The sequence below is a fragment of the Chlorocebus sabaeus genome, chromosome 4 (genome assembly GCF_047675955.1).
Source record: "Chlorocebus sabaeus isolate Y175 chromosome 4, mChlSab1.0.hap1, whole genome shotgun sequence".
NCBI classification, from domain to species: Eukaryota; Metazoa; Chordata; class Mammalia; order Primates; family Cercopithecidae; genus Chlorocebus; species Chlorocebus sabaeus.
Genome location: NC_132907.1, coordinates 38427062 through 38571240, shown reverse-complemented (window position 1 = coordinate 38571240; position 144179 = coordinate 38427062). Strand labels below are relative to the sequence as shown.

At 39.1% G+C, this 144179-nt stretch overlaps 2 protein-coding genes and 1 non-coding gene across 4 annotated transcripts; all 3 read left to right on the top strand.

The window, feature by feature from the left end:
* Nucleotides 1-43253: 43253 nt before the first annotated feature.
* On the top strand, nt 43254-121241 carry MAP3K1 (mitogen-activated protein kinase kinase kinase 1). Of its 2 annotated transcripts, none has more exons than XM_007973000.3 (20): nt 43254-43762; nt 84584-84734; nt 87699-87899; nt 91087-91287; nt 91691-91807; nt 92177-92325; nt 97964-98085; nt 98726-98807; nt 98919-99102; nt 101231-101509; nt 105162-105283; nt 106878-106969; nt 107250-107439; nt 107746-109027; nt 109677-109829; nt 110801-110963; nt 112069-112200; nt 113718-113860; nt 114571-114702; nt 118606-121241. In XM_007973000.3, exons 1-20 carry the CDS (start codon nt 43281-43283, stop codon nt 118753-118755), a joined length of 4527 nt encoding a protein of 1508 aa, XP_007971191.2. In that variant the 5' UTR covers nt 43254-43280; the 3' UTR covers nt 118756-121241. The 2 variants fall into 2 exon arrangements, with proteins under 2 accessions (XP_007971191.2, XP_007971199.2); XM_007973008.3 differs by lacking the exon at nt 43254-43762 and adding an exon at nt 44784-44822.
* LOC119618352 (small nucleolar RNA U13) lies at nt 85128-85236 on the top strand. Its single transcript, XR_005234675.1, has one exon. It is a non-coding gene; the product is annotated as a small nucleolar RNA U13 (small nucleolar RNA).
* Nucleotides 121242-134483: 13242 nt separating the features above from the next.
* On the top strand, nt 134484-142462 carry SETD9 (SET domain containing 9). The gene is made up of 6 exons (XM_007973030.3): nt 134484-134681; nt 136120-136487; nt 137977-138100; nt 138853-138968; nt 140139-140244; nt 142094-142462. Exons 1-6 carry the CDS (start codon nt 134584-134586, stop codon nt 142179-142181), a joined length of 900 nt encoding a protein of 299 aa, XP_007971221.1. The 5' UTR covers nt 134484-134583; the 3' UTR covers nt 142182-142462.
* Nucleotides 142463-144179: the final 1717 nt, after the last annotated feature.

The window sequence follows — 144179 nt, the reverse complement described above, 5'->3', positions numbered from 1 at the left end:
CTCCTGCCTCAGCCTCCCGAGTAGCTGGGACTACAGGTGCACGCCACCACGCCCAGCTAATTTTTGTATTTTTTGTAGAGACGGGGTTTCACCATGCCGGCCAGGATGGTCTCCATCTCTTGACCTCGTGATCCACTCGCCTTGGCCTCCCAGAGTGCTAGGATTACAGGCATGAGCCACTGCACCCAGCCCATCTTAACCATTTTTAAGTGTACAGTTCAGTAGAATACTAAGTGCAGTCCCATTGTTGTGCAACCATCACCAGCATCCGTCTCCAAAACTCTTTTCATCTCACATAACTGAGACTCAATACCCATTCAGCAATATCTCCCTATTCCTCTCTCCCTCTAGCTCCTGGCAACCACTATTTTACTTTGTCTTTATGAATCTTACCACTCTGGATTATTTAATATAAATGGAATTGAAGTGTTCATCCTACTTTTTTGTGTGTGTATGTGGTGTTTTTTTTGTTTTGTTTTGTTTTTTTGTTTGTTTTTTTTTTTTTTTTTGAGACAGAGTCTTCCTCTGTCACCCAGGCTGGAGTACAGTGGCCGGATCTCAGCTCACTGCAAGCTCCGCCTCCCAGATTTACGCCATTCTCCTGCCTCAGCCTCCCGAGTAGCTGGGACTACAGGCGCCCACCACCTCGCCCGGCTAGTTTTTTTTTTTTTGTATTTTTTAGTAGAGACGGGGTTTCACCATGTTAGCCAGGATGGTCTCGATCTCCTGACCTCGTGATCCACCCATCTTGGCCTCCCAAAGTGCTGGGATTACAGGCTTGAGCCACTGCGCCCGGCCTCATCCCACTTCTGCGGATGTTTGTTCTCTACATAAGTAGAATCATACAGCTCTGTTTTCCCCTGTATCTAGCTTCTTTCCCTCAACATGCCTGTGGGATTTATCAGTTCATTTACAGAGTTCTACTTTATTCCTCCTCATTAAATAGTACTCTCCTGTGTGAGTATGCCACAATTAATGTATTCTACTGGTGATGGGCATTTGGATAGTTTTCAATTTGGGGTTTTTACATGTAGTGCTGCTATATCTTTTGGTAAAATATGTGGCTAGAAATGAAATTGCTAGAGCATAGGGTATGCATGTATTCAGCTTTAGTAGATATTCCCATTACTTATTAATACATTCAAGTCACCAAAGAGAAGTGATCATTAATACATGATTTATACAATCTCTTTCATGAAGGAAAGCAATTATGTATTTGGATTCACATGACGCTCTGGACTCTGCCCAGAAGAGTAGAACTGCCTACCCACTCAACTCCTCCCACCACAAACCCCACACACCAGCTCTATTGAGCTTTCTCTGCTTAGCTGAACACCCCTCTCCTACTCTTTCCTCCCTAGGCCATTGTGGGTGCTGCTTCATTCAACCTGTACCCTCTTTCTACCTGGTTTGATGGCTGTTTGTCTCTCAGACCTCAGCCCCTTTGAGAACTGGTACCAAAGCACAAAGCATGCCTCCTCAAAATGCATGTCATCATGAGTCCCTTCTTGCTGGAATGTAAGTCTGAAGATGAGGCGCTGGCATTCTCCCCTTGCCCAGGTCTTGTCACTTGCTACCTCTATTTCTTTATATTTTAGAAGTTGTCTGCACATGCAGATTAAATTTATTCTGAGCCTCTATTCTGGGTTCCCACTGACATAAAACATGATGCTTAGAATATACACAAATCCAAACCACTCAGATCGGTATCAGCAACCAAGTTCAATCCACTTTCCAATAGTTGTACATAATACCATTTTACTGTTCTAGATGATGTCAAGTCTAAGGACTCACTAGTATTTAATAACATCTAATTCAAACACAGAACTAAAAAACTACCCAGTAGCACATTCCAAAGACTAAGTACAATGGTAGAAAGCACTAAACTCTGAGTTGGTCTTCCATGTTGGACAAAAAAACAATGCTCTGAATCTACATGGTTTCATCACAGAATGGGAAGAGTAATATGGACTGATGCCATAAAAGTAATTCTAGTTAGCAGTTCCATTTACACTAACAGCAACCTAGATCACCAAGAAATAATCCGAGTAGAAATTGCCAAGGCTTAAATGAAATAAAAATGAGAGAACTCATTCAGATCTTTTTCTCCATTAAATGTAAAGTTGTATCATGTTCGTGGGTGGGAAGATATAGACATTCAGACATCTTCCATGAGAAAAATGATTTAGTATATGGTACACATTCTCTCAGAATCCTAAGTATCCATTAAAACTATGGGAATTAATATGGACATGAAAATGAACAAAGATTAGTGGATTAGAATAGAATGTTAGAAAAAAACTTATTAGGCTTAAGGAAATTTAACATGTGATCTAAAAAATAGTGCCCAAATCAAGGTGGGGGAAGTTCAAATAGTCAATAAAAGGTTAGAATAGTGGGCTACTAAAAAAAAAAAAAAAAAAAAAAAAAGACTGTATCAGATAAGAATGTATTTGACTGCAAGTAACCAAAAAACCAAACTAACAGTGGCCTAATTAAATAGAGATACAATTTCTCATAAATTAGAAGTCTCTGCTAGTATTGGCCCACCTGCTCAATGATATTCTAAGGTGAGTTTGACAGTCTACAGCCCATAGGCCAATCACTGCACTTTTGTACAACTCAAAAATGAAGAATGGTCTTTACCTATTTTAAATGCTTGGGGAAAAGAATATTTTGTGACAAGTTACATTAAGTTTAAATGTTAGGGCCCATGAATAAAGTTTTATTGGAATACAAAGATGCTCATTTATATTTCCTCAATGGCAATTTCTATGCTTCAACACCAGAGTTGAGTAGACAGAGGTTGTATGGCCTACAAAGCCCAAGATATTTACTATCTGGCCCTTTACAGAAAAAACTTGCCAATCCCTGCCCTAAGGAACCCGTACTCTTTCCAGCTTTGTCATCTTTGTTACATTGCCCCCAGTAATGTAGTACTTTATTACTGCAAACCAGACCCTCAACTCCAAAGCAGAAGCCTTCCTGGAAACCCTGCAGACTCCCACTTACATTTGACTGGCCAGAGATTGGCACTGTCAGGCCTAGACACAAATGGCCTGGGAGCCTCCAGCTCTCCCTGCCCAGAAGTATTAATGTATAAATAAGACCATGAACACGAGAACTACAAGAGGCAGAATGTGTATTATCTTTTTGTGGGGATGACCAAATATGAAACCTAGAACCAATAAAGTCAGAGATTGACTTACCCATATAATGCCCCCGTGTAGAAAAGAAACTTAAATATATTTGCTATATTTTGTTATATTAAGAGTTTCTATAAGACAAAAAATGCTTGATCCTTGATAAATTCAAAGAATTCAACTGGCTAATTTGATATGTTCAAATTTTCATTTTTAAAGATGTAACTTAACAATGAAATGTATCCCTTATCAAAAGGACTTGCGCTGTGTGGGGAAAATGGTCTCACAGTTGAGGGAAATGTAAACTGCCATAGTTTTGGGGGAGACCAAATTTCATCTCTGACATTTTCTTAGCAATTCTACTTGCATATAAGAATCTATATTCAAAGATGATCACAGCACTGTAATAATGGGTAACTTTAAAATGCTCTCTTTGAATGTCCATCAGTAAGGGAATCAGTTGAATGGGTATAGAACTATTAAATACAAACTAATGTCCATGGGAAAAAAAGGTGTTAGGATTTTGAAATGTCTCCACAACACCTTGTTAAGGAGCTATAGGATTGTTTTAAGGCTATGTTCATATACAAAGAAAGCAGACTGGCAGGGAACATGTCACACCTGACAGTCACTACCTTTGTTTAGGATTGGGGTTGCAAAGTCAGCTTCTCACGTTGCATACTTTGCTATTAAACTTAAAAGCACAAACCACTTGCATAGATTGGTCAGAACGTCCGTTGCAGAGATATAAAGAAAGGAATCTAAAAAGACAGAAGTTAGTTCATCCTTATTTCATGAAACCTACTACACAGCCAAGACCGAGCTTGGGAAAGTCTAGAGCCAGAGATGGCTCTCTGCCTCCTTTAGGCTCAGCCCTCACCCTGACCATCATTCTACAGGCATACTCTGCAAGGCGCAGGCTAACGTGAACTATGAATGTCCACTGAGAAAGTCGCATTTTAAAATTGTAAATTTAACTGATATGCTCTTCCTCCCACTAGGACAGACAACATGTTACTAAGGTTCTGAGTGTCATCTAACTTTCAGTTTCTCTTCTGCCTCAAGAAATCTAACAAGTAGTTTTGGTATTAATATCTGCGTTGGAGTACTTCCTTGTATCTTACTTTGGACCTACGTTTTAGAACCTAAAACTAGAAGTCACTGAGTGAGTGCTATGACTGAATATTGGTTTCAAAGTGCATTGCGTTGCTTCTTTCCTGTGATCTTTGACAATAGGATTTGAAACCCAACATCTATCTACTCATTCTGATTCAGAGGCTCAAGAGCATTAAGTAATAGATATCCAACATAAGAGACCCACAACAATGGTACTGTAGTTTTATTAAAGATAGTAGAAAAGCTAATATCATCAAGTTCCTTAAATGATAGTGAGACAAACTTTCCATGAGGCCAGAGGCCCCCTCCATCAGTCAAGCGACAACCTGCACTCTCAAGCTCCCATCTGACACCAGGTTGTGAAGGCTTCGGGGCCCTTTACCCACGACTAGCCCATGACAGAATGCTTTCTTGCACAGAGTCCTTGCTCACTCTAAAGAGGCCAGGAGTGTTAGGTGAGGAGGAACGTACATGCTGAGGTCAGTTCTGGACCAGTCCCATGCCAATTGTACAGAGAAGGACGATAGCAGCTGAAAAGCTCAGAAGAGTCCGAAGCCAGCTTAACACCAGTAACAATTTTACCCCTACCCCAAGAGCTGACATGCGTCCAATTCCAGTTCCTCTTTCCCCACCTAAATGACCCCAGAGGTGGCACTAAGCCCAGCCCAGTCACAATCTAGGACAGCAACAGTCAGACATCACAATGGGCCCAGCTTCCCAGTAGTAGGAGTGACTGAGAACAGCACTAGGGGTCCCCTGCCCACATCAAAGAGAAGCATCTAAGAGGGGTTACTGCCATAATGCCATCCTTCTTGCTGTGCTTTGAGAAACAAACTAAATCCCACCTCCCTTCAAAGAGCTCTAGTTGCTACGAAAACTAATCCCACCCCCTACTAGAGTCCTGAGACTTAGATGGCCCTGAGGCCAGTAGAAGGCTTTGGGGTATCTCAAGAGCAGCCACACTTCTCCACCAAGGAAGTGTTCACGTAGTGCACACTCATCTTGTGTTCGTCATCCTGGACCATCAGGGAGAAGAGTCTGACCCTGGTGGGATGGCAGGTCTGGAAGAGCCAGGGACAGGTAGGTACTCCCCTCTGCAGAAACAAATGGCAGAATGGTGAGTGCCTCATAGCCACAGCCTCATACCTAAGGGCATCGGTAGACTTGTCAGGGATAGATGGAAAGGGAGGAGGAGGGCCTGGGGAGAAGCTGCTGGATCAGGGCTGTTTCAGAACAATCTTTAGGAAGCTGTTGTTTCTTATGCAAAGATAAGGGATAAGGTCACAGTGCGGGAAAGATGCTACACACTGCATCAGTGCTAGATTACATAATTGCCAACTTCAGTGGCTTCCTTGACTCAAAAGGAGCCAGGCCTAGAGAGTTGAGCACTTAGTGCTTTCCCAATATGACCCCAGAAGAGAAAGAACAAGGTTCCATGTTTTACCTTATAGCACTCAAAGCTGGAATGACGGAGCTCACTGTTGAGGGCCAGGCAGGTCCCCTGGCAGTAAGGGAAGCTGAGAGTCTTGGGTGCAACAATACACTCGCCCCAGGCAGCTCTGTGAAGGTTCACCTTGCGATCCTGCAGATGGCAGAGCTTCTCTACAGGAAAGGTATTCTGGCCATCGCCTATCTCCCAGTGATTCTGGCATGGGGTCCCCAGGATCAGCTGCTCCACATTAGGGATAAAGGGTTTCTGGACGTAAGGCAGGTGAAACAGAGATGGCTGTGTGTGGGACGAGGTCACGAACAGCAACACTACATCTCGTTTCCTTTCGATGCTGGAACACTCGTTCAGGCTGGCATCAGCGACATCAGTGGCTGGAATCTTTGTCTCTGCCAAGAGGGTGGGCACCACCTCCATCCAATATGTGAGTAAACAGTAGATCTCCAATAATGACCCTCCCTCTGACTGGTAGGATGAAAAGATAATGGGGAAAGATCCCAACAGGAATCTTTGGAGGCCCCTTTGATGGTCCTCGAACTCTAGAACAAGCTCAGTGGCATGGGGGACAATGGGCACCCAAGCCCATAGGTTTATCAAGGAAACCCCCAAGAAGGGAACTGCCTCAAAACAGAGGAGCCAGTAGCTGTGTAGGAACTGTGAGCCTGTAGGGAAAGAAGACGGGAAGCTCCAGGAGGCCGCTATCATGGAAAGTCCCACCTCCCTTTCAGCTTCTTACTCCCCACTACCCAGCCTTGCAGGATAGGACAAAGATTTAGCAGTCTCAGCTTGTCAAAGCCAGTGCTTAGTCCACAGCAGCCAGGAATGGGCTGAGATTTCTCAACTCCCATCACCCTACCCCTAGAATTAAGTCAGAATGACTGCCCTACTACTGAAAACCATTCCAGTCACCATGACCTAAGACAAGCCACTTGCCCTGTTGTATGTCCTAAAACACTGTAGTTGCCCAGCCCACCAGCTGTGTACTTCACACTTTGGAGCATCCTTACACAGAGAACTTTAGGGCATCAGCCATAAAGCTTAAAGACATCCTACGTACCAGGCCTGTAGAGCTGAAACCAGGAAGCAGATTCCTTTTCTGCTAGACCAGCTGAGGAGTATTCTGTCCCCAACTCCTTGCTCTACTCACAAGAGCCCTAAATATCTGTTGTCATTTACACCCTATTCCCTGACCAGTCCCACAAAATGCTGCCAGGCAGCTTTTGGATCACTCCTTCCCTGGCAAAGACCAGAGCTCCAGATACTTACTTTTGAATGTGAGGGTAAAACCATGTTGCCTGGCAGAAAAGATCTCATTTATGTGGGAAGGCAGCATTGGGTTGGGACAGTCAAATGTCTCTACCGAGCTCAAACACATGCACCAAAGACCCAGAGCCAAGAGCCCAGGAATGAGCCAGGAGCTGCCACTTCTCTCACCACCACCCTCCATCGTACCTGCTCTTAGAAGCGGGGCTTCACCTTCACTGTCTTTAAATATCCATCTGGCCAGGTGTAGTCCCTATTCTAAACCCCAGAGCTTGGGGCTGATCATGCATTCAAGAGAAATTAAATTCAGATGAGAGAAACTCCCACTCCCAGAACAACTTCAATACCTACTCCTGCTTACAGAATGAAGGTGCAAGAAGTGATAATACAGATTGTGTTTCTCAAACGCAACCTTGAAAACACAAGTACATAATTAGTGAATAGATGCACTTATATGGAAGACATGCTCTGACAGACTGTGTCGGTCCAAATGCTGGAAACAAGGACAGGTATGCACAGTTTGCAAGTTACAAACACTCCATTTAACTCACCTTTGTGTTCTTAGACTTTAGCTAACATCAGAATCACCTAGAGCATTTGTTAAGACATAGATTGCTAGGCCCCATTCCCAGAGTTTCTGATTCAGTAGGTCTTGAATGAGGTCCAAGAATTTACCACTCTAGCAAGTTGCCAGGTGATGCTGATAATGCTGGTTCTGAGACCGCTTTGAAAATCACTCATCCACATTATTTATACCACAACTAGTACATAGAAGATGCCCAATAAGTGTATTTTGATTCATTGATAATATGCTATACCTAGTGTGTTTGTGGCTCTGAAATTTTTTTAAACAGAAACAAACAAACAGCAACAACAACAACAACAAAAAACTCCTTCAGGTTAAAAGGATGAAATTCACTAAATCTGAAAATACCAGATTCTTATGTGGGAAGTACCCACATAAGAAAAGTAATATTTGGGATTCATGCTCCCATCATTCTTTTGTTTTCTTTTCGGAGAGTACAAATCAAGATCTTCAAAAAATAACAGACATAAGAAGCCAATATAGTCTTCTTCATGTTTCCTAACACTTAACAAATTATTATGAGCATATTATATATATAGTGTAGGAATAATCTGTCAATTAAACAGAGTAAGGCATCCTTCATTAACAAATTAACCTGCATTTTATATTTGCTTTTCTTAAAAGACCAAATCACATTGACACATACAATAAAAGTTTAGTTTCTCCACTTTGAGAGGCCAAAGTGGGCAGATCACGAGGTCAGGAGTTCAAGACCAGCCTGACCAACATGGTGAAACCCCGTCTCTGCTAAAAATACAAAAATTAGCCAGGTGTGGTGGTGTGCACCAGTAATCCCTGCTACTCAGGAGGCTGAGACAGGAGAAATGCTTGAGCCCCAGAGGCAGAGGCTGCAGTGAGCTGAAATTGCGCTACTGCACTCCCGCCTAGGCCACAGAGTGAGACTCCGTCTGGAAAAAAAAAAAAAGTTTAGTTTCTCTAAACTTGAGGTTCATTTATTCTCATTAAGAAATTCAATGTCCCAAATTATGTAAATAAGTATACCATAAGTAATGGTAATCAGTACAGTCCATCTTTAGAAAGCTTCTGTGTAAATTCATTAGCTAATGTTAGTGAAACAAGCTGATGAGGTAGGTGTGATTATCCTTGGATGGGGAACATCCAAGGATGGGGAAACTGAGGAAAAAGTAGGTAATGACCTGCCCACAGCAGGGCTGAGTCAGCTCTCCTTGCAGAGTAGATTCTATGTTAAGACAATTCCTTTGGATTTTTGTTCCTTAAAAATGAAGAAACACAAAACAAAAGCAAAGGACAAAATAATTCAATTTAGAAAAACAAGCTTTGGTAAAAGGAAAAGGAATAGAAATAGGTTTTTTTTTTTTTAAGTTGAGAATAGAATTCTAAAAGCTAATAATTTGTGTGCCTAAAGTTCCCACTAATTATCCCTATCTTGTCGGTGTTATTTTTCTAATCAATGAGAGGTTGATGATAACTCTCTTTTGAGCTTATATTCTTTGCTTTTTAATGAGCAGATTCTTATGGACCCCCAATTAAATATGTAGTGAGCTTATGGAATTTCTAGCAAATGTGGCTTTCCTTTTTGTTTAGATAAATTAATCTCCAAATTCTCAGCAAGGGGAAAGGAGGCAGCTCCCATCTAATCCCCAGGCCTTCTCTAAATGGCTTCAAGTGTAAATGTGTTAAGTAAAATCCTTCACGAATTTGTAAATTGCTTTAAAAAAAACCCTTCAATAATAATCTTGGATGAGAAACTTGTTTTACTAATTTATAGCTAAGCAGCTGTTGTTTTGTTAGCATCTTCAGCTTCATTTACACAAGAAAATCTGAAAATGAATCATGCAGACAGGAGAGACCAGATTGCACTCTATGGTAAACGTTTTTGTATGCTTGTCTCATAGGATGTTGAAAAGTAAACACCAAAAAAGACCATTTATCAACCATCACACTGGAGAAAATGTTGGCCAATGATATGTTCAGCTTATATTTCAGTAGATTTATATTTCATGTGTCATTGCCAAGCTGCAGCTGAGTGAGTATGATGAAAATACATGCTAGCAAAATATGAGCCAACTTATCTGAGGCCCTGCAAAACCTATCAAGTGCCTCATCAGGGAAGAAGGAAGCATTGACTGCTCAAGTCATTGACTCTAGTATGCCTGTAGCCTCACCATTCAGCTCTGTCCATTTAGAAGTGGTAAGAATCAGAAGCAGATGAAAAGTACATAGTTGATAATATGCTCAGTGTCTTCTTGGACTTGGGATAATATACATAAAGGTGCTTTATAAACTATAAATTGCAAGTCCTTTCTGTGGATAGGGTATCACATATTTATTTAATGCACATATTTATTTAAATAATCTTTAAGTTTTTGGTTGAGGACCCTAACAGTAAAAAAAAAAAAAATAGAATAACATTTACCCCAATGTCTACATATGGGTTTATTCATTAATAAACTACATATGTATGCTAATATACATATATATTAATGAGATGCACATATATATACATATAAGATACACAAAAATGGAAATTGAAAAAGGATATGAAAATTAAATGGGAATTCATTTTCTAGTATTTCTACTATTGTTTTACTGCTCCCAGCAGATCATCTTGGGAGACTACTCTTTAATGGATAAGTTCATTTTGAAAAGTAGGGGTGATAATTATAATTAACATTTACATAGTGTATGTAAATACTGCTAAATATTACTAATTCTGGTGCTTTACATGTATTACCTAGTTTTATCTTGGTATCAACCTTATGCAACAAGTATAATTATTATCTCCACTTCACAGATGATGAAATTGAGGTACAGACTGATCACCTAACTTGTCCATGGCCACACAATTACCAAGTATCAGGGATAGGATTTAAACCTAGGCAGTCTAGAGCTAGACTCTAGCTCATCTAAAACCTGAAGGCCTGGTAAGGTATTATCATACTAATCAGTAAGTAATCGGGATGCCTATGCATTAGCTTCTATAATACCTGCATAATAGCATGTATCTTACCATATTGCAATTGTTGCTTTGAATACTTGTCTCCCCTGCTAGACTGAAAATTCCTTTAGAACAAGGACTGAAGTAGTTTTGTATTTACCTAACAGTAAATACACACAATTGAGCACAGTGCCTGGTACCTAAAAAGTATATGGTAGGCACTTGTTGGATGGATAGTTGGATGAAAGAAAAAACGATTTTTAAAAATGGATGGATGGATAGATGGATTTATCCCAACTTACTAGATAGCCATTGGAATATGAATGTCCTTGAAATAGGGATGAAAATCTCACCTGCCAATAAAAATATTCACAGACTTGCTGGGCGCGGTGGCTCATGCCTGTAATCCCAGCACTTTGGGAGGCCAAGACAGGCGGAGCATAAGGTCAGGAGATCGAGGCCATCCTGGCTAACACGGTGAAACCCCGTCTCTACTAAAAATACAAAAAAAAATTAGCTGGGCATGACGGCGAGTGTCTGTAGTCCCAGTTACTTGGGAGGCTGAGGCAGGAGGATGGCATGAACCCAGGAGGCTGAGCTTGCAGTGAACCGAGATTGCGCTACTACACTCCTGGGTGACAGAGCGAGACTCTGTCTCCAAAAAATAAAAATAAATTCACAGACTTTCTTCTTAATGAGATAATGCTCTGTTGCTAACCAACGTATAGAAAAAAAAATTATCTCTGATGTTATCCAAGCCTTTTCAGGGAGGAAATACTATCCCACTCATGAGCATGTCAAACCCTGCAGAAACCAAAAAAGATGAAAAAGAAAGGAATGTTGTTTATGGAAATAATATGTCTTGTCAGGAATTCGTGTTTTATCTCATAAAAAGAACAAAACAAAAAGAGAATCTGCCTTATGCTCTGGCATCAGGAAACCTGGTTCATTAAAAATGTGGCCTGGATACCTCCAGGGGAAAAAAAAAAAGATGAGTGAATGAATGAATGAATGAATGAATGAATAATAGATTTGCCTTTTCTGAAGTGGAATCCAGGTTTTAATCCAGTCTTAATCCACTGTATGTGGTAACAGTTGCATTAATAATATGCTTTGTCACAACACAAACTACCCAGACTGTTTGACATTTATACTCAAACCAAGAGTCCATGTTTTATGCATTTTGAGTGGCACAAATCAGCACTGAGATATCGGAACTAAACCTTGAAAAGTTTCCTTCTATATTTGAAGCTGGAAAAACTTCAAGGCACTTTGATTCAAATACACATTCTATTAAAACGTGAGTATCTTGCTTGAGCCCAGGAGGTGGAGATTGCAGTGAGCAGAGATCATGCCACTGCACTCCAGCACTCCAGCCTGGGCAATAGAGCAAAACTTTGTTTCAAAAAAAAAAAAAAAAAGCGTATATCTTTCATACCAATTACTTCTGTATTTAGTGTAGCTTAAGATACAAAAGCCTCTGAATCAAAACAGTGACTGCAAGATTGCTTTTACAAATCTAATGATGTACTTAATGTAATGTGATAGGTTCCATCTAAATAATGTATAATTTTGTCTGTTTTCCATTGCTTTATATTCTTTCAAATGGAAAACAGTTCTATAGAAGTCAAATTCTGCACTTCCTTTGTTATAACTATATTTCAGCTGATTAGTGTTGTTCTTTGGGGCTTTCTTTTAGCAATCAGATACAATTACCATTGTTCTATAACATTGACTACCAAACTTGTTATTTCACTCTGAGAGCTGTGCCTGTCTTGTCTTTATTTTTCTCTCTTCAGGATAATACCCACTGTAGTGTCCATAAATCTTTACTGAAGGAATTCACTATTAAACTACCTAGCAAAGTTAGTATTCTTTAAAGATATTGTTTGTTTTAACAAGTAGATAGGAGAGCAGAGTTCTGCCATGTTAAATGTAGTTAAGAGGACCCTCAACACAGCAGGGGCATCACCTAAGAGCATCTTAGAAATGCAGAATCTCAGAACTTTCGGACTTTAATGTGCATTTGAACCAGCTGAGGATGTTAAAAAGCAGCTGATTCAGGAGGTCTGGGGTGGGGCCCAAGATTCTGCAGTTTGATGAGCTCACATGTGATGCCTATATAGCTAGTCCTTGAGCCACCTCCTGAGTAGCAAGACCTAAGGAAAGAGCCCATTATGATATTGCACTTGCCACGTATCTAACTAAAACAAAGAGATTTAATAAGATAAGTAGTTAATAAATATTTACTTAGCACAGTCTGTGACTAATCCTTTTATGATTGAATTATTTGACTTTAGATAGATCATAAGACTTTTCTGCTTATTATCCTTTTCTGTTTAATGAACGTAGTACTTCAATTTGTTTTCTGATAATGTTTATATTCCATCCTTGTATTCATTTTATGCATTCTATATGTCATATTACTAAAGCCAGACAACTGTCATTTGAAATAATTATTTTTAAGAGATAGAACCAAATGCATAAAGATATAATTTTCAAGTAAAAAAATGGTGTTTTTTTTTAATTTAAATCTTGTTATGATTTAATGCTAGTTACATATTGTAGGAACCAAAACCAAGTAAAGAAATCACAGCAGTCTCCAATTATTATTATTGTTATTATTTTTGAGACAGAGTCTCACTCTGTCGCCCAGGCTGGCGTGCAATGGCACATCTCAGCTCACCGCAACCTCTGCCTCCCAGGTTGAAGCGATCCTCCTGCCTCAGCCTCCAGAATAGCTGGGACTGCAAGTGCGCGCCACCACGCCCGGCTAATTTTTGTATTTTTAGTAGAGATGGGGTTTCACCATGTTGGTCAGGCTGCTCTCGAACTCCTGACCTTGTGATCTGCCCTACCTCAGCCTCCCAAAGTTCTGGGATTACAGTGTGCGCCACTGCACCCGGCCAGCAGTCTCCAATTCTAACTTGTTAGTACAAACCTTGGAAAATCACCTAATTGATTTCCTCACCAGGCTCTTCATCTATAAAATAGGCTTAAATTTCAGTTTCCTCAAGGCATTGATGTCAAGAGATACTAACAAAACATGTTGGCTCCTCTATATAAGTGGTTATGAAAGTATGGTCCTAGGACAAGCAGCATCAGCATCCCTGGGAATTTATTGGAGAAACAAATTCTCAGACCACACCCAAGCCCAAGACCTACTGAATCAAAAACTTGGGGTGGAGCCAAGAAATCTACATTTTTAACAAGTCCTCAGGTGACTCTGATGTATGTTACAAAGTTAGAACCACTGCAGCCTCTATAGAGCACAGTAAGGATAACTCTCAATCAGTGGAGGAAGGGGTATACTATTCTAACTGGTGATCCATATGGAACAGTAAATTAGGCCGTATTAAGTCAGGAACAATAAATTAGGGCTTACCTCATAACATTACATGTTTACATCTATGCTGATTGAAAATATAAGTATAGATAGGGCCAGGTGCAGTGGCTCATGCCTGTAATCCCAACAATTTGGGAGACCAAGGCGGGCGGATCACTTGAGGCCAGGAGTTGGAGACAAGCCTGGCCAACATGGTGGAACCCCATCTCTACTAAAAATACAAAAATTAGCCAGGCATGATGGTGGGTGCCTGTCATCCCAGCTACTCAGGATGCTGAGGCACCAGAATCGTTTGAACCTGGGAAGCAGAGATTACAGTGAGCCGAGATTGTACCACTGCACTCCAGCCTGAGTGACAGAGCGAGACTCTGTCTCCAAAAAAAAAAAAAGATACATAAATATAAATAATAAACTTAAAACATTTGCACTAAAATTAAGTGTCTAGGCAACAAGAGACATCATACAAAAAATTAAAAGACAAATCACATACTAAGAGAACATACATGCAATGTAAACTTCTCAAAATCTAGTATCCCTAGCATAACTTTCTTAAAATCCTACAAATCAACTTGAAGACAACAATTTTTTTAAAACAGGCAAAGAGTAAGAACAGATAGTTCACGTAAGAATGGTGTGTGAAAAGATTCTGTTTCTCATCGGCAATCAGGGAAATGCAAATGAAAACAACATGAAACACTATTCGATACTTCAATGACAGGCAGAAAAATTAAAGTCTAATGGAGGAGTATGTATAGAAATAAGCATCCCCAATGTTAATTGTAAAATTTGGCAATATCTAGTCAAATAAATTTGCATTCCCTACAAACTAGCAATTCTACTTCTAGGAACTGAGCTAGCGTTCCTGTGGGCATCATCATAGGAAAGCTATCTGAGGATCTTCCCCAGTAGCAGCCTTTGTTTTAGGGAAAAATTGGAAATAACTCAAATGTTAATTGGTATATCAATAGATAAATTAAGTACATTTACACAGTGAAACAATATAGAATCTTAAAACATATGAGATATTACTACTTGCATCAACATAATTAAATCTCAAAATCAATGTTTCAAGATAGATATATACAAATCATAAAGCAATATTTTGTAGTGGGAGCATAATATGTAGTCAGAGCACAAAAGATGTGAACAAGAAGTATATACACCAACCTTAGGCTGGTGATTACCACTGGGTATCAGGGAAGAGAATAGGAAAGGGAGGCCTCCATCTATATCGATTTTATTTATTCAAAAAAAAAACTGAAGCAAGAGTGGCAAAATAGCACATATTAAAACTAGTTGGATAAATAAAATAAAATAAAACAAGTTGGTATCAAACTCTCTACTACTGCTACCACTTTTTGTAATTTTATATCACTGTAAAATATTAAAAATAAAATATTGGCCAGGTGCCATGGCTCATGCCTGTAATCCCATACTTTGGAAGGCTGAGGGGCTGAGGTGGGTGGATCATGAGTTCAAGATATCAAGACCATCCTGGCAACATAGTGAAACATCATCTCTACTAAAAATACAAAACTTAGCTGGGCCTGGTGGCGTGCACCTATAGTCCCAGCTACTTGGGAGGCTGAAGCAGGAGAATCGCTTGAACCCAGGAGGCGGAGGTTGCCGTGAGCCGAGATTGTGCTAGTGCACTCCATCCTGGGTGGTAGAGCAAGACTCCATCTGAAAAAAATATATATATATATACACACACATATATATATATATGTTTCATTTATTTCTGTGTTCCTAAAATTTTGTTTCAAGTAGTCAACTAAATGTACATTTCCTTAAGCACATATGAGAAAAGTGTTTTTTGTTTTTTTGGTTTTTTTGAGACAGAGACTCACTCTGTCACCCAGGCTGGAGTGCAGTGGCATGATCTCAGCTCACGGCAACCTCCACCTCCTGGGTTCAAGCGATTCTCATGCCTCAGCCTCCTGAGTAGCTGGGATTGCAGGTGTACACCACCACGCTTGCATGATTTTTGTATTTTTAGTAGAGACACGGTTTCACCATGTTGGCCAGGCTGGTCTCAAACTCCTGACCTCAAGTGATCCACCTGCCTTGGCCTCCCAAAGTGCTGGGATTACAGGCGTGAACCACTGCACCTGGCCGAGAAAAGCATTCTTTACAAAGTAATAAAAAAAGTAGAAAACTTGATTTTTCTCAACTTTCATTATGATATGAAATATCTATAAAATTATGAAGAAAATGAAAACAAAAAATGTACAAACAAAACCTTTTAGTTGATTATGGATCAGGGTAAACACAAAAGAAGAGAATTTCCTGTATTTTTTGGGGGGGGGTGGGTGAGGGGTGTAGAAATGGATTTAAAGGTTATAAAGAAACAAAAGAGGTCAGTAATTTATCCTCCAAAAATCTATGTAGAAGGCACTTCTTGAATAAAGACAGAAGTGGTTGTTCAGCTTTCAGAAACATCTGGGCCTTAATTACAATTCATTTCTTTCTGGTAGAACAAGATATCCACATGTATACTTCTCATAGTTCCTTTCAGCCTCTGAAACATTATCTTAATTTTAGATAATACCTGCAAAAATTAGATTCAATTTGTGTATTGAGAGTTAAATAATTTTCATGTGACTTCATACATATAGTGTGTGGCTTCTCGTAGCCAGACCCTTGGGAGGTCCTAAATATTGAAAAGATTATGGAGTCCTACCACCCCACCAGTGATAATTCAACATTTTATTATGATGCAAAATTTCCGTGCATGCTGAAATCAATAGAGTTTCTTCCAACATTTTTTTGTACAAAGTTCTGAACAAATCTGTCAAAGCTAACTTGTTTATTTTTAGGGTGGGGGGTGCCCCTGCTTTGCTGGCGCCCTGAACATGTCATAATCTGTTGGGTATCTTGCACTGGCTCAGCTATCATTTAGGGAGCTAAAGCGCTCTTTAAAACAACCAATACTTTTTTTTTTTTTGAGATGGAGTCTTGCTGTCCTCCAGGCTGGACTGCAGTGGCGCGGTCTTGGCTCACTGTAAGCTCCACCTCCTGGGTTCACACCATTCTCCTGCCTCAGCCTCCTGAGTAGCTGGGACTACAGGTGCCCGCCACCACGCCTGGCTAATTTTTTGTATTTTTAGTAGAGACAGGGTTTCACTGTGTTGGCCAGGATGGTCTCGATCTCCTGACCTCGTGATCTGCCTGCCTCAGCCTCCCAAAGTGCTGGGATTACAGGCATGAGCCACCGCGCCCGGCTGCAACCCATAATTTTCAACCTACCAGGTGACTAGGTGACTAGGAAAGACTACTAAAGGTTGTTAAGTTTTCTCACTGGTTTCAAGACTCAGATTCTAGTCTGAAGCAGCAAACATTCAATTGAGTAATACTACATAGCTGAAGTCTACCATTGAAATGTTCATTCACACTCTTCCACTCTTTGTCACAAGACTAGAATGCAAGACATCAGTGGAATTTTCTTTCTTTCTTTTTTGAGATGGAGTCTTGCTCTGTCCCCCAGGCTAGAGTGCAGTGGCGCACTCTTGGCTCACTGCAACCTCCACCTCCCAGGTTCAAGCGATTCTCCTGCCTCAGCCTCCCAAGTAGATGGGACCACAGGCATGTGACACCATGTTCAGCTAATTTTTGTATATTTAGTAGAGATAGGGTTTCACTATGTTGACCAGGCTGGTCTTGAACTCCTGACCTCAGGTAATCCACCCACCTCAGCCTCCCAAATTTCTGGGATCACAGGCATGAGTCACAGCACCTGGCCGACATCAGTGGAATTTTGAACTGTGACCTCCTGAATATGCTACATGAACCCTTTTTGAAAAAAGAGTATACAGCCTCAGGACAGTCTTTGTTGTGTTTGATAAAATGCAGTTACTAAAGGAAAATTGCTGAAATACTTTTCCCAGCCAATACTACAGATATCTTTGCAAACAAAAGTCATGTAAGAATATGAACATTTATGTTTCAGAAATAAGGTTAGTTGTACCAGTGGGTATAGCTTTAAACCAAATAATTTTAAGTCTATGCAATCTTACCAAAGGGTTATTTTTATGAACTTGTTTTAAACAAACTTGTTGCAGGCAGAAACTGTCTTTCTATGATATTCTGTGCAATACCTGCCATGGTTTGAATGTGTCTCCTCCAAAATTCAAGTGTTGCCAGTGTAACAGTATTAAGATGTGGGGCCTTTACCATAACTTAAAAATCAAAAAATAATATGTGGTGAAAGGGAACAGCTTTACATTGCTGGTGAGAATGTAAACTAGTACAACCACCATGGAAAACAGTATGGAGATTCCTTAAAGAACTAAAAGTAGATCTACCATTTGATCCAGCAATCCCACTATTGGGTATCTACCCAGAGGAAAAGAAGTCATTATACGAAAAAGATACTTGGACACGTATGTTTATAGCAGCACAATTCGCAATTGCAAAAATGTAGAATCAGCCCAAATGTCCATTAGTCAACGAATGGATAAAGTCAACATATATGTGTATACATATATATGTATATATATATACACCACGTTTGTGTGTGTGTGTGTATATATATGTATGTATATACACACCATGGAATACAGCCATAAAAAGGAAAGAAATAATGGCATTCACAGCAACCTGGATGGAATCGGAGACCATTTTTCTAAGTGAAGTAACTCAGGAATGGAAAACCAAACATCACACGTTCTCATTTGTAAGTGGGAGCTAAGCTATGGATAGGCAAAGGCATAAGAGTGACACAATGGACTTTGGGTACTTAGTGGAGAAGGTTGGGAAGGGGGCGAGGGGTAAAAGACTACACATTGGGTACAGTGTACACTGCTCAGGTGATGGGTGTACCAAAATCTCAGAAATCACCACTAAAGAACTTCTCCATGTAACCCAATGCCACGTATTCCCTAAAAACCTATTTTAAAAAGGGGTGGGGCCTTTAAGAGGTGATAGGTCCTCCCTCAAGAATGGGATGAAGGTGCTTATAAAAGAGGCTTCGCACAGCCTTCAGCCCTCTCTTGCCTTCTGCATGGAAGGATGAGGTAAAAAGGCCCCCACCAGATGCTGGCATCTTTATCTTGAACTTCCCAGTCTCCAGAACTGTGAGAAAATACATTCCAATTCTTTATAAATTACCTCGTCTTAGGTATGTTGTTGTAGTACCACAAATAGATTAATATAGAGCCCAAGGAGGTGGCGAGATAAATATTCGGTTGTTACATTGCACATCATAACAAGTCACTTGTTTTCAAGTCAGGTAAAAATGTTTAAAAGTATGTGAGTTAGCCGGGCACGGTGGCTCATGCCTGTAATCCCAGCACTTTGCAAGGCCGAGGCGGGAGGATCACCTCAGGTTAAGAGTTCGAGACCAGCCTGACCAACATGGAGAAACCTGGTCTCTACTAAAAACACAAAATTAGCCTGGCGTGGTGGCACATGCCTATAATCCCAGCTACTTGGGAGGCTGAAGCAGAAGAATCGCTTAAACCCAGGAGGTGGAGGTTGTGGTGAGCCAAGATTGCGCCATTACACTCCAGATTGGGCAAGAAGAGCGAAACTCCATCTCCAAAAAAAAAAAAAAAAAAAACTGTATGAGTTAAAATTGCATACTTCTAAAAGGTCAATACGCTGATTTTTTAAAAAACGAATCACATTATACTAAATGAAAAATATTCGCTGAGGCCTTTTTTTAAACAGTATCTTCTTTGAGGCTCCAAGATGGTTTGATAAATCCATGAACTGTCAATCAATCAATTTATCAATCTGTGTTATCAGTCCCTGTTGCAGTAGTCCCCCCATATCCTTGAGGGATGCATTTAAGACCTCCAGTAAATGCCTGAAACCAGGGATAGTACCAAATAGTACCCTATGCAGTATATACTGCTTTTTTATATACATACATACCTATGATAAAGTTTAACTTATAAATCAGGCACAGTAAGAGGTTAACAACAATAACTAATAATAAAATAGAGCAATTATAAGAATATATCAGCGTTACTACTCTTGTGCTTTGGGCCATTATGAAGTAAAATAAAGGTGACTTGAACAAAAGAGGCACTGTAATACTGAAACAGCCGATCTGATCAATGAGACAGCTACTAAGTGACTTAACGGGTGGGCTTCTACAGAGCGAAACATCCCACATGAGATAGAGCAGGACAGCTTGAGATTTCATCATGGTACTCAGAATGGTATGCAAGTGAAAACCTGTGAATGGTTTCTGGTATTTTTCATTTAATATTTTTGGACTGCAGTTTACTGTGGATTAAAAAAAAAACACAGAAAGCAAAAGCGCAGATGAGAAGGAACTACTGTATATGAAAAGAATCATGACAGTTACCGAGGAGAAAAAATATATATATATATTTATATATATACATATAATATATATATTTTATATATACACATATAATATATATTTTTATATATATACATATAATATATATATTTTATATATTATATATTTATATATACATATAATATATATATTTATATATATACATATAATATATATATATATATTTTTTTTTGAGACGGAGTTTCACTCTCATTGCCCAGGCTGGAGTGCCATGGCACGATCTCAGCTCACCGCAACTTCCACCTCCCGGGTTCAAGCGATTCTCCGGCCTCAGCCTCCCGAGTAGCTGGGATTACAGGCATGCACCACCACACCCAGCTAATTTTTTGTATTTTTAGTAGAGATGGGGTTTCTCCATGTTGGTCAGGCTGGTCTCAAACTCCCGACCTCAGGCAATCCACCCGCCTCGGCCTCCCAAAATGCTGGGATTACAGGCGTGAGCCACTGTACCCGGCTGAGTAGAATATTAAAAAGCATAAGGTATAGGTTTTGCCCTTAGATTTGTAATTTGGTCAGGAAGAAATGCTTAAGTACATTAAAACACAAATGGCAACATAGAAAAGCAACACAAAAGCAGACAGAAGAAATGGATGACCAGTGGTCAAATCAGTAATGTAAACACTAAGTAAACATAATGTGGCCAGACACAGTGGTTCAGGCCTGTAATCCCAGCACTTTGGGAGGCTAAGGCAGGTGGATCTCTTGATCTCAGGAGTTTGAGACCAGGCCGGGCAATATGATGAAATCCTGTCTCTACAAAAAATACAAAAATTAGCTGGGCACGGTGGCATGTGCTTCCCAGCTACTTGGGAGGTTGAGTGGAGAGGATCACTTGAGCCCAGGAGGTCAAGGCTGCAATGAGCAGAGATTGTGCCTCTACACTCCAGCCTGGGTAACAGAGTAAGACCCTGTCTCAAAAACAAAGAAACAAAAATAATAATGCTTTCAGAAGAGAAATCATTGCAGAGCAAAATTGCGTATGTGAAAGTTTCATTATTTAACCAAGAAACACTGAAAGAGGGAAACACAGCAGGCCTCACAACAGTTTGGCAAGAGTGTTCCCTTGCTCCAATGTTATGGCCAAATTTGTAGGTCAAAACTATTGGGTATTTACATGTCTTTCAGATAGCAAATTAAGATCATGAATTGAGGAATGATTGGGTGAACAAGCTATGCTTGAAAAACCAAAATGCAGAGAGTACCTTGCACACCTTTCTGAGAACAGGAAATGGAAGAACAACAGAGATAGATGAAAACCTAGAGCAGATTAAGGGGTACATCAAAGGATCAGTTTCTGGGGAGACCTAAAATATCTATCATTTGAAATATTGACAATATGGTGCCATTGAATTCAATGTTTAAAATTTATTTCCTCGCTTTTTAAATACAGGTGTCAAGAGCTGAGCTAATCATGCACCTCAGCTCACCGCACAGTCCTCAGACAGTGGAAGAGCCCTTGTTTCTCTATGTACTCATTTACTTATTCCCTTTTATTCCCATGTGTCACTCACTTTTCCCCCTTTCCTCATAGACAGCCATTCTGCCGTGTTTAATGTGTATAGTGACATTTCCATGTGTTCTTACAAAATGCATATTATTGTTTTGCCTGTATTTTTTGTAGCGGCTTCATCAAGATATCATTCACATACTACCTGATTCACTCATTTAAAGTGTACAGTTCAGGCCAGGCATGCCAGGTGTGAACCTGTAATCCCAGCACTTTGGGAGGCCAAGGTATGAGGATCACTTGAGCCCAGGAGTTCAAGACTACCCTGGGCAAAAGAGGAAGCTGCCATCAATTTAAAAAGAAAAAAAATTAGTCAGGTATGCTGGTGGGTGCCTGCAGTCCTAGATATTCAGGAGGCTAAGGAGGGAAGATCTTTTGACCCCAGGAGGTCAAGGTTGCAGTGAGCTATGATCGAGCCACTGCACTCTAGCCTGGGTGACAGAGTGAGACCCTGTTTCCAAAATTAAATTAAATTAAATTAAATTAAAAAGTGTACAATGCAGTGGCTTTAGTCTGTTCCCAGAATTGCACAACCATCACCACAATCAATTTTACAATATTTATATCATTGCCAAAAAAAAAAAAAAAAAACCCTTGTGCTCATTAAGGAGCTACTCCCCATTCCCCCCTCTGCCTAAACTCTGACAATCACTAATCTGCTTTCTGGCTCTATGGATTTGCTTATTCTGGACATTTCATATCAGTGGAATCATGTATCATGTGGTCTTTTCTGTCTGTCTCCTTTCACTTAGCAAATTTTCAAGGTTAATCCATGTTATAGCATTTATTAGTAGTTCATTCCTTTTTATGGCTGAATAATATTTTATTGTATATATTTATCATATTTTACTTTATCCATTCATCAGTTAATGGACATTTGAGTTGTTTTACCTTTGGACTATTATGAACAATACTTCTATTAACATTCATATATGAGTTTTTGTGTGGGCACATGTTTTCAATTCTCATGGGCATATACCTAGGAGTGGAATTTCTGGGCCATATGGTAACTGTATATTTAATAATTTGAGTAATTGTCAAACTGTTTTCCAAAGTGGCTAGATGATTTACACCAGCAATTTCTTTACAGTCTCACTGAGATGGACGCTTACTATCTGTCCATTTTATTCTAGCCATCATAGTAGGTGTGGAATGGTATTGCGTTGTGCTTTTGTTTTGTATTTGCCTGATAGGTAACAACTTCGGGCATTTTTCACATGCTCATTTCCATTTGTACATCTTCTTTGGAAAAATGTCCATTTCAATCTTTTGCCCATTTATAAATCGAGTTTGTGTCTTTTTATTAGAGTTGTAAGAATTCTTCATATATTCTAGATAGAGTGTTTTATCAAGATTGTCTTTTCAATCTCCAAATAGTGTCCTTTGAAACACCAATTATTAAAATTTTGATGAAGTCTAATTTGTCTATTTTGGTGTTGTAGCTTGTGGTTTTAGTGTCAGATATAGGTTTATTTCTGGATTCCCAATTCCATTGCTCTGTATGTCTGTTTTTATGCCAGTACTACACTGTCTTAATTACTGCTTTGAAAGATTGTAAGATTTGAAATCAGAAAGTGTGAGTCTTCCACTTTTTTCCTTTTTCAAGATTGTTTGGGTGCATATATTTTGATTTATAACATATTTCATTTTTTAACCACATGTCCTTCTTACAGTTGATTCAAATCAAAGTCCCTGTAATAATTATATATAAAAACTGCCTCTTCCTCTTTGTAGAGAGATTCTGGGCATTTTCTTTTTGGGATTGACATAGACCCGAAGGCCCCCTTGCTAAAGCTGACTCTTGAACAAACCCTTTCTGGGATGGTGGCAGTTCTTACTTCTTCCTCAAAGTCTGTTCTTAGACCAGGTCCCTTCTCTTGGCATTGTTTTTTTTTTTAATTTTTAATTTTTTAACTCTTAGACATAGAATTTTGTTAAACCTCTTTAGAACTTTGGGACAATTGCTCTGTCTCTGATCATTCCATTTGAACTGCTCAAACTGAAACTCAGTGAATGCCTTAATAATAGATTTTTTTGGAATATATTAAAATTATATGTATATATGGACAGGCATTGTGGCTCATGACTGTAATCTCAGCACTTTGGGAGACTGAGGCAGGCGGATCGCTTGAGGCCAGGAGTTTGAGACCAGGCTGGCAACATGGCAAAACCCCATCTCTACTAAAAATATAAAAATTACCCAGGCATGGTGGTGCTCACCTGTAATCCCAGCTGCTCGGGAGGCCGAGGGACGAGAATCGCTTGAACCTAGGAGATGGAGGTTGCAGTGAGCTGAGATTATGGCACTGCACTCAAGCCTGGGTGACAGAGAGAGACTCTGTCTCAAAAAAAAAAAATATATATATATATATACACACACACACACACACACACACACATATAAAAACATGCACACAGAGACGAGCACAAATCACAATGATATCGCTATATACATATATATTTAATTTATGCAAATAATATTGTGAGAGACATAAACATATATATGTGTGCATATGTGTTTTCCACATACAACTCCTTTCATAACTGGCAAAATGTAAATTTGATTTTGATCCCCCACAGAGTGTACATTTTAATTTCAAACAAACGGTCCCTCAGCCATTTTTTGGCACTAGGCTATCTCTGTTGACTATTTTTGTGTCTTGTGGAGCACACATTCCCTGGTGCCACCACAAGGTCTGTGCCACCAACGCTGAGACTAGTGGCCAGCTGTTGCCTGGTACCATTTGTGACTGTCAGCTAAAATTCTGAAAGCAAAGTAACGTGCGGTGAGTGGATTTACCCGGAATGAGAGACTCTGTTGTTTTCTAAAATTTTAAACTATCCAATATATATCTCAAGAAATCATGTTTTAAAAAATAGTAAAAATACTTTCCAAAAAGCTAAAAAAAGTTACACTTTGCTCACATAAAAATCATGGTGTTTGGAGAGGATCCCTCTGCCTATTTTGAACAGAGTAACAGTGTCCATGCAAGTCACCTCTATCTTTGGTGAATGGGAGTGGCCAAGGCTCTTCAGGTAACAGTGACAGAAAACTCACTTGACATGGCAATGGTCCAAACAAGAGATATGCTATTTATGCCCATAACAAATCACTTGCTTTATAGCACTTATGAATGTCCTTTTAGTATTTTGAAAATAAATTGAGGTATTCAGTTTTTATTAGTATAACATTGATTTTTTTTTTACATGCTCACTAGATAAACATTGGCCAAATATTTAGATAATACCTGTTGGGAAAGTACTGAATTACTAGCCTGCCTGATCATCCCACACATTTCAGTCCAAGATAACCTTCCCCAAATTTCCCATCTCCCATCAGAGGAGTTGCAAAAGGGTCTGAAGAAGTTTGGATAGGGAACCGGTGTGAACACAAGCCAAGATTTTCAGAAGGTAGCCACTGTGGCATGTCGTAGAGAGCAGTTTTTCCAGGTTTATGGAAGGGCCAAGAAGAGCACATTCAAGGGGTTGTCTGATGGCAGGGCCATCATGATTTGCAAAGCACCCCATAGGTTTCACCAGTGGACAAAGAAGGACCTTTACAGATACAGACCACCTGGGAATTCAGAGTGTACAAATGCACAGATGAAGTCACTAACTTACGTGACACTTTAGAACAGTGCAAAACCAGTCATGAATATTGGAAAGGAAATGTTATGATACAGGGGTAATCTTGATAAATACACATTCCCAAGAACAGAGCTCCTGCTGTGTATAGAGGGGTCAGGAATAAACCCTGGGCTTCTAAGGAGTGAATTAATAACCACAGAGGAGCAGAACTGGATGAAGACTTTTAGAAATTGAAAACATGAAAACAGCAATATCACAGCTAACACTTCAGGGAAAAAAATTGTTTCAATGGATGAATAGCGGCCATAAACATGTAAATGCTGATCCCTTACACAACTCAAATTACAATTTAATTCTACTGGAGGATGGGGGTATATCTTGAGGAGGGAGGGAGGGAGGGAGGGAGAAAAGGGGACTAGATCCTCTTCTACTCTAGTGAGAAGACAACAGAGAATGACTGGAATGAAATAATACGTGGTAACACAGTACATTAATAGATATGTAAAGATAAACATTAAAAATAAGCAGCCAAAGGAGAGCAGATGACAGCAGTCATCTCTTTGGTAGGGGTATGAGGTGGGAATGTGGGAAGGGAAGCAGATGACCACTACTTTTTATATCAAAACTTACAGAACCATTTGCGTTCTTAAACTACTTTTATTGATAAAACTTTTTAAAAGGAGAAGGAGGAAGAACAAGAGGAGAAGGGAGAGGAATTGAGACAACAAATGAGTAAACTCAATAATCCGGGAACAACTAAACTCTGGTAAAAGGATGGAATGGGGATAAATGGAATTGAAAGGAGTTTCTTAGGAAACATGGAAAAGATTTAGTGCTTGAATGTGGAGGAGAGATACTGAGATGGTTGAAGTCTCAAGCCAGTTTACTGGGAGAGTAGGATATACTTAGAGAAAAATAAACTAACATATTACACACATTGTCAATCTCATGCAATTAGCACATCATATACTACATTGTTTTCTAATTGTGTAACTGTAGAATTTAGCACTTTATTTGTACAGGGCTATCATTTTCATGAACTACATCATAAACATCATCATTATATAGTATCCATAATTGGCGAATAGCACAGCATACCACAATGGACAGTGCAGTTCAGAGAGAGAATGTGAATGGGACTAGAAAAGAGTCATTATGAATGAAAATTGGGAAATAATTCCAAAGGAAAGAACATATGAGCAGGCAATAGGCCTGTTTGTTATAACAATTTATCAAATAATCAATTTGCCAAATGACAAATTTGCTAAAATTTGTCAGAAAATTCATTTGCAGCAGTATCACCCCAAGAGACATCCACATAGCCAGGAGCAGAAAGGGACACAGATGTCTAAACTATTGGTAGCCCAAATTGATAGATATTTGAGAAGTCTAACAAATCTCTAGCTACAGTGCTACAATAAAGCTTTAAGGAAACTAAAATGTGGGGAAAGTCTCCAGTTAATGTGATAAATTGATGCCTCAGCAAATCAGTTTGTGGAATTGACTTCTGGTAAACTGGCTTGTGGCAAACTCACTGCCAATGAATTGATTTTTGCTATGTGGGCCTGCTTCAACATCTAGAACTGAAATGTATAAACACTGATTCCATTCTGCAGCCCCAACCTAATGATCTTGAATACTTTTTTACTGCAACCAGAAGTAAGGAATACACTTTACACCATAACTACACACATATGCATGCATGTACGGACACATACACAAAACAAAAGATTCACATTGTCCTTACTCCAGACAATGCACTCTGATATTTTTTATCATATTTCTTTTCTTCTTTTCTTAAAAAAAATACTGGCTTAAACCTGCAGTTTAGAAAACCTTATAACAGCAAACCTGTTTAAACTTGATTATATAGTGGAAGGCCAATATTCCTATAGAACCAAACAAATATGTTTAAAATTTTTGGAGAAAATAATGATTGTAATTCCAACTTCGTGTTCTGTAACACAATTCTCCACTGCAATGGGCTGCGCTGCTCTAAATCCTGCTGTAGGACTGTGGGGAGATCTTGCAGCTCCAGATCCCTTGTATGACTGCCATGGCCCGACGGGTGGTTGGTTAAGGAACTAGGAGGGACATACCTTGATCCTAAGATACCTCACTAATTGTCCTTTTCCTTTTCTACCAAATCTACCTGTTTCACTCTCCACTGCTAGAACTTGCTATCTGCCACCTTTAGGAGCTGCTCTTTTCCTTATTGGACTAATAAGCCAAACACCATCTTAAGCTCCTCACTTCCTCCCCTGTCCTGGAATCAAGTCACCAATCGTTTGAGGTTTCTTAAATTTTTGCTGTATTTGCATTGTCCCTTTTTTCTTCTCCCTGGGACCCTGGAGGAAAAGATAGAATTGCACATGGATTCTGGTGGTGGGTTTTCAAGTGCTGTAAAGTTGATTCATCATCATTTCAAGAAAAGCCAGACCTGGGATGTACTGAATTGGCTTTCAGGTCATCTGGCTAAAACCACTATTTTATGGTGTAATTTCTAATTCAGTGACATGTTAAGTATCTGAGGGGAAAATGATTTAAAAAACATATGCCAAGTGCTATTGTATATCTCTTCATTTCACTATGCATTTAAACAAATTAGATACTGATTGTACTTCAAGTGTAAAATGCTGAAGGCCTATTCTGTCCTTTTGAGTTCAATTAAATTTTTAATTACTCAGTAAAAGGAGACACATGGGGAAGGAGAGGTGACATTTTACCAAGGATTTTTCCAAAATTAAGAGCTGAAGAACAATGAGATTTTCATCTGCTACTGTTCACTAATAATGAAACAATGCTTTTTTATGAGCTCATTTTGTTCCCATATTTTTTCAGTTTTGACCATCTCCATTTGTCCATCTCCAAAGGATTTGTATCAGCCTTACTGGAAACTAATAGCAAAGATTAGCATCAAAGACAAAGAATAAGTAAAACCCTTGCCTGTTTTCAGGTATTCACAATTTCTGGGATTATATCCTTTGCAGCTGGAGCTTTCCATATTGGAGTCAGCCCAAAATTTAATTTAGGGAGAAAGTTTGATTAACATTCCTTCGGTTACGAGGCCTTTATAAAGCAAAGTGTTTTCTTGGCACCTTTGTTAGATTTTTTTTCCTTCCTTATCCATGCAAGTATTTTTAGGGGAGGAAAGGATGGAGCCAAACTTTGAAACAGACTTACTAAGAAGGTGAATGTGAAGAACTTAGTTTGCAAAGCTGAGAAAATATAAAAGTGAAAGTATTATATCAATATTTGAGTACCCTGAATACCTACTATGCATGTTGAATAATTCTAGTGAAATAGGTAAAAATCTGTGTTGAAACTCCAGTACCCCATTAAAACATAATTCTAATGAGGAGAGATGGCAGTTATGGTCCCTGTATGAGTTATTCAGGATCATTCAGAGAAATTCATTTTTGCCACCAACTAACCTTCTAACCCTAGCAAACTGCTGGGAAATTTTGTGCTACTCCTCGAAATAGGACTGGCTGAAGACTGTGCGTGATTACTAAACTATCGCTATTCAAAAGACCTTCAACTGCGTGGTACCTGATAGGCACTTGATAAATATTTATTGACTGATTAAGCAGTGCCTGATTATAGTACAAAGGATATATTTATTCCTCCTGGAAGCAGCAGTGTGTAGTGACAAAATACTGAATTTAGAGTTAGAAGTCTATCCTACCAATTTGCCAGCTAAGTGATTTGGGAAAATATTTTTAAAATCTAAGGTTCTATTTTCAAGTCTGTAAAATGGGAAGAATTATGTCTACCTTGAAGAAGGGTTGTGGGAGAATTAAATGGGGTGACAGTATGCAAAATGCCTGACACACAGGGGTTCTCAGCAAATGCTAGTTGAATTGAATTCTAGATTACTCATTCTTGGGAAGGAGTTCATCTCTAATTTTAGTCTTTCCATCAATACGTTTGATATGTTTATTTTGTTCTCTGGATTATTGAGTAGTACTCCTCCCTTCAAAAATAATCAACTCATTTTGGGCAAAGTATAGACACAAGTAAGAATAAAAGGAATATTAAATATTGCAATGGCAATAAAAATAATCAAAATCTTTGCGATATGAATAAGCTCACAGAGCAGCCCAGACTTTTTGGTGTACATTGTCAAGGAAGGCAGTGAATCCAATAATGTTAATAACTTCCCTATGTAAGGGCAATGGCAGATTTTCACAAAGAACCCAACCCATTGTAATTTTATGCCATCCTCTTACTAACAATGGCTTCTTGACAGTTACCCTAAGCTCATATTATCATTGTTGATTAAATTAATATGAGAAGGATGACAAGTGCTGAGATACTTCCCTTCAAATAAGATGAAAACAGCATCCAAGGAATAAGGAAAAAATACAAGCGAAGAGGGCAAAAATCAGCTGAGTTAGCAGGGGCCACTCTAAACAGATGCTTAGCCTCTCAAGAGACTGACAGCTCCAGTACGTTACGGGCCAGGCAGTTTGGGAGCTGCCCCTTCCTTCTGCCAGACCAGATGATGATTAGCAACTGACACATGAATAGGAATAGCTGGGCCTGGGCCTGAAACTGCAGGGAGGGGCACTGGTCCCAGCCAACAAGCCTGCAAAGCAGTTGGAGAATAGAAAAATGCAAATGTCCTAGGTCTCCTCAGTCATCAATTCAGAATCTAAGTACCAGTACATAGTCAGCTGTTTCAGGAAGATAAATAAATGTTTTTAGAAAAACATAGCCATTTAAAAATCAGCTTAGGATTGTTCTTATATTTCAGAAGCTTTTTATTTCCAAAAACATTCCTATAGAATATCACCCCTGAACATGTTAATATTTGAAAAAAAATTAAAAACCTAAATCTTCCTGGAATTAGGTTCTACTCATTTTGCCAATATCCTACTTCTAATGGAGGCGGTGAATCATTTTGGGACAAAATTTTGGGAACCTCTAAGATATCAAAAGTGATTTAAAATAACATGAAAATTGTATTTCCATGGTTTTGCTTTGCCTAACCCAATGCTTTCTTTCCTTTAAATGAGTTGGCATCCCAATGTTTTCACATATACTAATGAGCTAACAACAATACTCATGGATTTTATACTAATCTATTTAGAAATAAAGAAGATAGCCTTGTGATTTTACCAGCATTTGAAGCACCTCCTCAAAGAAAAATCATTCTTAGTTTATTTTGCCTCTCTCAGACTGGGATAGGATATGACTTGCTCTGTGGTCCACAAAACAGAGTGAAGAGCTTCTATCTCAGCTTCCACAGATTACCATGTTCTACTACATTTGGCCCAGCAGATTCTCTGCCCACTAAATCATCTGAAGCAACAGATGGATCCCACAATTGCCAATAAATATTTGTGAAAGGGGAGACTTGCTGCAGAGATTTCCTGTGTTTTAGAGCTTTTGCTGCAATGATACTTTTAGTTTTTCATCTTAGAAATTATTTTTCTTTGTAATTTGAGATGGAAGTCAATGATGAGTATGATCTTAGGATGTGCAGAGCAGTACTAAACTAAAATCAAAAACCAAGATTCTCTCATCTTATGTGTTGTTTTCAGTTTGCTTCTTGAGCTTAGCACCTCACATCTTCTTGGTCTACCTTTTACTTCTGCTCTGGCGGCAGCTCACTGTGGCCCCACAGCATCTCACTCCAGCTCCACCCTGCTGCCTCTTACTTCTGCCCCAGGTGAGGGTGCCCGGTAGTAAGCCGATTACCTTCTGCACAGGCACAAAGCTTGAAATGTGGAAGGGTAACACCTCCTGGCCCAGCGCGTGTCCACTGAAGACAGGAGCTGATGGGTAAATGTTACCCTACCCTCTCCCATTTCTCCAGTGATAATGTGGAGCTCCCCAGATGGGCCCAGAGGAACTGAGCCCCAACCGCCCATGACGGTGGAAATCAACTGGATAAGGCCCCCCAGGCCTGGTTTTCACCTCCCTCACTCCTTTTTCCTCATCTCAGGATCTGCTTTCAAGGGACACAGATTAAACTCCTACCAATGGTGACCGTTTCTTTTTGTCCTTAGCAATACCAGACATTATCTACTTTTTAAAGTGTTTTCAGTCTGGCAGTAAACAAATCTCACTGTTTTAATTTGCATTTGTGATTATTAGTAAGTGAAAGAGAAAACATTTTTAAAAATCACAAGTAAACCGCAATAAAAAATCAGTAGTTCCTCCTAAGATAAAAACCGACACTTTGTTGCCTACTTCAGAAAGTAATGAAGGTATTAGTTTCTGATTTTCACACCACAGATATGGTGCCAAGGAAACAACATACCAGAAGTCTTTTCCTACTACCTTATAGCTCTTGAAATGTTAACACAGCATCAGGAAATGATGGGTGTTATTTGAATTTGGGCCTTTGTCTATATGTGACGGACTTCCATAAACTGTTAGAGATGGACTAGATGTTAAATATCACCAAATTGAGTATCCTGACTTAGAAAATGGAGATGCTAAGACCCAGTGAAGAGAAGTAATGGAGAGACTCACCATTTGTGACACAGACAGGGGTAGCCCTGGCCTGAAACTCCTGACTCTTTGATGCTTTTCTTGCTAAGTCATGCTGCCCTTTCTTCAGAAATTGATCATTTGGCTTTCCCAAAACATCCTCACTCGTGGTATTTTATAAGACCGCATTTACTATTGAAATAAGAAATGTTATAATTTCACTATAAAGGCATCACAAAGAATGATTTTTTTACAGAAAAATATCCAGAGACAAGATATCTTTGTAGGAAACATTATAATGGTGAGCTCCGGAGAGAGCTTTCTGAAGTGTCCCAAACTGCAATTTATTACTGGAATACTGGGATATCAGTTTAAAGGTGACATAAAATATGAGGTCAGCGTGAGTATCTAAAATACACAAAACAAAACTGAGAGTTGCTAATGCAAAATTAAGACCAATAAATAGGCCAGGCACAGTGGCTCATTTCTGTAATCCCAGCACTTTGGGAGGCCGAGGCAGCAGATCACTTGAGATCAGGAGTTCAAGACCAGCTTGGCCAACATGGTGAAGCCCCATCTCTACTAAAAATACAAAAATGATCTGGGTGTGGTGGCACACGCTTGTAATCCTAGCTACTTGGGGGACTGAGGCATGAGAACAGCTTGAACCCAGGAAGCAGAGATTGCAGTGAGCCAAGATCCCACCACTGCGTTCCAGCCTGGGTGACAAAGCGAGACTCCATCTCAAAATAAATAAATAAATAAATAAATAAATAAATAAATAAATAAAAAGTGTCAGAGATCTTAAATTTTTTAGAAGCCTATACCTACCAGCATAAGGAAGCCTGGACATCTAGATCTCACAAGACTACATTATAGAGTTAACTTTGTCTCTTTGGATACATGAGAGATTTACCTTAAGTTTTCACATGTACAGTTTTTATTTATTATAATAAAACTACTTAAAATAATGAAAGTTAAAAGTCACTGAAGGTGATTCATATATTTAGGACAAGTGATTTTTAAATGCATAATTTAAACTCCTATTATGGTTAGTTAACCTATAATAACTCTGTTGAGTTTGTTTCAGCCATATATTATTTCAGCTAGGGAAGAGCTAATATTTGCAAGGAACCTACTAAATTCTATGCATTTTAGATAATTTCAACTTTATTTATTGCTATCCCCTGTCCTACTTTGAGTTCCTCCAAAAGGGGACCTTCAGACGGGATTCTAGTTCAAATAGTTGACTCAGGAGGTGAAGGAAACACTACTGTGGGTGACTAGAGCCTAACCCTGCTGGAAAATAAAATCCAGAAGTCATTGTAGAACATACCTGAATTGTCCTACCCAAAGGGCAGGAGAGGTAGTATGTTGGTCAGTTTTTAGCAGCCAGCTCTGGAAGGAGATGGGAGAGCTCTAATTGTAGCATTTGCCGATTTCTGTAGTGTAAATCCTCCCACCGTGGCCAATTTCAAGCACCAATGTGACATCATTGAACTTAGAGTTGGGAAGAGGTATGCACTCTAGGCTCTCAAGTTGATGCAAGCCACCTCTAGCACGCCATTTGCAACTCGCATCATTGGCTAAGGACTGCTTAGGATCAGCAGCAGAGCCCACTTCCAGCCGGCCATATACTCAGCAAATTGAGTGTCACAAGCCAGACAAATACAGGTGCTGCCGTGGAAATCTGGCTTACATGCACCAGATAGTGGTAAGGTGAGAGGAAAAGAGCGAGGCCCCAAAAGTGACTACTACATCCCTGTATTAATGATGACTAAAGTGTGTATGGCTTGCCAAAAGTCACACAATCATGAAAGAGCTGAGATTCAAACACAGACCTGGCTGATAGCAAAGCCTTCTAGTCTGTGTCACGCTGTTCCACCTACAGAAAGCTGTACATCTCACAATGCCTTAGTGAACAAATAAAACTGTATTGTGTTACTTAGGGTCAATTAGTCTTCTCTAACAAGTAGATGTAAATAAGCAATGGCTTAAGACGAAGGAACTATATTCCTGGGTGGGAACTCGAGTTATATAGGGGACAGTCCTCCATCCAGTCATTCAGGGACCCTTTCACTGTTTCTCTGCCATCCTCTGGGCCATGGTAGTCATCTGTATTCAGCTGTGCCATTTCTTGAAATCTATGGATCATATGCTGTTGATGACAGCTAGTCGCATGGCCATACCTAGCTACAAGGCAGGCTGGAAAACTCAGCCACTGGCTAGGCAAGTGCTTCCTCACTACAGCTGCATGGCAATCACTGCGGAGAAGGACTCTGGTTGGCAGCTAACCTTCTCTATCACAGTTTCCCATAGAGTCTTTAGGATATTATTGTTTTCTATTTCTTTGTATAATGAATTTTAATATCTATAGTAATTCAAAGGTAAATTTTTATGTTTAGTTTATGAAGATTTTTCAAAAATAAGATTTGAAACAGCTTGATACTTTGGGTTAAAACATAATGCAGAGTGTAGTATCCCTTTCTGCATTCAAAGGGGTATGTATTGGTGAAGAACTTCATGGTAGTATTTTCACTTGAGAGGCTTAAGGCATTAGAGAATGAAAGCTGTATTGAAGCAAGAACACTGAAAGATCTCATAAATAGGTTTCTCACTAAGAAAATAGTAGCTAACCACAGAAAAACAACAAAGATATTTTACATATATTATGTTATCATAATGGATACACATTGCTGCTTTGAGGTTAAAAGAATGGGCGGTGGGACCAGAGTATCTAAGTTCAAATCTCACCTCCACTGCCTCTGAATAGTCTTGGTTAAGTTACTTAACCCCTCTGCTTCAGTTTCTTCATCTGGAAAATGGCGATGATGACAGTGCCTACCTCACAGGGTTATTGTGAAGATTAAATAAGTTAATATATAGGAAACACTTATCACTGTAATGGCACATAGTAAATGTTTAATACATGTTTATATTTAATGATAATTTTAAACACCTCTTGTTCTCCAGAAACTTCCAGGATCCTCTTCCCCAAACCTTTCAGGTTGGTTTTATGTTGCGGTGGTACACACACCTAGAGACATTTTTCTTTCCTTTTATAGGCTTCTATCCAAATACTCAATGCCTTTCGATTGTATGGCCCCCAGCACCACCTTGACCACAGTCTACTTCTCCAGGTTCCACCTCCTCCCTCACACTACCACCAATCCCTTCTCCTCACAGAGGCCCCTGAAGTGCACTTTTAAGACCTGAGTTTACTACCCCTCATTTTCCTTAAACTTTCCTGAGTCTTCATTGCAAAACTTTCTGCTTCTTTCTGCCATTCTATTTTTCTGCCTTTTAGATTCCCAGTTTCCCTGACCCCCATTCCCACCAATTGCCCCCAGTAAGAGGTTCAGAATATAGATGAGTTAAATTCTTACCTTTTCATAAAATGAATGCACAATTGAGTTCGCAGATGAGGTAGTTTTATTTCAAGGAAGGGGAACTCCCTGTTAGGGAGGGAGCGTTGTGATTAAAGGTCAGATCCTAAGAACTCTTAGACAGTTGGTGTTTCGTAATCATCTAAATCAACTCTTGTTCACTGAGCATCTGCTGCATGCAAGGCACCAAGATAGGGACCTTCTGGAGGTGAGATGATGAAAACGAAATGGTCTCTGCTCCAGGGTCTCATAGGAATTGGAAAATGTGCACACAGACACAAGTGGCTCCAATGCAAGGCAGGCTTTGTAAATATCCAGAGGAAAAGGGCATTGTCTTGTTTTCTCTGCTCTCAGCACCTCTTATTCCTCCCAGAAAAGGGCCTGCCCCTTAGCAGGTGCTTAGCAGTACCTCCCTTGGACCTGGGCAGGAGACTACCCCGGCCCTGTGTTTTAGAGTACATGGCGTGTCACAAATTTGGAAATTGAAATTGACTCAAGAACACACAGCTGCCCTGATCACTGGGATCTAGTGCACAGCGGTGGCTGGGCAAACATCTGCTCCGGCGATCAAAACTAATGAGCCCCAGAGAAGTGCAGCTTCACATGCCTTGCCCCAGGGCCTTCAAATGTCAAGTTTTGTGGATGCTGATGCTGCCACTGATGTTGGAAACACCACCACTTTGGACACAGGGAAGACCTCACTGGTAGAAGTTTTCAGTAGGAGAAGAGACAAATGCGCTAACTTGTCAAATCTCTTCCCTCACATAACAGAAATGCAATGGATTCCTGAATAACATGTCACGTCTTGGTTGTCTGAGAGTCCATGTTCTTGTTTCCCTTTGTGTTCCATTTCATGGATCCGTAACTACTCACAATATATGGGCAATATTAACAACATTTACATACAAACACTAAGGAATATTTTGCAGTATTAAGCATTATGTATGACTTATATTTGTATTTGTATAGATTTCACAAAACATTTAAAGTATGTTGTCCATATTTTAGCAACTGTGTGGCTCTTGAATGCTAGAAGTTCAAATAGCTTTATTTTAATAAAATATATGATAATCGCGGTGGCTCAAGCCTGTAATCCCAGCACTTTGGGAGGCCGAGACAGGTGGATTACGAGGTCAGGAGATCGAGACCATCCTGGCTAACACGGGGAAACCCCGTCTCTACTAAAAAATACAAAAAAAAAAAAAAGTAGCCGGGCGAGGTGGCGGGCGCCTGTAGTCCCAGCTACTCGGGACGCTGAGGCAGGAGAATGGCGTGAACCTGGGAGGCGGGGCTTGCAGTGAGCTGAGATCCGGCCACTGCACTCCAACCTGGGCAACAGAGCGAGACTCCGTCTCAAAAAAAAGAAAAATTTTTTTTTGATAATCAAATTTTCAACAGTTTTTAAAGTTCAGCTTTATTTAAATATTTTTATTTAAAATTTTGATGTTTGTCAAATTTGTATTTTGAATTGATTTTTACCTTTTAATAATAATAGATCATTGGATTGTTTCAAATGACTGAACACAAATTATGTGAAATATCTTAATGTAACAACATAATTAGTAATTTTGTTGAAATTAAAGATAGAAAATTAATTTCACAAAAAAATTGCAAATTACATGTCTTTATTCCTCATCCAAACATTGTCAGCCCATTAATGGACTGCAATTAAATACAACTATCTTTGATATTTTGTCATATCAGTCATATAAAAGCCAGAACTTTACATATAATATTCAATTTTGTCTTTATAAAAGTATACTTATCAAAGTGGAACTCTAGAACATATTTTACTTACTGTTGGCTTACAGTTTAACTTGTAAATAATTAAAAATGTTGTAAGGGGCCTCCATCTGTATTCTCACCCTGACCCTGCAAATGTTAGGAAAAGGATTGGCCCGGGGGTGGTGTAGTGAGGGTTTTAGGGGTGAAGTGGATTTAAGGAAGTGTTTTCGGGAGAAGAGGAAAGACAGCACGATATATTCCTAACTAGGGGGAACAGATATTTGTGGCTGGAGCCCAGGCCTCAGGATAGAACGTACTATGGTGAGAACTGAACGGTCAATGGTGGAAAGTAAGGGAGGTGACAGACTGGGAGTTCCATGAGGGTAAATGTCATACCTACTTTGATCTCTAGGGTATGCACGGTGTATAGCACATAGGAGAAAATGCACTTGATGTTTGTTTAATGAATCAAAGAATGTAGATTCCATACAGTGTGGAAACATTAAAGGGTTTGAAGGGAGAGGACAGAATCAGAACCGTAATTGAGAAAGGTAACTCCAACAGTAGTGGTTACAATGTATTTGAAAAGGTAGCTAGTAGAGGTGGAAAGACTAATTTTCTTAGTTATGTGTTACTACAGTCAAGCATCACTTAATGACTGGGATACATTCGATACATTATGAGAATGCATCATTAGGTGATTTTGTCATTGTGTGAACATCATAGAGTGTATGTACACAAATCTAGATAGTATAGCCTACTACACACATAAGCTATATGGTATAGCTTATTGCTCCGAGGCTACAAACCTATATAGCATGTGACTGTACTGAAGACTGTCGGCAGTGTAACACAATGGTAGGTATTTGGGCATCCAAATATATCTAAACATAGAAAATGTACAGTAAAAATATGGCATTATAATCTTCTGGGACCACCATCATATATGTGTCCATCATTATGCAGCACATGACTATAATTTATATCTAATGCATTTCTTCATTTCCTGAACATATACATGTGGATTATTTTTCTTATATGTTAATCCTGACCTAATAAAGCATTTAACAATTCATGAAACTCATTGGTGTTAGGTACTATAGTTCTAGGTCTGCACTGTCCAATATGCCAGCTACCTGCAGCCTTTGAATATTCAAAATGTGGCTAGTCTGAATTAAGATGTTAGAAATGTCCTGTCAGTATAAAACACACACCATATTTCAAAGATCTAGCACCAAAAAAGAGAAACTATCTCATTCGTAATACATTATACACTGATTGATTACTCATGAAAATAATTTTTTGGATCTGTTATGTAAAATAAAATACATTATTGAAATTAATTTCACCTGGTTTTAAATGTGTCTACTAGAAAATTTAAAATTATATACTTGGATTGCACTATATTTTGTTAGACAGCATTCCTCTAGTGCATGACAATTTTTGAAAATTTGTATGTATTGATTTATTTTTAGAGGCAGGGTGTTGCTCTGTGGCCCAGGCTGGAGTGCAGTGGTGTGATTATGCAGTCTGGATCTCCTGGGCATAGTCCATCTTCCCATCTCAGCCTCCTGAGTATCTGGGAATATAAGCATGTGCCACCATGCCCAGTTACTTTTTTTTTTTTTTAATTTTTGTAGAGATGAGGGTCTCACTATGTCACCCAGGCTGGCCTGAAACTCCAGGTCTCAAGTAATCCTACTGTCTCGGTCTTCAAAAGTGCTGGGATTTCAGGCGTGAGCCACTGTGCCCAACCCCATGCCAACTTTGTATACCTCTTTATAGCAGCTTTGGCCACAAAACAATGGAAATCAATTGCAAAGTGAAGGTGCAAACGTTGCAAAAGATGCAGAAGTGAACAGAGTCAATGAAAGTGGTCGTGAACTGCTCAGGTCACATGCAAAGCCTTGTGAATGCAGGATTCAGCAGAGTTGTACCAGGAAGTTGGTAAAAGGAAGAAAAAACTGACAAGGACACTAGTCTAAAGAAAGCAATTGAGTATTCCAGGAGGATCTTGGGAAAATGTATGAACCCTTCACATATTGTTTGCAAAAATGATAGCCCTGATTAAGCCACAAAGGTCAAATGGAAAAAGAATATCTCAGTATGCATCAAAAAATAGCAACCACGATAGCCATTCAAGGAATTCAATCAGCGCAGGATTGTAAAGTGAGAAGAATTTTGCTTACTCTGAGGCAAATTAAATTTAATAAGTTATAGTTGTATTCTTAAATATAAAATTCCAATTCAAGTACTTTTCATTATTTGTTACGAAAATTAATTTCTAATTTTAAGAACATGCAAATACATGCAAAATGTTTAGAAAGTTTATTAATAAAAGGGAATCATACATATCTCTTAAGTATTTTACTTTAGCTTAAAACATATAAACAACAGTGTTTTGTTTTGGTTGGTTTGGGGTTTTTTGGTCAATATTTGGCTGTAGGGCCTTAGTCTTTAGAATGTGGGTCCACTGTTTAGAGTTCCATGTATCTTTCACGTTGTCTACAATTTTCAGTTTTAGTTTCTTTAAAGCAAAGTGACTCCTGACAGATACCTGCAAAGTAAATTCTAGGCTTGAATGCTTTCTTCCCAATCTTTCACAATGGTCATACCCACAACTAATTTGACAGAGATTTTTTCAGTGCCTCGCCTCCAATACTTCCTACTAACACATGGTAAAGGAAGAACACCCTTTCAATTAAGTATGTCGTCTGATTATTTTTCTCTTAAAAAATCAGTGTGTCCATATGCAAATGCACAATGATAACCTGAATATTCACATAAGTGATTAAAATAAAAATGACTACAAGCATCAAAAACTATTGGAAAGACCGGCACTTAGGTTTCGCCATGGTGATATGTGGTGGCTGGGAAGAAGTTAGAGAATTGTTAAATTGACAGTGTTGCACTGGGTACCGCCTCACTTTGATCCCCAGTTTCAATCATTTTCTCTCAAAGCATTTCACTTCATTTTCACTGGAACTTTTTTTTGCACACACATACTCATGTTTTATTAATTTAATAATCAATTGTGTAATATTTAATTAAATTTCACAAGGAACATTGTAATAGGCGGAATCGAGTTTGGGAACAAGTACAATGGATTCTCACGGGACCCATAACTCACCTAGTGGGAACAGAAGTATGCAGGTGCACACCAGCCACTGGCCTGAGCATTTATTGTGCTGTGTCATCTGCATGTTGTACACCACACAGTAATGGCTGGTATCTGTTACTGGATGAGTCAGCTAAATGGAGGCTGGTTAAGAGACCTTCTACTATAATGTCATTTACAGTGCCCTTGTAGGGAACCAATTATCCCACTGAGGACAGGATTTTCTGACTTAGAACATCTGAAAACATCTGGGAAGTATGTTGTCTGGAAAGAGCATGCAGAAACCAAATCCTAGCCCCAGCACTCCTGCAAGTATTCCATAATAAATATTTGTAAGCTTGAAAGAACACCAGCTTTTACCCTATTCTCAAGGTTACATTATTCTTTTATGTTTATCTGAGGTACAGAACTCACAAACAGCCATGAATATGTGAATACACTCACATACTGATGGATCTGGAATTCTACCAGTCAGCCTGATAAATACCCACTAATAAAAATATGTGTAGATCAGAATGTTTTGTTTACTCATTTTTGTAGAAATTAAAAACAACAAACAATATCCTCAGAGGAGAAAAATTCCTGCATGTGCACAGTAGGTGCTTACTAAATATATGATGAATCATGTACAGGCTGAAATAATTCTCCCAATGTATATTATGTCTGCTCATTCTAATATTTGTGATATTTATGCACAGTGAGGAAATGCCCAGTGTCAAAAGCGATCCTCAACGTGAATATGGTGTAGGAACTGAAGTGTGATGTAGTTTCCAGAAGCACTATGTGGAGGCAGTGATCTGTAATGCAATGGTATAAAGGTTACTGAAATTGTCATGAAATTGCATGCGTGAAATCATTGCAAGGTTTACGTCCCAGTGAGGATGGAAATGAAGAGCTTGGAAATAGGAACCGGAGCTTTCAGTCTAGAAACAACCTTGGAAGAAATACAAGTCTCCTGAATGTCATTAAAGAAATCATATTAAGAGAATTCAGAGCCTACAGTACTTGATATTTGACATCCACCTCTCTGAAGTAACATAGAGCAGGATTGAACAGCACCAAAACCAGAGCTAGAGTCTTAATCACGCATAAGACTCAGAAACTTTGGTAGCAATCCCATACAGTTAAACGCTCCTCAAAACTTCTATTAACATACGGCGGAGGGAGAACACCCTTTTCAGTTAAGCATGTCCTTTGGTTCTCTCTTTAAGAAATCAGTGTGTCCATATGCAGACGCATAATGACAACCTGAATATTTACGTAAAAAATTAAAGAAAAAAAATGACTCAAAGCACCAAAAACTGTGGGAAAAGGCCAACACTGAGGTTTCTCCACAGTAATATGTGGTGGCTGGAGGAAGTTAGAGAATTGGGTCTAGTTGATAGCGCTGCGCTGGGTAGCCCTCTCCCTTTGATCCCCCCGTTTCAACCACTGTACAAAGAGTCAAAAATCAAAGTTTTGCTGGAAACTCCTTTTTACTTTGCTACTCTGGCTAAAGTCTTCCACTTACTTTTCTCACTTACAGGTACCTGAATATGTGCGTGCAAATTTAAAAGTCTTTAGATCAAAATAGGAACAAGGAAAGTTTATCTGTTTCAGTTTCGGATTTGGTGGGTGTGACAATCCGGGAAAACCTAGGAAATAACTACTGTATGGTTTGAATGATACATTTGAGTGCCATTAAAAGAGCATATAATTATAGCCTAACTGTAGACTTAATTTTTAACAGATTTATCTGAACTTTCAAAATTTGTACCGTTGAGTATAACGATCTAAAACTATCTTACGGGAGATGTTACAGTAGTTTTCAAAACATTGAGCTAATATGAAATCCGGACTTTTTAAAACCCCTCTGATCTAACCTGCTTACGCAGTTAACATTATATCTGGGAAAGGGGCTTTCATTTTCCCTAGTCTCAAGAAGTCAATGGAATTTTTCTGTAAATAGTTCAGGCTTTTGTCTAAATATGTGAAGACTGACAAGATTACCTCCGTGAGAATCCGAACTCCCCACCCCTAACTTCCCCCCTCCTTAACCATGTTTCACAAAGTAAATCTATAGACGCTCCTCCTGGGTTTTGGGAGATTCCCCATCCTAAACAAACCAGCGGGAGGAAAGGCAAGGAAGAAATATACGCAACACAGAAGCTCTCCTCAGTTGACAAAAGGTCAAAAATCATTGACGTGTAAATGTTGCTTTTTCCATCCCAAAGCACCTTCTCACGTAGAGTCCAGGAACTAGGGGCAGCCCGGCCCTGCAGGGGTGGGGACAGAGGGAACCCGGCCGGTGGCCTGACCCTGCAGGGAAGGACGTGCGGCGAGAAGCATCGGATTCGGGGAGGGCCAACCTGTCCGAGGGTGACATTGCCGAGCACTTCCTGGCACAGCGCTGGTCCCCTCCCCAAACGCGCTCTATGTGGTCCTGTACGCGACTGTCTTTCCCAAAGACAGCCAAGGAAAAACTACTAAAGATCGACCAGGACACCCCCTTCCTTTCCTCCCCACCACGGTTTCTCAGAGGCTGTGGGGTCTTGGTGCGGGTAGGGGGTAGTTGTCCCAAATCAGCAGCTTCAGGATGTAACGTATTACAGAAAACTTTGAAGTTTTGTTATTTGTAGCACAGGGATAGGAGTGGGACAATAGAGGAGTGTTTTTTTTTTTTTTCCAAAAGAAAACAAAAACAAAACTTTTATTTTTCTGGTCCGCGGCAGCCTGCCTGCTAAACGTTGACTTGCTTTCGCTTTGCAGCAGGCGACGGTCCCGGGCGCCACCTGCGCGTCGGTGGGAGGCTGGTCCGCACCCGGATCCCTCGACGCCCGCTGCAAAGGGCAGTGCGAATGACAGACTGTAAACCCTGTCGCCTGCGTCCTTTTCAAGCACCAGAAACCCAAGTCGGAACTAATTCTTTCTTTCGAAAGCCGCAACTCCCCTCCGGCGAGCTCCCGCGGAGCCGGGCCGAGAGTGCGGAGGAAGCGGCGCGGCGCCGCCGCCAAGGCTCCTCCTGTCGCCGGTGAGGCCGGGACTACCTGGCGGCGCGGCGCGCGCAGCGCTGAGTCCAGGGCGCCCCCGCCCCCTCCCTCTCCCGGTCCACCTCGTCCGCCCGCCCTCTCGCCCGGCCGAGAGCACAGCCCACTCCCTCCCACCTGCGGCCGCCCGGCCGCCCTCCGCCCGCACCTCTGCCGCAGGCCGGACCCAGCGCGCCCGCCCGTCGGTCAGTCCAGGCCAGGCGCCCGGCGGGCCGCACTCACGCAGTTGGCGCAGGAGGCCTTACGCTGGCGGCGCAGTGCCCGCCCCCTGCGCTCTCCCCGCCCCCTCCCTCCCTCGCAGGGGCCGAGCGAATGTAGCCCGCGAGAGAAAATGGCGGCGGCGGCGGGGAATCGCGCCTCGTCGTCTGGATTCCCGGGCGCCGGGGCTGCAAGCCCTGAGGCTGGCGGCGGCGGAGGGGCCCTCAAGGCGAGCAGCGCGCCCGCGGCGGCCGCGGGACTGCTGCGGGAGGCGGGCAGCGGGGGCCGCGAGCGGGCGGACTGGCGGCGGCGGCAGCTGCGCAAAGTGCGGAGTGTGGAGCTGGACCAGCTGCCTGAGCCGCCGCTCTTCCTTGCCGCCTCACCGCCGTCCTCCTCGACTTCCCCGTCGCCGGAGCCCGCGGACGCAGCAGGGAGTGGGACCGGCTTCCAGCCTGTGGCGGTGCCGCCGCCCCACGGAGCCGCGAGTCGCGGCGGCGCCCACCCTGCCGAGCCGGTGGCCGCGCCGGACAGCGGCGCCTCGAGTCCCGCAGCGGCCGAGCCCGGGGAGAAGCGGGCGCCCGCCGCCGAGCCACCTCCTGCAGCGGCCCCCGCCGGGTGAGCAGCGCGGCCGGGGCGCGGCGGGGACTTGGGAGCGGGCGGAGGGCAATGAATGAACCCTGGGCACCATGCACGGCGTCCCGGGGCTCAGCGCAGTGAGGCTACGCGCCGCTCGCCGGGACTCGTGCCCCTGAGCACCCCCCGACCCCTCTGGAGTCGGGCGGCGCCCTGGACCCAGAGCCTGGGGGACCGGACGGGGACGTGCGGAAGAGTTTGTTATTGTTTGCAGACATGTGACAGGCGTGCGAGCCTCTCTGCGGGGAACCGTTGCGAAAAGGTGTAGGGGGCCACGGCTGGCTTTGTGGGACTCTTGGAATCGGGGCTCTCCGAGGAGCCCGGGGCCGGGGCATGGCCCTGCGGCGGCGCCCGCGGACGGGTGTCCCCGGGGTAAAGGCATTGGGGGCGAGGCCCGAGCCTGCGGCGGGCGGTGGTCGGAAAAGGGGCGGGGTGGGTGGGAAGCCCGAGGTCGGGAGGGGGACTGAGAGGGCCGAAGAGAAAGTAGCAGGTCCCAGCGGCCGTGACAGGCAGAGCCCCTCGGCCCGCCCGGGACTCGAGACCCTAGGCAGGTATCGCGGGCCAGGCCCGGACGCAGGCGGCGCGCCCCCAGCGCCGGTCGCAGGGTTGGAGGAGGACGGCTTGGTAACGCCTGTCAAAGCGGTGCGGCGGGAGGCTGCACACTCGCAGGGGCTTGCAGTCTTTTAGGAAGTGCGGTTTGTCTAATTGCGGCCCCCAAGGGGCTCTGAGTGTTCCTGGGAATGCGAACTGCACTGCTAAGTCACTTGAGTGACTTCTGTTTGGAGTTTGAATTTGGCCTTTGAAGTTTGCATTTGGCGGAGTGGTGTAAGAGCCAGGACCGGATGTGTCAGCCATTCAGTTTCAAAGCAGTGGTGACTGCTCCCCACAGCCCCTCCGGCTTGGTCCGCGGACCACGGCGCGGGTGCGGTGCTTCCTGCTTGGTGCCCCGGCGCGGGCCGCCCGCTGAATTCCAGGGGCCACAGTGCGGTGGGCTTCGGTTCAGATGCGTCTTCTGGTGCATATGAAGTACAGTATGTGTAAGGTAATTTAGACCAGCGGTTTATTGGCCTCTCCCATTTTTGGCTACTGGAAATTTTTATGTTAAAGGAAATTATTTTAAGTGTGACAGCTACATCCTTGTTTGCTTTTTAAAAATCTGATTAACGTATGCAAAGCACAAAGTCTTGATGGGTATTTTGAGTTGCTGGAAATGTTTTTGTGATAGTCCCTCGTTGCCCTGTAGAATTCCCTGACCTTTATTATGAGAATAAAGCGTGTCATTTTGTGAGACGAATTTGACAGTAGGAGTCCTTGGTTTGGATTAATTATCTAAAGTCCTCTGGCATTTTTTGTGCATTTGATTATTTGCTTAAAATCACGATCCATTTAATATTTAGATGTCCCCTTCCACCCCCCCAAGAACTAAAAAACATGCTCCGCACTGTGCCATGGCACTACTGAGACGAAAGGAGATTTGTGACTGATAACAGTTTTCTGTGCACTTGTACATGTAATTTATTCTTACAAGAGTTATGAACCTCTATAGTTTTTCTGTTTCTGTGCAGATTGTATTAAAACTTAACTAGAATAATTCTTTGAAGGCAACTTTTACTTTAAATGAACTCCAGATAAAAATTTTGAACCCCAAATTTAAGAAATTAATTGTATCTAAGGAGACCTAACTTTTTGGATACAATAAATAATTTAGCAAACGTCAGCATTCTAGTCCTCTTAATGAGCTATGAATATAGTAGAAGAGCATCCATTGTAAAAATAATGTACTGAAATTTAGTGTTGTCTCGACACAAAACAAGAGGTCTAAGGTGGAGGCAGATAGAATTTAGGGACTAAGTAATCCATGCTTAGTATTTGAGTTTTATAACCGACGTTTTTTCAAACTCTTTGCTTAAGGTGTAGGTTATAATTGCACAGTGTAAGAAAATAATGGGCTAGTAAGAATAATCCTTTTTAAAAAAATTATTTTTATTAGTCAGAATGCTGTTGTTTTATCCCAAATGTCATATGTAAAGATTTCATTTATAGTAAAATGTTGATTCCCTAACCTTATGAAATATTACAGTGAATTTTTTTTCCTTAACAATTGGGTTGAAATTCATTTGAATCTGTTGGTGTAAGACTTTGTGGGGAGACGGCTTGTATCTTATTTGTGTGTGTATATTTTGTGTTGCATGTTGGTTATGATACATGATTACTTACCATTTAAATTAAAGCTTTAGAAAAAAACCCCTTGATTATAGCCAACTCAATAAAATGTCAGTTGAACTTTATATTTTACTTTTTTTTTTTGACAGTTGTTAAGTTACATTCATACTTCTAAGAGGAAAATCTAAGATTTTGAAATACTTGAGAGTTCTGTGGGTTTTGTTTTAATTTTAGAATTTCCTTCTGATCTTTGGATGTAGAAAATACACTTTGAATTAGAAGTTATATAAATAATACTCATATTTAAATAGAAGATTTTAAGTTTGTCCCTCTTTTTCAGGGTTAATAGCTGAAATCAGTGAAAGCGCCTGTAAGTGGCGCCCAAGGGTTTGGAATTTTTCCTTATATTACAGACTTTAGGGGCTTTTTCTTCCTATTTACTGTCTTTGAAGAAAAATTACAGTGTTACTCTCCATTGAACAGGCTATTGTGAGTTTGGTAGATATAATTACCCCATCCTATTTTTGTAACTTAAAAAACCAGACTATCAATTTGCTGGCCCCGTGAAAGAACAAGATATGCTGTACTTGTTAATGTTAGTTTTTGTTTAAAACTAAAGATATTTCACAGGCTGCTTTTATATCCTCATATAGCCCTCAGATTTCACTTCCTTTTTAAAGCTGTTAGGCTAAAAATATAATTTAGTGACCTTTTAGTAAAGAGGAGTTGTAAGAGCGTTATTACCGAAAAATTACTCTTAAAATATTAAGTTGGTGACTTTATAAAAATAAAGGTAGTCACATAAGTTAGTATTCCATGAATTTGTAAGGTTTTAGTTAAGCATGGTCTCAATTTCGTTTTAAATCAGGTAAGAAAATTAATGCATTCTTCAGAGATGAACCTTATTAAATAAAATTCTGGAAGAGAAATATCAGAGCTAGAATTGTTGCCAACTTTTATTTTCTTTTCATATCTGATTTTGGCAAGAATGACTGGTTAACCAACATTCCTTAATATATGATTTCCAATGCACTATAATAACTCCATTTTGTTAGATATGAAAAACAGGAAGTAGCCCTGTTCATTGGTATTCTTTTACGACTTCCATAGCACCTTGAACATAATATGTTGCATGTTTTAGAAATGGCCACTGAGTTGTCAACTTGCAGATTTCAAAATGTGGGAAGAATGGAGTGTTCTTTTGCTTTCAACAAGAGCAAAAAAAAAAAAAAAAAAAAAAAACTAGCTACAGCTTGCCCAGGCTGAGTCGGCTAATCAGTCCTTGACACTGCCTGTGTGCATCCCAAAGGAAGAAATGATGGAGTGGCAAGTTAGTTAATGGGGAATGGATTACCATGAGGAAAAATATGGGACATTCAGAAATGCTCTCAGGTAGAAAGCACCACTTTTGCATTTTGTACTCTAGTCATCTTCTTGGGTTGAGGGCTATCTCTTACACAGAAGGCAATGGGAAAATGTGTCATGGAAAAGTAATAGTCTCTAGAGGCTGCTTAGGAACTCCTTGTATATTACACCTTTAATCTTGGAATTCTTTGCTTCTATCAAATATGTCAAGTATAGACGTGGTTGTTTCCTTAGTCCTAGCCTCTTTTTATATCCTAAGTTAAAAGCTTAAGCAACTTAAATATGTAAATGGTAGAATATTAATGTGAGGAAATGTGTAAGATTAGGAGTAACCCAAAGTTGTCTTTAAGAAATTATTTAAGAACATGTTTAATCATGAAAGAAATAATCAGGGCCAGAATTAGTAGATGGTTCATTGCAAAGTGTGAGATTAAGGTACTCTTTTCAGATTGCAAAAATATATTAGGATTTTATCTGTGGCTTAAAACATATTCATTGAGCGTATAAATATGCCTAGATACCTTTTTTATAATCACCTTTTTTGCCTTCTGTGTGTGTATAATATCTATTATATGTATTATATGTATGTTTTTATATAATCTCATTTAATCATCACTGCAGTCCCCGAAGATAGTGTAATTTCTGTTTTCTGGAGGTGCAAACTCATCTGAGATGGTAAAGCCTTATGATCACACAACTAGAAGAAAGCTAGGATTCAATCCCAAGTCAGTCTGACTGCACAGTCTATTTCTTTCCACTACTCTGCTTCTATTTTTTTTTTCAAATTAATAATCAAATTAATTGATTATTTTTAAGGAGAAATTTGTTTTGCAGGAATTCTAATAGATCATGAGCTAGATCTCTACCCTCTGCTAAGTTTGCCAATAGGTATGTTTCTGTAACCTGGCCTTGTATATGTAATACAAGTAAACTGTATTTAGATCACCCTATCATGTCCGCCAGAGAGGATTAGTCATTAGTGTTGAATGTTTCTTAGATTTATTGATTTGTGCTGTATTAAATCATAAATGAAAGGAGATGAAGCTGAAATTAACGTGGTTCATTCATGATAATCACACAGGAAGAGAAACTTTTAGTATTGCTATACCCTACCCCTTTGTTATTGTTTTAGACTGCATCCGTTTAACATTTATGAACTTCTGCAAGGTAGTGGTCTTGGGTGGTGGCGAAAAAGATTATGAGTGCACAAGCTGTTTCTGTCGGTAGGTTGTAGTATGAACATGTTTCACAATACCGTGTTAAGTGCTGTAAGAGAGATGGGGGGGATACAGAGGGGATACAACATACTGGTTTCAAACTATTTCTGCCTACTCTCATAAGAGGAATATATACAAAACTGCATGTTCAGGCATGATTTTTTTTTTTCTTGCAAGAGAAAATTAAAAAGGAGATACGAGGAGCAAGAAATTCAACATCTGCTGATACTAGTTCTGAAATTCAGTCTTTATTATTAGTAACAGCAACTCTACTAGTTATGAAAACAACATAGAGAAATGTAAAATAATGCTCTAGGGCGTAAGATGATCAAGAAGGTAGCCTTGTCTTTATTTATTCTGTGGCATGTCATAGGTGATTTAGTTATGTTTGGTATGGAAGGGAGTTCTGTATTGTTAGTGATTGAGTCCTTTGGAATACGAGGCTGGTTTGATACAGATGTTAATTTGATCGAGATGTTGTAGAGTACTAAGGAGAATTGTTAAAACTCACCAAGTGTATAATTCTGCAAGTACACATCAGTCACCTGGGAATTAACTAACCCATCAGACCTCTTGAAGACTGGAAAAAGTGCCTGGAGCCACATGGTACAGCCTACACAGTACTGTAGTTAGTGCGTTAAATAAGTTTATCGCCTGTAAGCATAATGATGATGGATAGATGTGTAGTGAGAAGAGGGTCAATACTAGGGTGTAGGTGGAAGCTTTGCTCTTGACAGATGTTATCATTACTTTTTTTATTTTTAAATTAGAAGTGGGTTCTCACTATGTTGCCCAGGCTGGAATCAAACTCCTGGGCCCAGGTGATCTTTCCACATAGCTGGAACTACAGTTGCAAGCCACTGTGTCCGGCTTTACTTTTCTTCATTGCCTAAACAATAATTTAAGTGATATGTTATCACATAATCTTCAAACTGGTCTTATGGCATTCTGAATACTAAATATCAGTTGTTAACAGACCAGGAGTTTTATCTGATTCTTTGCACCATCTCCCAGCTTCTAGACTAGTGTCTGGCACCCATGAATATTAGGTGCCCAGAAATGTTAACATGAATTAATTTTCCCAAAGTGGTTAAATTAGTGTTATCTGAAGATTAAAATAATGTAGTGTGATTTTAATCATGTTCTAGCTTAAGACAAGTTTTGAAGGCAAGAACTGTTTTTTATGAGTTTTTGTACAACGTTTGGTTTATTTATTTATTTTTGAGACAGAGTCTTGCTCTGTTACCCAGCTTGGAGTGCAGTGGTGCAATCTCTGCTCACTGCAACCTCTTCCTCCTAGGTTCAAGCAGTTCTGCCTAGCCTCTCGAGTAACTAGCTGGGATTATAGGCATGCCCCACCATGCCCAGTTAATTTTTGTATTTTTTTGTAGAGCTAGTAGTTCACCATGTTGGCCAGGCTGGTCTTGAACTCCTGACCTCGAGTGATCCGCCCACCTTGGCCTCCCAAAGTGCTGGGATTACAGGAATGAGCCACTGCGCCCAGACCATTGCTTGATGTTTGATAGCAGTAGTTGGCATTTAACAAGCAGTCATTGATAATATTGACCAATTTTATATTATGTGAGCCTTCTAATAATTAGTGTAGTTACAAAATAATAGGAGCCATGCTCAAACTGTCAAATATTGAGAAAATTGAATTCCTGATATTTGAAAGTGTCTGGTTATTTGAGTTAATTGGTAAGCCCTCCTGATTTTCCTCTTAACTATGACACTTCTTCCGTGGCGCCCATCTTCATCCTCTTGAACGTTGATACTAGAAGATCCCCAGGGTGGTCCTAGGCCTTCTCTCATTCTGTCTTGTCCATCCCCACCCCAGTCTTATTAATGCCCTTAGATCAGTTATGGACCATTTACAAATGATTGCAGAGTTTATTGTCCTAACCATGACCTCTCCTCAAGTCCAGACCTACACCTGGCTACGTGACACCTGTGCAGTCAGATGTCTAAAACCAATTTCAAGATCTTCCCTAAACCTCCTAACATGTTCCCTGCTCGTTAAATGGCAGAACCAGAACCGAGGAGTCACCCTTGACACCTCCTTCTCTCACCTCCTCAGATTCAGTCCTTAGGTGCTGGCAGTTTGACCTATTATCACACCCCTAGCCAGGTGCCCATTGTCTCTCATTTCCACTAACTTGGTAGCCTCCTTGCCTGATTCTGTGTCCTTTCTCCTTTGCAGTCCGTTCCAATCTGTTCTCTGTATTAGGTGGCCAGAGTGATCATTTCAAAATGTAAATCTGATCATAACTTTCTCCCTCCAGAAAAGTAAATGTAATTTAAATTTAAGATGTTCAGATGCCTTCCATTTGGATAAAGACCAGGAAATCTTTAACGTGCCTTACCGAGTCCCTGCCTGGTTGGGCCCCTGTGTGCTTCTCCAGGCCCATCTCAGCTCTCCTTGTTCCATGGCAGGGTTGCCTGCTTTCATTTCCTCAGACTCACTGCCTTCTGCTATAGGGCCCTCACATGCTCCCTCTGCCAGGAACACTGTTTCTCCATAAAGTCAGCTCCTCATTGTTAAAATCTTAAGTCATTGACACTTCCTCAGGGAAGCTTTCCCTGATCCGCCCAGACTGGCTTTGTAGCAGGGTGTCCCTACTGTGAGTGTTGTGCTTGTACATTTGTTATCTCATTTGATGAATGACTACCTTCCCCAGAAGACTGAAGACTGAGTGGGCAGGGCCTGGACCTAGCACCTAGCAAGATGCCTGGCATAGGGTAGACACTGTGTAAATATTTGTTGAATAAATGAATGAGAGGGATAATGGCATGGCATGTTCAAATTAGTGGATCCACTGTTTTTCCTGTTTAGTCAGACATAATTTAGGACATAACTAAAAAGGTGTTAAATGACAAAAGTCTAGACTATTGGTGTTTCCACATTGTAGATTTGTGATAGACTCATTGAGAGGTATCTGGACTTGTAGACATGCCTAGTGCCTCGAGTGAAATAGGACAGCTTAATGTAGTAGAGAGCAAATAGCTATACTGCATGACAACTTTATAGGTAAGAAGAGTCTGCTATGTATATATAATTATTCTGTACTTAATAGGGAGTTAAGAATGTATGTGTATGTATATATATGCATTTATATATTCACACATATATCTGTGTGAATTAATATACACATAAAGGTGTCATGCATTAATATAATTCTTATTTTTTAAGTTCTCAGGATGTCATCTAAACTCAAGATATCATTTTTAGAATTCTTGTCTTAACCCTACTTCATCCAAAATTCATTAATTTGATCATAATTCAACTTGGGATAAATAAAAGTTCACATTTGCATTGCAGATAGTATTTGTTAGGCAGGTACTCCACGAGATTGCAGAAGCCAAGAACCCATATAACAGAAAACATTTTAAAGTTTACTGTTGGTAAGTAAACCCAGCAGCCTCTCTTATCTAGAACATGAGTTAGCACTAAGAAGTAAGAAAAAATGCTCAAAGCAGCCAAACGACCTGTAACAAAATATGTGCTTTGAAGCACTTTGATTTTACACTTAGAAGAGTTCCCAGGGCATTTGCTCAGGATTGATACTTATTTCAGAGGTTGTTCATTCAATCTTGTTAATGTGGTGTTCCTAACATGCAGCAATTAGAAGCAGCCAGTTAGAGGGGGTGGCAGTATGAGTCCTGCAGGAGGCAGGTTCCCCAACGGCAGCAGTGTTGGCACACCTGACAGAGGAGAGAGGGAGAAGAGGATGTCAAAACATTGCAGTCGGGGCCACCTGGCATTGGTACAGTTAGTTCCACCTGGGTAGCCTCTACCATTTAAAAATATACTCAGTAAAGTTGGGCAGCTTGTAATATAGATTAAGGAAAGTTACTATCCAAGATAGTTATAGAAAGTGTCTTGACCTTTCAGTGGTAAGCATCTAACTTTTCTGTAAGATGTAGTTCTCTAGCCTTGATGATACTGAATAAATATGTACTTTAGAATTATATATAATTGGATGCTGCTCACCAAATGTCTTAACGATTATCTGTGTGGAAGAATCTTTTTTGTTACTGTTGACCTGAGTCATTTTATACCCTGCAGTTTCTTTAAAATGCTTAATAATCACCACTATCACTAATATACTGATCTTTTCCTTTTTTTTTTGAGACAGAGTCTTAAAGATATTGTTCTTGCTCCAAGGGTATAGATTCTTCTTCTTCTTTTTTTTTTTTTGTTTGAGATGGAGTTTCGCTCTTGTTGCCCAGGCTGGAGTGCAATGGCACGATCTCCGCTCACCACAACCTCCGCCTCCCGGATTCAGGTGATTCTCTTGCCTCAGCCTCCCGAATAGCTGGGATTACAGGCGCCTGCCACCAAGCCCAGCTAATTTTTGTATTTTTAGTAGAGACAGGGTTTCACCATGTTGGCCAGGCTGGTCTTGAACTCCCAACCTCCGGTGATCCACCCGCCTCAGCTTCCCAAAGTGCTGGGATTACAGGTGTGAGCCACTGCGCCCGGCTGGGTCTAGATTCTTAAATAACCAGATTTCAAGTTTTGTACAAAGATTGAAGGAAAGCTAGTCTTTAACCAGAAAGAAAGGGATTTGTCAGGAGATTATCAGCTGTATCTTTGCTGACTTACTGATATTGTGGTGCCTAAGACATCTTGGCATTTATGACAGAATCCTGCATACAACTTTCTCCAGGATAGTTCCTCCAGGAGGGACCCCTCTGCCAGGCACTGTGGCAGTCACATGTCCAGGCTGCGTCCCTGCCCTGCTCAGCCTCTTCATCCTTGCATTCAGATCTCCATGTGATTTAGGGTGCCCATCAGGGTAAACACTGCTACTGTCTCTTTAAATGCTGTGCTCTTACTCTTCTGGCTTTCACACCTTCAGCTTCCAATCAGTCACCAGTTCTTCTTGTTACCACTCTCCTACTAGCCTGAGAATCCACCCAACTTCCTCCACTGCCATGGCTGCTAACCCAGGGTCAGGCCACTGTCAACTCACTGTCAACCTTTTTTTCACCCTCAGAATAAAGTTCAGACTCTGTAACGCAGTTCAGAAACCCCTAGCTCTCAGGCCTCTGCTCAATCTCAGCAGTCCCTCAGAACAGTCTGCTGCAGTCATTGGGCACCATGCTCATAGTTTTAGTCCCTCAACTGACCCTTCTTTTTTTTTTTTTTTTTAGAAAACAATTTTTATTTAAAAATTTATTTTATAAAAAGTGTTGGCATGAATACATAGATAAGGCATTTGAAATGGCTTCTCTGGTTGGACTGTTGACCAGCTGAATTCCAGCTCTGTCCTGCAGCTGATCACCCTTTCTCGGCAGGCCCAATGCTCTAACCTCTATCTAGAATACTTCCAGCTCTGTGGTGAGGTTTTTTGTTTGTTTGTTTTGTTTTTATTCTCTTTGCAATAAAGAATTATTGGTATTCCACTAAAAAATAGATGTGGCTTTGTAGAAATCAGTGCTATACTGTGAATTCTGCTGAACTCTGGTTTTAACGTTCCTCGATATCTGAGGTAGATTTGCTACTTTTAAGCCTTTTTAGTGTTTTTCTCTATCATTGTACATGTAGTCAGGTCTTTCTGAACGACAGTTTACAAAGAGATGTTTGTAAAGCACACAGTATTGTAAAGTGAATCAGATTTTCTTATTTTGAGTTAAAAGCTTAGAGGTGTGGTCTCAGGGAAAAAATGTTGCTGCCAACCTACATATTGCCGTCCTTGAGAACAAACCGAGGCCTTCACAGTTCAGACAACAGATATGCTTAGATACTTCAAGCAGAGAGCTTGATGACGATGTAGGCATCACAAGGTTTATGTCAGCTGCTGGACCTGCGCAGACGGTCCCAGCAAGCTGACAGGTTGTAGGTGAGCAAACGTGTTAGATGTGCAGGTCACTCACATCCCTTTTTGTCAGATCTGTGGATGTTCTTTCTTGAGAAAGGAAAGGTCAGAGTAGTAAGCATGCTAGAGCGAGTGTCTTCAGTCCTGCTCTCACTTCTGAGAAGGAGATGTCCATGCCTCCAGGAAACACTCCCAGAGCTGTGAGCCAGGCACCAAGGTGCTGGGGACACAGCGGGAGGGACGTCTCCATCCTGTAGTCACTTGCCTGTGGAGGAGCTTACCTGATGACAAAGACAGTGCAGGCCCCAGTCCACTGGGAGTCAGGGAGGCATCAGGGGGCTTTTTTGGGAAATGTGAGGTGGAGCACCAAGCCAAGTCCTGATGAATGTGGAGGAGTGAACCAGGTGAAAGGAACTTGCAAGGAGGTTTTGTGGCCTAGGGGTGGGTGGAGAACACACAGACCCAGAAATCAGCAGTCTTAGGATGGCATGGAGGACTGCAAGTATAGTTCTGGTAACTCGGTCAGAGTGGAGGCAGGGTGCAGAGACCCAGCTGGGACACAATGTCTGGCTCTGGCCAGAGAGAGAGCCACGCAGAGCTCTCTGCCTTGTATTGCCACTACTGACCAATCCTTGGATCTCAGCACTTAGGACCAAATAAAAAAGCCTTTGTAATTTGACAGGTAACCACAGAGTGTTAGGAAGTGGGTCAGGAGGCCCCAGGAAGGATTTACATCAGAGCTGGGACAAGACAGTCTGGGGTCACAAATCTGGGAGCGGTGGCTTTTGCACTTCAGTAGCTCCACATAGTTTCAGAGGTTCACAGATTGGGAAGTGTTCTCATGGCAAAATGAATTCCATCCACTGTGGTCCTGAATTTGGTTTTGGAACTACATGTTGACATTTCAGAGACCATATACTGTAGTGATTAAGAACCTGGGTCCGGCCAGGCACAGTGGCTCATGCCCGTAATCCCAACACTTTGGGAGGCCGAGGCGGGTGGATCACCTGAAGTCAGGAATTCGAGACCAGCCTGGCCAATATGATGAAACCCCGTCTCTACTAAAAATACAAAAAAAGAACCTGGGCCCTAGGAATTAGACCTGTTAGCTACTTGGACCCCAGGGAAGTCACTTCTCTGAACCTTGAATTTCTTGTCTCTAAAATGGGATCGTTGGTACCATTTTAGTGGTGCTTTTCTGGATCAAGCACCATTCTTGATCCAGAAAAGTATTCAGTTAATACTAACTATAGATAGTACTCTTGCACATAACTATCTATTCTCACTACTTAAACCTTTAACTGTTCAGATGAGGATGAGGTTAAGAGCCTCCCCCAGGGTTGCCGTGCTACTTACCACTAGGTTAGCAAAGGCAGTTTGTGTAGGTAATGCATCATCTTGATAACAATACATTTTCCCATTATTTTGAAATGATTTACTAGAAAAATAGAAAAGGACAACTTTCAAAATTCTGTGATATGGGATAAAGCATCTCAGGGTTCTCATCTCTGTGACCTAATGCAGGTTTATTGGTCTTGTTTTCTCATCTGTGAAAAGAAAAGGTTGGTTTACATAATCTCTCAGTTCCCTTCAAGCTCTAGCAACTCTCCAAAAATTTAACTTGGAAATTACTTCTTGTGGCTAAATTTAGCTGTAATTATTGAAACAACAATTAGTTTTTTGAACTTATAAACTCTTGGAATTTTAAACCTGGGTAACAACTATAAAGAGAAATGCAAATGAAAAGCAACAAAGGCTTAGAAAAAAGAAATCATATTTGTTAAGCAACATTAAGTGATGAGAAAATATGTTTTTAAAAAAGCTTATAACTGCTAGGAGAATATTATTTTACAAATTGGAGAAAATAAATTAGGTCAGAGTCATTAACATGTTTATGTTTAGCAAATACTACCTTACTAAGGGGACAGTTTTGAAAATAGCTTTAATTTTTTTACCACCTTGCTATTAAAAGCTATCATTTTCTTCTCAATGTTAATTGTATAAAGAAGGGACATTCTTGGATATAACCTCTAAAAAAGCCTCTTCTTTGACTTCTTCCTATGTTTATAAAGACCTTTTTGTAAGTAATATGTATACATCTTTTTTTAGGTTAAAAATGCATCGCTTGGTAACAATCATATTGCTTCCTAATTGTCAAAATTCACACTTAATTATATTTTGGGAGCTCTTTTCATGTAATTTGGATAAAGTTGACAGCTACTAGAAAATGCAAATGCATTTCACTGTTAATCCTATTATTTTGGGCTCAAGTTCTAAAAAATTATGACTTTCAAATAGACTTGGAATAAGACTGTTTAACTGATTTAATCATTGTAATTGCACCAACTTGAAGCATATTCACACAAACCACCTTGCCTATTGCTGTTTTTCTTTTCTTTTTTGAGATAGGGTCTCACTCCTTAACCCAGGCTGAAGTGCAGTGACACGATCATGACTCACTGCAGCTTCAACCGTCCCGGACTCCGTTGATCCTCCCACTTCAGCCTCCCAAGTAGCTGGGACCACAGGCGCATGCTGCCATACCCAGCTAATTTTTTGTTTGTTTGGTTTGGTTTGGTTTTTTAGGGACGGGGTTTTACCATGTTGCATAGGCCGGTCTCCAACTCCTGGGCTCAAGCAATCCACCCGCCTTGGCCTCCCAGAATGCCAGGATTACAGGCGTGAGCCACCATGCCAAGCCCGCATTGCTGTTTTTTATACACAGAACTGAAACTACTCATAATTCATTGCAGAGCACACGGACATTCAGCAGTAATTACTTTTTGTCTTGGATTTCTGGCAGTAAAGAATGCTTGACCCTTCCTGCTTCTACCCCAACCCGTGCTAGTTCTTATTGTTGTGATCAGTTATTAGATATTTATTTGGGGCACTTATTCTGTGCTGCTAGCATGTGATTTCCAGATAAGGCTGTGATCAGGAATAGAGCAAAGTCTTTTGAATCTTGATCACCTCAGCACCATTCTCTAGCTAGTTGTGACTGATGGTGATACCTGGCTGTACATTTTGTTACCAGTAAATAAGGCAGCTAAGCTGTCATCTGCACAATGCAAACTGAAATCATCCTGCAGTTTTTTAAGTGGATAGTAGGACATTCCCTCCACTGCAAGATGATTTGCTGGGAGAGTTTTAAATAGTGCTGAAGACACACGAGAACAAAGCCTTCCCTTTTTGGGCTCAGGTCCAGAAAAAGCAGTTTTGGCATTAAAGAGAAAAGGTTTATGCTCAAGAACTTCTTACTTTTTCTTCTCCCTCTTACTTCTTGAACCAAGTTTTAGTGATAAGACACAAAACCGTTAGTGTCTGAAGTACCTCTGAATCCAGCAGCCTTCTAAAGAAATGTGGTCAGAGTTATATTGTGTAATATAATGTTTTCTTCTTGTTGAAGATGCCCCCAGAATACTGATAGATGTCACAGATTTTGCAGATTTTAGTTGTAAATTTAAAATTTTAAATGTCATAGATTTTAATTACTAAAAACAAATTAGTAGACATTTCTTATCTGAGTAGAAGATACTGTTGGCCATACCCTAATCCAAAATGAAATTTTTTTCCCCATGTTCTGTTTCCGTTTCATGTTTCACCTTCCCTCTCTCTTTCTTAAACACATACATTTACTACCTCCCCCACCCCCATACATATACAGATCTTGCTAAATTATTGCCTTTTCACTCCACATGGCCGAGTTGTTTTGGGACTTGGTGTTCCGGGATCTTCAGTAAGCCTCTTACACTGGGTTCTGTGCTATAGAAAAGTTGCTATAGTGCTAGTATACACACATTTTCCTGTAAATTTCTCAGTTCTTTATTTAAAAATAAATATTTTATAAATCATTTATTGAGCATTGATAGGGTTTGTGTTTGTAATCAAACGCTACCCATCTGCTTTATACTTTGGATTACCTGTACTGTACTTTTTTACTCCTAGTCTGACTTCCTGTCCTTACACTATTGGGTTACTTCTGCCCCAGCTATATCATTTTGTGTGTATTTAGAGCACATGAGCTAAATCTTATATTGGTTAAAGAGTTTAAAAATCTGTCACAAAATTTAGCCCAAAGACACACAATTTTATGTTGTCATTTACTGTTGTTTTTTTTTTTAATACCTAATCTAGGTTTGATTTTTTTTTTTTTGGTAACGCACTATGAGAGATTGCCTACATTAAAACCATTGGTAACAGCACTTAAATGTTTTGTAAGAAGTTTCTGCGTAAGGAATATAATATATTGAAAATGTTAATTCATTCTTTCCCATATGCTTATTAGCAGTAGCCATGTGTGTCAGGTCTTTTCAAGTACAGTATTCTTGCATTAAAATAGCCAAGAAATTTTATCATTTCTGCATTCCAGTTCTGTCTTCTATAACTCTTTTTTTTAACCCGTGAAAATGGGATAAAGTGTTGGGTTTTTTTAAGGATCATGTGTTTGAATTTGAGGTTCAGAGACTGCAGTCACTGCAGAAACCTGAAAGCCATTACTCTCGCTCCTCTGTGATTATATGTGCCCCCTGTGATTCCCACCTGCAGGTTTAGGAATGGGAGGGAGAGCAGGGGGTAGAAAAGGGAAGGTGGCAGAATCCATCGCAAACCGGTGAACTCCAAAACCTAATCAGGCTTCTTTCTAGGCAGAGTCTATGAGAGAGGAAGATAGACCACAAAAAAACTAGCCCTAATTTTTTTTTAACCCATGATTTCTAATTATCTATGTGTTCATTTTGTAATTCGAGTTTAATCAGACCAACTATCAGGCAGGCATTTAGTTTGCACTTTCAAAAATTGAAACTTATGCCTTTATTAAATGATATCCAGTATCATTTACTTTTTCTTTTAGAACATTAAACGTTAATCCTTTTGAATATTCTCATGTATTTCAAGATACTTATGATTGCTTATGTAGGACTAATGCAAAAATTAAATAAGTTCCATGAGAATTCTTTTTTGACCTCACAAGAGTTAAGGAGACCTACTTTATGTGAAGGTGAGATTTTTGTAGATAATACTTTGAAAACCAAAATTACTTTGATACTAAACAGTTTATTGTGTCTGTTAAAGTAAAAAACCTAATTGAATTGCAGTTGAAATTCAAGAGTCTAGACATTCCTTGTGGGCATATTTGATTTCCTCTTTCCGCTTTTAGCTGTTGGAGAGGGAATTGCCAGGTGTCTTTAGTGGAAAGATATTTAACCTGCTGTCTGACTGCTTAGCACTGGCTCAGGCTTGTGAGACTGTTCCCCGTTACTGTCCTAACACTTTGGCAGGATTTTGAGTAAAGTTACTTTATTTGAGCTCTTTTGAGTTTGACCTCATCTATAAATTAGAAATAATGATACCCTTCATACTTACAGAATTTGGGAAGAGCAAATAAGATGATGAATATAAAAACCTACCCTTTCAGAAGGGTAAAAATAAAATACTAGGATTTATGATCATAGAATTTTAGAATTCAGAAGGACAACCTCCTGACTCTAAGCAGTAAAAGTGGCAAGGATAAGGGATTCAGCCATTGTTGAGAGGTTTCCTGCTTCAGTACAGTGCTGGGTCTGGGACCCAACCTCAATCATCCTAGTTCATTGTCACTCTACTACTGTACTTATCTGAAATGGCAATAATAGTTAACTTCCTCTGTGCTTGGTACACTGGATGCCTTATATAGTTTGTCTCATTTAAGTCTTACATCATCCTTGTGAATTTTGATTCCCATTTTACATATGAGAAATCAGAGACTGTGAGAGGTGAGGTATCCTGGCAAGGTGGTAGCACAGCTAGTGGGCGGCGAAACCTGAAACTGAACCTTAGCAGTTTGACTTCAAGCCTGTGTTCTTAACCTTTATGATTATCTTTGCATTTTTTTTTTAATCAAGAGATAAGTTTGTTTAATCAAAACACAGATTTTATTGTCTTGGAAAAATTATTCATTTATTTGTCTTAGCTTTTATTCATCACATAGTGTATTATGAAGTTAAAATCGTATGTAGTGATGACTTTTTAAATTACCTGTTTAGGTCTTCCAAAAATACAGAAAACATTAGTGAAGCATTTTAAGGTTTTTTTTTTTTTTTTTTTTTTTTTTGAGACGGAGTCTCGCTCTGTCACAAGGCTGGAGTGCAGTGGCGCTATCTCAGCTCCCTGAAACCTCCACCTCCCGGGTTCAAGTGATTCTCCTGCCTCAGCCTCCCTAATAGCTGGAATTACAGGCGCATGCCACCACACCCAGATAAGTTTTTTATTTTTAGTAGAGACGGGGTTTCACCATGTTGGCCAGGATGGTCTTGATCTCCTGACCTCATGATCCGCCTGCCTTGGCCTCCCAAAGTGCTGGGATTACAGGTATGAGCCCCTGCGCTTTGCCATCGTTTTTTTGTTTTTATATGAAGTTCTTAAAAGGCAAGTTATAAACACAAATACATTTAGATTTCAGTGTTTTTACCATGCCAGGGAAGAGACGAGGCTTCAGGGAAAAGTATGGTTGAACTTTGTTAATATATACATTTTTTGCCAGCAGAATTGGAGATATGCTTGGTGTGCACATGCATTAAAAGCCGTAATTGTTAACACTTTTGGAGTACTTCACAGAGTGCCTGCCCAGAGTGTCCCACATGCTTCACACTTGGTGCCTACGCAGCCTTGCAGAGTGGTAAGGGGAGAGTGAACGCTCTTGACCTACTGCTGTCTATGCACACACTCTCTCTCCCACAGTGCCTCAGCTCACACCTGAGTATCTCTGTGCATGCTCCCGGGGAGCTTCCTGCATTGCCTCAGGCATTCTGAAATGTACGTCTTTACAACAAGACATACTTGTTAAAGCTCTTTGCAAATGGGCCTTGGCGGGGGCAGGGAAAGCTGGTTTTCATTTCCAGTTATTTTAAATTTAGGCTTATTTCACACTTCAGCTTTCTTTTAATTAATGTGTTTTAATTAAGATAATTAATTATTCTTGGTAGGTAATGCCCTTTTATTAATTTGAGTAAAGATGGTATCTAAGGCCAGCATCTAGTGTTAAGTTATGCCTAGATGGACTTCTGTTCATTTATTCTGTTACTAGTAGTTGTTCTTCACTAGTGAAGTAAGTTAACGAATGCCTGCCTGTCACATGTGGGGCCTTTATTTTGTGTTCAGCAGGCACCTTCTTTGATAATTATAAAAGAGCTTAGTGGCTCTGAGAGAATTCAGTAATCTTCCTGATCCGTATGCCTTCCCAGCAAAGGAGATTATCTTTTAGTTTATAGAAAGGTCACTCAGGTAAAACTGAAATCTCCTTCGAGGCAAGATAAATATCTTTATCCTTAACTGTGTCTCTGACATGCCATTATTTTTTCTTCAATAATAATAGTTTGCTGGCCCATAAGTCTTTTATGTGAACTGCTTATGGATGGAAACTTAAACACTGTCACTTCAGCTCGATACGTGTTTATTGACATACTTTCCTATGTGTGCATACTGTGCTGGGAACTGAGTAAGCCCCAGGTGTAAATGCTGGAGCCAGGGAAGATAAAAAGAGAGTTTAATTTTTGTGTTCTCTAGCTAGTTATTGATTACTTGTAGCTAATTTCATAAGAAACTCTTGGAGGAAGCTGAAAGGGTAGTTGAGGTTCTACCTGGATTTGACAGGATTCTGTGTGTATGCTGAATATGAGGACAGCTTGGTGAATACTGCCTATTAATTTGCTTTTGGGCAGATCACAAGGTCAGGAGTTCGAGACCAGCCTGGCCAACATGCTGAAACCCTGCCTGTACTATACAAAAAAATTAGCTGGGCATGGTGGCAGGTGCCTGTAATCCCAGCTACTCAAGAGGCTGAGGCAGGATAATCACTTGAACCCAGGAGGTGGAGGTTGCAGTGAGCTGAGATGATGCCACTGCACTCCAGCCTGGGCAACAGAGCAAGACTCCGTCTCAAAAAAAAAGAAAAAAGATGAGAGAATTATTGTTGTGCTTTAAGGAAGCCTTTTAAATTAAAATGTGAGTTGACACCCCAGCCAGAATAAGGGTTATGGTGTCAGGCTCCTGAAAATTGTTTTATTATGTGTATTTTATTTATATACAGCTTTTAAGAGAATAACTTGTATAAAATAGGATACTTAATTTTAGATATTGTGATAATAAGTCTTATAAGTAATAAGATATAAAATTAAGTGTATCTTAATTTTATAATTAAGGACGTGAGTTAGTGGAGTGATGGGAGTGGGACATACTTTATTGAGGGTTAAAGGAGGTGCGGAAGCATAGGCTACTCTGGAGAAACCTGGAGAAGGAGGGAGATGGGAGAGAAGTAGAAGCCAGAATGTTTGCAAAGATGAAGCATTTTAGGGTTTGGTGGTTTTTTGTTTTAAGATAAAAGGGGGGGAGAATTTTACAAGTTGAGATGGCACAGAGAGGAAAAAGTTTTATTTGTGGTTAAAGTAGTAAGCATGCTTTTCTGAAACATCATTTCTCAAGGAGATCGCGGCTTGAAGGGGGTCAGCTGATGGTTAATAGGAAGCCAGTCTGTAATGAAAAGCTTGCTCTACCTTTGAAATAGGAAATTTGTAGATAGAAATGTTTGTGTTTTCTTTGTTTAAATTATTGTAGCTTGTAGTATAACAAAACATTCACTCAACAAATTTTGTGAAGAATTGGCTATATGCAGATACTAGGAAGATGGCAGTGATGAAACAGACACAAATGCCTGCTCTCAGAGAGATAACATTCTAACAAAAACGTGTTTATAAGTGTGCTCAGAACCCATTTCATGATTTCTGCTTGGTTTGTGGACTCGACTGAGGTTGATGTGAGCAGTTCCTGTAAAGAACCATCTCTGTCCCAGGTTGTTGAGAGAATTGTCTTCTGTCCGAGCCCTCTGAGTAGCTCTTGTGTTTGTCTACCCTCTTCCTAATAGTCGCTTTTAAATACCTCATAGAAATACTCTATCTCCATGTTTCAACTTGGTCAGCATGTGTACCTGACTAGCAGCCAGTCAAATTTTGATGTTGATGACATGGGTGTGGCAGTGCACCTGGGAAGGTAATTAAGGAGTACTTTTTTGGTAATAATGAAATGTCAGAGTGTTAAAGTGATTAGTTTTTAGAGAAATAATTTCGGACCTATTTAGAAATACCCATATAGATATTACTTATTCTCTTGCATACTGGTAGGCTTTCTTGGATAGGGAAAGTGGTAGAGATGTGATTAACACTTTGGCATTTGTGTGGTTTATCTTATCTCTGCTTCGGGTCGGGGGTGACTTGTTACTATTTATATATGGCTAGTTGTGTGGCACTCCCTAAACAGTTTATTGAAGTTTTGTCTTGTATATGTGACTGTCATGGTATGATGGCAGAGTTGTTGAGAACAGCTGCTTCAGCCTATTGTCAAACATTTAGGCCCCATCCACCCAGCACACTTCTTTTAGAGGACTGAAGAAAAGGGACCCAGGAGTGTCCGTGCAGACTGTCATCCTAGTAATGCTTACTTCGAACAGTGAACAAAATCGATTCACGTCTCAAGTCTTTTGATTTATCTTAATCCATTTGAATTTTGTATTTTAGCCACCTTTGTATCTTTAACATAAAACCATGACAGGGTACTCCTTTCAGAAATCTGGGAATAAAATTGACACTCTAGAAAATAGATGCTCCATTTTTCATGCTTATGCTGTGGTTTCAAATGTATCCTGCCAGCAGTATCCCCCTACCTTAAGCTAGGAGAATCTAGGTTTGAGGAATATGGATTCGGGAGTTCCAGGACTGCCCCCCAGACATGCCCGTTCACTGACCCCCTGAGCTAGTTCCCTTTCTTCCTCTCAGGTTGCTTCCCTAATAAGATGCAGCTCATGGCTTTTGCATCTCCCCTCCCAGCCACAAGATCTTTGAATCTCTGAGGGTTTTCTTCAAGGCATTTTATTCCTGCTAACCACAGGAGAAATCAACAGCCATTAACAAAATTATAGACATGGATAAGGTCCTAAGTTAGGTTTTCACTGAGATATAGATGAATCTAGACTCACGGTTCTTAGCTTCTTTACTTAGTTTCTTAGTCTTTTCCTGGAGTTGAAAGCTGTCGTTTTTCCCAAGAGTGGTGTGGGAGCTCTTTTCTCTTTCTGCAGTGTCCCAGGACTAACAGTGGATACTTGGCATACACAAAGACCTCAGTGAAGCTTATTTACATCTTGGAGATTTTTCTGGTGTAGAACCTCATATTGGAAAGGCATTGCTTCCTCACAGCCTGCTATGTACAAATACTGGGCATTTGGGAGTCAGCACGGCTGGATGAAAGATGAGTAAGACAAAGGCCTTGTTCTTAAGTAAAAGTCCAAGGGGAAAAGATCACTCCATTATTTTATTCAGTACATATTTATTGATTACCACCCTTGTGCCAAGCTTTCTGCTAGGGCAGGAGACATAAACTTGAGACCCATTTCTGTCCTCAAGGACCTCAAAGTCAAGAATGGGAAACAGATAAGAGGCCTTTGTAGCAGTGCTCCTTGCTGAGTGAGGACTGAGGAAAATTTCTTCACACTGAGTTTTAGGGGACATGGCCAGTCGGAGAGGCTGAAGGCAGCACCTGGGATGGTTTCTCCAAGGGGGACCCTAGAGCTTCAGTAATGAGGTAGACCCTACAGAGTACTGACACCAAGAAATATTCCTAAGGAAAACTGGATAAAATGGGGGTTTTGTTTTTATTTTTTGCTGCTTCTGTATGCTAGGCAAACTCACATTTTATTAGCTGTCAGACTGCTTTCATTTTTCAGTTTAAAAGTTTTCAGGTTGATAACTTTGGTCCAGTATCAGAGTGATGATGAGTCAAAGCTGTTCTTTTAAAAAGAATATTCATATGCGTGCTTATGAAAAATAGCTGTCTTGTTTTGAAATGGAGTAATACAATTTCTGTATTACAAGTACAGTTCTTTGCCCCATTTCCATTCAAATTGTCATTTATATCTGAAATCATTAAAATTAGAAAACAGTTATGATGAATGTCTTTTGAAGCATATAGCAGGAAAAGTCATAAGTCAAAACCTGCCAGTTTAAAGTAAATGCAATTATTTGGTTCTATGAAATTGTAGCTTTTGCTATAGTGAAAAGAAATTGGCATATTTATGAACAACTGCAGGATCTCATTGAAATGAGGAAGACATCATTTAGGAAGACAGTAATGATTCAGACTATATTTAGGACAGGATGTTGGAGTTAATGTGCCTTCTCTTTTAAATGATTAGTGGGCAGATGACATCTTTGATATTAATAGTTGCCTGGGTTAACATTTATAAGGAAAGAGTGCCACCTACTGAATGAAAAGCTTTTGTTTTCTCCCATTCAATTCCAAGAATGTTGTTTCACTTTGAATTCTTAGTGGGTGGCATTTGCTGGGCAGTGATCCCATCTTCCAGTGGATTGACTCAGGTAGCTAGGATTCTTAGAGGGAGTTTATGCCCCCCAAACCAGGTGTAGAAACAAAAACCTAAGCATCAACATGATTCAGCACTTGGCAAGTCTCAAAACCTTACCATCATGTTAATGTACTCACTGGCCAAGAAGGTTTTTTTGTTTTGTTTTGTTTTGAGCTAGGAGCAAATGGCTGGGAGGAAATGAACTATTCCAAAAAATAATTGAAGGGGATTGAAGAGCATATGACATTGGTCAAGATCTTGTGGGGAGACTTCATTTTCCTAGGGGATAATATTAGTACAGAGATTGCTTGATCACAACTTGGCCATAGGTCAGTGGAGGGATTCCTGAGGTCAAGTTGCGAATCCAAAGGCCTACTTCAGAGTAATCCATATGGTGCTCTTTTGGTAGTTCCTAACAGTAATATATTATCTCATCAGTGAAAGGTTGAGAACATGAACAGCAGCAAACACACCAGTATCAGAATTAAAGGACATCATTTGAGAATTTCACATGGTCATCATTTTTAGTATATTGGCACATTTTTGATGCTGTGGCTTGACTGCTAGACATCAGCCATCTCCAGCTTTTTCCACTTGTCGATTGGATTATACAAGTAATGAGTGATATTTAAAGGAGGTGGACTGTATGCTAAATTGATTTATTCTTGCTTATGTGTACAGATTAATTGTATAATCCATGAGGGGTGATATATTAATATCCTGAAGTGAAAATATATATATATATAGTATCAGGTATTAGCATTTGTTCCACATAAAATATTTTATGCTTTCTAAGCCAAATATGTCAAGTTTGTGTCCTGAACGCTAGATGTTATTAACCAATGCTTATTTGCCTTTTATTTTTCCAGTTTAAAGTATAGCAGATCCTTCAATAATGTCATTTAGTTCAACATTTTGGACAATTTTGCTAAAAAGTTGATGAGGAAAAAAAAAGAATCTCTTCTGGCAGAGGCTACTGCCTGTATGGAGTTTGTATATTCCCCCCATCTCTGGGTGGATTTTCTCTGAGTACTCTGCTTTCCCCCTGACACGCCAAAGATGTGCTCGTTATGTTCGTTGGCATGTCTGCAAGGACCCAGACTGAGAGAATGTGGGTGTTTGTTAGTGCACCCTGCAACAGGATGACATCCTACCCAGGGCTAGTTCAAGTCTGGCACCCTGAATTGTTGGGACAGGCTCTGGCCACCTGTGACCCTGAACTGGAATAAGTGGGTAAATAATTATCTTGTTGTTAATGTTTCTTAAATGTATGTTATAGCTCACATTTTGTCAGTGTTTAGTGTTAGAAGTGTTTGGGGTCTCTAGAAGTTTGGTGATATTTTTTGTGACCAGAAATACGCATGGGAACTGTCCCACTTGTTTACATCAATTGGCCTATGGTAAAGTTGGTTTTAAAGTCGAAGTTTCTCTTACTGTGTAACATGCCATTGACATCTACTCATGTAACTTAAATAAGGGTTTTGTTTTGTTTTGTTTTGTTTCTTTGAGATGGAGTCCTGCTCTGTCACCCAGGTTGGAGTGCAGTGGCCTGATCTCAGCTCACTGCAGTCTCTGCCTCCCAAGTTCAAACGATTCTCCTGCCGCAGCCTCCCAGGTAGCTGGGATTACAGGCACGTGTCACCACGCCTGGCTAATTTTTGTATTTTTAGTAGAGGCAGGGTTTCAGCATGTTGGCCAGGCTGGTCTCGAACTCCTGACTTGAGGTATTCTGCCCGCCTCGGCCTCCTAAAGTGCTGGGATTACAGGCGTGAGTCACCGCGCCTAGCCAAATAATGAGTATTAATTGGCCGAATACCAAGTATTCTCTGAAAACATTATAGCTTTTAATAATACAAAAGCAAAAATATTTTAGCAATAACTGTGTTTTCAGATTTGCACTCAAAAAACTAGTATGATTTTTAATATTGTGTCCCAGCTTTTCTCCTTTTTAAAAACAGAAAACCCTAACTTGTGTGACTTGACCCAGATTAAGCATATCTGATACCATTATTCCAGATTATGAGAAAAGTCAGCTGTGTGGCTACAGAGAGCTCTGGCCTGAAGTAGTTATTAATAGAATTCACATTGGGACGTAAGAACAACTGGAACTGAAACTTGGTCTGCAAGCCGCCACGTTTCATGTCTCATTTCAGGCTACTGCTTTGCATCTTTTTGACTTATAGCACTTAAATATGCAAAATTGTTAAGTTTTTTTGTTTTTTTTGTTTGTTTGATTGTTTAAGATGGAGTCTCGCTCTGTCACCAGGCTGGAGTGCATGGTGCATTCTCAGCTCACTGTAACCTCCGCCTCCTGAGTTCAAGCAATTCTCCTGCCTCAGCCTCCTGAGTAGCTGGGATTACAGGCGTGCACCACCACATCCAGCTAATTTTTGTGTGTTTAGTAGAGACGGGGTTTTGCCATGTTGGCTAGGCACGGTGTTTCACACCTGTAATCCCAGCCCTTTGGCCGAGGCAGGTGGATCATCTGAGGTCAAAATTATTAAGCCTTTTAAGGAAGATAAATGTGTGGCTTATTCATTTAAAAAAAAACTAGAGGGGTTAATATTTTTCATGTAAAACAATCTTAAAATCTTTGTGCTCTCTACTTTCTCGAATGTTCTACTTGACAGTTGTCTGAACTTTCTGAGAGCTTTGATAGTCTTATACATAATACCTGCCTCCGTTAGTAATAAAGTTTGAATTGCTATGATAGTGAATATTGGAGGAGTCTAAAAGTTCGTAACAGTGTGTCCCCCATACTGATATACTGCCTGAGTTAGTACAAGGAGTCTGCAGATCCACATAGCTACCACGTAGATGGTGATGATACCTTAAGAAAGGATTTTCACATTTGAAAACATGGAGAGCCACTGGATTATAGAATGACAAAGAATATTTTACTTAAAAAAATGTTGGGAAGTACTCTCCAGATTTAACAATTAAAAGGAATTTGTTGTCCTATTGAGCTTTCTATCTTCTGATGGTGTCTATCTGCCTGACAGGAATAATATTGATGTAGCAGTGGTGATAAATGAGTTGTATGTTCACACTACATGACCCTAAGCTGTCATCTTGTAGTCTGATCTGATTTCATAGGTTCTTAAGTTCCAAAAAGATTGTGAATTTCTTAAGATCATGTCTTGGCTAATGGCACAATCAGGACTTGATTATGAATTTCCAGACCCCTGAATCCTGTCATTTTCTTTAGTTCCGTGAAGCTTCCCACAGTGTGGAGTAGTAGTTGAGTGGTGCGTGTTTATTTTTAAGGAAATATTTCAAACATACAGAAAAATACAGAGGGAATGTATTAGATAATAGTATAATAAACAGCCAGAAAACCTTCACCTGTATTTCATAAATGTTAATATTTTATTGTACTTGCGGCAGTGCAGTTGAATGTGTATTTTTTAAAGGAACTAATATTAAAGAAACAGTTGAAGCCTTCTTTGTCTTCTGGCTAGACCTTCTTCCCTCCCTCCCTACTAGCAGAAGCAGCCTTGTACAGCAGTCTTCATATTCTAGATGTTGCTAGTCAACATTGTTACCTTCTGAAACCAGAAAAAATAGTTTTGTTTTGCTACTGTCATCTGTTTTTCAAATAACTTGTTAAAAGAAGTTACAACAACAGCATAGTGGAGGAGGAGGAGGAGGACAGGACTTTGAAGTCGTAGAGAGCTGGTTTTGAAACTCAGAATTGTCACTTACTATGGAGAGTTAATCAAACTACTTAATCTTTCTGCAGGTTTCTTTATCTGCCCAGTGAAGATGAGGAGTCTCACCTTGTAGCTTTGGTGAGATGTAAAGCCACTGTATGGACAATACCTAGCATAGTATTTACAACAGAGGAGGCACTGCAGAGGCTAGCTTTAATAGTAGTAGTAGTAATAGTAGTAATTCAGTTTATCGTGTGCTACCGTGCCCTCGGTGCCATTGTAAGTACTTCATCCATATTCATTTAAAAAGTGAGGTAAGAATTAATTATATGTAAAAGACTTAGAACAGGGTATGGCAGATAGTAGGTAGATCATAAGTATTAGCTATTATTGTTATCCCCATTTTATAGGACAATAAATTATTGGGGGGAACTCTAAGAAGCTAACTTTCTTCTAAGTACTTTACATATATATTAATTTATTTAATCCTGATAGCCACTTTATGTGGTAGATACTATTATCCCTATTTTATAGTGAGGAAATTGAGGCAAAAAGAAGCACTTCTACCAAGATTGCACAGCTAGTATCAGAGCTTATATCTCAACCCAGGCAGTCTCGCTCCCGAACTCATGCCCTTGATCACTGTGCCATACTTCTTGTGTATGTGGTATGGCTTCTTATCTGTCCAATCCTAGGAACATATCTTTCAGGTGGTATGATCTCTGTTGACTAAGAAGTCCTTCCTGGTTTTGTTGTAGATGCAACGCGTTTCCTCATGTGACCCCAGCCTGTTAAAATGGGGTCATTTTGATAGAAGCTACCCAGATTTGATTGATTTGGGTGACTGTTGCTCCATAAGTACCTTTAACAGTCTCCTCACCTCCCACCCTCCAATTCTTCCTGAAGTGTCCCCAGCTTACATGTACTGAATTTGGCCAGTGACCCAGTAGCCGTCTCTGGTCAGCACTGCTTTCTGGCCATTGCCATCACCTCCTTCAGCCACATTGGCCTCGCCCCCTTGGACCTCCTTCACCCACGAGTCCTGCCAGTAACACCACCATGAGTGCTGAAGATGCACAATGTTCCCACTGTGCAGAGCTCCAGGGTCTTTGCAATGAAATGAGAACCATTCCCCAGGCCCATTTATTTTATTTTGTATTCTGGGACTGACTTGTAACCATACAGAGACCTTTAGAGAAGATAAATTATCAAGGTTTTTTGGTTGTTTTTATTTGTTTTGTTTTGTTTCTCATGGCTTTTTTGCTTTCACCCCAGCCCTAAGAGCTTGGCAGAGAATGAGTGGACTGGACCAGGGACAAATCTTTGTGACAGACTATGGCCTCTGGTAGTGGTTGAATTGGGCCAGGCTTGAATGTCTGATGCCCCCTTCTCTTAGGGTGGGTTCATACAATGAGACTACACATCTCGCTGGCTGTCTAAATAATATTTTCTCCCTATATTCATTTTAAATTATTGGAGCCTTAATTGTGCTACAGACATGCTAAATTTTGTAATAGCTTAAGATGTATTAAGACATTAAGATTCCTGGTGTGGCCGGGCGCGGTGGCTCAAGCCTGTAATCCCAGCACTTTGGGAGGCCAAGACGGGTGGATCACGAGGTCAGGAGATCGAGACCATCCTGGCTAACACGGGGAAACCCCGTCTCTACTGAAAAATACAAAAAACTAGCCGGGTGAGGTGGTGGGAGCCTGTAGTCCCAGCTACTCGGGAGGCTGAGGCAGGAGAATGACGTGAACCCGGGAGGCGGAGCTTGCAGTGAGCTGAGATCCGGCCACTGTACTCCAGCCTGGGCGGCAGAGCGAGACTCTGTCTCAAAAAAAAAAAAAAAAAAAAAAAGATTCCGGGTGTTAGTTTTTTCTCTGCAATTTTCTTCTTAGAAATATTTACTTACTGGAGCCAAAGGGTCTGTAGAGATGAGCCCGTACAGGTTTTTTAGAGTAAGTTCCGAGGAACATCGCACTATCAAAGATGCTCTGCTAAAAAGGACTTCCATGCCAAGTGAATGTGAGGAATGCTGCATACCTTTTTCCCCTTGGAGATTCATGACACATGGAGGTCTTTTTAGAGGCTCTGTGCTGTCCTGTGATAAATAAAGCCAACTAACTTATTTTTATCAAGTGTTCCCTAATCTGCAGAATCATTAGATGTTTAGTATTATAGGATATTATTTTTGCCAAAGCTATGTCTTCTGTTTAGAACATCTTTTGGCCTTCATCAACTCTGTCTGCCAGTTCTGTTCTTTAGGATTATTCGGACATCACCTCCTCTGTGGATCTTTTCAGGACTCTCCTAGATAAAATTAAGAATGGCGATCACTCCACCTTTGCAACTATTTATGGGATGTTACATTACAGCAGAGGTGACGTTGTGTTTTCTTGCTTCTGCGAGACAGAATGATTGGAGGAACACAGACCCTGTTTTATTTATCTTTCGTTTTTTAATTTTTCTTCTCTGCTGCCTGGCCAGTGCTTATCTGTGGTAGGTGTGCCAGCATGCATTGAATGGAGTGGGTTTGCTAGCATTCAGAGCGTAAAGAAGAAAAGCTGCATTTGTCAGGAAGTCATTCTTCCTCATTCTGAGCATCCCAGTTAACATGCCTTTCCACCAGCTGGAAGGAAGTAGTATAGTACTAGCTGTTCTGTAGAATTTGGAAAGAAATCCTTCTCCCAGCAAAGACTGTAAGAGGGCTTTGTGTGCTAATTTGGGGTTATCCCCTCTTCATTCATCTCAGAGCATTAAAAACAAGGGCTTTTTTAAAATAGAAAGTATTCACTCAAAATATCACATATCTAAAACTTCTTAAAATACGGAAGCTATAAAGTTTGTTAGTGGGCTAAGAATTATAGTAAGTTGTATTATGCCATAATCTACATATACTAACAGACCACTTTCGTAAGTATGTACTAGCCCTGTTGAGTTGACCACTTAGAAGTATACTCAAACTGCACTGCCACGTTTCCCCAAAGATAACGAGTAAACATGGGAGAAACGTACACTCCAGCCTTCATGTAACACTGTCTTGGGATCTTTTTGATGAAAACCCAAGTGGTGAAAGAACAGAGGTTTTCATTTCACTGTGTCATGCATTCTGTACCAGTGCCCCCAAATTAGGGCAGGATGTACTGCCTTGCTGAGAACACCCCCTTCCCCCACAGTAGTAGCATAGGAAGTTCCAGCCTACTTCTGTAGTGTAACATCTCCCTTGGTTTATGCATCAGTTGTCTTGTAGATATTCCCAGCCCTAGATTTGTCAAGTAGCAAGGGGGGATTCTTAAAAGGAAATACACGTTTAGCCAAAAACGGTTTTGTTTTGTTTTTAAAAACATCCTTCTTTCTTACTGATCTGTGTTCAACAATTAGGGAAGAGGATACTCTCAATGTTTCATTTTTCCCCCAAAGGTTTCTAAAAGTTTTTCCTCAAGTACCAAGGACACAACAAAGGAAAGAATGAACAGTGGAATTTTTAGCACAGAATGTCAAAATAATACAAGCTTTTGTGGGTTTTTGTTGGAAAGGAACAAGTGGGAAATGGGACCGTATTAATCTTAAACTCCCTCTGTTGGGTGCTCAGAAAATAGTTTACATTAAGCCTGATGGGTGTTCTGAGTTCCTCCCCCCGGGAAGATGGGTGAAAGAGTCGTCGTATTTAGAAGTACTGTTACAAAGCTGATTACTCTGATGAGTGATAGAAGTGTTTTAAAGCAATATTTAGTCTGAGTAGTAAATATTCCTAACACAGTGACTTTACAGTTCATTTGTTTTGTCTGTCTTAAATAGCAGAACAATGTTGTTTTTCTGTCGCTAACTTTTTTATATATTTTCTAAGATGATGAATCGTACAGAATCACCAAACTCGTATCTCTGTTCAGGTCTGATCATTTTTACAGTTTTCACTTGCCTATGTAAATATTACCCACACATTATAGTTCATAATTTGTGATACGTCATCAGATTTCATTGAATTTGAGTCTTAGGTCACAACAGAACTAACAACATACTGGCTTCATTCTAGTCTGATTTGTTTTCTTTTATGCCTATACACCAAGAGTGTTCGCTTGAAAATATGTCTTCCTTGACCTCCTACCTTTTCTCCTCATCTGCTCTTTAAAAACTAATTGTACCAGACTCAAATTGATAGTCTTCTAGGATTTTCATTCGCTAACTCAAATTGCTAGTCTTCTAGAATTTTCATTCACTACGAAGTTAACTTGCTTACTAACTTGAATTGTCTTATCTCTTTTAGATTTATTTTAAAACCCTACCAATTTTAAGAGTCATTGCATTTTCTGGATTGTCTGCATGGCTGTTTCTCCACTGTCCCCCTCTCCGAATTCTGATGTATATTTGACTTGTCTGGATTATATTTCCTCCTGGCAAGTTTTGACTTCTGTTGCAGTTTGACATTTTCTTGACCTGTCGTGCTCATGATTGTTTCCATGGCTTAACAAAGTCTACGTATTTAGTTTCATTCTCATAGAAATTTGTTGATTTCTCTGTTCATATATTAACACATTTAGAAGGAAGAACTGTTCTTTTTCCAAATTTGGACAGAACATCTCAGTTCTGTTATTGAGTGATGATGTGCTCAGTAATGTGTATTGGACTGATTTATTGTGGTACATGAGTAATTTGAATGTGGTAGGTTTTTTTTTTTTTTTTTTTTTTTTGAGACGGAGTCTCGCTCTGTCGCCCAGGCTGGAGTGCAGTGGCCGGATCTAAGCTCACTGCAAGCTCCGCCTCCCGGGTTTACGCCATTCTCCTGCCTCAGCCTCCCCAGTAGCTGGGACTACAGGCGCCCGCCACCTCGCCCGGCTAGTTTTTTGTATTTTTTTAGTAGAGACGGGGTTTCACCGGGTTAGCCAGGATGGTCTCGATCTCCTGACCTCGTGATCCGCCCGTCTCGGCCTCCCAAAGTGCTGGGATTACAGGCTTGAGCCACCGCGCCCGGCCAATGTGGTAGTTTTTAATAGAATCTGCAGCGACATTTCTGAGACACATGAGTGTGCTGAAGAAACACTATAACCAAGCTTTTGCACTGCTGCCTTCCTTTCTTTCTGGGACTAGGCAGGTGTAAAGAGATGATTTAGAAAACCTTTTTGCATTTTATCTTTTTCTTAGTGTTTTGATGATATTTACCCATATATAGACATGGCCACCTGAAAGTTTAGCCTTAGTGTTTTACCTTAAATATGTCAGTGACTTCAGAAACTGTTGAAGTACATCCATAATGTTTTTATGTTAGTTTAAAAGTAAAAAAGACTTGCCTGGGCATGGTGGCCCACGCCTGTAATCCCAGCACTTCAGGAGGCCGAGGTGGGCAGATCACTTGAGGTCAGGAGTTTGAGACCAACCTGGCCAACATGTTGAAACCCCATCTCTACTAAAAATACAAAAATTAGCTGGGCATGGTGTTGGGCGTCTGTAATCCCAGCTACTAGGGAGGCTGAGGCCGCAGAATCGCTTGAACCTGGGAGGTGGAGGCTGCAGTGAGCTGAGATCCTGCCACTGCACTCCAGTCTGGGTGACAGAGTGACACTGGGTCTCAATAATCAAAAAAAGTAAAAACACTTTTCCTGCAAGGCAGTTTTCTCAAATTCATATTTGAGAAGTCATATTCTTGTGACTATTTGTGGTCAAGAAAGATGCCTTTTAATCATAAAATAATCTTGAATCGAGTTTTTAAAAATGTACTTCCTGTAAGAAGACAAATGAGAATCTTTTCCTTCACTTAATAATGTATTCTCTGCTCATAATAATGCCCTGGTCTACATTTGTCAGTATTTTATGGAGACATTGTTTTATATGTTCCAGTGGTGTCTGAAATTTATAGCACACTGAGTCTGAGTAATAATTTACTTAGAAATTCCTTCAGGTTTATTCAGTATTCAGTAGAGGATCAGTTGCTTTAACTATATTCATACATTTTGAGCCTATAAGAACATTTAGTATAGGAGAACTGTACAGTTAATACACATTTTTTGATTCACTTTTCTTCTCTAAAGGGAGATTTGGGCTTGTACTTTATTTCATAGACAGTTTCAAAGGTAACTGACTGCAAAAAAAATTCATACAGAGTTGCCATTTTTAAGAATAATTTGATACTGACTAGTAGCTCTCTGCCTTTTGTAAATTCCGTCTTATTATAGTTGCCTCATGATTGTTAAACCAATCTCTTACAAATTTACTAATTTGGAAGTAATAAAACCTTTTGAATATTCTTCCTTTCCTCATTGAAGTTCTTTACCTTTTCTCTTTGAAGTTATTTGCATGTCTCTAGAGGCACTAATTTATGGTAGAAGTTGTTAAGGGCTATGTTTGTCCATTAGGAATGATGGTGTAACATCTGCATGGTGTTACTTCTTAGATCTTTGTTGATTAGAAGTGATAACCAGCGACTCTGACTCTGACTCTGACTCTGACTCTGACTCTGACTCTGAATCAGGGAGTGTTTATCAAGCCTGTGGCATCTGTTGTTCTGGGTGCTTTGTTCCTAGCTGCAGGACAGGGAAAAGGCCCTGCCCTCAAAGAAGTTACCCTTTTTTTGTCTAGTTCAGCCAGTGATTGTGTGTTTATAATATGATTGTCTATTAATACATTGTCTTATTTTAATTTTGGTTAATTTTATGTATATTTTATATATATTTTATGTTTCTATACTGTGTTCTAGTTTTCAAAATCCTATGATTGTGCTGGATAATACTTTTAATTTTAAAACTCAAATGGAGTGGTGTTTTAATGGAAACTAATCCATGATTTAGGGTAGATGGATTTATTGTGCATGATCATGTGGATATATGATAAATATGAGTCGATCAGAATCACTAAGGTGGTATTAAACTGCTTATATGTATTGTTTATAATTAGTTGTGTTATTGTCTTTGTTACTTGACTTCCATATTACTTAACTGTTGATGTGGTTAATCAGAACATGAGCTTTTTGAGGGTGAATTCTGTGCCCATATCTCTCAAAGGCCTAAATAGGAAGGTTTGCACACAATACTTAAAATAGTTTTTCCGCCGATAAAGATTTCTGATACAGATTCAACATACTATAGAACTGATGTTAGCCGGGTGTGGTAGCTCATGCCTGTAATTCTAGCACTTTGGGAGGCCAAGGTGGGTGGATTGCTTTGAGCTCAGGAGTTCAAGACCAGCCTGGACAACATGGAGAAACCCCATCTGTACAAAAAGTACAAAAAAATGAGCCAGGTGTGGTGGCTCGCGCCTGTGGTCCCAGCTACTCAGGAGGCTGACGCTGGAGGATTGCTTGAGCTGGGAAGTGGAGGTTGCAGTGAGCCAAGATTGCGCCACTGCACTCCAACCTAGGTGTCAGAGCCAAACCCTCTCTGTCTTTTTTTTTTTTTTTTTTTTTTTTTTTTGAGGCGGGTCTCGCTCTGTGGCCCAGGCTGGAGTGCAGTGGCCAGATCTCGGCTCACTGCAAGCTCCGCCTCCCGGATTTACTCCATTCTCCTGCCTCAGCCTCCCGAGTAGCTGGGACTACAGGCGCCCACCACCTCGCCCGGCTAGTTTTCTGTCTTTTTTTTTTTTTTTTTTTTTGAGACGGAGTCTCACGCTGTCGCCCAGGCTGGAGTGCAGTGGCCGGATCTCAGCTCACTGCAAGCTCCGCCTCCCGGGTTTGCGCCATTCTCCTGCCTCAGCCTCCCGAGTCGCAGGGACTACAGGCGCCCGCCACTTCGCCCGGCTATTTTTTGTATTTTTTAGTAGAGACGAGGTTTCACTGTGTTAGCCAGGATGGTCTCGATCTCCTGACCTCGTGATCCGCCCGTCTCGGCCTCCCAAAGTGCTGGGATTACAGGCTTGAGCCACCGCGCCCGGCCTAGTTTTCTGTCTTAAAAAGAACGAATCAATCCTGTGTTCTGCTAAAGAGAGGATATTTACCCTGTGGGGAGATGAAAGTAGTAGTGCCTGTTTCTTGTTATAAATAAATAGAAGTTGTGCCGTCTTTAGTTCTCAGGGTCAAACTTTACTGAATAGAACCTGGAATGAAATCTTTTGGGAACTAATTTTCAGAATGTGAGCCATTTTTATACATTGTTACTTCTTATGTAAACCTACCTGTGTTATAAATGTTGCATCATATAAAGATGGAAGATTCCCCCTTCCAATGGTTTATTTAATCTTCCTTGCTTAGAAGAAGGAATAGACCAACAGTTGGCAAAGACTGTATAGTCTCTGGAAAAACTGTCTTACTGGAAAATAGAGTTGTCTTAGTATTGAGATAAAAGATGGTTTGGTTTTGGTTTTGGTTTTGTTTGCAATCTAGGTCAACAGATTAAAAGTACTTGTACATATTCATTTTCCTTTTGTTCTTAGAAGACTGTGAAGTCACTCATCTGAGTGTAAGTCATAGTGTTTTTTGCATACAGACTTTATCACCTTGAACATGTAACTGAACCTCCCGTATCCTTTGTCGCATATGTAAAATGGAGTAGTAAGAGCCGTGTCTCAAGAGAATTGACTGAGTAGCCCATGTGACTGTTAGCCCTGTCCGTGGAAAGGAATCGTCAGTCTTCCTGTTTCATTATGCTCTCCCTATCCTCAGTTACTCAGGAGAATTGACTGAGTAGCCTATGTGGCTGTTAGCCCTGTCCGTGGGAAGGAACTGTCAGTCTTCCTGTTTCATTGTGATCTCCTACCCTCAGTTAAGTCATTCCTGCTCCTGCCCTTTACCTGGAACCTTACACTTTAAGGGTCCCACAGTGGACTACGATTGTTTTGGAAGCTGGGTCCTCCGTTGCTCTCCTCTTTCCTCAGTAATATGGCTTATGAGTTTGGTAGCGTGTGAGTTTCTTCTGCTATGAAGGCTTCATGAGTAGACTTTAGTTAGCTCTGAATTGTGCCTGTCCCAAATAATCTAATGTATTTTCTAGGGTTCCTTGAAGTTCTTGGACACTAAGAGAATCAAGATACGGAAATCTTTATTTATACTAAGGTTGAATCTCATTGACTTCCAGAAAGGCTTTCTACGAAAGATCATTACAGTCTTAGTTGCCTCTATTGCGGTGAAATGCTCTAATAATGAAGAGAATTAATATGCTTTTTAAATTATTATAATCAAATAGTCATTGTAAAAACTTACAAAACTTCTTTGTATTATTATCATATAGGTATCAGCACAAGTGCTGACTTCTTGTAAAAACAAACTCAGATTGGACAGTGAACACTCACAGCAGCAAAGAGCACAGGCTCTTCAATCAAACCTGTGAGAGTTTGAATCTAGCCCTGCCCCTCACTTATAAACTGTGTTACCCTGCGCATAACCTAGCCTCCCCAAGCCTCTGATAGAAAAGACTTCACAGGGTTGCTGAAGGGTGCAGTAAATTCATACATGTAAAGCACCTAATCCATTGTCTGGCATGTAGTATAATTTTTCTGTGATGACACTCTGGCAGTTATTTCTCCGTTATCACTAGTTGTTGACAAACAGTATTTCCTTCCTAAAGATGAGCCATTTAATAACATAAAAATTACATTAGACTGGTAGGATTCTTTTTGTTTATTTTTTTGGAGATGGAGTTTTGCTTTTGTTGCCCAGGCTGGAGTGCAATGGTGCAATCCCAGCTCACCACAACCTCCCCCTCCTGGGTTCAAACGATTCTCCTGCCTCAGCCTCCCAAATAGCTGGTATTACAGGCATGTGCCACCACACCCGGCTAATTTTGTATTTTTAGTAGAGATGGGGTTTCTCCATGTTGGTCAGGCTGGTCTTGAACTCCCAAACTCAGGTGATCTGCCTGCCTCGGCCTCTCAAAGTGCTGGGATTACAGGTGTGAGCCACTGCGCCCGGCCAGGATTCTTATTTTTAAGTGTTTATTAAACGTCCCCTGTGTGCCAGGCATTGTGTAGAACTAATGTTTTAGTCAGACTCTTTGAGGTTGCAGGGAACAGAGATGGGTTAAAATTTATTTCATTCCAAATTAAAGAATCCACCAAGAAGTTTCCTCCATTGTACACTTGGCTCCTGGAGAACTAGTCATTCATTTTCCAGGGTGGTACAAAAGTGGCTGTCGTCATCTAACAGCTTATCAAGGGACCCAGGTACAAGTGTTAGGTTGGCTTTTGTTGCTTCTTCATCCCTGTCTTTCTCTTCTCCCTTATTTCTCTCTCTTCTCCCTTATTTCTGTCTCAGTGTTTCTACTTATTACCTTGCTCTGTTTCCCTGTTAAACGCCACTCTTCCTGCAGTGACACTATTTATGTGTTTTACTTTCAAACTCTCAGAAAGGGAGATCTCACTCAGGCATACAATACCATTCAGTATAGAAGGTCATTGGACCAAGGAACATTCCTGGACCAGGCAGCTATAGACGGTGGGATGGATTCAGATGTTTAAAGCACCTTAAGCATTAGCCACCACCCTTAGGACTGGGCAGACCCTCTGGCTTCCCAGAAGGGGGCAGTGTGTCAGGTACCTTTTTTGGCCCATCCAGGACCCTGGGCAGTGTGATAGAACAATGAATGAGAGGTAACTTGTCCTGAAAGAGCTCACAATGTGGACAAGGAAGCAGATACTTAAACATATACTTAATTTTATGATATAGTTAATATTTACCATGCAGGGAGAGAGCGGCTAACTGCCTTAGAATGGTGGTAGGAAATTCTTCATTGAAGCCATATTGAGATGGCAAAGGATATTCCTGGCAGGAAAAAAAAAGTCTGCAGAGATGGGTGCAAAATATCATAGTATGTTTATGAAGTTTTTTTGTGCTATGAGAAGAGGGCCGTAGTTGGTATTTAAGGGGCTCCAGGAAGAAGGTCTAATTTATGGTACTGATGAAGATGATTAGACACAGAACTAGGAGAAAAAGACCTCATAGAAGAGTAGAGGAGAGACCTACAAGAGAGTTAGCACAATCAACAGTGGCTGACACCACATTATAAAGGGAGGACTGACTACAGTTTCCCTGAGAAGGGACCCTTGAAGCATCTTGGGTTTTAGCAGGTGAGTTTTGTAGGTCTAGGAAGAGTCTAGGACTAGAAACCTAACCTCAGGGAGTAAGCGTTCTTGAAGTTCTATGTCAGTCACAAATTCATTCTTAGGAATGTCTAGAAGCCAAAACCAAGAAACCTCATGTTTCCTAAATAAACAGGAAATGAAGATAAAGCTTGATCTGTAACAGTTCTTAAGTTTCTCATATTTTTCTAACCACAATTTTGTTTATTTTTAAGTCTTCAAAGTAGTTTCTCAAAACACATTGTTTTGCTAAAAAATCTGTTTTTTTTTAAGGTCAGAAGTATATACACTATTATTTAAAATAGGTATGTTTCTTGGTAATGTGTGGCAAAAATAACTCCCTGAAACATGCATGTTTAACCAACATGAATTGGAGATGGCTCTCATCTCCCAGTGACTTTACAGCTATCTGTTTAGATTAGCTTTGGTTAAAAAAAGGTTTTTTTCCTGCTATGGCTGTGATATATTAATTGGATGACAAATCACTGCTATATACATCCATACATACACATACACACTCATCTGGTAAAAATAAAAACCCTATATATGCCTGGTTTATGGAAGATTATATGTTAGGATTATAACAAAAACAATACAAGTATGTAAAAAAAAAAATTTCAGAGTTTGGTTCCATTTCAGAGAGAAATTAAATAGAGTAGATATGATTTATTCCTGACAAATATAATAGGATTTACTGTATATTTCATTGATTCAAAGATCCCAGTGGTTGTAAGTTGTACCATTATTCTGTATACCATGAAGGAAAAAAAAAACCTGCCAGTTAAATTACAGTAACATTTGATTGCAAGAGGCATTCAGATTTCAGATATTAAAATGTGAAAAAATACAAATTTTAGAATTAATGACATATAATAATTACAAAGAGACTAGGAAAAACACTTTGGTTTATATTTGCAGATTAACTTAGGAACAGTGAAAATTGTTCTGAATAACATCTAAATTGTAAATTTAGTCTTAATTAAATACAGAATTATTTAAAAAGTTAATAAGAATAGTCATTAAAATTTAAAACTAGGAAGGCTGTAGGACTGCCAGAGTTAATAGGTGATCATTCACTTAATATATATTCATACCTATTATGAGCCAGATGTGTTTAGATGTTAGGTGTATAGATGGATATAACACGTGGTCCCCTCACTCATGGAGCTTACAGTTCATAAGAGAGGAACATTTTGCAAACTGCATTAACCATGTTAAAGGAAAAATACAAGTGCTGTGAAAGAATGGAACTGGGAGTTCTTAATTGAAATTGGGAAAGTCTGAGGAGTTGAGGAAAATCTAGAGAGTGGGTAGAAATTAGGTAAAAAGTAGGCAAAAAAGGAAGCAGCCTGTCCAGAAGCCCTGAGTAGGACAGATTGTGGGGTTATTGAGGCAGTGAAGAAGCGGGGGGGGTGGGGTGCAGGTCTGGTGACAGGAATTGAGGTGAGACCACATGGTGCAGGGCTACTTAGGTTGGGCTGAACATTTTGGATTTTAGTCTAAGCCCGGGGGAAGCCACTAGAGGATTTTAATGGAGGAAGTAACCGTGGCTGCACTGTGAAATCTGGGTAAGATTCAAAGTTAAAGAAGCCTCGTTAGGAGCCTGTTGCTAATTCAGACCAGGTAAGAGCAGCTTGACCTGGGTGGAAGTCTGAAAGGAAGACATGTTTTTTAGAAGATTATTTGCCCATATTATCAAAAGTCTTCATTTGTGTACATTTTTTACCCAGCATTTCCATTTCTGGGTGTTTACGCTAAAGAAATAATTTAGGCCAAACGTGGTGTAATCCCAGCACTTTGGGAGGCTGAGGTGGGTGGATCACCTGATCTCAGGAGTTCAAGACCAGCCTGACCAACATGGTGAAACCCCTGTCTCTACTAAAAACACAAAATTAGCCGGGCGTGGTGGCACATGCCTGTAATACCAGCTACTTGGAAGGGTGAGGCAGGAGAATCACTTGAACCTGGGAGGAGTAGGTTGCAGTGAGCCAGTTGCGCCATTGCACTCCAGTCTGGGCAACAAGAGCTAAACTCCATCTCAAAATCATAATAATCTCATAGCCCTTAAACATAAATAAGGTAAAACAAAAGTTAAAAAAGAATCTCAGATGTTTGTAAAAGTTCAGCTACTAGAATGCTTATCCCTATTATTTATAATAAAAGAAATTGTTCTAAAAGATTATAGTATTTTCAAACAAATGGAAAGGAAGGAGACAAATTAGACTTTAAGGAGGCCACGCCATCCAGGAAGACTTGTTTAGACAGGGAACGTCCTTTGTGTGTTTGACTGGGGGCCAGGAACAGAAACTGAAAATCTGTAACAGAGAAGAGATACTCCTGAAACAGATTTGTGGGAAGAGAGAGAGCTAGGACCAGAGGAAAGATGATCGAGCACCTTGGTCCAGGAGCGCAGGAGTTTCTGGTATAAAAATGCACTGCAGTTCCACTATGAGGCTTATTTTTTGGGAACTAGCCTAGGAACCAAACCACCTCTTGCAACATTGTTACTGGAGGGGGAAAGTGCTTTTAATACTAAAGACTTGGAAGTGAATTTTTGGTATGCAGTCACCACATAAATTCAGTTGCCTACAAAGCTGAGCCTCCTGGAATAAATACCAACTGAGCAGGATGGATTTTTTGGAAGACACTTTATCCCCTGTGTTCCTCACCCCTACCTTCCTTTCTCTCCCTTCCTCTCCCTCCTTTTCCTCCTCCTCGTCCTTTCTTCTCTGCTTTCTTCCCTTCTCTCCATCCCCCCTTCCTCTTTCCTCCTTCTCCTCCCTCCCTCTCTTACATTCTTCTACACATCCCCTAACATTTATATTTTATAATCAGCATAAAAAGCAGCCAAGCACGTATAAGTAAATGAGATAATCCTCCTTTTTTCATACTTTTTGAAAATCTCATATTGCTTCTATATAACAGTATTTGTGTGTGTGTGTGTGTGTGTATGTGTGTGTGTGTCTGTAAGGAAATATTTTATTCCGTGGTCCTAATGCCCATTTTCAAGTTTCAAACCAAATGTTATGTATTCTTTGTATTTCTAAAAATATCTAGGCCAGTCGCTGATACAGAGGTGTTTAATATTTTGGCTTCTACTTTCCTCACAGTCTTGATGCTTCAGTGAGACCGGTTAACTGTTTCCTTTCTAGTGAATATTTATTTTTAAGTAGTTTCTTCTTCTTTTTTTTCTTTGGCTGATTCTCTGAAGATTGTACTTCATAGTTGTGATTTGCTGGAAAATTCCTAGAGGAGTTTGAATTTGTCTTTTTAGTAAACTTGAGGTTCTTGTCTTGGGTATTTCCTTGAGTATTTCCTTTTCATATCAGTGTAGAAAAACTGTTGTCTAGCTTTATAAACTTTTCAAAATAGTTACTGAAATTAGCTTAGTATTTGTAAAGTTGTTACTAATGCCAAGGTGCAGTTGCGTTAACTGCTTGCTTATGAATCAGGTTTTCAAATCTGCATGTCGTGTATGCGTGTATGCTCATGGGGATGTGGGTGTATTTTAAAATTAGTGATTTTCGTGAGCTTGATGCTTTGCCTGTTAGGCTTCGTAGAGTTAATTCTCAAACGGTTCTTAGTTTAGAGATTGTTTATTCTGGTAAATCCACACCATTTAATGGAGTAAAGATCAAATGTTTGTACTGATAATTTTTATTCTTTTTAGAGTACCCCAAGTGCTTGTCAGAAATCACTGTTCTCTGAAAATAAAAATTCAATCATGTAGGCTATGAAAAATTGTTTTGGGATCATAGATGATGTAGTTAAGTTTCACTTCACTTATTAAATATTTATTGAGCTTATTTCAGATAAATGAGCATATCCACCAGATTCTGTCTGTATTGACTTAATGTATTTATTGGAAATCCTGGGATAAAAGCGTAATAATACACCCTTCTAAATATTTGTTATATACTTGGGTGGTAAAATTGAAAACAATGCAGTCTTAGTGAATATATTTGTTAATACGGTGTTTAATGTCTTGGGATTCATTTTGTTAACTACAGTGGAACAAAGGTCTGCATGATATATGTCAGTAGTATATAATTCAGAATCTTTTCAAACTTTAAGTCATTTGGGGTTTTTAGCAGTTAACTTTTTTATTACATGTCCATTGGAAGTATAAAATAGAACCATTTGTTCCTGGAAATTATCTTTCATATATAAATTTCTCATTTTCTTTGTTTCTCCATCCATTTTAGTCGTGAGATGGAGAATAAAGAAACTCTCAAAGGGTTGCACAAGATGGACGATCGTCCAGAGGAACGAATGATCAGGGAGAAACTGAAGGCAACCTGTATGCCAGCGTGGAAGCACGAATGGTTGGAAAGGAGAAATAGGCGAGGGCCTGTGGTAAGTGGCTGTGGGTTACCAGCTGTAAGGAAGAAAGCATAGGAGGAAATGGAAAAGTAAGCATAAATAGATCCTCTCGTAAGCTTTTCTTCTTCATTTTAAATGTAGTAGTTTTAATTACTTGATATTGCGGTCATTTGGAAGAAACCGTAATTAATACTACGCTCATTAAACAACTTAAACTGTTCTGGGAACTTAACTGTTGTGTTTGGTGGAGGGGTAAATGCTTAAACCAAGACTACCCTCTCATGTCAGTATCTAAAATCCTTTCATTGGAGTTTTATACTGTACTTTCTAAATTTTAAAAAGAATTTTTCCAGTTTGTTTTAGATGTTTTATCTCTAAGACAGGATCCAAGGATCTTAATTTCAGAAATCTTCTAGGAAAGAAAATATTTAATTGCGGTAATTCATAAGTGTAATGATTGGGTTTTTACATGCATGCGTAAGATGTGCATTTCTCCAACTTTGTTACAATGTCAGCATGTTACCCTCATTTGACTTGAAAAAAAAAAAAAGTTTAATAGACCCATGGGGATTAAGATAAATTAAAAATGTATGGGGTTTGATGAAAGAAAATCTAGAGTCCTAGATTTTAAAAAGCAGGGATACGCCATCCTTTGCTATAGGTATAAGAATATATATTCTTACAAGAATACCATCATGAAATGTGTGTCTTCATTCTTACAAAGGAAGAAGTATTATAGTATCCTAGCACTTACCTCTATCAGCAAGTTTGTGTTTATTTTGTTCTTTTAAAACAGATACGGCAACTTAAAATTTATCTAAACTTTGACAGGGGTCTGAAGTACACCCCTGCCAAATGATTGTCTGCCCTGCATTCATCCCATATGCCTATTTAAGTTTAGATTTAAATTAATTAGATGTAAATAAAAGTAAAAATGTAGTTCCTCAGTCTCACCAACCACATTTCAAATGTTTAGTAACCACATGTGGCCAACGGCTACCCTTTGGGCAGTGCAGTTTTAGCACATTTCCATTGCCTCAGAAAGCTCTCTTAGATGTGTAGTACTGACTCGTGTCTGACTTAACTCCATAATCCCTGCGGCTTTCGATATCCTCATTACTGAGCTGCAGTCTGTCAGGAATATTTTACCTGCTGGTTCTAATTCTAACCCATGGAATTCTACAGAATAAATCTAATTGTTCCTTTCCATGCCAGCACTTTAAGTTACTATGGGCCCATGAGTCTTTGTCTTTACAGCTAAGTTTCTACATTTCTTCCATTTATTACTCATGTGAGGTGGTGTGGTGGGAACCCCTCACCATTTTAGCTATTTGTGCCAGAAGATGAATATGAAGAAATTAAGGATTTATCTTAGAGAAGAGAAAGTGCTGTTGAAACATCTTGTAGAAGGTTGGCAGTTAAAAGGGCGTATTACTACTCAGTTAATATAAATAACTTTTAAACAAACAGAGCCATCTGAAGTTTGAATGTGCTGCTTTCTGAGCTCCTTTAGATGGAGGTGTTCAAACAGAGCCTAAATCTTTTGAGAATACCGTAGGGCATAAATCACAACTTTTTAAAAACGAGCCAGCCGTTTGTTTTTTATTACATATGAACTAAGAATATCCATTGGTCTAAGACAGAATTTTAGTTTTTATACTGTTCACTTTCTAGCAAATACGTACCTTGTCTGTATATAAGACATGCATGAAGAGGGAGGAGATGTGTGGAATAAGATGCATAACACATAGTCCTTAAGCTTAATTGTGTCACTCTACATTTTATGGTTTACAGATTTCATATTATCCTTAAGAAGTTTACTGTTTACTTGGGAGGTCTGATTCTGTTTTTATACTTTAAGTAAGTTGTGTCAAATCATTCTTGAAACATAAAGTGTAAATATCTCCAAATGGGAAAATTAGACTTATATGTAATAAATAGAGTAATACATGAAATATCACAAAGCAACTTGTGACTAGGTGCCAAATGTGTGGGATGGGCAGAAGAGCAGTAGGGACTTAGGAAAGAGAAAGAATGTCATGCTGGTAGACTTCAGGGAAGTTTCATAAAAGGAAGAATTTTAACTGAGTCTAAAAAAATGGGTAAATTTTCCTCTTGTGAAGGTGTACTCCTGGGGTGCTGCAGGCTGGAGATGAATATTAAATTAGGAGGAGAGTGAGTGGAAAGCACAGGAGGAGGAAGGGTCAGGCAAGTTTGGTGAACACAGCAACTGGCTATAGAACAGGAGCAGTGGGAGAAAGTCCAGAAAGGTCTGCAGTTGTACAAGGCTGTGGAGTTTGGCCTTTGGTCATGGCTAGATTAGGTCTGAAAGCCTTAATTTAAAAAAAAAAAAAAAAAAAAAAAAAAAAAAAAGGCAGGTCTTCTAAACTGCATTTCTGCCTGAGAAATTGATCTTTAAAATTCTAACCTCTTTTGGTTTTCTGAGATATATGTCTAACCTATTGTTGTAATAATAACGTAAAAACCACACACACACAAAAGCAGGGCAAAATGATTGCATAGTCATCAAACTATTTGAAATTATGCCCAGTGTTGTTTCAAGGTCCTACATTTTGTCAAAACAAAAACATACCGAGATCTTTGATCTAGTAGTTGAATGAGTTGACTATAGAAGTTATGAGTGCTTATTTTTCACATTTGTTTAATAACCTTTGATTGTTACTTTTGAGTGTTAAATGAGTTAGGGTATATAATAACAAATAATACCATTTCTGCAGTTTTGTATGCATTACAAAATTGTAAGGGAAGAGGTTGCATTTTAACTAGTGTTAAATCCTAAATGACTGAAATTTGTGTAGGTAAAAATAGTCTTTTACATTAATAGCTTAAAGTAATAATAAAAGTTGATATGTTGTCTGGTATACTGGTATATTTCATAACAAAAGCTCATTAAGTTTATTTCCTAGTCTATGATATTTACATTTACTTACCTTTTATATTTTTAAGTAATCAAAATACTGGAATACTTTGATTCAGGTGGTAAAGCCAATCCCAGTTAAAGGAGATGGATCTGAAATGAATCACTTGGCAGCTGAGTCTCCAGGAGAGGCCCAGGCGAGTACGGCTTCACCAGCTTCCAAAGGCCGACGCAGTCCTTCTCCTGGCAACTCCCCGTCAGGTCGCACAGTGAAATCAGAATCTCCAGGAGTAAGGAGAAAAAGAGTTTCCCCAGTGCCTGTAAGTTAATGTTACAATGGATATGTTAGTTTTTATAATTTTTAGATTCATTTATAACAGAGAAAAGACTGGCCAGCCATCTGTTGTTAGAACATCAGTTTTCAAAATATGATCTGCAGACCCCTGAGGATGGAGGGAGGGAGGCAGTTCCTGAGACCCTTTCTGGGGTCTGTTAGGTCAAAACTAATTTTGTGATAAAACTGGGATGTCGTTTGCCTCTTTCCCTGCATTGATATTTGCAGTGGTGGGTAAAACTATTGGTGCCTTTTCCCAATTTAAGGCTACAGCTGTAGAAACTATATTCATTATTGCTATGTATCAACCATTAAAGGAAAAAAAAAAAATGCCAATTACACTTGATAATGCCTTTGACAAGGAAATAGAAATTAATTTTATTAAATCTTGACTCTTAGTAAATACATGCCTTTGTAATATTGTGTGTGATGAAATGGGATGCATGCATAAAGCACTTCTACATACCAAAATACAATAGTTTCTCAAGGAGAAGTATTTGTGCGGTTGTTAGAGTTGCAAGCCGAACTAGTTCTTTCATGGAACATTAAATGAGTGACCAACAAACTATGATTATTTAGATTTGGGTATTTGGAAGATATTTTTCTTAAGATGAATTAGACTGTCACTTCAAGAAAAGCAACTTAAGGCCAGGAGCGGTGACTATAATCCTACCTCTTTGGAAGACTGAGGTAGGCGGATCTCCTGAGGTCAGGAGTTCGAGAGCAGCCTGGCCAACATGGTGAAACCTCATCTCTACTGAAAATACAAAAATTAGCCAGGCGTGGTGACAGATGCCTGTAATCCCAGCTACTCGGGGGGCTGAGGCAGGAGAATCACTTGAACCCAGGAGGCAGAGGTTGCAGTGAGCCTAGATTGCACCATTGCATTCCAGCCTGGGCGACAACAGCGAAACTCCATCTCAAAAAAAAAAAAGAAAAACAACTTAAATATTTTTTCACCAGTGTTAAAAGATGAGATGTCAAAACAAAAATCAGAATTTTAGAAAGCTGCTATCCACCACTGTGAGCTTGACAGCTTCCCAGTGCTTAGACTTTTCTGATAAGATTGGTGATAGCAAATGTGATTCTTTTCATGCTGTATAATGAAATATGTGAACATTTGGAAGATCTGCTTAACTTAACCAATATTTTCCACATGATCAGTGTATTATAACAACAAAATCATTCATAGGTAAAAGATACATTCAAAATGTAAAATAACACCATTTGGATTTTTAATGTGCCAGTAGGAAAAGTTTGTTGATGTGGTTTCAGATTCCACATTACAACTGCCTTTAAGAAACTGTGTTTTGAGCTTTGGTATAGTACCAAAGAATATTCATCATTATTTGAACAGGCGGCCAAGTGCAGTTGCTCACAACTATAATCCTATCACTTTGGGAGGCCATGGTGGGCGGATCACTTGAGGTCAGGAATTCAAGACTAGCCTGGCCAACATGGTGAAACCCCGTCTCTACTAAAAATACAAAAATTAGCCAGGTGTGGTGGCAGGCACCTGTAATCTCAGCTACTTAGAGGCTGAGGCAGAGAGAATTGCTTGAACCCAGGAGGCAGAAGTTGCATTGAGCCGAGATCACACCACTGCTCTTCAGCCTGGGCGACAGAGTGAGACTCCAAAAAAAAAAAAAAAAAAAAACCAGCTATTATTAAAATACTCCTTCCTTTTACATCTGCGTATCTGTGTGAGGCCAAATTTCCTTTCATATACTTTAATCAAAACATCATATCACAGCAGATTGAATGCAGAAGCAGCTATGAAAAAGCTGTCTTCTATATTAAGCTAAACATCAAAGAAATTTGCAAAAAGATAGGTGGTAAATTCATGTGAGAGAGAGACTTCTAGTGGTGGAAATGCATGTTAAGACTCCTGTCTCCACTAAAAAATACAAAACAGTTAGCCGGGCATGGTGGGCATGGTGGCGGCCGCCTGTAGTCCCAGCTACTTCAGAGGCTGAGGCAGGAGAATGGCATGAACCTAGGAGGCGGAGCTTGCAGTGAGCTGAGATCGCGCCACTGTACCCCAGCCTGGGTGACAGAGTGAGACTGCGTCTCAAAAATAAAATAAAATAAAATAAAAAAGACTCACTTTCTAACTTTGAAGAACAAATGATTGAATGGAAAAATGGTTGAGATAGTGACCACAAGAGGAATTTGAATTTTTGTTAAGATCTGGAGTTATTAAGGTACATCAGTTCGTTAAAAAATACATTTAAAGCAAAAACATTTTACAGTAAAACCTGATGCCCAACAGTGGTTGTTGGCTATATGTTAAAACACCTTTAAATTAGTTATTAATTTTTTTTAACTTAAAACTAATCAGTTATTAGCTCATGAATCTGCAGATTGGGCAGGGCTCAGCAGGCTCAGCTTCTTCACTGACATGCCTGTTGCTTCAGCTGGGATACTAGAACACTTGGGGGGCTGTTGGCATCTCTTCATCCTAGCATGAAGACTTTTAAAATCTCGGTCATCCCCATAAATGTTGACAAATATCTGGCTGAGAGAGACAACTGTGGTAATTTTATAAATTATTCTATAAACATTTGAGTTCTTTGAAACATCTAATATGAACCAAAACAAAAAGCATAAAAAGTATATATCATAAGCAGGCAGAATTGAACATCCCGCTTTCTGGGATCTATTGAAGGCTTTATTAATCTTCTTTAACTGGAAATTTACAAACGCTGCCGTGGAATGCCTCCCAACATACACTCTGCAGACTCTTCCTTAATAAAAACAAATTTGTGGAAGCTGACAAAAACTCTCCTATGGTGAGGGTAATATATAACACTCTCACTGTACTAATTTTCCAAGGACTTGGTCTTTACATCAATGTCCAGTGGAAATTCCAGTTTTTTTGGATACCTAATTAAATAATTAAGGGTAATAAATGTTCAAGTGATTCTCCTGCCTCAGCCTCCCGAGTAGCTGGGATTACAGGCGTGTGCCATCACACCCAGCTGATTTTTTGTTAGTAGAAACGGGTTTCACTGTGTTAGCCAGGATGATCTGAATCTCCTGACCTCGTGATCCGTCCGCCTTGGCCTCCCAAAGTGCTGGGATTACAGGCATGAGCCACCGCGCCCGGCTGGATAATAGTTTCTTAATTAAGAAATGAGAAACATACCTAATAAAAAAAAAATGTTGTGAAGTTTCAGAGTGGCAGAATCACACCACCCCGAAGAGCCCCTTCACCAGATGGCTTCTCACCATATAGCCCTGAGGAAACAAATCGCCGTGTTAACAAAGTGATGCGGGCCAGACTGTACTTACTGCAGCAGATAGGGCCCAACTCTTTCCTGATTGGAGGAGACAGCCCAGACAATAAATACCGGGTGTTTATTGGGCCTCAGGTAGGATTTGTCACCATTTTATTTTATTAGTAGTAGTATATGGTACTACCTCAAATTTATATACTATAATGTTCTTAAATTTGGATCACTTAATTCCCTTTAGTAGACAAAAGTAAACTTAAAATGTATTTTAGGCTAATATTTTTCTTTAATGTATTTATGAGGTTTTTACTATCTTAATATACCATAGAATAGAGATTTGATCTATTTAATAAATTCAATGGAAATGAGAGATTAAATCATGGAAATAGTTGTAGATTTTTCTTATATACAAAGATAATGAAGAATATGAATTAATAGAAACTTTAGTATAAAAAGTTGGAAATATTGTAAAGTGATGAATTTAGAAGTTCTAATGAACCACGGATGTATTAACCTATAGGTTTTCTTTTTAACTCTTCAGAACTGCAGCTGTGGACGTGGAACATTCTGTATTCATCTGCTGTTTGTAATGCTCCGGGTGTTTCAACTAGAACCTTCAGACCCAATGTTATGGAGAAAAACTTTAAAGAATTTTGAGGTAGTTTTTAATAAATGCTTAAAGTAAAATTGTCAGCATATTCTTATGATATATTCTTAAAATTTCTCCTTCTTTAAGTTTAGGCAGTGACCTTTTGAAAGGTGTGAAGGTATGTAAGAATTAGTTGATGCTTATAAATAGTTCTCATGAGATATTTACTGAACTTTTTCTTCTAGCTTGAAAAAAACAACACTGACCTGCCGTATGAATGCTGTCCTTAGTAAACTATAATGTGTTTTTATTTTTGAAGCTCTTAAATCAACTTTAGGAAAAACATGCAAATAAAAGATAAATAGCTCAGTCTCTAGAACTCTTCATATGTATAATTATGGCACAAATATCACTGTTACTGTCTTTTTCCAATGTTAGGTTGAGAGTTTGTTCCAGAAATATCACAGTAGGCGTAGCTCAAGGATCAAAGCTCCATCTCGTAACACCATCCAGAAGTTTGTTTCACGCATGTCAAATTCTCATACATTGTCATCATCTAGTACTTCTACATCTAGTTCAGAAAACAGGTTAGTACTTTTTAAGGATTTCAAAGCATTAATCCAGTGTTTTTTAATTTTAGGGGTAATTTTTTATATCTACTTGTTAAGTTGCTCTAAAATGATTTAATTATTGAATCTTGGCTTTCAAGTTAAAATCAAGGGTGAAGATATTAAAGGTTCTCTGGGCATGGTGGCTTGTGCCTATAATCCCAGCATGTTGGGAGACTGAGGCAGAAGGATCGCTTGAGCCCAGGAGTTCAAGACCAGCCTGGGCAACATAGGGATACCCTGTCTCTACAGAAGTAAAATAATTAGCTGGGAGTGGTGATACCTGAAGTCCCAGTTATTCAAGAGGCCAAGGCAGGAGGATCGCTTGAACCCAGGAGTTCAAGGCTCCAGTGACCTATGATTGCATTACTGCACTCCAGCCTAGGTGACAGAACAAGACCCTGTTTCTTAAAAAATATGTGGGTGTGTGTATGTGTATATATATATGTTGTTAAAGGTCATGTGTGTGTGTGTGTATATAGACATTTTGTGCTAAAAACTGCAGTATTCATGTGAATCTTGTTTCTGTTCTGTATATCGCTTTATTGGTTTTAGTGTAAAAATTAGATTTTTAGAAATTACTCCACAAAGGAAGTGCTGCTTCTCTTACCAGGGCACCTTCTATGTTATTCCCGAAGTGCCCAGTTTGAGAAGCACTGTTCTGAGCGGTTAAATCCTGTCTTTATCCTATCAATCTGTTAAGTATTGTAACTACCTCAAAATTAATGAAGAATGAAAAAGTGACAGGGTCGCAACAAGAGTGCAGTGAAGAGAAGAGAGGTTTTCTTCATCTGTGGAAAAAGTAAATGTTTGGATTTTCTTAATTTTGATTAAATGAAATAATTTTAGAATCCTAGAGTTTTAGGAGTTTTTGGACATGGAAGATTTTCTCGTTGGTATGGTTCAGTGACAGCGGTAAGTGAAGCCAGGAGGTTATGCAGTTCATTTGAGGAAAGGTATAACCAGAACCTGGGTAACTTTGTTTTACCCCTCATCTCTTCTAAATAAAATGAAAAAAATTAGCTTTATTTCTCCAGCCTGCTGAACTCCTAGCCCCAAGCATTCCTCCCACCTCAGCGTCCCAAAGTGCTGGGATGACAGGTGTGAGCCACCACACCCAGCTCCTTTTTCCTTTTGAGTGACGTTTCTGTAACTTTTTATTGTGGGGAAAAATAACAGATGCTTAAAACCAAGTAGCCAAAGTTAAAATAGAAAGTTTCTCTCTGAGGTTAAAAAAAAAAAATTATTTGGATTCACATATCCATGGGGGGCAGCCACAAAAGTTATCTTGATTACTGAGATTGTACTATGTAGATGGGTAGATTTTTGTTTCATGTAACCACTATTTTTGTATCTAAAATCAATAAAAAGAAAATACAGAGGAAGCGTATCTGGAGATCTGATTACATACAATTTTAAATGGTATGCCACAAACAATAATAAAACAATTAGGATAAACAAATTTAAAATTCAATTGAAAATGAAGGGCATAAAGAGAATATGCACTAAAAAAGAATTCTAAGGGGCTAAGAAACACAAAAACTGTGCATTCAACCTGATAACTAAAGAAATGTTCATTTTTTTAAAAAAGATACCAGTTTTTACTGAAATAATGGAAGACTTTTTAAATGATGTCATTTAGTTATTGTAAGGATGTGCTTGATTGTATATAAAGCAATATAGCCTTTGAAGAAAAAAAGTAATATGGCTTTTAAAAACATTTATATTCATTGATCCAGTAAATGTTCTTCTTAAGTAAAAGTTTAATCTGAGAAATGCACAAGCCTTACATATATCATATATGACTGCTTCTCATAGTATTATAGTGAAAAATTAGAAACAATTTAAATATCCAGTAGCAATTGAATGATTAAATTAGTGTATCATGTTAAGAATGTCATGTAGGCATTAAAATTATGCTTTTGGAAAACATTGAATGACCTGGGAAAATGTCAGTAAGTAAAACCAAATCTAGATTATAATAATATATTATGCATGAACCCAGTTTTATATAGGAAAGGTATTACAGGTATGTAAAAATCGGAAGAATAAGAACTTCACTGGTTATTTATAGGAGGGGTTATTGTAGGTAACTTTTTTTAAACTTTAAATATTTTTTAATAGTATTTTAAATTTAAATATTTTTCAAGTATTAGTTTAAAAACTACTCAGCTCTGCCCTTATAGCCTGAAAATAGCTGAAGACGATATATAAATAAATGGGGATGGCTATGTTCAGTAAAACTGTATTTACACAAGTAGTCCACAGGCTAATTTGTTTTCTTTATAAGTTTGTTACTCCCTACTCTATACTCATGTAATTTTGCTTCAGAAAAAACTATGCTAAAAAAAATCTGAAATGTCAAGAAAAAATGTGTACAAAGATGTTTGTAATGGTTTCTTAAAATGTAAAAATATGGAAACAGCTTATATGTCCAACATTATTAATGGATACTTAAAACAGGATCTTTCTAGTCAGTGGAAAATTATGGCGGCATTAAAAATTATGTGGTGGAAGCAACCCAAGTGTCCATCAATGGATGAATGGATAATGTGGGATATACACATAGTGGAATATTACTCAGCTTTACAAAGGAAGGAAGTGTGCTACAACATGGATGAACCTTTAGGACATTATGCTAAGCAAAATAAGCCAGTCACAAAAAGACAAATACTGTATAATTTCACTTACATGAGATACTTAGTCAAAACCATAGAGACAGAAAGTAGAATGACCCTAGGTGGGAAGACTACTTGATCCCAGGAGTTCCTGACTAGCCTGGGCAACATAGTGTGACCCTGTCTCTACCAAAAAAAAAAAAGAGAGAGAGAAAAGAAAAGAAAAATTAGCCAGGCATGGGTGGCATGCGCCTGTGGTCCCAGCTACTCAGGAGGCTGAGGCAGGGGGATCTCTTGAGCCCAGGAGTTCGAGACTGCAGTGAGCTATACTTGTGCCGCTGTACTACAGTCTGGGAGACAGAGCAAGATCCTGTCTCAGAAAAAAACGTAGAATGGTAGTTGCCAGAGGCTGGAGGAAGGAGATCGTGAAGAATCGTGTTTAATGGGTATAGGGTTTCAGTTTTACAAGATGAATACTGGAGACACATAGTGGTGATGGTTGCACAGCATGAAGGCATTTAATACCACTGACCTGTACACTTACAAATGGTTAAGATGGTAGATTTTATGTTATGCATATGTTGCCACAACAAAAAAAAAAAAGAAAGAATTATGTATATGAAGAGTTGAAGTGCAATTTTATAATAAAAATTTTTTAAATATGAAATAGTGCATATATATATATACATAAATGATTGAACAATGCTTACAAAATATGTACTTGGAAAAAAGATGGACAGGAAATACCCCAGAATGGTATTCTTTTTGTTGTCAGAGAAGTATTTAGTAAGTTGCACTTGTGATTTGACTAAATTGTGAAACTTTATTTTCCTCTTATGAATAAGCTTAATTTTGGTGTAATTATATGAAGAGTTAGTTGACCTTGGATTATTTTTGCCATGAATATTTTTATTATAGATAGTTGTATACATCATTTCTGTAATGCTACTGTTAATTCTTCATTACTAATGCATGCATATTCTGACAGTTTTTCTGCATCCTAAGTAGCTCTACAATTAGGAAAAGAGAGGGGGCAGGTACATCAGGAGGGAGAGACTAGTAAGTGTGCCTTCATCTCAGGAATCACCCATGATGACTTTGCTGACTTGTTTGATTAGCTTTTTTGGAAAGCTTTTTGTGCATTTGGGGAACTGGTTATTTTGCTGCTAGTTACTCAGATCTGTTTTTTCAGGGAAAAGTAATTGCCGTTTTTGCCATTACTTCTAATGGCAAAATTAGGATTCAAAAAATTAGAAGTAATGGCCAAAACCTCAATTACTTTTGCACCAACCTAATAGTTGAAGATAGTAGAAGTGCAATATTGGGCCTAGCTTAGCAGACTCTAAAATTTAGACGTTGTAAGTTTATGGCATGTTCTTCTCAGATAAAAGTGTAATGATAGATCTGCCACAAACTGATTTTGATTTGAGGCAACTTATTTAACATCCCAGAGCCTTGTCTTTATTTTATAATGGAAATACGGCTGTTGATTTTTAAAAGCCATCCCTCACATCATGAAGATTTAATTAAAAACATTTATGAAAGAGAGAACTAAAGTCCTCTTTCTCTAGCCTGGCTGCACACAAAATAACTACTGTTAACTATTTAATACAACTTTTAAAAATTACATAAATCAAGGAGTGAAACTCTTCTTTGCACACTCCGTACTTCGGCCGACAAACAGATGCATGCACGTTCCCCCATCCATATTTCTCTCAGCTGTCTTACTGTTTTTAAACAAAGTCATGCCATATGTTCTGGTGTGCAATTTTCATTTACTTTTACTTTATATATAAAGAATATTTTTCCACGTCATTACCAGATTACATACTTTTTTCTTTTCATGGCTGTATAAGGTTATGTTGGTACACCATAATTTATTTAGCCATTGCCTTAATTAATGTACATTAAGTACACCTCCAGTTGTTTGTTTACATACTTAAAATATGTAGGGATAGCATCCTAGGAAATAGGATTTTTAGGTCATGAATATATACATGTAGTATTTTAAGAAATACTAACAAAATTTCCTTAGTTTTTACTTCTACCAGATATGAGAACCTGGTTTTCTATGCCATTATGAGGGTCAGATGTTACCAATCTATTATTCTTTATTCCGGTTGTCTTTTTATTTCCTTTGTCCATTTTACTATTAGTATTTTTCTTACTGATTTTTAAAAATACTTTGTATATTAGAGATAATCAAGTATATGCAATATAATTACTCATTATGCTGCAATTTTGCCATAAATGGAATCATTCTATACATGGTAGTTTTATTTTGACCTCATTTATGGATCTCTCTGTTCCTTTTTAAAGGCTTCAAGGTGTCTGGGTTTGCCGTAATTTGTTTAACCTCCTTTTGGCATTCATTTGGTTGTTTTGATTTCTTTTCGTTATTCTAAATAATACTGCAGTGGACGTTTTCATACATACATCTCTATATATTTGTCTTTTTATTTTCTTATGATACATTCCTAGAAGTCTAGGTGAAAGATTGTGTACCCTTAAAATGTGACGTGTTCCTAGATTCATTTCTAGGAAAGTTGGACCAGTTCATACTGCCACCAGAAATTTCTGAAATAGGCATTTAAATTTAGGATGTGGAATCTTTGAGCTCTAAGGTCCGCCAGCACTTAAAATCTTGAAACTAGTACCATGTAGTATATTTTTGTACGTACTCAAACCTGTTGGTTTATTCTAAAGGTACAGTAGCAGAATTTGGGAGATACAAATGTTCTTTCTAAGATTACAGTCTGTATTGTTTTCATCACAAAGAAAGTTAACTCACACCTACAGTCTATAAGTACTCGTGTGTTAATCTGATTTTAAATTACTGTATATTAATAGCATAAATATGTATCTCTTAGTATGTAAGATGCTCTTAAACAAGAATTTCTACTGTATTTATATTCTAAGCAAGCAGAAAGTGTTTTTAGCATATCAGTTCTGCTTTATATTCTTTTATGTTTAATACTTTTTCTTCCCCTTTTCTATAGTATAAAGGATGAAGAGGAGCAGATGTGTCCTATTTGCTTATTGGGCATGCTGGATGAAGAAAGTCTTACAGTGTGTGAAGACGGCTGCAGGAACAAGCTGCACCACCACTGCATGTCAATTTGTATGTGGCTCTTTTTCTCTCTATCCTTATTTAGCACAGTTGCTCTCTGAGCTAGCTATGTTATTTAAGAGTGTAACATGGCTTGAAGGGAGATTGATGAGAGAATAAAAACAGTATATCTAAGTCCTTTGTGAAGAGTTTTCAGCAAATGGGAATGTAGGATCTTTAGGAGATGATCTATGTGAGCAAAGAAACGCAATAAAGTGTGACATAGGTGATAATGGAAGAAGTGCATAGAATTAGAAACAGTTTCAATCTGGAAGGTATACATGAAGGGAAGGAGGTGGAAGAAGACCTGGGCAGGCATTACAGAAAGGCTAGCATCAAAGTAAGGTTTGGAAGGACTTTACCTAGTAGTCAAACAGGGCAGAACGTTTGAAAAAATAGTAATATTAACATTGGAAAAATAGTAATATTAACTATTAATGTTAATAGTAACATTATCAGAATGAATAAAATAGCATTTGCAAATCAAAATCATTTAACCTGCTGTGTGTACTTGCTTTCAGATAAATGTTTAGATTATTTTTGAGGTTCCTTCTCTATAAATCCTGTAAACTAATTATTATAAACAGTTACGAAATATAAATAATGTTAAGCATTTACATTTTTGTAAGATTTTGTTTCTGTAATTTTTCAGGGGCAGAAGAGTGTAGAAGAAATAGAGAACCTTTAATATGTCCCCTTTGTAGATCTAAGTGGAGGTCTCATGATTTCTACAGGTAATAATTTTGAAAAAATGATATGTATATGTTTAATTTTTTTAAATTTCTCAAAGTGTGGTTTAAATCTGTTAATTTTTTTAAAGCAAGTTTTGTTATTTTTCATTTTAGCCACGAATTGTCAAGTCCTGTGGATTCCCCTTCTTCCCTCAGAGCTGCACAGCAGCAAACCGTACAGCAGCAGCCTTTGGCTGGATCACAAAGAAGGAATCAAGAGAGCAATTTTAACCTTACTCATTATGGAACTCAGCAAATCCCTCCTGCTTACAAAGATTTAGCTGAGCCATGGATTCAGGTAAGTAGTTCTTTGTTTTTCATTTCTCAAAGAAATATTTATAAATCAATTAATGTATTTGTCTCCTTCCCTCAGTTGTTTATAATTTAAAAAATACTTTTGCTTGCCTTCATCATGACCTTTATTCCTTTGGAAATTTTAATGTTACTTTTGGTATTAATACTATACTGCTTATTATACAGTTTCAACTTCAAAACTTCCTTGTGCCGATATCCTGCCACGGCACTCCAGCCTGGGCGACAGAGCAAGACTCCGTCTCAAAAAAAAATAAAAAATAAAAAATAAAAAAATAAAAAAATAAAAAAAACTTCCTTGTGGTTTCACTTCACGTATCTAGAAACATCTTTTCCTGAACTAACAGATATACAGGGTTATTCAAGGATAGAAGGATAGAAACCAGAACCCTTCAGTGCTAACTTTTCAACAATGTTTAATCCCCATTCCTGCCAAGAATTTTTATCATGTTTCTTATTTGCTGCCATTTAAAATTAATTTCTCCTTTCATATCCTAATGGCATACAATGGGTGCTTAATAATTGCAGAGCAGAAGAATAAGAAAAAATATGTGATAGTTACCTTGAGTTCATCATTTTGATTTGTAAGAACAGTTTTCCATCCCTTTACCATCTCTTCTGATTGAATGCTTTTTCATCCTCAGTAAGTAGGGCTTTTTTGTCAGTTGGTTTGTAATGATTTTCTTGGTTGTTGAATGCTTAGTCTATTATTTTTTAAATGTAGGATCTAAAACCAGACAGGTCTGTACCAGAGAATAATGAAGTAAAATAGTTATTTTCAGTAATCTGTTAAATTCTGTTGAATTAAATTTGTGAACAGATGTATTAACACATTGAGCTTATATATCATTAGGATTTGTTTCATTTTTCTTTTGTGACCATTACAGTCCTGCACCTTTGGAATTCTCTTAGCATATTAGCAACCCATTTATGAATCTAATAAAATCTGCAAAAATATTAAACACATATTCTTGTATCTAGTCCATTAATGAAATTTAATGAAATATTAATGAACATAGGTCCTCACCTGCCCTTTCATGACCCATCAAAGAACTCTCAAGTTGATTCTGAGCTGTTAGATTTCATTCTTTCAAGGATATGGTCTAGTTTGTTTTGCCTAAGCTTTAGGTCAGACTAGGCTCTATATTCCTAGCTTTTTATTAAGCATATTAGGTAAGACAGTTAAAACATAGGTAGTGGTACACTACTTAACAGTACCAGAAGCTCACTATATTCTAGTTGGTTCATTCTCCTATAATATCCCTTTATAACAAAACACATGTAAATAAGTATGTCATGATCCATTTTTCCAAAAGTTGTGTTTATTCATCTTTAATATTTAGACATTTTTCACATGATGAATTATCTTAGGTATTAAGCTTGCTTTTAGCTAATTGGCCCATAAAGCGTGAAGGGAAAGACCCTTCACGCTTTCCTCACTGTAGGGACTCTGGCTTCTGGAGCATGGGATTGACGAGGGTAACAGCATGTACTATAACTCTGTGTCTACCGTTTTCCTTTGCTTACTCGAACACAAGCATTTTTTCTTCAGTTTGATTTGTCCACTCCGTTCGTTTTACAGTCCTACCTGTTTAGTTTTTTAAACCTTTTTGTACAGACAAAAACTAATTAAATGTGTTTTACTTACTGCTCTTGTCTGTAAGAGAAATAACTCTGTATCTCTTAACCTTCTCCTGGTGCCTTTTTTGATCTTTTTTTTTTCTTTTCTTAATCTTGCTCCAGTTTTTCTCTTTAAACTACCTTAATATGAATACGGAGTTGAGGTTTTCAGTTTTTTTGGCGTTTTGGTAAGCATGGGGGACAATAGAGGCATAGAATGTATGTATAGCCATCTAATGACTTAATGGAGTTTATTATTAATTTTACCTGAACTAATAAATATTAATGACTTTGGATAATTACCAGTTAAACTTGAGTATAAAATTCTTCCTTATGATGTTTAAGTGGCTGGATATATTTGAAGTTGTGAAGGATGGTGAAGATTTAAGAAATGCCCAGTTTTTATGTAGTAATCAAAAATGATGCTAAACTCAAAATACTCTGGGTCCATAAGCTTTTCTTTACATTGAATTCATTGTGTGTGTTTGATCCAGGTGTTTGGAATGGAACTCGTTGGCTGCTTATTTTCTAGAAACTGGAATGTGAGAGAGATGGCCCTCAGGCGTCTTTCCCATGATGTCAGTGGGGCCCTGCTATTGGCAAATGGGGAGAGCACTGGAAATTCCGGGGGCAGCAGTGGAAGCAGCCCGAGTGGGGGAGCTGCCAGTGGGTCTTCCCAGACAAGTATCTCAGGAGATGTGGTGGAGGCATGCTGCAACGTTCTGTCAATGGTCTGTGCTGACCCTGTCTACAAAGTGTACGTTGCTGCTTTAGTAAGTAGCTTTATTCCATAATCATATCATTATGGGTTTGGGGTTTTTTGATGGGTCATAGTGTTTTTAAGATACAATAAAGCTACTTTACTTAATTTTGGAAAGTCCAAATTTTATTTTTGTTCCATAATTCCAGGAAATTACAATTTTTCTTTTATTCTGTTTATTTGAATTTTACTGGTTTTATGATGTATGTCCAAGGTTTCTTATATGCTATTTCACTGTTTAGTTTCATTGTTTTAAAGACTTTCCAGGAGTATCCGAGGGAGAGAATACAGTTATGGTTTCTTAGTTTCTGTTTCTGGTTGGGACAGTAAAGCTCCTTCGTCATCCTCCTTTTCCGCTTATCCCTAGAGACAGACTAAACACCATGGCTTCAGGCTGCTAAAGTCTAAAACAAATCAAAACAGAACAACAACAAATAGGACGAGCTAGACAAGCTTGCTAATTTTTAAAGACTTTTTTAGTGTCTTGCTGTTCATATCTTTACGTTTTTCTGAGCAGATACCTTATACATGACCAAATTAAAAATGCTTTTTGGGATGGCAAAGTTATCACTGTTACTCTGATTTTTTAAAAAATGTATCAGATATTAAGGAAGATATGTTTTTAATAAACATTTTGATTTTTAATAAACACTGTCGTGGAGATTCAAAAGCCTTTTAAAAGAAAAGGGTTCCATGACATAGATCATTGAATTGCTTTTTCAGTTTAACCTGTTAAAAGTTCTTTCATGAGTGGAATAGAGTGACAAGGAGGTAATTTAGGAGTATCTGTCTCTTTAGAATAGGGTTTCTCAACCTCAGTACTATTAACATTTGTTAGATAATTATTTGTTGCAGGGTGGGGGGAGAGCCAGGAATGTTGTCCTGTGTGTACTGTGGCAACATCCCTGGTCTCTACCCATTAGATACCAGGAGCAAGCCCACCCCCACCCAGTCATGCCCACAGTCATGACAACCAAGAATGTCTCCAGGCATTGCCAAATGTCTCCAGGGGTCAAAACTGCCCCCAATTCAGAACCACTACTTTAATTCTTACCTGGTCTGTTTTTAAAATTCATGAGTAGTCTGTAGGCTTCCCCGGAACCTCAGTCTTTTTCTAATCCATCCTCTAACGATTGGGCCTAATGAATCTTCTTGACAGGTAATACAGCATGACAGTTATGAACATGGGTTTGGAGTCACAATTGAGTGATCTCATAATTTATCATTTCAGCCACAGTGCTTGCATGATGTGCTGGTTAAAGTTGGACTAGCCTAGGCAATCTGAACACATGATCAAGATCATAGAGACAGACCTGGATTCAAATTCTGGTTCTCCCTTTTGCTAGCATGGTGACTTTACGAAGGTTACTTAACCTCTCTTAAATAAACTTCAGTTTTCTCACCCATAAAATAATGAAAATACCCCTTAGATTTGAAATTAGATTATGTAGAAACTTTCAACTGTATGCCTGGCACATTGTAAGAACATGAATAGTTATCATTTCTTAAACACAAGTTTAATTATCCCCCAACTCGTTTAGAAACCTTTAGAGGTTTCTGTTTCTTCAACGACATTCCTAAAGCATATTCTGTGGAAGTTTGGCAGGGTTGTGAAAAGTTCCCTGAAGAAAGAGTCCTGTATTCAGTTAAGATTGGTGAACACTGGATTACACAAGGATAACTAGGTCTGTTGACTGAAAGACTTCTAGGATCCTTCAGTAAGCTAGTGTACATTGTGAACCTAAAGGATCAAAGGGTAGAATGCATTGTTTCCCAGAGTTATTTTGCTACAGCCTGTTTCTTCACGTAGCATCTGGAGGGACCAGCATACTGTAGAATAAAGACCAATTGGCCCAACATTTTGCCGCTTTCTCACTATTTTCCAACACAAACCTTCAGGCATACTTGACTAAATAAAATCCTCTTTTCGCCAGTTCCTTTTCTGCAAAGCCTTTGCCGTGTTACTCTTTTTGTGCGCAGTGTAACTGCCTTACTCTCATGGTTGTTTCTTCTTAAGACTGTTTCCCAACTAGCTTATGAGTTCTTACAGCACAAAGATTGTATAAAGGGATACCAGGCTCCACGAAGGCAGAAATGGCTTCTGCTCTTAAAGCTCACCCTTTCCCTTTCCCTTATGTCCCCTTCCTCTGTCTCTTCCTTTTTTTCTTCTCCCTCCCTCTCCATGTATAATTTTTTTTTTTTTTTTTTTTTTTTTTGCTGAACCATTTGAGAGTTTTTTGCAGGCATCATGACACTTTCTCCTCAAATACTTAAATATGTGTCTCTTAAAACCAAATACATAATTCCATTTGTTCTTCCATATACAGTCAGCACATTAACATTAATCACAATACTGTTTTGTACTATAAAGTTTATACTGAAATCTCTCCTGTTGCCCAACAGTGCCCTTCATAGCTAAACTGCAGACTTTATTCAGATTTTACCAGCTTTTCTGCTGTTGTCTTTTTTCTGTCCCAGGATCCAATCCAGGATCCCACAGTGCATTTAGTCACCATGTCTCCTTAATGTCTTCTCATCCATGACAGTTCCTCACCCTTTCCTAGTTTTTAATGACCTTGACAGATACTTTCAAAGTATACTGGCCAGTTATTTTGTAGAATGTCCCTCAATTTGGGTTTCTCTGATGTTTTCTCATGATTAGATGGAAGTTACATATTTTTCACAAGAATGCCACAGAGGTGATAGGCCTTTCTCATTGCATCATGTCAGTGGGTACATATGTCCATGGCTTTTATTATTGGTGATGCTGTCAGTTAAGGTAATATCTACCAAGTTTCCCTGCTGTAAAATTAATATTCATAGATATCTTGTGAGAGTTACTTTGAGATTATGCAAATATCCTATTTCACCTCAAAATTTTGTCCACTGATTTTAAAAACATTTGTGGATCTTGCCTATAGCAGTTATTACTACACCATTAAAAATGGTGCTCTCATGGGCACAGGGAGGGGAGCATCACACACCAGGGCCTGTCGGGGGTCAGGGGCTAGGGACGGGATAGCATTACAAGAAATACCTAATGTAGATGATGGGGTGATAGATGCAGCAAACTACCATGGCATGTGTATACCTATATAACAAACCTGCACGTTCTGCACATGTGCCCCAGAACTTAAAGTATAATTTTTTTAAAAAATGGTGTTCTAATGGTGATTTTCTGTTTTCCTCATTCCTTCTAAATTAATTGGAATTATTCTATAAAGTAGAGCTTCTCCGTTTATGTACCTATTCAATTTTTAATTTACGTCAGTGTAGGCTCCTGGGTATTCCTTTTATTCTATGGGTTGCAACCCAGTACTACTATCATTTGTTTTGTTGCTCTAATTATTCCAGCGTTGACTATTGAGAGCCCTTTCAGGTTGGCTCCGGTTCTTTTTCTTTTTAAAAATAATTTTTTTTAACTTTACGTCTTGAAATGAATTCAGACTTCTAAAAATTGCAGAGAAAAGAGTTCAGAAAATTCCTTTCTACCCCATTCATTTAGTTAGTTGTTTGTATCATTACAGACGCATGGGATTCTTACTTATTCTATGGGTTATAATCTATTCCTATCTTATTTTGTTGCTCATATTGTCTCACATTAGGCCATTATCTCTGATGCTTTTTAAGTGTACATAAACTGACCTTCAGATTCTTTCCCTCAGAAAACATTGAGAGCCATGCTGGTATATACTCCTTGCCACAGTTTAGCGGAAAGAATCAAACTTCAGAGACTTCTCCGGCCAGTTGTAGACACCATCCTAGTCAAATGTGCAGATGCCAATAGGTAAGGCTTCATTGATGAACCACTTCAAACCCTCTTGTCTTAAAAGTGCCTCACAGCAAGCCTCACACCTAGTGAATATCTGATACATTTTATTAAATGAGTCTTTGAACATTGTCTTTTAATGTGAGATTTAAAATGGAAATGCAGTACTTGAAGCTCTTAAGGACTGGGGGAAAGAACTACTGGCAAGTAACAGCCAGGCAAACAAACTGCATGGATCTCCACATTATTGTATTGTGAGTTATTCTCTTAAATAACATGCATAATCTGAAGTACAGTTGGTAAGAACTGTAGTTGACATTTATATCCATAAGGTATAATCTCATGGGTTACACAGGATAGGAACCAGTAAGATCATTACACCTGTATATGTCTTATTATCAGGATAAAAAATTAACAAACCCATCTCATTATTTTCAGTGTAATGGAATTTTACTCTAATTATGACAGTTTCAGTCAAAAAAATTTTAGATTTTATATATTCCTGCAATATCCTTGAAAATTGACAGGGAACAAGAATAACCCTGACTGGAAAGAAAAATATGAAGTAGAGGATTGAGGTACAGTGACAGTAAAGATGAGTACAAGCCATGCTTTTTTCAGACCAGTGGTTCTCTTTTATTTTCCCCTTCCATAAAATAGGAGGAAAAATTTTCATTTAATAATCACAGCTACTGTGAACAGTTATTTGGTAGTTCCTATTTCTTTCTATCCCAGCAGATCTTGGTTAGCAACAAGTGTTGAATCTCCCTTGTGTTGCCTCTTCCGTTTCACCCATTTAGAGCTCTCTCAGTACCACTTTTCTCTTCCTCTGCAAGTCATAATGACTGTTTGCACAGGGTCTCAAAAATTAGGTACCTACCTTTAACGAATTTCTCATCTCATGAAGTCTCTTTTGCCTCTGTTGTTTTCTCTATAGATTGAAAATACTGGATGTTTTCTTGTTTCTTAGAGAAAACATTGTATATCTGTAAAATATGCAAATTAAAAAGTAATTTGCAAAATGCATAGGAAAAGTGTCATTTTTTAGTATTAGAATAGGTATATTTCTGAGAATTCAGTGTTCTCATGGTATTTGTTGTGCTGCTCGCTTTTTGAAACTTTAAAGTTAGGTTGTTTACCTGGTCACCTGAATGACTGAACATAAGAAATACTGTAGAGAGATTTTATAATATTCAGACCTCATTCTGCCTATGTAAGGAAATGGAGGGTTTTTGGATGGGAAGGTTTTGTTTTTAATTCAAGAGCTTCTTAGTGAAAGTTCAGAAATCAAAATGTCAAGGTCTTTGTTTTTTCTTTTAACAAATAAGACTTTTATCTAATTTGGTATTTAAATCAATACTTGCTAAGAGCCATTGTTGAAGATTCTGTGCTTAATATAAAGGATATGTTAAATTTACAAAATTAGACCTAATAAATGAGTATTACTATTTATGGTGACATTGTTCATGTGATTTTAGTGGTGGAAAAGTAAACACTCCTGAAAACATCATTTCTCCACTTTTTCACAAGGCCTTGCATTACAGTGCCTCTAATATTATATAGTATTTTAGCCAAGATCCAGGATTGATGTTGCTTTTCCTTTGCTTTTTAGCCGCACAAGTCAGCTGTCCATATCAACGCTGTTGGAACTGTGCAAAGGCCAAGCAGGAGAGTTGGCAGTTGGCAGAGAAATACTAAAAGCTGGTAATAACTTTTCACTTAAAATGAATATAGCATATTTTATCATGTTCCTCAGCAGCCTTGTCTAATCTCATAATATCTCATGAGGCAGTTTACAGGATTTTGAAGTAATTTTATAAATTGATTCACTGTGTTACAGTTAGAAATATGAATTAATCTGAGAGAGAAATTCTTGAAAATAGTTCAGAATATTTTTGTTGGCCTTATACCATTTAATCATGTCTTGTTTTAGATTTTAATATCACTATTTTTTAATCACTTATTTTTACTTTCCTTTTTGTAGGATCCATTGGTATTGGTGGTGTTGATTATGTCTTAAATTGTATTCTTGGAAACCAAACTGAATCAAACAATTGGCAAGAACTTCTTGGCCGCCTTTGTCTTATAGATAGACTGTTGTTGGAATTTCCTGCTGAATTTTATCCTCATATTGTCAGTACTGATGTTTCACAAGCTGAGCCTGTTGAAATCAGGTGATTTTTCTTCTGAAAATATATTATATGTATCTTTCTGCCCTCCCTACACCCTCCTCAAGAATGACACATTTTAGATTTCTGAAAGACTCAGAAAATACAGAGCATAAATAGGTTGCTGATACCTTAATATTTGATTGACATATGAAAACCCAAAGTCTAGGATGTTTAATTTAAAATTTATAGATACTTTATGCTGAAATGGTTTTTGAAGTATACATGCTGTAAATTACTACCATTTTTTAAGTTTCCATGTGTTTTTCGGTAATTGGAACTTATTATTATAATGAATGTTTTTTCTTTCAGGTATAAGAAGCTGCTGTCCCTCTTAACCTTTGCCTTGCAGTCCATTGATAATTCCCACTCAATGGTTGGCAAACTTTCCAGAAGGATCTACTTGAGTTCTGCAAGAATGGTTACTACAGTACCCCATGTGTTTTCAAAACTGTTAGAAATGCTGAGTGTTTCCAGTTCCACTCACTTCACCAGGATGCGTCGCCGTTTGATGGCTATTGCAGATGAGGTGGAAATTGCTGAAGCCATCCAGTTGGGCGTAGAAGACACTTTGGATGGTCAACAGGACAGCTTTTTGCAGGCATCTGTTCCCAGTGACTATCCGGAAACCACAGAGAAGAGTTCCCCTGAGTGCACAATCCATTTAGAGAAAACTGGAAAAGGATTATGTGCTACAAAATTGAGTGCCAGTTCAGAGGACATTTCTGAGAGACTGGCCAGCATTTCAGTAGGACCTTCTAGTTCAACAACAACAGAGCAACCAAAGCCAATGGTTCAAACAAAAGGCAGGCCCCATAGTCAGTGTTTGAACTCCTCTCCTTTATCTCATCATTCCCAATTAATGTTTCCAGCCTTGTCAAGCCCTTCTTCTTCGGCCCCATCTGTACCAGCTGGCACTGCAACAGATGTCTCTAAGCATAAACTTCAGGGATTCGTTCCCTGCAAAATACCTTCTGCATCTCCTCAAACACAGCGCAAGTTTTCTCTACAATTCCACAGAAACTGTCCTGAAAACAGAGACTCAAATAAACTTTCCCCAGTCTTTACTCAGTCAAGACCCTTGCCCTCCAGTAATATACACAGGCCAAAGCCATCTCGACCTACCCCAGGTAATACAAGTAAACAGGGAGATCCCTCAAAAAATAGCATGACACTTGATCTGAACAGTAGTTCCAAATGTGATGACAACTTTGGCTGTAGCAGCAGTAGTAGTAATGCTGTTATACCCAGTGATGAGACAGTGTTCACCCCAGTAGAGGAGAAATGCAGATTAGATGTCAATACAGAGCTCAACTCCAGTATTGAGGACCTTCTTGAAGCATCTATGCCTTCAAGTGATACAACAGTCACTTTCAAGTCAGAAGTTGCTGTCCTCTCTCCTGAAAAGGCTGAAAATGATGATACCTACAAAGATGATGTGAATCATAATCAAAAGTGCAAAGAAAAGATGGAAGCTGAAGAAGAAGAAGCTTTAGCAATTGCCATGGCAATGTCAGCGTCTCAGGATGCCCTCCCCATAGTTCCTCAGCTGCAGGTTGAAAATGGAGAAGATATCATCATCATTCAACAGGATGTAAGTATAGATTCTTTAAGAGGTTAGAAAACTTCCTTGGGGCTGGGCAGTGACTCATACCTGTAATTCCAGCACTTTGGGAGGCTGAGGCCGAAGGATTGCTTGGGCACAGGAGTTCGAAACCAGCCTGGTCAACAAAGCAAGACCCTGTCTCTACAAAAAATTAGCCAGGCGTGATAGTACACACCTGGGGTCCCAGCTACTCAGGAGGCTGTGGTGGGGAGGGTCACTTGAACCTGGAAGTTTGAGGCTGCAGTGAGCTGTGATTACACCATTGCACTCTAGCCTGAATAGCAGAGCAAGACACTGTCTCACAGAGAGCTTCCTTGGACCATACTAAAATAAACCTAATTCAGAAATGCTGCTTCTAACATTTAGAAGCAGATTTTTCCACATAAAATTATTACTTATACAACAGTAATGTTTGTACTGTTTAAACAGCAATATTTCTTTTCTGTGGGCATTTCTGGTTAATTCTATAATGGTGATCACTTCTGCATTTGATGTTAGTCACAAATACCTTCCATTCAGAGGTCACATTTATAGGTGGTTTGGGAAGCCAGACTGAACAAGAATAATATCTTGCCGACTAATTTCACAAAATCTTACTCCTTTAACAGTAAAAAGATTGCTTTCATTTAATATGTAGACACCAGAGACTCTACCGGGACATACCAAAGCAAAACAACCGTATAGAGAAGACACTGAATGGCTGAAAGGTCAACAGATAGGCCTTGGAGCATTTTCTTCTTGTTATCAGGCTCAAGATGTGGGAACTGGAACTTTAATGGCTGTTAAACAGGTAAATATCTAGTGAGCATATAAATGAAACGATTCAAATCACAAAATGAAGCATGTTCAGTAAAAAGAATAAAGGATATGTCCACATGTTTGTACTTTAGCTCTTTAAACTTTGAGAAACGTAGATTTCAAAGTAGATGTTTCCAAAGCACCAGAAACATCATGAATTCTGTTATTATTAAAAGTTGAAGCCGCACGTGGTGGCTCATGCCTGTAATCCCAGCACTTTGGGAGGCTAAGGTGGTTGGATCATTTGAGGTCAGGAGTTCGAGACCAGCCTGACCAGTGTGGTGAAACCCTGCCTCTACTAAAAATACAAAAATTGGCCAGGCGTGGTGGTAGGCACCTGTAGTCCCAGCTACTCAGGAGGCTGAGACAGAAGAATTGCTTGAACCCAGGAGGTAGAGGTTGCAGTGAGCCGAGATCACACCATTGTACTTCAGCCTGAGCGACAGAGCAAGACTGTCTCAAAAAAAATAAAAGTTGAAGTATGATTATCATAAGACTACAATATCAAGATGGGCCTTACAAAGGTTTTTTTGGTTTTGCTTTTTGTAGGTAGTAGAGGTGTGGTTTTCAAGTACTTTCAACAGTGTACTGGTGCAGTGCCATCTTGGAGTTCCAGTGGTTTACTTTTTATAATGAGTATACTTAGGATAGGAAAATTATTAAACTTTCATTTTTAAATCATGTTGATTATTTTCCCATATTTGGACTTTTCTCATTTTTACTCTGAGACTATTGGAATATTGACTATATCCGGATATTTTTGTCATTTCTGATGTTCACTGCTGCTTACGCTAGATTCTTAGTGTTTAAAAGAGTTTGACTTGGGTTTTTTTAAAGTACATTGCATCCATGAACATAAATGCCATCTGTTGCTAATATATATGCTGGTTTGCATTTGTTCGTTTTAGATCAGATTGCTAGAGAAAATATGCAAAACTCTGTGAACATGTTTATTTGAAACAGGTGACTTATGTCAGAAACACATCATCTGAGCAAGAAGAAGTAGTGGAAGCATTAAGAGAAGAGATAAGAATGATGAGCCATCTGAATCATCCAAACATCATTAGGATGTTGGGAGCCACGTGTGAGAAGAGCAATTACAATCTCTTCATTGAATGGATGGCAGGTATGTTAATGTTTTAAATTACAAATAGTAGTACATGGATTTAACTTTCTGTGATTAAATTTAGGAAAAACCGGTTTAATTAAAATTTATTTTTATCAAATAGTTTGGGTTTCTAAAACCAAATCACCCACATATATTAGTATGAACCACAGATACTTCATTTTGTATTTCATTTAATATAAGTGAAATATTGACTATCTCTACCTTTTAAACTTTTCCAGTGTGTTTTTCAGTGATTGTGTAGCATTGTTGTTTTTAATACCTGATATGTATAAGATCTGTATATTTCCAGGTAGCTATGATAAACTGGACAGATGAGGAGGTGTTTTAACATAACAATATAAAAACAAAATTAACATATAACTTGAAAACTTACTACAACTAAACTAGCACTGAAGCATAAAGTTGAACCTTGTCATCTGCTGAAATAAATGAAGACTGAGTTTTATTTTGTATTATACAATGTATACAATAAAATTAATGACCTGATGTGATGAACGGGTTAAGTGTTTGGTTTAACTTCTTAGATTTGCGTGTGTATTTAAGAGTGCATTTCTATTTACCAATCAGTTCTTAAGTGCGTTATGTGTTGTTGGTCTTAATAAAGATTTACGCTACAGTAGATAGGTTGACTACTATAAACACTTTTAAAAGCAGCTAAACTTGAGACATGTTCCAGGGCAGAACTAGTAAATGGTAGGATATGAAGCCTAACTCTGGGTCTTCTGTTCCCCCTCCCATTCATTTCACCTTTTACTAAATAATTGTTAACATTGTTTACTTTAGTCATTAATAAAGTTGTTTTGTGTTATTTTGAGAAGACAGAGAATTGTACATTTCAGAAATAGTTTCATCAAAATGGTTAACTTTTACAGCTTTCTGAAATCTTGACCCTCCAATAAACTGGTTCCCTGTGGGTTCCATGAAAGTGTCTCCTAATTAGTAGTTGTTGAGATGATACAGGAATACGTTAGTTTTGAAATGTTTTTCTTCCATTTCATATGTGAATGTGAGTTCATGCAGTGAAAACCTTAGAAATCAAAGTGTAATAAATACTTTTAATTCCGTCTTTAATTTTATGATAATTATTTATATTGTCTTACAGGGGGATCTGTGGCTCATTTGCTGAGTAAATATGGAGCTTTCAAAGAATCAGTAGTTATTAACTACACTGAACAATTACTTCGTGGCCTTTCGTATCTCCATGAAAACCAAATCATTCACAGAGATGTCAAAGGTAGGAATTCTTTTAATTATTATCTAGTGACAATAAAAAAGATTAATGTAATTTTAAAATTCGGGGCTAGGTGCAGTGGCTCACCCCTGTAATCCCAGTACTTTGGGAGGTGAAGGCAGGTGGATCACTTGAGGTCAGGAGTTCGAGACCAGCCTGGACAACATGGTGAAACCCCATCTCTACCAAAAATACAAAAATTAACAGGGTGAGGTGGCGCATGCCTGGAATCCTGGCTATTTGGGAGGCTGAGACAGGAGAGTCGCTTGAACCCAGAAGGCAGAGGTTGCAGTGAGCCAAAATCACACCACTGCACTCCAGCCTGGGTGACAGAGCGAGACTCTGTCTCAAAGAAGGAAAAAAAAAATGAACCTTTGTTGATGGTTTCTAACTATGGGATTTTTTGTTCTGAGTAATTCAGAATATTAGAACCGAAAGAAGTCTAAGGGGTCATTTAGTCTGCCTTCTTCATTTAATAGAAAAATATATTGAATACAAGAGAGGCTGTGCCTTTTCTACAGTTTTATTGCTAGTTAATGGCAGAAAGTATACAATACATGTCTCCAGATTCCCTGTCTTGGCCTCATGATACACAGGCTCCCAGAAAGTTCCTTTACCTGGTTTTATTTAGAATAATGGGATATTGAGATATCATAAACTTCTTTTAAGAAAAATTCCTTCAAATCTTTTGTGGTTCCTGTTCTTTTTTTTTTTTTTGAGACAGGGTCTCTGTCACTCAGGCTGGAGTGTAGTGTTGCAAACTTGGCATACTGCAACCTTCGTTTCCTGGACTCAAGTGATCCTCCCACCTCAGCCTCCCAAGTAGCTGGGACAACAGGTGTGCGCCACCATGCCTGGCTAATTTTTTATATTTTTTGTAGGGATGGAGTTTTGCCATGTTGCCCCAGGCTGGTCTTGAACTCCTGGGCTCAAGCGATGCGCTTGCGTCAGCCTCCCACAGTGCTGAGATTACAGGCATGAGCCACCGTGCCTGGCCTCAGTTTATTTTTCTCAAGAGCAAATTTGGTTTTCTGTCATCATTCTTTTTAGCTAGTATTTGACATAATGTATTGAAGTAATTTTATAACTTTTTAAATTAAGCTCTTAATTATGAATTTAGCACATATACTTTGAATTGGTCTAGATCAGTATGTTTCAACAAAATTGTCTTCAAATGTAAATTAGGCTAAAATGTGAATTTTGGAAAAAGATTTTGTTGGAAAGCATATTAAAAGTTTTCAACACTTATTCTTTCAAGTTTCACTAAATCGCCTTTTTGATCTCCTTGTGCTTTTTCAGACTTTGCTTTCAAGGTTTTAGATTTTCCTTATGCTAGAGAGAGCTGTGTGCCTTTAGCAAGAATGAAGTGAAAGGAAAAGAGAGTAACTGTCTGAACCTCTGAAATGTTCACTTCTTTCTTTTGTAGTTGTCCTATTTCATTAGTATTTTTACTGGGTTTTTAATCTGTCCTTATTTTTGTTTTTTTAACATACAAGGTCATTTGCTGTGTTTGTTGACAGGTGCCAATTTGCTAATTGACAGCACTGGTCAGAGACTAAGAATTGCAGATTTTGGAGCTGCAGCCAGGTTGGCATCAAAAGGAACTGGTGCAGGAGAGTTTCAGGGACAATTACTGGGGACAATTGCATTTATGGCACCTGAGGTGAGAAGCATCTTTGAGTGTGATGAAAGAAAATATTTTTGAGTTCTGTGTAACAGCATTATACTAAACCATCTTGCAGTGGTATCCAGTATGTACTTACCAATTAGAAGTCCATGGCCCTTAAAATACGGTTTTAATAGTATCTTTCATTGAGACCCTTCTTCCTAACCTTTCTGTCTTTGCCTTGACACAATTCAAAAAATAGGTTCTAATAGATTTGCTTAACGGCTGTTACTAATAAAGAATTTTGGGGTAATTTATAGCAGTTGTTTCGTAGTAAACTCAAAGTGCACATAACAAATTTTAAAAAATATTCTCTCTCTATTCTAAAAGGAGATGAGCATACAGAGGCAGGTTCTGTCAGTAGTGGAAGGAGTTTAAGCATTGTTCTTCTGATTCAGCCTCTTCTGTCGTGTTCATAATTCTTCATGTTCATATGTAGTAATGTTTGTTGTCCTCTTGCCACTTAGTTTGCTAAGAGCAAAATTCTGTGATGTGACTCTGCTTCAGAATCTCACAATTCTCCAAAATATTTTTGTATACCTGGAAAATTAAGCTATTAATGAAATAAATTAGATTTAGGTAGTCCACATAATTGCTGTTTGTACCAGTTTTCTCCCTAAGGTAAGAAAGTAGAATCTATAACTACAAATTGGCCTTCTCTTTTTTCAAATGAGTCATATTTCCAAATTAACTCTGATTTATTTTAGGTACTAAGAGGTCAACAGTATGGAAGGAGCTGTGATGTATGGAGTGTTGGCTGTGCTATTATAGAAATGGCTTGTGCAAAACCACCATGGAATGCAGAAAAACACTCCAATCATCTTGCTTTGATATTTAAGGTAATTGTGAGATAAAAATTACTTCTTGGTGCTAAAAGGAGTACAGCAGACTTTGGCAGGAGGCAAATTTTGATGGGTTCTCCCTAACAATCTAGCATGAAGGTAAATAAATAAATTGTGTATATATTCAGAGAGGATTTGATACACAATTTTTTTTTACTTTAAGATGATGTAAAAGCAATACAAATTCAGTAAAAACCATACTTTGAATTTTGATTTTTTTCTGAGCTAGCAATATGTGGCACGATATAATCTGATGATGCCAGGCAGTGGCAGCGAGTCACAGCTCCCAGTCAGCCACAGTCACGAGAGTAAACAACCAGTACTCTAGAGTGGACTGTGTTGTCAGATGATTTTGCTGAACAGTAGGCTAATATAGGTATTGCAAGCACATTCAAGGTAGACCAGACTAAGCTACAGTGTTTGGTGGGTTAGGTGTATTAACTGCATTTTTCAGCTTACAATATCATCAACTTAAAAGGGTTTATCATGACATAACCTCAGCGTAAGTCAAAGAGCGTCTGTGTATATTTCCAGTAGTTGGTATTGTCAGTGGTGTTGTCAATGTTAGTGACATATATGGTCATTTCTTGTTATTTGAGGTAGTTATGCTCTGTTAAGTTGCTACCAATATTGAATTAGCAAATAGTAAAACACTGCTCCTAGAAGAAATTAGAAGAAATATGTACTGCATTTATATATATGTGTATCTATATCCATCCATCACTTTTAAAACGTGAAATTCCTCATGCATTTTACATAATTCAAAATTTTTTAAATCTAATTTACCATTTTCTTTTGTTTGTTTTTTGTTTTTGTTTTTGAGACAGTCTCACTGCAGTGCCCAGGCTGGAGTGCAATGGCGCGAACTCAGCTCACTGCAACCTCTGCTTCCCAGGTTCAGGCGATTCTCCTGTCTCAGCCTCCCGGGTAGCTGGGACTACAGGCACGTGCCACCATACCCAGCTAATTTTTGTATATTTAGTAGAGATGGAGTTTCACTATATTGGCCAGGCAGGTCTTGAACTCCTGACCTCAAGCCCGCCTTGGCCTCCCAAAGTACTGGGATTACAGGTGTGAGCCACCACATCTGGCCTAATTTACTATTTTGTATATTTTTAAAATTCACACCCAAGTCAGTTCAGTCCTGTCTACCTTTTGTACCTTTTTATAACTCACAAATCAGTTATCTCCTTTTCCACCATAGAATAGGTAATGGTTGAGATTTTTAGCTTTTCAGTAGATGTGATGGTTGAAATCATGGGCTTTGGAGTCACACTGACCTAGTTTTAAACCCTGGCTCTACCCCTTATTAGCCATGTGATCATAGGAAAATTATTTTTTGTGTCTACCCTCTATTTTCTCATATGTAAAATTGGTGCAAGAACCCCATGAAGCACGTACTTCGTGGGATTACTATGAAGATAAACAAAATTACACCTAGGCCTTAGTCAAGCACTCAGCCCACACAGTCAACTCCACCTGCCGTAACCTCCTCCAGTGCTCCCCACACTTACTATATAACCTCCTCAGTCACCTCTCTGACAATACCTGTTTTGTATTACCACCTCATTTCCTCTATTCTTTCAGACGTCCAGTGTTCCTTCTCTATGTGGTTCAGATTTTTACTCTCTTTAAGGCCCACATTTTGTGCTTCTCCTGCTTAGGCACCCGCTTTTAACTCCTTCCACAGATTCTCCTAGCATTTTAGTACATACTTGTTTCTGACACTTTGTTTCTTGTCTGCTAGTTATGTTCCTATCTTGCCTCCTTTTTCAAACTAAGTCTCCTTGAGTTCCTTTCACGTCTGATTCATTTTTTTCTTTTCAGAGTCTTATACAGAAGTTGCTCAATAAATACTCATGGCTAGGATCAATTTGAAAGTTTGATGTTGGCCGGGCGCGGTGGCTCAAGCCTGTAATCCCAGCACTTTGGGAGGCCGAGACGGGCGGATCACGAGGTCAGGAGATCAAGACCATCCTGCCTAACCCAGTGAAACCCCGTCTCTGCTAAAAAAATACAAAAAACTAGCCGGGCGAGGTGGCGGGCGCCTGTAGTCCTAGCTACTCGGGAGGCTGAGGCAGGAGAATGGCGGGAACCCGGGAGGCGGAGCTTGCAGTGAGCTGAGATCCGGCCACTGCACTCCAGCCTGGGCGACAGAGCGAAACTCCGCCTCAAAAAAAAAAAAAAAAAAAAAAAAAAGAAAGTTTGATGTTATTTTGAGAGTTTTGGTGAGACCCTGGAAACAATTGTAAATAATTTTCAAATTGGCACAGTTCATATTTTAACAGATTTCATGGCATTCTCCTTCCTAGGTAAAGTTTAAAGAGAATTGTACTATAACATTTTCAGTTTCCTTAACTTGAAGTAAATACTTTGAGGTCTTTGGAATCACCCCAAAGCTTTCTCAAACACTTCCATACCCTGTTTATGATAGTATAAATTGCTGTAGCATGTTTTTTTGGAGAGTGATTTGGCAATATCCGCCAGAATTTTTAATGCACTTATTCTTTGACTCAGCTATGCCCATTGTTAGGAATTTACTCAAGATTACGTCTAGAAGTACCAAGTGTCAAGTTCAAGATTATTCAGTCTACTCAAGAAAGTAATTAAATTATCCACACTATACAGAAATTAAACAAGTGTAAAGCTGTTGATGTTGATTTACAAAGTGCTACAAGATTATATTATTAAGTGAAAAGAGCAAGGTATATAAAGTGATCCTGGCCAAGCACAGTGGCTCATGCCTGTAATCTCAGCATTTCGGGAGGCTGAGGCGGGAACAGAGCTCGAACCCAGGAGTTGGAGAGCAGACTGAGCATAGTGAGACCCCATCTCTATTAAAAAAAAAAAAAATTAGCTGGGCATAGTGGCACCACCTGTGCTCCCAGGTACTCAGGAGGCTGAGGTGGGAGGATCGCTTGGGCCCAGGAGGTCAAAGCTGCAGTGAGCCGTGTTCAAACCACTGTACTTCAGCCTGGGTGGCAGAGTGAGAGAGAGACCTTGTCGATAAATTAATTTTTCTCTTTTGTAGACATTTTAGAAAATCTTAAGTCTGTGAATGTATTGGCCTTTTTTCTACACACACACACACACACACACACACACACACAAATCGTCAACAGTAAGTTACATTTGGGGAGAAGGAAGAGGGACTTGAATTTTTTGTTTTGTATTTTTCCTTTTTGTGGTGTGTAAGATGTGTATATATCAGCTGAGTATATTGTGATATAGGATCACAGACCTTAGAGGAATTTTCTTTATATTATTTTGCATTTTTTAACCCAAAGCATTTATGAAATTACTGGGGTAGGGAAAAGAAAGAGTTTTCTTGTGATTAGAGTGGGTAGGTGAGTTTAAAGTAGTCAGACTTAAAATTTTTTTATAAAAAATCATTCTTCATAGTGTATTTGATACTAAGAATCAGAATTTGTCCAACATGGAAGGAAAAAAACAATGCAGTTGTGTTTTCTATGTATTAAATTGACTCTTCAGTTTTAGTCTTTCTTAATCTAAATAGCTCTCTCTGCTGAAGAAATAGAAAACGTGCAGTAAGAACAAACCATCTTGGAGACTGACTATGAGGACAGCAGAATCCATTTGAGTGAATACTTTACCTGAACATTTTGATGTACTTAGCCTTGTTGATTTAAATAATAAGGAATAGGCTATATTTGATCAAATCCTAAAATCCTAAAAGTTGAAAGACTGTTAGAGAAAACCTCCCATCCAGTGGATGAATCTTTTTATAGACTTTTTGATAACAGAAAATCCTCCCACTTCTGCTTCATTTCCTCTCTGTTCAGGATGTAAATGTAAGGGTTATGAGGTCAATGCACATGTGCTTGTGTATCAGAAGTTCCAGTCGTGCAAAGCTTCAACACTCTGGCTTTTTCTCCACAGATTGCTAGTGCAACGACTGCTCCATCGATCCCTTCACATTTGTCTCCCGGCTTACGAGATGTGGCTCTTCGTTGTTTAGAACTTCAGCCTCAGGACAGACCTCCATCAAGAGAGCTACTAAAGCATCCAGTCTTTCGTACTACGTGGTAGCCAATTATGCAGATCAACTACAATAGAAACAGGATGCTCAACAAGAGAAAAAAACTTTTGGGGAACCACATTGATATTCTACTGGCCATGATGCCACTGAACAGCTATGAACGAGGCCAGTGGGGAACCCTTACCTAAGTATGTGATTGACAAATCATGATCTGTACCTAAGCTCAGTATGCAAAAGCCCACAACTAGTGCAGAAATTGTAAACCGTGCCTTTCAAAGAACTGGCCTAGGTGAACAGAAAGACAGTGAAGTTTGCATGACTAAATTGCAGAAGCATAATTTTATTTTTTTGGGGCACTTTTTCAGCAATATTAGCGGCTGAGGGGCTCAGAATCTATTTTAATATTTGAATTATTATTCCATTTCATATAGTGATCACAAGCGGGGGTTCTACAATTCCGTTCAAATTTTTTGTCACTGGCTATAAAATCAGTATCTGCCTCTTTTAGGTCAGAATATGCTATGAGTAGCATTACATACATATATTTTTAAAAGTTGATACTTCTTTATGACTCACAGTTGACCTTTATTTTCTTAAACACCTGGGCAATTGTGGCTCATTGTGCATTTTACTGTTGGCCCATTCATTTCGTTTTTGGAAATTATGGTTTTGTATTTTCATTTTTATTTACATTCATTTTTGTTTATTCAGGGAAAGGTGATCTTTTTTTCAAACCAGAAAAAAAAAAAAAAAAAAAAAAAAACTAGATATGAACAAGAGTTCATTAAATATCTTGCTATTGTAAAAGTTTTTAAAATACAGACTTAATTTTGTTTTTTATATTGGAATACAATAAAGTACTACCTACATTTGAGTCAGTCACCACTCTTATTGTGCAGGTTAAATATAAACTAAAAATTAACTGTCCTCTGTGATGCAAGTCACAACGAAGATCAAGATTACCTTAAAATTTATTTGAATTTTTTAGATGTTTTGGTTGTCAAACAGTAGGAAACTTCACAACATTTAAGTCTTATTCTGTATGTAACAATCCATCATTCACCTTCACTACTGGTAATAACATATGACTGCCATTTTCCTTTTACCATGCATCATCTCTTTACAGTAGGCCTGGCAGATCATTTTTAAAAAAGATTATTCAACTACCAATCAGTAATGTTTTTAAAGAATACATTTGCTTTGAACTTGGAAAATGTGTTCAGAAAGAAAAGTGGAATTGAATTTCATTTATACACTAATTCCTTGGATTTTGCACAGTTACCTAATGGTTTTAGTCTGGAGTTAAATTCAGATGCATGGAATCCTGAAGGAAAATGGTAGCTTTTTAATCTTTTTGTGTGTGTGTGAGTCTTTTAAATCAAATACTGATTAACTATTAAATACAACTTTTGAGATTTTAGTTTTAACTCTTCAGAAGCCAGTGTGAAATAGAATTGGTTATTCTCAAAGACTCAGGATAAACTAAATAAGCTATATAGAGTACATTTAAAATGTACAACACAAATTGGAAATACAACAAGTTACAAGATAAGTTTACAGGGATATATTGCTTATAATTTTTAAAAGGCAGTTTGTTTTTTATGTGAATATGTTTCTTAGTGAAATTTTACATTCCTTTGTTTTGGAAGATTGGCGATATTTGAAGAGTTAAAAATAGTACAGAAATGTGAAGTTTGGTAGCTCTAAATGTGTTGTACTTGACTTTCTTTTTTATTTTGGTTTTTTATTTTTATTTTTTATTTTTTGACTACTTAGAATTTTCACAATTCTAATAAGATTGTTTCCAAGTCTCTCATGTGCAAGCTTTAAAGGATGCACTCTTGCCATTTTATGTACTGGAAGATCATTGGTCAGATGAATACTGTGTCTGACAAAAATGTAAACTGTATAAACTGAGGAACCTCAGCTAATCAGTATTACTTTGTAGATCACCATGCCCACCACATTTCAAACTCAAACTATCTGTAGATTTCAAAATCCATTGTGTTTGAGTTTGTTTGCAGTTCCCTCAGCTTGCTGGTAATTGTGGCGTTTTGTTTTTTGTTTTGTTTTCAATGCAAATGTGATGTAATATTCTTATTTTCTTTGGATCAAAGCTGGACTGGAAATTGTATCGTGTAATTATTTTTGTGTTCTTAATGTTATTTGGTACTCAAGTTGTAAATAACGTCTACTACTGTTTATTCCAGTTTCTACTACCTCAGGTGTCCTATAGATTTTTCTTCTACCAAAGTTCACTTTCACAATGAAATTATATTTGCTGTGTGACTATGATTCCTAAGATTTCCAGGGCTTAAGGGCTAACTTCTATTAGCACCTTACTGTGTAAGCAAATGTTACAAAAAAAAAAAAAAAAATCTCTGGGTTAAGAAAATTTGGCTTAAATGTATCCTTTGTTATTTTAAATATATTGAGATATTTTAATTAAAATTTTTACCCCATTGAACCGATTTTATAGTATTTGTACCTATTTTGGTGTTTTTGTCTTTATAGTAAATAAAAGTTTTTGAACAAATGTTAATTGTTACTTTTATTTATTTTGAAATAATTTCATACTTATATAAAAGTTGCAAGAATACCACAGAGAACTTCTGTATACCCTTCACCCAAAGACCCTAGTCAGGTTTCGCCAGCTGCCCATTTATGTCCTTTATAGCAAGAGGATCCAAACCAGGATCACAAGTTGCTCTCAGTTGTCATGTTTCTTCAGTCTTATTGAATCCAGGGCCATTCTTAGTTCTTCCTTGACCTTAATGGCCTTAATTTTTTAAAGATTTCAGGTTATTATTTTATAGAAGCCCCTCAAATTGAGTTTGTCTGGTGCTGCTGCTTAATTAGATTCAGAGTACACACTTTTGGCAGGAACATCACAGGTGATGCTGTGCTCCTCTCGGTGTGTCATGTCAGGATGCAGACAGGTCGTTTGCCCCGTCACTGGTGATAACTGATAGTAACACTGTATAGTTACTCTTTCCTTTTATAATTAAAATCCGCCTTTATAATTGAAAGTATTCTTTAGGGGCGATATTTGAGACTACATAAATATCACGTTTCTTGCCCAGTTTTAACTCTCTGCTCTTAGCTTTTTTGCCTGAATATATTACTCTGATGGTTGCCAAATGGTGATCTAGTTCCTTCACTTCTTCTTTGCAGCATTTTGCTGCAAAGAAGAGCTTTCCCTTCTCCCATTTATTTATCATGTATCATATATTTGCTCAAGTTGCGGATTTGCCCAGTGGGAATGTCTGAAAGCTAGCTTCTCTATCCTTGGCAAGCCACTATTATTCTTTAATCACTTCCATACTTTCAGCCCCATCTTATGCCAAAGTGTCTCCTTTGGCACTGGGATCAGCCATTTTCCCAGAGCTCTGATTCCTTTGATGGAGAACAGTATTTTTAAAACCGAGATCTGGGTGCTAGATAGGCTCAATTCTACTGTGTGTCACCGCTCATTGGCTCTCTTGGTAGAGCTAGAATATATATATGAATATACACAGTTCTGCACACACTTGTAAAATATGCATACATATACCTACATACATACACATAAAAAGCATGAACTCACACCAACATTCCAATTGCAATCCAACGCCAACAGGGTTCACTCAAGCTTTCCCTTTTTCCAGATTTAACTTCCTTTTCAGGCAGTGAGAATCGTGACTCCGATTATTCCCAACATACTGACTGACTTGCTTAATTCTTCCCCTCCCCCATGTAACCAGTCTCCATGCAGGATGGTCAGTGTCAGAGTTCAGAAGCCATTTTGTTTCTCTACATTGGTTTCAAGTTTCTGTATAATTTGATTTGATTTTTTTTTTTTGGCGGGGGGACAGTCTCACTGTTGCCCAGGTTGAAGTGCAGTGGCACAATAGCTCACTAAAGGCTCTGCCTCCCAGGTTCAAAGGATTCTCCTGCCTCCCGAGTAGCTGGGATTATAGGTGGACACCACCATAGCTGGTTAATTTTTGTATTTTTAGTAGAGACAGGGTTTCACCATGTTGGCCAGGCTGGTCTTGAACTCTTGACCTCAGGTGAACCACCTGCCTCGGCCTCCCAAAGTATAATTTGATTTTAAATGTACATCTTTTAAATAGGTTTTGGGTATTTTTGCAAAAGGGTATATTTCTGTCACTTAAGAAAAATATTAAGTTGGAGAAAAGTTTTTGTTCCAGATGAATAGAATCAATTCTATTGCTCCTTAATTCTTTTTAAATGATATTAATAATTTTATAAAATGGGTGACAGTCTTCATGTCAGAAACCAGAAAAATGTTGGGGTATTATGCTCATATGGAAATGCTGATGATTGCATTTATGATCTGATGTAAGTCATTTGTTATAAAACAATGCATGAAATAACTACAGTCAGGGAAAACAGTGACTAATGAAAACTTACACAAATTGCTGTCTTTCTATGTCATGACATGGTTTGGCCGTTTTAAATTATACTGTAAGCATAAATGCCAGGTTGAGCTGTGATAAAAAAGGAAAGGACTGGCCTCTTGAAGTAGGTAATGACGGATTTGGTGACTACAGGACCTGAGATACAACCTGGGTTAAATCTGGTTCTGCCACTTACCTGCTACGTGACCCCCATTTTGACTTTCCGAACCTCCATTTCTGCATCTATAAAATGAAAGTGACAGTGTTGTGAGAAGTAAGAGAGCCTATATAAATGGTGTAGAATAGTACCTGGCATGTAGTGAATGCACAATATGTGTTTTTATGAATGACCCAAAGGTCACAGACTCAAAACACCCACTGGACTAGATCCCCAGCAAGGTTTGTGGCAGACCTAAGAGTTTGCGTCAAGTTCATGTCCAAGGTAGGCCACTGTTACCATGTCAGAATGAAAGCTGGGTGTTGTCAAATGCTCTAAATTTTCAAGAGAAACTGGAAATCTGGATTTTAGGTGCAATTCCCTATGTTTAAACATTAAAAACTAATTTAAATCCTTATTAAGAACTATAAAAACTATTTGTGCTAGACTACTGGCCTGTGGCTGACTACCTTTTGACCTCTGACCTGTGCCCAGACTTAGAAAACAAAAGAGGTAGAAAATTAGAGGGGAATCTCAGCTTTGGGAAATTGGATCTAAGACTTTTGTCTTTTTTGTTTGTTTGTTTTTTGTTTGAGACAGAGTCTCGCTCTGTGACCCGGCTGGAGTTCAGTGGCATGATCTCCGCTCACTGCAACCTCCAACTCCCTGGTTTAAGCGATTTTCCTGCCTCAGCCTCCCAAGTAGCTGGGATTACAGGCACTCGCCACCACGCCTAGCTAATTTTTTTGTATTTTTTAGTAGAGATGGGGTTTCACCATGTTGGCCAGGATGGTCTCGATCTCCTGACGTCATGATCTGCCCGCCTCAGCCTCCCAAAGTGCTGGGATTACAGGCATGAGCCACCGCGCCCAGCCAAGACTTTTGTCTTCTAAGATGTGAGATGAACAAAAGTGGAGATGCTGATTATAGATGCTAGAGAGCTTACCTCTGAAGAGAAAATTAATGTCTTAACTATACACACTAATGTGAAGTGCTTACCACTACAGCTCAAGTATCATGTTACAAAATATTAATATGCATATGTAGCATTCAAATATGTTGTCAATGTTAGAGTTAACTTTGTAGGTTTTATTTTGCAATAGCTAACTGTCTGCACAATCTGTTACCAAAAGAACTCCATCGATGACTGAAGCCAATCTCATTAGTTGGTATGCAACCTGACATCTCTATACCCCATGCCTCATGGCCCTCAGTTTGTAGCTTATCAGATCTGTAGAGGTAAAACCAGCCTAAGTTGATGTGGTGAGGGATAAATCCTTCATGCCCCAAAATTCTTTTTCCCACAATGCTGAGATTCCTGTTGGAGTTTATTTTTGAGATAACTAAGTGATAGCTTCCCTTAAAGTCAATTTGCTTAATAAGATTTCTCAACATCTATGTAGACATACTGAGAGGATGAGGATTATAACCAGGGTGAAATGGAGAGAAAGGATAGGAGAAATAAAAAGATGGGAGAGAGTGGCATGATGATATTTGTGCGTTAGAGCACCCTTGCAGTATCTTGAAGAAAAAATCACATGGGCCAATACAAAAGGCAGGGAGAAAGAAGGCAATTGCAGTATCCAGAGCCTAGGTAAAGGTAGCATCATGGGAATGAGGAGGAAGAGACATTAAACAGCAGAATTGAAAGATTGTAGAAATGACCTTGGGGGAAGGGTATGAGGAGGATGGAGAATGACATCGAGGATGCATCTGCTATCCAGGCTTGGTCACCTGTGTGAACGCTGGTGCCATTACTGATACAAGGAAATGACAGGGGGAGTAGATTGGAGGACAAGATGTGCTTTGGACATGTTAAATTCGAGTTGTCTGGAGGATATTCAAGTAGAAGTTTCCAGTAATACTGTATATGCACATCAGTACCTCCAGAGATATTTTGGTTGCAAATAATAAATGTGAAAGCTATTGACATATAAATGGTCACTGAAGCGATTGATAGATCATGTAGGGTTGTACTCAGCTGCATGTAAAAGTGACTGGACACATAGCCTACGAACGAGAGAGGGTAAGCAGGTCAGGGCCGGTGTATTAGGCCTAGGATGTCATCAATGTTGCCATGCTTTATCTTTCCGCTCCACTCTTCTTAGCATGAGGCTTTCATCCTCAGGCTCCAACTCTGGTCTCCAATCTACAATCAGAGAAAGAAAAAGGAAAATAAAAAGGTAGTGCTGTGTCAGGAAGACACAAACTTTCCTAAAAATACTTCTGAGATTTTCACTCACATTTCATTTGACTAGAACTCCCCAGCTGTAAGGAAGTTGGAGAAGAATGGGCATCAAGCAGGTAACTTTACAGCATCTACCACAATGAGTGACAAGGGAAATGGGGGAGAATACTCAGGAGAATATGTTCAGTGAGAAAAAAGCAACACCAGAACCCCGATGAAGACCAAGATTTAAGGCATAGATGAGAAGCAGAATAGATAAAGGAGACAAGAGCTCATCTTCAGAAACTAGAAATGCACAGGGTCAGGGAAATCAAGAGAGGAGAATGTTTTAAAGAAAGGTCAGTAATTTCAAAAGCCACAGACGTCAGGTAAGATAAGAACTTCAGTCTCACAAGGGGAATGGCAAGGAGCATTCCAGTGAAGCCAACTGGAAGGAAACATGATCATATCTGGGCAAGCATGGTCATGGAGATGACGTGCATAACCTACTTTGTCCAGAAGTCTGTCTAGGAGCAAAAGTGAAGGGAACAACGTGGAAGAATTATTTGGCCAATTATGCAACATCCAGAAGAGGGCAGCAGAGTAAAACTTTTCTTTAATTTGTACTGACTGCCAGATATCTGAAAATCAAACGTTATCTCACCCCTTTCTCAGGAATAGAGCAGAAATCTCAGTGCTCCCCTTAGAATGCTGAAAAAACTCAAAACAATCACTGAGAGTTGCATTTTTCCATTCTAAAACCTAGATTCAATGCTTATCTATTGCATAACAGGGTGTTCCTAGTCCCTCTACCTCCTTCCAACAGTCTACTTAACAACAAAAGGAGAGGCTGTAGCAAGATACTTGATGCCCTTTCCTGGTCTCTTGTTCTCAGAACCACTCTGCCGACAGCTGGCAGGGTCATCTATCCATCCATCCATCCATCTATATCCATCCATGCATCTATCCATCCATGCATCCTGCCAACCACTCTTCCTCTGAGCTTTTCAAACTCTATATCCAGCTAGTACTCTGCTACTAGAACATTCAGTGACTATCTACTGCTGACTACCTCAAATGTCCATGTTTTTTAATGGTCTGAACTTACTCTGCCTAAATCTTTATTTCCTACTATCCCTAATGCAAAATTTCTGTTCTACTCCTTTCATTATATTCCTGCTCTCCGAATCCACTGTGTTCCACCCCACCTCTGCACCTTCCCTCACACCAGTGGTTTTCAAACTTTTTGTTCTCAGAGCAGTCAAGAAGTGCTGCCACAGAATATTCCAGTTGATTCCCAAGACTGCCAAAACTAGCTGTGTACTACACACCTATATGTGGCATGCTGTACAGTATAGTCCTAATAGATTTGTGTATTTATTACATTTTTTTACAGTCGATGGCAGTAAAGTGGCCAGAGGAAAAGATGCCTTTTGCTAATTCATACAAAGAACTAGCAGAGACCATTTTCTCCTCCTTTTTATGCAATATTTTAGGTCCTGCAGCACAAAATTATTTTAAAATACTTTCTAATTTCATCAATATGTAACATACTACTATAATTCACAGAATTGGTATTAACTACAACATTCAATGAAATGTCACATACTTTCCTTCTCAAAATTTTGAATCACAATATGTGGTTCTAACACTCAATTTCCCAAATATTTTTGTCTTCAGACCCCATTACACTTTTAAAAACTGTCAGAAGCCCCCAAGGACCTTTTGTTCATGTGGTTAATAGCTGCTGATATTTACTATGTCAATATTAAAATTGATAAATGCATAAAATGCATTAATTCACAAGAAATAACTATTAAAACTTATTACATGTTAAATCAGATAACATATCTTTATGAAAAATCACTGTATTTCACCCCCAAAAAAGTAGGAGAGTGACATGTTTTATATTTTTTCAAATCTATATAATTTTTTTTTTTTTTTTTTGAGTGGGAGTATTACTCTGTCACCCAGATTAGAGTGCAGTGGCACCATCTCAGCTCACTGCAACCTCTGCTTCCCGGGTTCAAGCAATTCTCCTGTCTCAGCCTCCCGAGTAGCTGGGATTACAGGCGCCCACCACCACGCCCAGCTAATTTTTGTATTTTCAATAGAGACAAGTTTTCACCATGTTAGCCAGGGTGGTCTCGAACTCCTGACCTCAAGTGATTCACCCGTCTTGGCCTCCCAAAGTGCTAGGATTACAGGCGTGAGCCACTGTGCCTGGCCAAATCTATGTAATTTCTAACTTAATAAAAGGCAGTTGGATCCTCATATCTGCTTGTGCATTCAATCTGTTGTTTTATCACACATGTAACCTCTGGAAACTCCACTGTACCCTCAAGAAAGAATGAGAGTAAAGACAAATACATCTCAGTACAATTAAGAAAATAATTTTGACCTCATAGAGCCCAGAAAAGATCCTAGGGACCTCCAGGGTCCCCAGACCACATTTGAGAATTTCTGGCTTCTATTAATCCCTTCTACTTCTCTTCTACTTATTTCTCCTTGAAGCACTCCCCAACTCCGGTAGCTCACACTGAAATTCTATGGTAATTAATATTTAATTTTTAGAAATTATATGTTTTCCCAAATAGACTGTAATCTTTTAAAGTTGTACCTAGGCATACAGTTTTCAGTGAATAAATATTTGCCAGTTTTGTTACCCACATTAGGCTACATAGCTATTCAAATAGTCTACAGAATATCTGCTATCTCTAATTATCATCTCTCTTCCAGCACCGAATTTTGAAATCAAAGTTGTGCCTGCTACTTCCTCTGTCCCCCGACACCCAATACACACACACACACACACACACACACACACACACACACTACAATTTCCTTCTCTGTGTTGGATCATTCCCATCAACACACAAATATGCTATAAGATCTTTTATCTTACCAAATTATTCTTTGCCTTTAGCTCCATTTTTCTTCCTCTCTTTCCATAAAATTTACCAAAAGAGACACACACACTTGTTCCCATTCCTCGCCTCACATTAGGTTCTCAATGAACTCAAACACACTCAAACCTATCACTAAGACTGCTTTTGACCATCTTATGAGGGGTCTGCATTTATTGACAGGTGACTTCATAGTCACTGCTCAATCTATGTTCTTTGCCATCCCCTTTTTCTTCCTAGGTGATCTCATCCAGTGCTCTGGCTAAAAACTCTCACCAGCTATGGCTTTGGAGCTACAGATGTGAGAATATTCAACTAGTTACTTGACATTTCTTGGAGGCATTTCAAAACTTCACCTTCCCATATCCAATCCATTGGCAAGTCCTGTGAGTTTCTCCAAAATAGAATCCCAATCCATCCACCCTCTCCATCTCCACAATTACCAACCTAGTCTAAGCTACCATCGTCTCTGCCATAACTACTGTATTCGCCTCCTAACTGGCCTTACCGGTGTGGTGATTGCCACCTTTTCACCACATAATATCCAAAGTGATCTTTTTAAAACATGAATCAGATCCTATCATCCTCCTGCTTAAAACCCTCCAGTGGCTTCCCATTACACTAAGAATCCCAACTCCTCACCAGGACCTACAGTACTTGGCCTCTTCTCTTTCTCCCTGACTTCATCTTTCCCTTTTTCTTACTTACCCTGTTCCATAACCTTATTTTCCTTGCTTGAACATGTCAAGCTCCTCCCCATCTGTGCTTGTCCATTTGCATTGCAATAAGGAATACTTGAGGCTGAGTAATTTATAAAGAAAAGAGGTTTATTTTGCCTCACAGTTCTGCCAGCTGTATGAGAAGTGTGGTGCTGAAGCATCTGCTCCTGGTGAGGCCTCAGGAAGCTTCCAATCACAGCTGAAGGCAAAGGGGAGCTGGTGTATCACATACAGAGAGAGCGAGCATGGGAGAGAGGAGATGCCAGGCTCTTTTCAACAACCAGCTCTTGCATGAACTCACACAGCAAGAACTCACTCAATGAGGTGAGGACAGCACCAAGCCATAGGTGAGGGATCTGCCCTCATGACCCAAACACCTCCCACTAGGCCCATCTCCAACACAGAAGGTCACATTTTACCATGAGATTTGGAGGGAAAAAAACATCCAAACCATATCACTACCTCAGTGCCTTTGCATTTCCCATTGGGAGAATCTCCCCATGAATATTTTCAAGTTTGTTGCATTCTTGTCATTTAGGTCTCAGTCATTTGTGTCATCAGCCTATCAAAAATTGCTACCCCTAATCCCACACCATGTGACCCACATAAAGAGAGTGGGGTCCCAGCAGGAAACAGATAACACGTGCAAAATAAGACATTTGAAAATAATTGTGTAACAGCATGGACAGAATGAAGGGAAACCACAGGGAGATTGTATAGAACCATGGAGTTGACAATTAATAGAGAGCTGTTACCATCCATAGGCCTGAATGAAACCCGGAAACACAGAAGACTACATGGAGAGGACCTTAGGTTGGGATACAGCCAGTACACAGAGACCAGCACCTCACTCTCCTCTATTCCTGAAGTTCCCTGCCAGTGCTCTCCACTGGTCGAATCCACTTGGAAGCAGGAAGACAAGGGACCTTGTTGTTGTGCAAGCCAGTCAATCCCCCAGGGTGTGGACAGTGGCTCTGGAAAGGCTACATAAGATATCCAGCCCACTCTCTTCTCATTATCCTGCCTTATTTTCTTCACAGCATTAATCACTGTCTGACATTATTTATGTGTTTAGTATCTGTATCCTGCACTAGAGCTCAGGACATAGTAGGGGTTCAATAAATTATTTAAAAATCAAGTTAATCTCATTTTGAACTCTGGAAGTTACAATCTGTGCAGGCATACATGCCCTATTTATAGATATTTAGGACACTGATGTTAAAGATGATTTTACCAGCCAGGTGCTGTGCCTCACGCCTGTAATCTCAGCACTTTGGGAGGCCGAGACAGGAGGACTGATTGAGCTCAGGAGTTCAAGACAAGCCTGGGCAACATAGTGAGGCCCCATCTCTACAAAATTAAAAATTAAAAAATTAGCCAGGCATGGTGGTGTGTGCCTGTAATCCCGGCTACTTGGGGAGGATAAGGAGGGAGGATTGCTTGAACCCAAGAGTTGGAGGCTGCAGTGAGCTATACCTTTTTTCAAAAAAGAACATTTCTCCTACATAGTATTTTTGTAATTTATAGCATAAATGGGCTTTAAATGGAAAAACACAGCACATACATTCGTATCTTCAATTGGGTAAAGTATTTGGGGAAACTGGAAACAACAGGAAGTGGGAAAAAGAGTCAGAAGAAGAGAATAATTTTGGATAGCAGCACATCTCCATGCCCATCATGGCCAATCTTTTGCTTGCTATCTATGATATATTATAAAACTGTCAATTTGTCATTCTTCATTCATCTGTATTTAAAATGTTATGTAAATCAATAAAGACACAGACGATTTAAAAGACACTATGAACCAATGACCTACTTGATATTTATAGAACACTAAACCCAACAACTACAGAATACACATTCCTTTTACCTGAACATGGTATATTCACCAAGATAGAGTGCATGCTGGGACATAAAACAAGTCAATAAATTTAAAAGAATTGAACTCATGTTTTCGGACACAACAGAATTAAACTAAACACCAGTTACAATAAGATATCTAGAAATCCCAAATATTTGGAAATTAAAAACACATTTCTAAATATTTCATGGATTAAAAACATAAATCACAAAGAAATTTTAAAAATATTTTGTACTGAATGATAATGAAAATACAACATATCAAAATTCCTGAGATTTGGCTACAGTAATGCTTGGAAGGATAGTTATAACTTTAGATGCTTCTATAGAAATGAAAGAAGGAAAGACCAAAATCAGTGACCTAATATTTTATTCTGACAAACCAGAAAAAGAAGAGAAAAATAAACCCACTGTAAGTAGAAAACATAAAATACTAAAGATAAGAATATGACTGGTCACAGTGACTTATGCCTGTAAATCCAATGATTTGGGAAGCATAGGCAGGTGGGTCACTTGAGGACCAGTTCAGGCAACATAGTGAGACCCCATCACTAAAAATAAAAAAAGAAAGAAAAAAGACAAGAACAGAGGTCAACAAAATAAAAATTAAGCAGGGAAAAGTAATAAAGCCAAAAGCTGTTTCTTTGAAGATTGACAAACCCTCAATTACACTGATGAAGAAGGGAACACAAACCACCAAAATCAGGAACGAAAATGGGCTATTACAACAGATCATACAGACATTAAAAGGCTAGGAAGACGGTATTTATAAACAACTTTATACCAAGATATTTGACAATTTAGACGAAATGAACAAATTCCATAAAAATATAACTTACCAAACAACACAAGATGAAACAGACATTATGAATAGTCCCATATCTTTAAAATAAGTTGAATTCATTATGAAAGAAAATTACAAGCCCAGATGTTTTCACAGGCAAATGCTATCTAAAAAATTTTAAAACATACTTCAAAATAATGTGGGATGACAATAGCATATGTTAAAACCTACAGGATCTGACCAAAGAGGTACTCATAACTCAGTAGTTATGTCAGAAATCCAAGGACAGATCAACATTTGACAATGTGTCATCATTCACTACATGAATAAAGGAATAAAAACTATATGGTCATCTCAATAAACAGAGAAAAGTATTTGATATTTATCATTCATTTAAAATTTAAAACAATAAAAAATTTTTGGAAAGTCAAAAATAGAACTTTAAAAAACTTCATAAAGTATACCTACCAGAAAATTACAGTAAATACTAAACTTGAAGGCAAAACCTCAAAACTAGAAGAATGCAGTAGACTTACACAAGCCAATAAGGGTAGATCTTCAAGAAGTATTTTTGAGTAAATCAAAGAAGTTGTGGATCCTTATAGTATTTTAACAATACTCACAAAATACTATGTATTTTCTATAAAAACATACGCAGGTATGTAAATACATAAAAATAAAACTGGCAGAAAACACACCAGTCTGATAATTTCTGAGAAGCGCCAAGGACCAGGATTGGTGGAAGCACAAGGTATAGAGTTTGGTTAAGGGTGACTTGAGCTTTAGCTACCATGTTTCTATTTGTACAACTTTAGATACTTCCGTCAGAAAAGAAGAAAAGATTAAAATTAGTGACCTAATAACCTACTTTAAGAAACTAGAAAAAGGTTTTCATTAATTACTTACCTAACCAAAATTTAATTTTAATACCAAAAATACAAAAAACACTGTAAAAATACACAAAAACTGATTTATTTTCTTTTTTGAGACAAGTACATTACCACAGGTAAAGATTAAAGTAGTTCTTTTGAGTTCTTTATTAAGTTTGGAGACTATAAAGAAACTTTCTTGTATGCCACTTATTAATACAGCCTGGAACTGAATTGACTCCATTTATCAAGTCAGGTAAATCTAGATTATGCCAAATTATCAAACACAGAGTCTGATAGAAAAGCCTCTAGAGTTTGCTAACATTCTATACGATATGAATGAAATAGAGACACTGGTGGATACTTTTTATTTCTTTCAGAATAGAACAAATTAGTCCCGCAGCTACTGGCAATTGGCTTTTTTTTTTTTTTTCTTTTTTTTTTGAGACAGAGTCTTGCTCTGTCACCCAGGCTGGAGTGCAGTGGTGGATCTCGGCTCACTGCCACCTCCGTCTCCCGGGTTCAAGCGATTCTCCTGCCTCACACTCCTGAGTAGCTGGGACTACAGGCACGTGCCACCAACCCCCCCGGCTAATTTTTTTTTTTTTTTTTTTTTTTTTTTTTTTTAGTAAAGACGGAGTTTCGCCATGTTTGCCAGATTGGTCCTGAACTCCTGACCTCAGGTGATCCACCCACCTCGGCCTCCCAAAATGCTGGGATTACAGGCGTAAGCCACTGCGCCGGGCCTTGGCTGAGTTTTTATTAGATCTGAGCCGTTCAATTTCAACTTCTGTTTAGGATCCAACCTCGCTCTCAGGCAAAGAATAGAGGAAATGATACCAACGTATTTATCTGTCAATAAACACTTGGTGATTTGAATATGGTTAAGGGATTCCTGTAGTTTGCCCCCCTTAAAAGTGAACTTTGTCCAAACATGTTCTAAATATGTGTGTGCGTGTGTATGCATCTGTGCCTTGGCGAGGAGCAGTCGTAAAGGTCCTCTTAAATTTCACCTAGAGACAGACTACTTCCCACCTCATCCTCTGAGGTCAACATTAGCCTAAATACCAAAGCCAGATTAAGACGCTACAAGAAAACTACGGAACAGTATCTCTCATGAACCCAGATGCAACACTTTTAGACAAAACTTTTCCAAATTGAATCCAAGACCAAATTAAAAGGACAAAAGCATCTCAGTGGTTGCTTGGGGACTGGGGGAGGGGCTGGATCCTTATCTTGGTTTTGGTGTCGAAAACCTATCAAATTGTTCACTTTAAATACGTGCAGTTGATTGTATCCCAACCATACCTCAATAAAGCTGTTTTTCAGAAACATTTGCCCACATAGTTTTGCCTTTGGGGTGAATGAAGAGAAAAACGAGTGAAAACAGGGCATCATGACATTTTGTTCTTTTACGTGTATATATTCGCAAAACGCCCAAACTGGTAACTTTGGGAACACGGGTTCACGCAGGAGAAGGGCTGCTGTCGGGGGAGGGCTGAAACTCGGGTTCCCGAAGTCGGACTGCTCGGGGGCCACAGAGAGAGGGGGAGAGAACGTCGAGGAAGAGGCAGAGCTCAGGCGGACGGAGGATGGAACACGGAGAGCGGCCGGGACAAAGGGCAGGCCAGACCGCTGTGACAGAGAAACCAGGCGGTCCGCTCCCGGGATGCGGTCTCGGGGGCGAGTTGGCCCCTGAGGCCCGGTGACCCTTCGCCCGCAACCAGGGCTAGCGCCTGTGTGCGCCCACGGAAACACCCGACCGACTGGAGAAAGAAAAAGGGGTCAGGGGACCTCCTTCCAGCTCTACGCGCCTCTCATTCAGAGGTAGAGGTCAGGAAAGGGGAAGGACGGAGCCCCAGAGCAACAGAAGTCAGGCGGTGCCAGGGACACTGAGGGCGGAGCCAGGGGAAGGCTGCCGAGCGCGGTCCTCGCCCCTCCCGGTCCAGGACGGGCCCGAGGCCTCGATCCGCCTTCCCCGCGCCGTGCTGGTCAGGGCCCCGCGGGGCAGCCATGCCGGGACGTCTGCTGCGGGGCCTGTGGCAGCGATGGGGCCGTTACAAGTACCGCTTCGTTCCCTGGATCGCGCTGAACCTAAGCCACAACCCGAGGTGAGAGGGCGGGACGGCAGAACGAGGGGCGCCTGCCTTCAGTTCCCAGACGCCACCAGGGCCGCGGGACGCGAGGCGGACTGCCGGAGGCGGACTGCCGGTCGCGGACTGCCGGTCTGCTATGGGCTGGCCAGGGAGGGCAGGGACTGAGGTGGGCGGGCCGGGTGGGCGGGGACTGAGGCCGCGGAGGGGTTTAAGGACCCCGGGCCAGAGGCGGGCGGGGCCGAGGCTGGTGGAGTCAGAGGCGAGCTGGAAGCCTGAAGTGGGCGGTGGCTTCAGGTGGGCGGGGCCTATGTCCTGTTTCCCAGTGTCCGCCGCGCTGCCGGGCCCGCGAGGCAGGGCTCGCCAGCCGGAGGTGTCTTCCGTTTTGTATTGCGTTCCGCACTGACTAGGGACCTTGTACCTGGGAAAAAAATGGAACTTTTTTAAAAGACCGCTCTTACCGCGTGAGAGTGCGTGACTTTTTCTCCACCAGGCCTTAATTAGGTGCTTGAATTTCCTCAGAAAAGCCAAGCCAGGGTTTATTTTCGTAGTTCATACAAGTACTTCACGTGGTTAAAGAAGCCCGTCCCGGCTGTGAGAATAGCGTGGAGTAGCTCGCGCGTTAAGAACGGGCAGAACGCCACCCAAAAGCAAGTCGGGATGGTGGGTTTCGGATTGGGGTGCGTCCCGCAGGCGTTATTAAGGGCTCACCAGTGATCAGCTCAACACCGTGCTCACCAAAGAGGCCGACCGGGCCTCCCTGAAGTCAGTGTCCGAAAAATAGGGAAACAAAGCCCTTTCCCGAAGGTTGCATACTTGGGAAACAGGAGATCAGTTGTATCATGACTACGGAACCGTGAGGCGGGAATTACAACTTTTTTGTTCAAGTAAAAATAATGCAGTTAGTACAAAAAGATAATGATTATGGAAATAAGAGATGCAGTCATTGAAGACGTTAGTACTCCTGGAGAGAGTGTCACAAAGTATACGATGTTGAATTTGTCTTTGAATCTACAAGGCCATTTTTAAAAAGCAATTTAATGTGAGGTCATTCATTCTCATTGTGATGACATTCAGCTTGGCTGTTGGGTGTAGTACGGGAAAGAGCTGAACTTAGTTTCTGCCTCTGGCTCTCCCACTTACTGGCTTTGGGACCTTGGGCAAGTTCCTTAACAACTTTGCTTTCCTTGTCTGCAAAAATGGAATAATGTAAGGACCCCACAGCGTATGGTATAGAATGGGTCTTTCATAATTACTAGCTGCTTGGGTGGGAAGTGTGGGGAGTTAGCTAACTAGTAACTCCCCCAAACAATTCTTTCCTGAACTTAGTTCCCAGCCCTTCACACACATGAGAATAAGCTTATAGTTCCTTAAGGCCAAGAACCCAAAAAGTATGCAGATAAGTTTGGCTTTTACCAGTTGAAGGGTAGTGAATAGAAACTTTTCCCATTTTCAGGACCCTCCGGTATGTTCCAGAGGAATCCAAAGACAAAGTTATCTCAGATGAAGATGTCCTAGGAACGTTACTGAAAGTTTTCCAGGCTCTATTCTTAAATGATTTCAATAAACAATCAGAAATCTTGACTATGCTTCCAGAATCTGTCAAATCAAAATATCAAGACCTACTGGCAGTTGAACATCAAGGGGTGAAACTGCTTGAAAACAGACATCAACAGCAAAGTACCTTTAAGCCAGAAGAAATTCTTTACAAGACTCTGGGTTTCAGTGTTGCCCAAGCAACTAGCTCATTGATTTCTGCTGGAAAAGGTGTCTTCGTTACGAAAGGATTGGTACCAAAAGGCGCAGTCGTATCTATGTATCCTGGTAACAGCACGATTAATGTTACACTTTGCCAAGCCTCTTATTTATTGATAAATATAAGTTCAATAAAATACCCAGCCTTGCAATCCTTAGAGTAAGGTATTAAATTGGAAACTTGAGTTTCCATAGATTTTTATAATTCTAATTCGGAAATTAACTGTTTGGAAATTGTTACATGTTAGAAAGTATCCTGGAGTATTTGTTGGGATAAATGCGCTTTTTCTTTCAAGGAAAGCTTTCCTGTCAATGTTTAAATTTAGAACATAGTATGACCCACTTTGACAAATTACTTAAAAAGCACTAGAGAAACATGTCAGTTTGGTTAGTTGATAGCTAAAAATAAAAATGGTATGGATAGGCTAACGCCTGTAATCCCAGCACTTTGGGAGGCCGAGGCGGGCAGATCGCGAGGTCAGGAGTTCGAGACCAGTCTGGCCAACATAGTGAAACCCTGTCTCTACTGAAAATACAAAAAATTAGCCGAGTGTGGTGGTGTGCGCCTGTAATCCCAGCTACTTGGTAGGCTGAGGCAGGTGAATCACCTAAACCCAGGAGGCCGAGGTTGCTGAGACTGTGGCATTGCGCTCCAGCCGGGGCGACAGTGTTAGGCTCTATCTCAAAAAAAAAAAAAAAAAAAAAAGGTACAGATCAAAACGTAAAAGATAGCGTTTAAACCCATAAATCACCGAATAAAGACCTTCCTGCCCTTTCTACACTTGAAAAGTAGGCAATTTCTTGGCACAAGATCATTTACTAGATGCTAAATAGACTACGTTGTGTGTTAAACTAACATTATATTATTTGGTATAGTGGAAAGTGTGTGTGTGAATATTTGAGTCAGATAGACCCAGGTTTTTAAAAATTCATTCTCCTGTTTTCTAATTTTACATCCCCAAGCAAGGGAGTTTCAGTTTCCTGCTGTACAAATAACCTGATTTTGTAAAAACTAAATAGAATAAATTAATTAATAATAAAACAAGTTTAATAAATAGATTAACACACCTGGAACATAGAACGCACAAGGCAAATATTTTCTCATTTCCTCTTCTGCCAGTGAAAGGAGAAACAGCCTTAATGTCAGACTCATCTATTCCCATGTGTCTACATTATTTAATTATTAGCAAAATAAATTTCTTCAAACTCTTTAGATGTTAAATCACATTCTACTTAAAAATATATATGTTCGTGTGTGTGTGTGTGTGTGTGTATATATGACTTTTTAAAACTGAGCCTAAAATGTGTCATATTATCATTAATCAATTTATCATTAATCATTATTATCATTAATTCATATTATCATTAATCAAGATAGCCAAATTCTATTTTGCTGTGTGGATGACCTGGTTCTGTGCTCCATCTGCTATTGGGTGTTCACTCTTTAGAAGGGGGAAAGTAACTAAACAGAATGTGATTGTGTTCCAAAGAAGGGTTCTTACCGCAGTGTTTATGATTTTTCATGTTTCTGTAATATTTCTGTCTTGTTGTATAATAGGTACAGTATATCAGAAGTATGAGCCAATCTTTTTCCAGTCCATTGGAAATCCATTTATTTTTAGATGCCTGGATGGGGTACTCATTGATGGGAATGACAAAGGAATATCAAAAGTTGTGTACAGGTAAGTGATGTCTATGTTCAAATTTAATTAAATGAGACAGAACCACACTTATCACAATGATTATGACTAACAGCATTTGTGCTTTATTTTTTATAAAAAGAGATGGGGTCTTGCTATGTTGTCCAGGCTGGTTTCAAACTCCTGGCCTCAAGTGACACTCTCATCTTGGCCTCCCAAAGTGTGGGGATTATAGGCTTGAGCCACCGCATCCAGCTCAGCATTTATACTTTATTTTATTTTATTTTTACTTTTTTACTTTTTTTTTTTTTTTTTGAGACAGTCTCACTCTGTTGCCCAGGCTGGAGTGCAATGGTGTGATCTCTGCTCACTGCAACCTCTGCCTCCTGGGTTCAAGCAATTCTTCTGCCTCAGCCTCCCAAGTAGGTGTGACTACAGGCATGTGCCACCAGGCCCAGATAATTTTTGTATTTTTAGTAGAGATGGGGTTTCATCATATTGGCCAGGCTGGTCTCAAACTCCGGACCTCAAGTAATCTGCCCGCCTCGTCCTCCCAAAGTGCTGGGATTACAGGTGTGAGCCACTGCGCCTGGCCAGCATTTATACTTTAAATAAAATTCTGTTTAGATAGCTGCTGTGTAACAACTCAATTGCCCTACTGATTATACAAAAGCCTTTTTTTTTTTTTTTTTTTTAAAGAAAAAAAGCACTTGTGTAATTCTAGGGTTAATTCTGTATTTTGGAATTCTATTTTAAGATACAGATCCATTAGCTAATGCTTTCACCTGTTTCAGATCTTGCAATGGGAGGGATCGACTCGGCCCTTTAAAAATGAGTGATAGTACATGGCTAACGTCAGAAATTCATAACCCTCTGGCTGTGGGACAGTATGTCAACAATTGTTCCAATGGTAAGAAGGCATCATGGGGCTGTGAGACGCGATATAGCAATGTAATTCTACTCCTTTATCATATGACTGAGTGCCAAGGGCAGTTGAGTGAACATATAATAAGCTAGTCAAGTCCTTAAGCAACTATCACTTTTGGACAGACAATATCAGAGAATTAGGGGAAATAATGATATACATTATTTAGAATTGTTTACTATTTTTCTTCTGATTTTGCAGTGAATATAGGCAATTGATAACTGCCCTTTGATCATTATTTTAGCATTTTAAAAATAGAAATTATTATGTCAGTGCTTCAATATAGCCTTATAGATTAATGGCTAGACTAGTATCTGCTTTCTTTTGCTAAGTTTGTGAGTCACTATATCTTCTTTAGGAGTTGACTTTCCCATAGGTAAAAGTTTGATTGTTTGACTACATTTAACATGGCCTTTGTCGTTAGTGAGAAATGAAGTCCAAGCCTGACTTGTTTATTAATATTTAACCTTTAACATTTCTGAGCCTCTATTTCCTGACATATAAAAAGTAAACAAGAGGCCGGGCGCGGTGGCTCAAGCCTGTAATCCCAGCACTTTGGGAGGCTGAGGCGGGTGGATCACGAGGTCAGGAGATCGAGACCATCCTGGCTAACATTGTGAAACACTGTCTCTACTAAAAATACAAAAAACTAGCCGGGCATGGTGGCGGGCGCCTGAAGTCCCAGCTACTCGGAGGCTGAGGCGGGAGAATGGCGTGAACCCAGGAGGCGGAGCTTGCAGTGAGCCGAGATCGCGCCACTGCACTCCAGCCTGGGCGACACAGCAAGACTCCGTCTCAAAAAAAAAAAAAAAAAAAAGGAAACAAGAAAACATACATATATGTTTATTATGTATGTTGGTATATATTATCTAAACATATGTTTATTATATATGTTGTTTATGCAAAAAGTAAATAAAAAGTGTTATATATGCCTTATTTGCTTTTTGAATATTTGATATATTTATGATTTACCATATATGTATCTGCAAATATATATAAGTAAATAAAATCTAACAGTGCCTGGAACATGGTAGTAATTATTTTGAGCATGTTTTGATAATTTAGAAAAACAGACATCAAGTGTCATAATTCAGTTCTGTTTTCCATGACCTTGTATAATGGCTCTTTTTCTAAAAATTCTGTGCTTGTTCCTAGACAGAGCAGCTAATGTCTGTTATCAGGAATTTGATGTGCCTGCAGTTTTCCCTGTAGAACTGAAGCAGTATCTTCCAAACATTGCCTACAGCTATGACAAACAAAGGTTCGTTTGCTAAAAGAGCATTTCATATCTTCTGCTTATGCTGTACTTAAAAATATATAGAAGAAAAAGCTATATAGAATTTGGGGTAAGATTTTTTTTTAGTGAAAAATTATAACTTAGATTTTTATGTTCACACCTTAACCTGTTAATGTAGGCTTATTTGAAATTTAAAATTTTCATTTAACTTAGCTCAGTCTGCTTATTTTTACCCATTTTTATTCTATGGCAATACTTCATAAGTATCCACCTTAAAGTTTTTTCAGATAATTCTGTTGTTTTCCCTACCTACAAAATCTTCAAATATATTTTTACTTTATTCATTTATAATATCATGTTCTCTACCTTATAAGAAAGCATCCAAAAGAGGCCACCAAATTACACTATGATTTCTTTGCCAATTTCACTATTAGGTTCTTAATAGTGAAAAAAAGGACTATGTTCAGAAGACACATATTTTAACATAGCATTTATTTTCTGTTCATTCAGTGGAAAGTCTACCGAGAATATTCAAATAGAAATTTTAAAATATAGGTAATTCTGGAGAGCTAAGAGTTCTTTCTTAACAGTGCTATAGGAAGATATAATCTTTGTATTATTTTGCTGAGTTGCTAGCAAACTTTATTTTGCATAGGACCTATTAAATTGTCCTTCTAAGATGAATAACATTGAAAACATGAACTATTCTTTATATTTAAAACTTGAGGTCAGACATGGTGACTCAAGCCTGTAATCTCAGTACTTTGGGAGGCCAAGGTGGGCGGATTGCTTGAGCACAGGAATTTGAAACCAGCCCAAACAACATGGCAAAACCCCTTCTCTACAAAAAATACAAAACTTAGTTGGGTGTGGTGGTGCGCACCTATAGTCTCAGCTACTTGGGAAGCTGAGGTGAGAGGATCCTTGACCTTGGGAGGTGTAGGTTGCAGTGAGCCGAGATGGCACCACTGCACTCCAGCCTGGGTAACAGAGCCAGATCCTGTCCCAAAACAAGAAAAAAACAAAAACAAAAAACTTGATAATTTTTGCTTCTCTGCATGTGTATGTTTGTGTGTTTAACAATTAGCTTTTCTTAGCCATATTCTCCGGGGGATGATGTTATTAGAACGTTGAATGTGTATATATAACAATATCTAGGCTGGGTACGGTGGCTCATGCCTGTAATCCCAGCACTTTGGGAAGCCGAGACGGGTGGATCACAAGGTCAGGAGTTTGAGACTAGCCTGACCAACATGGTGAAACCTTATCTCTACTAAAAATACAAAAATTAGTCAGGCGTGGTGGGACACACCTGTAATCCCAGCTACTCAGGAGGCTGAGGTAGGAGAATCGCTTGAATCCGGGAGGCCTGAATCTGGGAGGTTGCAGTGAACCAAGATCACGCCACTGCACTCCAGCCTGGGGGACACAGTGAGACTCCATCTCAAAAACAAACAAACAATATGTTATGATGTCTAGGAAAAAGCATTTTTTAAAACTCCAACTAATTTTAAGTAATGTTTTCATTTTTCAGAATATAAGATACAAATGAACACAAGAAAAACTATAATGTCGTTTTAAAATCCTTTTTGTGATACTAGTTTTGGGGGCCTAAACTTAGAAACAGTGTTTCCAGAAGAAGTAGTCAGTTGTATAAACATTGATTTGTGATTTTTTAAGTGATATAGATATACTCTTTAGAATACCTGAACCAGGAATAAGAACAATTTCCTCGTGGAAATCTAATGCATAAACTAAAATGTAAGAAACCTGAGTAAAGTCACATCTGTAAAAGCCATGTTGGTTATATTAAAAATATGAGCTTATATTTGTTAATGCTCTACCTTTTGTATATCTTTCTTTTTGTTTTCAGCCCACTTCGATGTGTTGTTCTTGTCGCACTTAGGGACATCAGCCAAGGAGAAGAGCTTTTTTCAAACTACTACACAATTGTCAGCTAACTGTGAATCAGAAATTATTAGGTTTTCTACTCATCTATTAATTCTAAGTGTTTATTGTTAATCACTTCTCTGAGTTATACCTGTAAAACAAATATTTTGAGACTTAATTGGATTAGGAATTTTTTATGTTTTTGTTCATATTATATTTATGTTCCAATTTCATGATAAAAGCTACTTGCTTCATTACAATTTCAAATTTGTAATGCAATTCCAATTTTAATTGGTTTTCACCTAAATACATAATAGCTTATTAAATTAAAACCTACTCTTTGAAATTATAATTTCAATTTTTCTTTTGTTTATTTTGTAAGCTCTGTGGTGGTTTATAAAATTGTAGCCAGGCATTAGCAGTTCTTGTAGTACTGCTGATGTGTACAAACTTCTGCAAAAACTTTATTTTTACAGAATTGAGTAACAAATATCTATTGTGTTGCCATGAGTAAATTGGTATATATATGTATAATGTAAAGATTGCTGTAGCTGGGTAAGGGGAAAATGTGAGGTCATTATACTATTTTCTTTACTCTTTGAACATTTTCACACCAAGGAAAAGGTGAAAAAAAAGTGCAAGATGGTGGGAGGAACACGTATTCCCCGTGTCTCGTATCTTCATGTGGAGGCTTCCACTAGTAATGTTCCTAGCCTATCTCTCCACCCACTGGAGGAAGAGTGACATCCTGATTATGTTTGGAAAATAACTAAGCACCCATGTCCTATACCCTCCTAGTTCCTTCCCTGTGGACTCTGGGAAGCCCAGCCAGTGACAGAGTGAGTCCAGAGGTGTGATATATTGGTAGGCCAACCTGGCTGCAGCCCTGAAGCTGCCTTCCCCAGTTTTATTAGCAATAGTTACTTTGACCTCCATCGACCTGACTCCAGCGCTCTCAGTTCCAAACTTGGATAGGAAGGAGGGTGTTCTTCACTGGGCCCCTCAGAAATTCGTGGAACCTATATAACCAGATTCTGACCACCTTCACTTCCTTAACACCAGCTTTACTCACCTCGTTTATTGCTATTTCAGTAGCCTCTCAATTGCCTTGTTTCCACTCCTGTCCTCCTTACAGAACATATCACCAAGTGTGATTCTTTTAAATGAAAGTCAGGTACTGACATACCTCTGCTCAAAACCCTCTCCCTATGAAGTCCTTCACATGCATGATCTGCTCAGGATCTCAGAGCTCCTCTCCTGTTCTCCTCTTGCTCACTCCACCCCAATCCACACCTGCCTCCTGGCCACTCTTCAAACCTGCCAGGCATATATTCCCACCCCAGGACTTTTGCACTTAGTTCTCTCTGCCTATAAACATCTTCCCCCAGATAGCCACATAGCTTGTTCTCTCCCTTCCCGTCACCTCAGTGAGGAGCGTTGCTTCATCACCCTATTGAAATTTACAATCCCTCACTGCCCCCACCCGATATATTCCTCATTCTCTTTAGTACTTACCACCAGCAAACATACCATAGATGGAAATTATGGCCAAAATGACTTCCAGTAACACAGATGTAACTAGAGATTATCCTGCTTCCACAGGCTTTTCCGTCTCCGAAAGCCTGAAATACTATGAGCTCTCACATGGCACTCTGTTGCATTCTTGATGTATTCAGAATGTGTGTGCGCTCTGAAGGCACTTCTGTGCATGTGTCCACCACAGAGCCCTATGCGCTAAGGTCCTTTGGTGTCTGAGAAGGAAAGAATGTGGTTTTAGTCAAGTAACCAAAGCAGAGGAGTCAAGGTTTTTGCTTTCCTTTTATCCCCTTCTTGGCCTTGTACAAACTTTGGATATCTGATCACTGCATCTTAAAAATGGAACTACATAAAGTTCTGGTCTGAGCAAATGAAATATGGGGACAAACTTGTGAAATAAGGCCAAGATAGGAACGTTATCTTAAAAAGATGTTTAGGAAAGATATGACTAGGGTCAAACTATGAATTGTATGGATAAGAAAGACTAGTTGACCATAAATGTAGTCTATCAAGTAATATTTGACCAAATTTCA

What these genes read in the sequence shown, in the direction of transcription:
- MAP3K1 (XM_007973000.3), top strand. Translation starts at nt 43,281, where the DNA reads ATGGCGGCGGCGGCGGGGAATCGCGCCTCGTCGTCTGGATTCCCGGGC. An exon ending in TCATCATCATTCAACAGGAT is followed by an intron (nt 109,028 to 109,676) that starts GTAAGTATAGAT and finishes TTTAATATGTAG; the next exon opens with ACACCAGAGACTCTACCGGG. An exon ending in CTTTAATGGCTGTTAAACAG is followed by an intron (nt 109,830 to 110,800) that starts GTAAATATCTAG and finishes TATTTGAAACAG; the next exon opens with GTGACTTATGTCAGAAACAC.
- SETD9 (XM_007973030.3), top strand. Translation starts at nt 134,584, where the DNA reads ATGCCGGGACGTCTGCTGCGGGGCCTGTGGCAGCGATGGGGCCGTTAC. An exon ending in AACCTAAGCCACAACCCGAG is followed by an intron (nt 134,682 to 136,119) that starts GTGAGAGGGCGG and finishes TCCCATTTTCAG; the next exon opens with GACCCTCCGGTATGTTCCAG. An exon ending in ATATCAAAAGTTGTGTACAG is followed by an intron (nt 138,101 to 138,852) that starts GTAAGTGATGTC and finishes CACCTGTTTCAG; the next exon opens with ATCTTGCAATGGGAGGGATC.